The 144,179-nt window shown below is 42.8% G+C and overlaps 4 protein-coding genes across 6 annotated transcripts in view; 3 read left to right on the forward strand and 1 right to left on the reverse strand.

Moving 5' to 3' along the window:
• Positions 1-11,390: 11,390 nt before the first annotated feature.
• On the forward strand, positions 11,391-64,687 carry PTPN12 (protein tyrosine phosphatase non-receptor type 12). The gene is made up of 18 exons (XM_039354503.1): positions 11,391-11,616; positions 30,857-30,965; positions 34,624-34,700; positions 37,434-37,529; positions 38,610-38,648; positions 39,069-39,140; positions 39,730-39,789; positions 44,283-44,425; positions 47,294-47,360; positions 47,704-47,781; positions 47,900-47,998; positions 51,069-51,154; positions 53,784-54,766; positions 58,112-58,183; positions 58,965-59,056; positions 60,722-60,752; positions 62,562-62,678; positions 63,805-64,687. Exons 1-18 carry the CDS (start codon positions 11,515-11,517, stop codon positions 63,864-63,866), a joined length of 2,385 nt encoding a protein of 794 aa, XP_039210437.1. The 5' UTR covers positions 11,391-11,514; the 3' UTR covers positions 63,867-64,687.
• Positions 64,688-70,226: 5,539 nt separating this feature from the next.
• On the forward strand, positions 70,227-107,045 carry RSBN1L (round spermatid basic protein 1 like). Its single transcript, XM_039354504.1, has 8 exons — positions 70,227-70,843; positions 80,246-80,365; positions 85,093-85,760; positions 95,690-95,827; positions 96,764-96,906; positions 98,836-99,003; positions 104,656-104,764; positions 104,856-107,045. Exons 1-8 carry the CDS (start codon positions 70,291-70,293, stop codon positions 105,504-105,506), a joined length of 2,550 nt encoding a protein of 849 aa, XP_039210438.1. The 5' UTR covers positions 70,227-70,290; the 3' UTR covers positions 105,507-107,045.
• A 13,836-nt stretch (positions 107,046-120,881) lies between these two features.
• Positions 120,882-126,501, reverse strand: TMEM60 (transmembrane protein 60). 2 transcript variants are annotated; one of them, XM_039354506.1, is made up of 3 exons: positions 126,368-126,435; positions 122,017-122,131; positions 120,882-121,519 (listed from the first exon to the last, which is right to left on the reverse strand). In XM_039354506.1, the coding sequence occupies exon 3, from the start codon at positions 121,470-121,472 to the stop codon at positions 121,068-121,070; it is 405 nt and encodes a 134-aa protein (XP_039210440.1). In that variant the 5' UTR covers positions 121,473-121,519; positions 122,017-122,131; positions 126,368-126,435; the 3' UTR covers positions 120,882-121,067. The 2 variants fall into 2 exon arrangements, with proteins under 2 accessions (XP_039210440.1, XP_039210439.1); XM_039354505.1 differs by lacking the exon at positions 122,017-122,131 and having other exon boundaries at positions 126,368-126,501.
• A 497-nt stretch (positions 126,502-126,998) lies between these two features.
• Positions 126,999-144,179, forward strand: part of PHTF2 (putative homeodomain transcription factor 2) — a 76,146-nt gene continuing 58,965 nt past the window's right edge. Inside the window, exon 1 of one of the 2 annotated variants that reach the window (XR_005558011.1) lies at positions 126,999-127,120. The gene's annotated coding sequence lies outside the window, so the exon portion shown is untranslated. The remainder of the gene's footprint in view (positions 127,121-144,179) is intronic. The other variant, XM_039354515.1, reaches the window with a different exon arrangement.

A 144,179-nucleotide genomic window follows, 5' to 3' on the forward strand; every position in this document is an offset into this window, starting at 1 on the left:
GGTTTGTCTTCCCCGTAAATCTCCGGGAATATTTCCAGAATTTGGACTTTACATTATTTTACGTCCCCACCCCCGCACTGATACACAATTCGCACAACCACCAATTTGTGGACTGAGCTGCACCTGGAGGGATTAATTCAGAAAGCTCAGGGGTGAAACCTCATAGTAAAACGCCAAAGCCATATCGTGGCTTATAAGCTTTAACCAGGTTCCTTTATTCACCTGCAACGCAATTATTATTATTATTATTTGGGAAAGGGATCATTTCACTTCGCAGTCCTCGCCTTATGACCACAATGCAGCCGGAAATTTCCACCGCTAAGTGAGGCGGTTGTTAAATCAGCCTTGCCCCACTTTACGACCTTCCTGGACACAGTTGCGAAGCGAATCACGGCAGTTTTTAAATTAGTAACGTGCTTTTGAGGGGAATCTGGCCTCCCCGCTGACTTTGCTTGTCAAGGAGTGATCATGTGACCTGGGACACTGCAACCGTCATAAATGCGAGTCAGTTGCCAAGCATTTTAATTTTGATCACGTGACCGCGGGGATGTTGCGACAGTCATAAGTGTGGAAAAACGGCCATTAAGTGACTCTTTTGAGTGCTGTTGTAATTTTGAATGTTTGCTAAGCAAATGATTGTAAATTGTAAATTGTTCATGCCTCTGAACAAGGGGAGACTGTCCAAAACAACATATTTGTCATTAATTTATAGCCTGTTTTTTGTAAGTGAAAACAGTCAAAGTAATATGCAATAAATCATTGTAATTTGGTTCTGAACCTCACTCATTTCCTTTTTAAACCATCAGTACCAGCAACTCAAGCAATATAGATTTTGTCAATTTAATGCTTGTTTTATATGTTGTTGTTGTTTTTACCAAAAGATAGATTTTGGTAAAATTTCTTGTACCTAAAAATACTTATTTCAGTTCAGCACAAGTGTACTCTGAATTAGTCCCGATTCTGTGGCTCAGGAGTCAAAACTCCCAAGAAAAATAGAGTACATTCTTAATGTTTATTTTATTTTATTTTAAAAGATGCTATTGCAAATAGAGAGTGCTAGCTTTGGCATCCAAATACATTATGTGGTTTCTTCTATATTTCCTCCTCAGAAGATTTTTTTTTTCCCTATGGAAAGAAAAATGATGGAAGAAATGAGAAAAGCTGAGTGGTTTCCATATGAAGGAGGTGACATAAATGAATGAATAAATCCATACAACCGAAGGATTATCTGTAAAAATCTTGTCTGGAAACTTCTTCCCGAATGTGTAATTTCTGTTTCAAATTCAGCATAAAAGGTGACAAAGGTAGGGTCCTAATTATTTTTTTTTTAACAGTTGCCTTTTTTATTTGCAGTCGAGTTCCTGCATCATGCGACTTTTTCTTTATCTATTCATCAAATTTCATCTTTCAGATTTAAAATGAATTCTAAAATTATAATTCAGTGGGAAGAGATGCCGCAAAGTCCAGGGACAGCCTCCATCACCAGCTTTTATTTCAAAGAATAATAATAATAATAATAATAAAGTTGGAAGGGACCTGGAAGGTCATCTAGTCCAACCCCCTGCTCAGGCAGGAAACCCTACACCATTTCGGACAAATGGCTGTCCAGTCTCTTCTTAAAAACTTCCAGTGTTGGAGCGTTTACTGCTTCTGGAGGCAAGCTGTTCCACTGATTAATTGTTCTCACTGTCAGGAAGTTTCTCCTTAGTTCTAGGTTGCTTCTCTCCTTGATTAGTTTCCACCCGTTGCTTCTTGTCCTGCCTTCAGGTGCTTTGGAAAATAGCTTAATTCCCTCTTCTTTATGGCAGCCCCTGAGATATTGGAATACTGCTATCATGTCCCCCCTTGTCCTTCTCTTCGTTAAACTAGACATACCCAATTCTAGCAACCGTTCCTTATATGTTTTAGCCTCCAGTCCCCTAATCATCTTTGTTGCTCTTCTCTGTACTCTTTCTAGAGTCTCAACATCTTTTTTACATCGTGGTGACCAAAACTGGATGCAGTATTCCAAGTGTGGCCTTACCAAGGCATTGAAGAGTGGTATTAATACTTCACGTGATCTTGATTCTATCCCTCTGTTAATGCTTTTAATGTTTTTATTGTTTCACACTGATAGACAGAATCTTGTCAAAGTGAAGCACCCTACTATCTACAAGGAATAGCCACATTTTGTGAACTGTTAGGGAGGAGCTGTCTTCGCCCTCTTTCTCTCACACGAACTATCTGCCTCTTAGTCCTATGGAATGCACCCTTCCTTCCTGGGAATCCAGACTACATTCCATCACAGTTCTGGCATCCGTTTGTAGATTTGCACGCCTTGCAAACATAGGCTCCTGCTACCTCAGGCCAGTTGTTTTAGTCCAGCAACTTTACCTGGAGCTCCTGTTCCTATCCAGAGGTGTCTTCAGAATGTCATCAAAGCTCTGCCCACGCAGATGTCTTTAGAAAATTGAAAACAGTCCTCTGCTCTCATTTGTTTTATTGATTTATATTGGTTATAAGTAGCCAAGTCCAACAGACACTAGTATTGAAGCTATACCTCCATACAGGGTTTTCCTTGACTTACAACCAAAATTGAGCCCAAAGTTTCTGTTGTTAACTAAGACATTTGATACATTAATTTTGTCCCATTGTATGACCTTTCTGTGGTTATTAAGTGAATCACTGCAGTTAAATTAGTGACATGGTTGTTAAGTGAATCTGGCTTCCCCCACTGACTTTGTTTGTCAGAAGGTCGCCAAAGGGGATCACGTGATCCTGGGACGCTGCAACTGTCATAAATACCGGTCAGTTGCCAAGCGTCTGAATTTAGATCATGTGACCATGCAGATGCTGCAACGGTTGTGTGAACAATAGTCATAAGTCACTTTTTTCAGTGTTGTCGTAACTTTGGACGGTTACTAAATGAATGGTTGTTAAGTTGAGGACTACCTGAAGAAGAAATGCAACAAGGAGAAGGATGGTCTAAACCAGGGGTCTTCAAACTTGGTCCTTTTATGATTTGTGGACTTCAACTCCCAGAATTCCTCAGCCAGCGTGCCTGGCTGAGAAATTCTGGGAGCTGAAATCCACAAGCAGAGGTCTTCAAACTTGGCCCTTTGATGACTTGTGGACTTCAACTCCCAGAATTCCTCAGCCAGCCTCCATTTTGTTAGATTTAAGACAGGGGTCTTCAAACTTGGCCCTTTTTTGACTTGTGGACTTCAACTCCCGGAATTCCTCAGCCAGTGTACCTTGCTGAGGAATTCTGGGAGTTGAAGTCCACAAGTCATCAAAGGGCCAAATTTGAAGACCCTGGTCTAAACTTTCATGAGGAACACCAACAGCAGAAATTTGCCTTCCAAGAAATGATGCTTTTTTTTCGCAAGTAAACACAGCAATCGTTGTTTACCACCATTATTTACAAAGTTCAGACGGGCCAGGCGTCCAGAAAGGCAAGTATTTCTGTTACACATTTGCAAGTTAAGTATACATTTGTTTGTTGTTAATGCAAGTGCAAAACTAAGTTAAGGAAAAATCCAGGTTTGGTTCTTAAGCCTTCCTTGTAAAAAATAAATCATGGGACAAACTTTTGAATTCTCCAAAACTGCCTGGGACCTCAAACAACTGTTGCCAGATAAAATGTGCAGCTGAATAAATTTTTACAACCGAATTCCATACTGATAAATAAATCTTGCTGAGTTCAGTATAGTATTGTATTGCATTATATTACATTATATTAATATATATACATACATACATACATACATACATACATACATTTAAGAATATTAAAAACAAAACGGTGATTGCTGGGTAGACTCATGTTAAACAATAAAATATACGAACACCAGGAAGTTACAAAACTATAAAAAGTTTTAATAAAACCAGAATAAAACCTGCCAGCATCATCAGGGTAGCGTCCAGTCGATGGGAGAAGCTATTTATAAATGTGGCGCTCTTTGCGCCCGGCTTCTTGACCTCGTCATGGGTCCCAGCCAATCCACCTGTGTTTTGATCGTAGTTTCTATGTTGCAAGCTTTATATATACGGTATATATATATATATATACCGTATATATAAAGCTTCCTCCTTCCATTATGTATTCAAGATGAACAGTGATTAATATTTATATGTTACTTATATGTAAGGGTGTGGGTCTATACATATGTTGTATATAGTATGTTCAAATGTGTGTTACATATGTGTACACTTTGAGAGCAAGCAACTAAATTTCATTTTTAATGTGTGCTATTGTGCCTACAGTAAAAAAAATGACAAAGGTTTTCTCTCTCTCTCTCTCTCTCTCTCTCTCTCTCTCTCTCTCTCTCTCTCTATATATATATATATATATATATATATCTATATATAGGTCTTTGGTTATTCGGGTTTTCTCCCACGTAAAATTGGAAGTGTCTTGGCGATGTTTCGACGAAGTCTCATTCGTCATCTTCAGGCTGGTGCTTTCGGCTTCGTGCTCCTAGAAGTACGAAGCCGAAAACACCAGCCTGAAGATGACGAATGGGACTTTGTCGAAACGTCGCCAAGACACTTCCAATTTTACGCGGGAGAAAACCCGAACAACCAAAGACCTACATACAAACACCCGCGAAAACCTCAGAAAATATATATATATATATATATATATATATATATATATATATATATATATATATATATTTACCATGCACAAGGCCCTAGATGTTACTACATGATGACAGCTCATCTCTAGATTTGTCTTGCGTGCCGTGATGACACTACCACAAAGGCGAGGCTGTTAGCAACCCTGTTAGTTTTAAAGTGTTTTAGATTGCACCAGATTCTAAAGATATATTTAAAATCCTGCCCTGCCATGAAGAGAAGTCGGAGCTGCTGCGAGGGAGATTCTCCAGGGCTCGTTTTGAACACTGTAATCAGCCCTTAAAGATAGTTTAATGCATTCCACGCCCACGCTTCAACCACAGTGGAAATAAAAAAGAAGAGTTAAGAAAAGGACACTTGGGTCTGAGTTAAGAGAGTCGGCAAGGCTCGTTCGTGGCATGAAAAAGGAGGTTTCAAAGCACGGGAGTGCTACAGAAATTTCACTTCAGTTTCTGCAAACAAGAGATATCTCCGTAGGGTAAACTGTACGGTAGTCAAAATACACCAGCCCATTTGAAATAATAGGTCGAAGACAAAGAGGAAAATCTACATTAAGGGTGCTGGAAGCAAATAACATGAAAATTGGTAAAAATGATTTTTTTCTTGAATGAACAACAGGCTCCCAGGACTGTTATTGATGTACTTGTGTATACAGTGCCCCTATGAATAATATTACGCTGGCCACATTTTAGATAAAAATTTAGCACAGCGTTTTCAAATCAGGAAGTTAGAATATTGTCGTTTTCCACCTCGTGTTAATCCTAGCTCTATACTATGCATTGAATATGATTCAATATTATTGCATGCGTACACACACACACACTCACACAACTGTTAATGAATCAAAATCAGTAATTTAATACAGAGAGGCCCCGACTTGCAAGAGTTCATTTAATGACTGAATTTGCAATGACAGTGAAAAAAAGCGACTTACGACCAGTTTTCACACTTAACGCCGTTTGCAGCATCCCCAGTGTCACATGATCAAAATTCAGACACTTAACAACTGACTCGTATTTATGACTGTTGCACTGTCCCGGAGTCAGGTGATTTTCTGACCAGCAAAGTCAATGGGGGAAGCCAGATTCACTTAACGACCGTGTTACTAATTTAACAACTGCAGTCCAGGACTACCTGTAGCACAAGCACTGTTGTCTTATACCAGGGATAGGCAACCTTGGCTCTTTTATGACTCGTGGACTTCAACTCCCAGAATTCCTCAGCCAGCATGGCTCAGTTTGGAAACCTCTCCCTTTCCCCTCAGCATGGCTGGCTCAGGAATTCTGGGAGTTGAAGTCCACGAGTCATAAAAGAGCCAAGGTTGCCCACCCCTGCCCTATATCAGGGGTCCTCAACCTTGGCAACTTTAAGACTTGTGGACTTCAACTCCCAGAATTCCTGAGCCAGCATGGCCCAGCTTGGAAACCTCTCCCTTTCCCCTCAGCATGGCTGGCTCAGGAATTCTGGGAGTTGAAGTCCACGAGTCATAAAAGGGCCAAGGTTGCCTACCCCTGTCTTATACATTCAACACCCAGTTGATAAAGATCTTAAAACGGCATTTTGGGTGATTCTGATTTTCCGGTGCAGCTTGAGAAATGGGAATGGGATCTGTCAACGGGGCTTTGATTTTTTTGAGACAAGAAATGAAATATACTTCAACGAGTTGCCTACAGAAGGTGTTCCAAGCTTTGAATTCACTACAGGATTCTTTTGTTTTTCAATTCTAGCCCAGAAATTAGTAGAATACGTTGCCTGGGATTGAAATATACACGAGACAGTTAGTAACGAAGGGCGGGCTATCTAATTTCCCATGATTAATGGTTTCCATATGCTCAGGAGATGCATAGAAAAAGACAACTGACAACAGGCAGTAAATTATATCCCAGCCTTCAAGGAGTATTTCCAAAAAGCATTGACTGAGGCCAGTGATATTTCAGTCTTTAGGATGAGTGAATATAAAACAGCCTAATCGAGATACGTTCTTTTTTAAAAATTGTAATTTCTATCTAACTGATGGGGAATTGTGAAAATTAGGGGCTCATGCATCAGAGGGCTCCATGTTTTGAGCTGTTGGATACAATAAATTTCTTTTCTCCAGCCGGGTCCTGTTTATAAAACGTTTGCATTCGTGCTATATTTTGTATCGAGGTACATTTTTTTTATAAAAAAAGAAAGCTTTTCTTTTTTATAGTAACAACTGGATTTAAGGTCCGATTACAAGAAGTTAAACTATTTTAAGGCTTCTGATGGAGGACCACAGATATGAGGTATAATTTTAGGGGTACATTTGTCGTGTCTGGAGGTCAAAGTTGGTTAAGGTATGAGGTGTGACAATTTATGGGATTAGCAAATGTATTTTGTTACACACCTGTCCCAGGTAGACAGTAGGTGTGCTCAAGAAGGATCATCAAAAAGCTGAAACGTTTCTTTCACCCGTTTCAGAAATGTGAATTTTTTTTATGATTGGGACATCAGCTTGCTATAAAGTGGATCCGTTTTATTGTCACAGGTCAATGCGCCACAATACACACCTAAATGAATGTGTTCATATTTATTTCAGATTGAATGATTTGAAAAAAAAAGAAAGCTAAACCTGGGTTTCTCTTGCCCATGATCAGAAATTCGTTGATTTTTGAAATTGCAGGGTGACTTTCTTCAGATTCCATTCAGGCATTGCTTGGAGGACAGTTGAAGGTGTTAATTGTGGTTTTCAGTGCCCGACAATATACGAATTGAAAGCTTGACCTTTTGGGAAGTAGAATGCAATAAAGAGGTTAAACACAAGGGCAGCTGTTTCATCCTGACTGTATGAATGCTCTCTTGTGTAATGCATGTCGCAGGAAGAAACTTGTCTGAACTTCATTTCCTGTCACAATAGTGGTGAGAATGCATGGTGTGTGCTTGGTGTGCACGAATAAAATAAATTCAGTAAGCCTTAATGAACTAAATATCTTCATTTAAAGGCTAAAACATATGAAGAATAGTTGCAAGAATGGGATATGTCTAGTATAGGGTTTCCTGCCTGAGCAGGGGGTTGGACTAGATGACCTCCAAGATCCTTTCCAACTTTAATTATTATTATTATTATTGATCATTGCATAGTCAGCCAGATATTCAGACTGGATATGGCATTTTTGTTTACCTATCGAATCCTTACCAAGGACCTGGGATAGGCAGATGTGGATGTTTGATGGTATTACAGATATCGTCGCAGGATGGAAGCAGTTCCTAGTAAGGCCGCCTTTTGCAATTGACTAATGGCGAATTTGTCAATGTCAATGGTGTTCAAGTGGCGCTCCAGTTGTTTTGGGATTGCACCCAAGGCGCCTATTACTATTGGTACTACCCTTGCTTGCTTTTGCCACAGTCTTTCTATTTCTGTTTGTAGGTCTTTGTGTTTTGTTATCTTCTCCAGTTCTTTCTCATCTATTCTGCTGTCTCCAGCACTGCCACGTCCACAGACTTTTTTGTCTTTCTTATCGACAGTTGTTAAGTCCGGGGTGTTATGTTGCAGGTGCTTGTCTGTTTGAATTCTGAAGTCCCAGAGCAGTTTAATTTTATAATTTTCTGTGACTTTCTCTATTTTATGATCCCACCAGTTTTTGCTTACAGATGATGATGATGATGATTATTGTTGTTGTTGTTGTTGACATCCGTTTAAAATAGCAGACCTATTTTCAAATTGGGTTTGAAAGGTGCTAAACATTGTTCTTAAGTTACATTTATTTGTACCCTGTCTTTATTAGTTTTACAAATAATTCAAGGCGGTGAACATATTCACATATCTTCCTCCTCTTACTGGGTTGAGAGAGAGTGACTGGCCCAGAAATACTCAGTTGCTTTTCATGGCTAAGCGGGACTTGAACTCATGAGCTCTTGCTTTCTAGCCCTTAACCAATAGAGTGGCGGTTCTCAACCTGTGGGTCGGGACCCCATTTGGGGTCGAACGACCATTTCACGGGGGTCGCCAAACAACGCAGTCCACCATTTTTTCCCCCTTTTCCTTAGCTGTGCTACTCCCTTTTATTCTATTGGCTTTTGAAAGCCAATAGAATAGATTCTCTTGAATAGAGTCTAATTCTATTGGCTTTCAAAAGCCAATAGGAATTGTCCAGGCTGTCTCTGCCCTGCTGAGCCCGCCAAAAGTCCCATTCTGCAAACGGTGTTGCACCAGTTGAGTAGTCCTCGACTCACGACCGGTTGAGTAGTCCTCGACTTACGACCGGTTGGGGGTCGCGGCATTAAAAAGGTTGAGAACCACTGCAATAGACCAAACTGGCTCTAATAATTTAGTATAAGCCAATATACTGAATTTTCCACTGTTTTCTATTGGTCTGTGTTGATATAAGTCCAATCTGGCTACGCCAGCCTAAAATTTAATTTTATAACACTGTTCTAAGTGAAGTTAACCTCAACAAATAAACCTCTTCTGAATTATCCCTTATCTTAAATTTAAGGACAAAAAGACTTCATCACATCTTCTTATTCCCCATGTACAGCAGAATACTAAGGCCATGGACTTATTTTTAATTACAATTTCTGGACAGGGAAGCTGTCCACCTTACATCCTGATTCTATTTCCTGTTTACTTTAAATAATTTTGCATCTGCATCATGAAAATCGCGTCATCCGGCTTCTTGGGAAGTCAGCCTAAACTTCCTTCCGTGTCTCCAGCAGAAATTGTCAGCTGTTGCACTTTCAGAGAAAAACCTTCTGGATAACTGCTAGCCGGATTCATATTTGGCCCGAAATAATATGGAAGTCAAAAATGTTTTAGTTTATAGGATGCTACAGAAACCCAGTCGTTGTGGCTTGAGAATCACGACATGCATGCAAGTTTGTTGCACGAGGCTACCCGATTACTAATCTATAAAAACATGGTTAATAAGTCCTTGGTGCTCTCTGAGTTTGGTGGTTTTCTTCCAGACGTTTCATGACCCAACTAGGTAACACCATCAGTGGTAGAAGGGAGAGGGGTTGTATTGTATATAAGCAAAGAGCAAATCACACTATTTTGTAGCACTGATGACGTTACCTAGTTGGGTCATGAAACGTCTGCAAGAAAACCACCAAGCTCAGATAGCACCAAGGACTCCATAAAGGGGAAACTGCACCTAACTAAACCCAATGTTCCCATTTCCACTTCTGGTATGGCACTTATGGAGGGATAAATTTAAAACCCAAAGTGCTAAAGTGGCCCTTATTTGTGTGACTTGCTAATTAAACAACACAGTAGCTAGAGAAACCCTATTGATGTAGTCACAGGCAGCCTTGCGTGTTATGAGAAAGGTCTGCCGTAGCTTCACAGGGGCACACATGTCCCTGTTGTGTCCCCCACCCTTCGTGTGCATGGCAATTTAGCTTATGAAGCCCTCCCTACATTGTGATGTGAACCAGGAGTCAATCTGTGTACTGATTACAAGGGCTTATTTATTATTTATCCAGTAGGTTCCAGTTCCCCCTTTGCTATGGAACTCACGGAAGGATCTGGGCAAGGGATTCTCTCTTAGCCAAGCCTACCTCGCAGGGCTGTTGGGAAGAAAGCTGTAGAAGAGGGACTGCTGGACCTTTTGTAAGCTGACAAGTAAAGTCACTCAACAACTTTGGGCTCAGTTGTGGTCGTTAAGTCCAGGATTACCTGCTGTACAGGCGATCCTCCTTTTACGACCACAATTGAGCCCAATATTTCTGTTGTTAAGTGGGACACTTGTTTAAGTGAGTTTTGCCCTCCTTTACGACCTTTCCTGCCACAATTGTGAAGTGAATCATTGCAGCTGTTAAATTAGTAACCCGGTGGTTAAGTGAATCTGGCTTCACTTGACTTTGCTTGTCAGAAAGTGCAAAAGGGGATCACGTGACCCCAGGACACTGTGACCGTCATAAATATGAGTCAGTTGCCAAGCGTCTGGATTTTGATCACGTGACCTTGGGGGAATGCTGCAACGGTCGTTAAGTGTGAAAAATACTCATCATTTTTTCAGTGCTGCTGTTACTTTGAACAGTCACTAAATGAACCGTTGTAAGTCGAGGACTATCTCTATATCCCAACTTTAGTCCTGTGCAAAAGGTGGGACGTGAACCCAGGAAGCGCATAAAGAAATCAAGACCTCCTGTGCATTGCATTAAAGCCTAGCCCACCCCCACCCACCCCTCTGCGAGGCTCACTGAAAAACGCATCTTTGGTGGCATTCACACAACGCTCTTGACCCGGGTTGGCAGAGCACCTTCAGGACTGGGCTGCATGCAAGATGGCAAAAGGGGTCCCAGGTGAGCTCAGCCCTCCAACCCCCCTCCAGCATCAATCGCAACCTCGGGAGATGAAGCCATGCCCGTCTGAACCCGGGCCAGGCTTCCCTGGCCTTTCAAGGCTGCCGCCCCCCCTCCTCCTCCCGCACCACAATGGTACATCCCAGAGCCCCAGATCCGAAACGGTAGGATGAGCCCATTCCCAGGGACTAATGTAGGGGTGGGCAAAAAGGAAGCTCTCCCGCGGTACGGAGAGAAGGCGGGACTAGCGGCCGAGCCAATCCGCGGGCACCGGCCGCCGCCGCTCGCCAATGGCGGCGCGGCGCGGCCTGAGCCACAGGGCGAGGGGCGGCGCCCGGCGGAGGAGACTTGCGCTTGCGCGCGGGCAAGGCAGGCCAGCAGGGAGGGAGGGAGGATCGGACCGTTCTGTCCTTCGGCTTTGGCGGCGGAGAGCGAGAGAGAGAGGGAGGGAGGGAGCGGCCGCGGCGCGGAGGAAGTCGGGGGGCCTTCCCGTCGGGGGGGGGAAGAGGCTCGCTGAGGAGGGGCCGGAAGTTGGGGCGGCGGCGGCGGGAGCGGCAGGCGAGCCGGGCGGCTCCTCAGGCTGGGTCGCCGGCGGCGCTGCTGCTGCTGCGGCGGCGGCGGCGGAGGATGGAGCAGGAGGAGATCCTGAGGCGCTTCATCCAGCGCGTGCGGGCCATGAAGGAGGCCGCCGAGCGCCACGGGGAGGACAACTTCGCCGCCGACTTCATGGTACGTCGGGAAGGGGGGGGGAGAGAGAGAGAGAGGGAGGGAGGGAGGGAGGAGGGGGCGGGGAGAAGGGCGGGGCCGGCTCTCTGCGGGAGGGGGGAAGAGGAGGAGGAAAGGGGGGCTCCTGCGCAGGGATGCTCGCGCCCCCCCCGGGGAGGGAGGGGGAGGGTCAGGCAAGGGGGGAGGGGGAGGGTCAGGCAAGGGGGGAGGGGAAGGGGGGCGAGGGCCGCCCGCTCTTCCCTTCCCTGCTTCCCCTGCTTGGCGGGCGAACAATCGAGCGGCGGCGGCGGCTGGCAGGGTGTGTGCCGGGATGGAGCCTCCCCGGGCGGGAGATGGGCTGCCTGGAAAGGCCCCTGGGCGCCCCTTTCCCTCCCCCCTCTCCCCCTCTCCTTTCCTTCCTTCCCTTTTTGTCCCTCCCCCTCCCTCCCTCCCTCCCTCTTTCCTCCTTTCATCTCCCCCTTCCTTCCCCCCTCCCTCCCCTTTTCTTTTTCTTTCTTTCCTTTCACCTTCTCCTCCCTCCTTTCTCTTCTTTCTTCCCTCCCTCCTTCCCACTCACCCCCCTCTTTCCTTCTTTCATCTCCATTCCTTCCCTCCCGTTTTTCCTTCCTTCCTTTCACCTTCTCCTCCCTCCCTTCTTTCCACCTCTTCCTTCCCTCCCACTCACCCCCTCCTCCCCTCTTTCCTCCTTTCATCTCCACCTTCCTTCCCTCCTCCTCCCCCTTTTCTTTTTCCTTCCTTCCTTTCACCTTCTCCTCTCCCTTCTTTCCACCTCTTCCTTCCCTCCCACTCACCCCCTCCTCCCCTCTTTCCTCCTTTCATCTCCACCTTCCTTCCCTCCTCCTCCCCCTTTTCTTTTTCCTTCCTTCCTTTCACCTTCTCCCTCCCTTCTTTCCTTCTCTTCCTTCCCTCCCTCCCTCCTTCCCACTCACCTCCTCCTCCCCTCTTTCCTCCTTTCATCTCCACCTTCCTTCCCTCCCTCCCTCCTTTCTTTTTTCCTTCCTTCCTTTCACCTTCTTTCCCCCTCCCTCCCTGCCGTCCCCCTCCCCTTGTTGTCCTTCCCTCCTTCCTCTCTTCCTTTTTTTCCTCCTCCCTTTTTCTCTTTCCCTTTCCTTTTCCCTTCTTCCCATTTCCCCCAGTGGGGAAATGCCCACTGCCCATCAAGGTGGGCAAAGGAACAGCAAAGTCTTTTTTTAAAAAAATCTTTCTCCGGACTGGTGATGTCATTCTTCCCAGGGCTTTGCATCTTTCCTCACACTACCAGGCTGTGTTGGTGAGACTCTTTCCAGGTCTTGCCCGCCTTCCCTCCCTAGCTTTGAAGGGGATGGGGGCCTTTTCTCGCTCGTTGCCCTCTCCTCCTCCTCCTCCTCCTCCTCCTCCTCCTCCTCCTCCTCCTCCTCCTCCTCCTCCTCCGGCCGCAGCATTTTCCTTACCTTTTATCTCTTTTTTTAGGAGACTGGCGGCCCCTTTGGCTGTAGGTCTTACCCGTATTTAGCCAAACAACTGGTTGCAGCTCCCTCGTCTTCAGATGTATTATTTTTACATCCCCTTGGCTATATGGACGTGATGGGCGACATCCGTTCCGATAGTGGTGCAGTTCCTTTTAAGGATCAGCCTAAGTGCATCCTATGGATGTGGAGAGAGTAACCCGTTTCTTCTTGCCTTTTCTGGTTCAGAAGATAGAAATTTTCGAAGCAAATGTCCAGCTGGGGGGGGGGGATGTTGTGAAAGATCAAAGGAGCCGTTGAAAGTTGTGTCAGGTTTGAGACGCGGAAGGGGAAGTGGATTTAGGAAGTCATTTCCTCCTCCTCCTCCTCCTAATTTAGGAAGGCTTGGAAAAAAGAATGACTCTTCGGGCTGAAAAGATCCCATTGTTTCTCAAGCAAATAATTAAAAAAAAAAAAAAGGATCTAGAAAACCCAAGCCAGATCTAGCTTTTAAAACTTAACTCTGAGGTTATCTCGGTGCACGTTCTCCCAGCTGTCAAGACGGTTTCATAAATTTGGAATATGTGTTGCACAAAGTTAAGAATGTTATGGCTGCTGTGTTTCGTCATAGCTCTTGCGCTCTGCCTGTTGTTGTGAAACGAAATGTGCAAATCCTTCTGGTTCCGATAGAAGGGAATATATGGAGCTCTGGAGTCCCTGGTGCTCTCTGAGCTGGGCTAGTTGCTGGCAGACATTTAATCACCCAGCTAGGTAATGCCATTGGTGCTAGCGAGTGTGGGGTTTGCTCCCTGTATAAAGTTACAGGTAGTCCTCGACCATAATTGACGTTTTTTGTCACTGAGACATTTGTTAAGTAAGTTTAACAACTGGCCACAGTTGTTAAGTGGATCTGGCTCCCACATTAACAAGTGGAGTGGTCGCATGACCCCGGCACGCTGCAAGCGTCATAAATATGAATCCATTTTTGATAATGTGACCCTGGGGATGCGGCAAAGTGTGAAAAATCATTTGAAGTCACTTTTTTCCCCACTTTGAACGGTCACTAAATGAACAGCTGTAAGTTAAGGACTGCCTGCAGGCTGTTTACTGTAGGAAGCTTAAGTAAACGAACTTGGAAATTGCAGCCAATTTCTAGAAGTCGCAGCAAGATTCCATCCTAATTGTACTTGAAATACAGAGTATTTATTAAGGTATTGCCTGTTACCAGAGCAACGTATGTTGAAAAATAATGTTGAAAGGAAGTTTGTTTTTATTGATGAATTTATATTCTAAGGAGTAAAAAAAAAAATTAAAAGGGAATTTTGTTTAGGCTCATTGCCTGCAAATTTGTTTTGACCTCTGAATTACTGCAGTCCAGATGTAAGCTTTGGAAATGTGTAGCGAACATTACGTATTTTACTGTGATAAAAATTTTCTTGTAAGAGACCTGCCACAAATAATATGTGAAAATGGGAGGGGGGGGGAGAGGTGTTTTATCTGTATTGATTTCATAAACTCCCTTTCACCCAATCGCTTTCCAGCTGTATTAAGCTTATGTAGCAAAACCTCAATTTAATGGGCCATTTGGAGGGCTTGTCCATTAAATCCAAATTTATTTCTCTTACATCCGTTTGCATCAATTACACAATTATGTAATTGACATTAATGGCATCATTTGCAATAAAGCCTCTATTTAATGGACAGGTCTTTGATTTAATGGCTATTCATCCATGAAAGACAGATGAAGTTTGAATGATTGATCTGTTGTATCCTACTGCAAAAAATGAGGTCTGGTAAATGTGAGGGTTTGCTACACAGGCGTGCGTTTTCAGTCAATCTAAATTTCTAACCTTCAAATAGATTTAGTAAGGTAGGTTTGCTCCAGTCTCTCCTGCATTAGGTAAAGCCCAAGGAGTTGAGTCTTCTCTGTTGCAACTGACTTGTCCAAGATTACTGGTAAGTCCTTGACTTACGGCCATAGTTGAGCCCAAAAGTTCGGTTTGCTACGTGAAACATTTGTTAAGTGAATTTTTGCTCCGCTATGCGACCTTTTGCGCCACTGCAGTTGTTGTTAGTACCCTGGTTGTAAAGTGAATCTAGCTTTCTCATTGATTTTGCTCATAGGAAGGTGATGACATGACCCCGGATCACTGCAACCGTCATAACTATGAGTCGGTGGCCAAGCATATGAATATTGATCGTATGACTGGGGCTACTTCAATGGTCATCAGTGTGAAAAGCCATAAGTCATATTTTTCAGTGCCCTTGTAACTTTGAATGGTCACCAAATGGACTGTCCTAAGCCAAAGTCTACCTGTAGCTTCCATGCTGCTAGTATCTTAGTAGAGGCATTAAAAGTTGGCTTTTTCAGAACATCCTAGTGCAGTGTTTCTCAACCTTGACAATTTTAAGGCATGTGGACTTCAACTCCCAGAATTCCACAGCCAGCAGGCTGGCTGTGGAATTCTGGGAGTTGAAGTCCACATGCCTTAAAATTGTCAAGGTTGAGAAACACTGTCCTAGTGGATAGTAGGACCTAGTGGCTATTAGACTTTCCCCCCTATCCTCTTTGGCTGTTTTTGTTCTCGGTGGCCTTAATGTCAGTAACGTCGGTTGTTCTCGTTCGGTTTAGTTTATTTAATTTTTATCATATTTGAGAGACAGTTTGGTGTAGTGGTTAAGGCATCAGGTTAGAAAATGGGAGATGGTCACTTCTTGCCCTGCCTTAGGCATAAAAGCCAGCTGGGTGACTTTAGGCCAGCCACCCAGGTGTTTGTGAATTCTAGTCCTCCCTTAGTACTGGAAGTTAGCTGGGGGAGTTTGGGCCAGTCACTTTCTCTCAACCCAACTCACCTCACAGGGTTCTTGTGGAGAAAAATAGGAGGAGGAAGGCGTATTAGGTACATCCCTCACCTTGAGTTACCTTCTGAGGTAATAAATGCGGGATAAAAAAATCTAATAAAATACTTATCTTTTAAGCGGTTCACCGTAAGAAGGGAATATAAAGCCAATCCTCCTGGATTGGGTGATGCGCGATGCCCAGTTAGTAAACACACATTTCGATTTCCCAGGCTTTAATGCAATGGATTTTGTACCAAACGGATTACTGTGGTGACTACCTACTTTGTGTAAATGGCAGGTGTTACGTGGATGATGTTGTGTGCATCGCCACAGCGATGTAGATTTTTGCACAACATACCGACTCACGAATTCGCCCTTCTGTCTGCATTTGTGTTGAGCTGCGAACTAGGCAAATACATTTTAGTTTCGGGGTGACCTTCTGCAATTTTTTTTTTTTAAGGCCTCGAAAGAAGTCAAATGCGATGTTTTATTCTAGGGCTTTACCCACTTGGGAAAGTAAACTGACTGCATGTTCAAACTGTCTGGGCTTCGTTCCATTCAGCCCTCTCTCCCCTTTGGATCGTGTTCTTTTATTAGACCTGCTTTGAGCCTTTTTGTACTTACTAGTTGAAGTTCCTATAAGCATGCTTTTAGAAATCAATTTCTGTTGAATTCTACAGTATATAATTTTAGGGTGATGTTTATGCACGCAATGGGCTGCTCGTGAGATAATTTAGTAGAAGAGCAGGATATTGATGGTTAAGAGTTATAATAGATTTATGAGATTTAGAGGCAATCAGACTATATATTGTCTATCAAGCTAGCTATCATCTCTCTACCTACCTACCTATTTACATCTCTCTCTCTCTCTCTCTGCCTGTGTCTGTCTATTATCTGTCTGTCTACCTACCTACCTACCTACCTATCTCTATCTGCCTGCCTGCCTGTCTCTGTTTATCATCTCTCTCTCTCTCTCTCTCTCTCTCTCTCTCTCTCTCTCTCTCTCTCTCTCTCTCTGTATATATCCATCTATCCACCTCTGCCTGACTGCCTGTCTGTCTCTGTCTATCATCTGTCTGTCTACCTACCTACCTACCTACTTACCTCCCTCCCTCCCTCTGCCTGCCTGTCTGTCTATCATCTGTCTGCCTGCCTGCCTGCCTGCCTATCTATCTATCTATCTATCTATCTATCTATCTATCTATCTATCTATCTATCTATCTATCTATCTATCTATCTTCTATCTATCTACCTCTGTCTGTCTGTCTGTCTCTGTCTATCGTCTGTCTATCGTCTGTCTGTCCGTCCATCCATCCATCCATCCATCCATCCATCCATCCATCCATCCATCCATCTATCTATCTATCTATCTATCTATCTATCTATCTATCTATCTATCATCCCTGCCTGCCCGCTTGCCAGTCCACCCTCCCTCCCAATCCATCTATCTCGTTTTCTGTAGTAGTTGAGACACTGTTAGTCCAGGATCCTGGGCAGACTGCCTTCCCATTACAGAATTGATTGATCATTAAGTTCATCAGGGAGTTGCTGCTTCATGTGTTGAGACTGACCTCTTGAGTTGTTCTCCCCCCCCCTTTTTTTTTTTTTTGTAGACAGGCCTCCTGCATACTGCAATGCTTTGTGAGGTGTCTGCTGTTCCTTCCTTCAGTTGTCTTTCTCTAGGCCTCTCCTGCAGGAATGGCACTTATTCTTGCTTTTGTTTCTCCCTTTCTTGGAACGCAGCTGCATCTTTATTATTTTTATTTGAAGAAACCTCACATTCTGTCCAATTCTTATTTGATAGAGCACAAATCATAATTTTATGGTAAACTTCCAAGAAACATTTCTAAGGCAAGCGGTATAGCAATACATTAAATGTACACTTGAATTATATGCAGAGCCACGGTGATACGATTTCTTACGGCTGCAGTTCTCGGCAAATGTGTAGGAGCACCAGGGGGTATTTTAAATTTTTGAGGGGAAAAAAAATATTGTGCGACATCTATCAGACAGTGGGCAAAGTCCAGGTTTTGGCCTAGTGCAGGGGTAGGCAACCTCGGCCCTTTTATGACTCGTGGACTTCAACTCCCAAAATTCCTGAGCCAGCCATGCTGAGGAGAAAGGGAGAGGTTTCCATGCTGAGCCATGCTGGCTCAGGAATTCTGGGAGTTGAAGTCCACGAGTCATAAAAGAGCCAAGGTTGCCCACCTCTGCCCTATATCAGGGGTCCTCAATCTTGGCATCTTTAAGATTTGTGGACTTCAACACCCAGAATTCCTGAGCCAGCATGGCTCAGCTTGGAAACCTCTCCCTTTCCCCTCAGCATGGCTGGCTCAGGAATTCTGGGAGTTGAAGTCCACGAGTCATAAAAGAGCCAAGGTTGCCTACCCCTGGCCTAGTGGTATGAATTGTGATCCCTTCTCATAAGGATTGCCAAAGAGAGGTAGCTTGGTCTAGTGGTTAGACCAAGTCCAGTCTAAAAAGCTCAAGTCCCCTGCAGTTCAATACTCATGAATTTACCACAGCATGGTTCTGCAGCATGCCACAGTCTCTCTAAGTACAGTCAAAACAGGGGATATCGGTAGTCCTCGTCTTACAACAGTTCATTTAGTGACTGTTCAAAGTTACAACGGCCCTGAAAAAAGGGACTTGCGTCCATTTTTCACACTTAGGACCCTGGTAGCATCCCCAGGGTCACGTGGTCCCAAATTCAGACGCTTGGCAAGTGACTCACATTTATGACGGTCGCCGTGTCATCCCCTCTTGCGACCTTCTGACAAGCAAAATCAATGTGGGAAGCCAGATTCACTTAAACAACCGTGTTACTAACTTACCAAATGCAATGATTCGCTTAACGACGGCGACAAGAAAAAGGTCGTAAAACGGGGCAAAACTTGCTTAACAAGTGCCTCGCTTAGCAGCATACCTTTTGGGCTCGTAAGCAGAGGACGACCTGCACCTCATCCTGCCTTGTCTTTTGCCAAAGGGAAAAATCTCCGATTAATTAGTCCGGTGAAGTGCCTTCCTTGCATTGCATTAATACCAGTATTAAAAAAAAAAACAAAAAAACTCAGTATTTTCCTGATTTTTTTTTTCACCAGCTCTAGGAACTTTCAGGGAAATTAATTGGTCTGTTCTGGCTTTGTTGTTGTAAGAAGACTTGACACGACCTCAGATGCCTGTTTTGTAATAGATTGTGTAAAGGATGTCGATCATCCTCCAATTGTTCTCTCCCATTCTGACTTGCTGTAGCTCACCGGATGTCTGAGAGACTCCGTTCCTGTAAGAAAATAACGGCGTATTTGTTTTAGTTGGCTTTCAACAATCTGGGGCAATTCAGCGGCTGATACTCAATAATGGCTCAATTTTTCTCGCCCGCATAGCACGTCCTTACAGCGAACATGTAGATTCAGCGCTGGGTTATAAATGATCAAGGTAGAACCTGCTGCTTGAGTCTGAACAGAAATTTCCAGGTTTTCGATAATGTTACTCTGGTTATTTGGTCGCCACGATGTAAAAAAAAAAGATGTTGAGACTCTAGAACAGTGTTTCTGAACCTTGACAATTTTAAGGCATGTGGACTTCAACTCCCAGAATTCCACAGCCAGCGTTGCTGGCTGTGGAATTCTGGGAGTTGAAGTCCACATGCCTTAAAATTGTCAAGGTTCAGAAACACTGCTCTAGAAAGAGTGCAGAGAAGAGCAACTCCCAGACACTCTCAGCCAGCGTGTCGTAAAATGGACAATTGACGGGACTTGTAGGGAAAGCAAAGTCTGAGAAAAGCGTCGGAAGGATTGTCGCCCGTTGTTTTTTGACGTTGTCACTGCGCACCTCGCCAATCTGCAGGGCCACTGCCTTTCCTAGACCGATTAAAATTATTTATTTAGGTCAGATTGCCAGTCTGTCCTGGATGGGTGATCAAGGCTGAGAACTACAGACCTAGTGATTCATAATTTCTGTCGTGCCACTGTCTCTGTCAGAGAATCACCATGATGGAAACCGTAATCCAGTTTGTTCTGGGAAAGACATGTCTATTTATGAAGGTTGTGCAAAACATCTGAACACGGCCTCTGAGCTTTGGGCAAAGTCTGCTAAGGGAAATGAAGCACTGCCTGGAAGTGAGTCCTTTGGGAAACAGGACAGTTGCTGGGAGACTTCCTGGTGATCACATACACACATAGGCAACTTTGCTCTGTGATTGTTGGGGGGGGGGGGTCATGATAGCAGTGTTCCAGTATCTGAGGGGCTGCCCCAAAGAAGAAGGGAGTCAAGCTATTCTCCAAAGCGCCTGAAGGCAGGACAAGAAGCAACGGATGGAAACTAACTAAGGAGAGAAGCAACCTAGAACGAAGGAGAAACTTCCTGACAGTGAGAACAATTAACCAGTGGAACCACCTGCCTCCAGAAGCGGTGAATGCACCAACACTGGAAGTTTTTAAGAAGAGACTGGACAGCCATTTGTCTGAAATGGTGTAGGGTTTCCTGCCTGAGCAGGGGGTTGGACTAGATGACCTCCAAGGTCCCTTCCAACTCTATTATTGTTATTTGTTATTATTATTATTAAGTTACCTGGGAAGGCTTTGGGGGATAAAGGATTTGTTTCGTTTGGAGAAAGGAGCTTTTTTGGAGGCTAAGGTTGCTAAGCAAGACAATTGTTAAGTGAGTTTTGCCCCATGTTACGACCTTTCTTATCCCTGTTAAGTGAATGACTGCAATTGTTAACTTTGTAATATAGTTGTTAAGTGAATCTGGCTTCCCCATTGACTTTGCTTGTCGGAAGGTCGCAAAAAAGGATCACAAGGTCCCAGGAGACTGCGACTGTCATAAATATTGAACCAATGCCAAGCACCTGAAATTTTGATCACATGACCACGGGGAGGCTGCAACGGTCCTAAGTGTGAAAACGGTCATAAGTCTCTTCGATGCCGTTGTAACTTTGAATGCTAACTACATGAATGGTTGAAAGTCAAGGACTACCTGCCTTGTGGTTTTGAGTTTAACATTTCTGCATTTTGTTGAACGTCCCCTCATAAAAATCAAGGGGAAGGAGAAGGCAAATGTGCAAAATTTAATGCTAGCTAAACAAGGATTATGGTAAAAATACAGTCGAAAAAGACAACTATGAATTATAACAGGGGTCTTGAAACTTGACCCTTTTATGACTTGTGGACTTCAACTCCCAGAATTCCTCAGCCAGCATGGCTCAGCTTGGAAACCTCTCCCTTTCCCCTCAGCGTGCCTGGCTGAGGAATTCTGGGCGTTGAAGTCCACGAGTCATAAAAGGGCCAAGTTTCAAGACCCCTGAATTATAACTTCAGTTTGGGTGATACTTTGATTAAAATCTCCGAGGCAGGAAAAGAGGATATGTTCATTTATTATTTTGCACACCAAACTGGAAAGTGTGAAAAGAAGTTGTATGTTACAGTCATCAAGGAAAAACTACAGTCGTACTTGTCAGCAGCAGAAAATGGAAGATAATTCTATTTTGGGCATTTTTGCGGCGGCGCTGATTGTGATAGGTTTGTCAAGAACGTACGACTTTGTGAGTAGCGCATGGAGTGACAAGCTGAACTAATTTAATATAGATACCCTTCTTCGATTGAATTAATAGATATATGTTTTTTTTTATGCTGGAGCTTTACCTCCTGAGACCAGAGATGTTGCAGTAGCTATATAAATCACTGGCTTTCTATATTAAAATATAGCAGGAACACACACAGAATAATAATAATAATAATGATGATGATGATGATGTTGGAAGGGACCTTGGAGGTCATCTAATCCAACCCCCTGCTCAGGTAGGAAACCCTATACCATTTGGACAAATGGCTGTCCAGTCTCTTCCTAAAAACTTCCAGTGTTGGAGCATTCACCACTTCTGGAGGCAGGTTGTTCCACTGGTTAATTGTTCTAACTGTCAGGAAGTTTCTCCTTAGTTCTAGGTTGCTTCTCTCCTTGATTAGTTTCCATCCGTTGCTTCTTGTTCTGCGTTCAGGTGCTTTGGAGAATAGATTGCACCCTTCTTCTTCATGACAGCCCATGTCAATGTAAAACATATTGAAAGAGGTTCCAAATGTGCATATTTGTGTATTGTGGGAAGGACAGGAAAGAAACAAAAGGAGAGTATTTGATGGTCAAATATCCATTGGTTTGCTGTTAGAGAGTGCCAGCTTTAGAACATAGAATAAGAGAGTTGGAAGGGACCTTGGGGGTCATCTAGTCCAACCCCCTGCTCAGGCAGGTAACCCTATACCATTTCGGACAAATGGCTGTCCAGTCTCTTCTTAAAAACTTCCAGTGTTGGAGCATTCACCGCTTCTGGAGGCAGGTTGTTCCACTGGTTAATTGTTCTAACTGTCAGGAAGTTTCTCCTTAGTTCTGGATTGCTTCTCTCCTTGATCAGTTTCCACCCGTTGCTTCTTGTCCTGCCTTCAGGGGCTTTGGCCTCCAAGGTCCCTTCCAACTTTACTACTACTACTACTACTACTACTGCTACTACTACTACTACTACTACTATTATTATTATTATTATTATTATTATTATTATTATTATTATTATTATTATTATAGTAAGTCAGCTTTTTAGTTTTGATTATCTTACAGGCTAAGGTGGGAAGAACATTAGAAGGGAGAATACTATTGCAGGCATCCATCTTTTTTCATTTGTGATGTTATCTGGCAGGTTTTGCAATATTCCTGTAACTCAGTTTCCTGCCCTTGGGGGTCTGGGGAAATTGAGAGAATTCAACCTGTCCTTTTTTTTTTAAAAAAAAAAAACTGTAATTTATGTAAGGCTCTTGAAAGGACATCATAAAACCCCTTCCCCCCCTTTTTTTTAAACTAAGCGAACCTGGTAGACTAGACAATTTTTACGCCCACTTTCATCTCTGTGGCCCAAACCCCACCACTGCCTACACAATCGCCAAGCTTATTATCTCAGCCGTTAAAACAAGGCAACAACTAACATCAAACACAGTCCTTTTCTCTTTCCTTGTCTTTGAACTCTTTGGTTTTATCACTTGCTGATCTCTGGCTGTAAATACAGAATTTGAATTGGAGTATGCCTTTAGCCAGTACCTGCTGCGAGTGTGATGTACGGTTGCCCCCTGTAATTTACAGCACCTGTCCCCGGGTGATTCCGGAATTAAAATCCTTTAGGAATTGAAAGCAGCCGAACAGATTCGTCAAATCTCAAGCTGCAGTGGTTCTCCCCCCCCCCATAATGTAAATATTAGTATTTTGTCTAAGGCGAAACCAAAGTTTCTAGAACCATATTAAATAAGAGAGGATGGGAAGGGCATTCTTGATGTGCTATATCTTAACTCAGAGGTCCTCAAACTTTTGGGCACCAGGGACCGGTTACACGGAGAGAGGTTTTCCCGTGGACTGAAAGAGGCTGTTCTATCCGAGCCTATAGCCGTCCTTGTTAAAGGCACAAGGACCAAACCCCTGTTGATAAAATAGGCTGGAGACTTTAAAACAAAACAAACTCCTTTTAATATGGGTGACAAACCTGCCAAATAGTCCAAAACACAAACAGCAAAACTCAATCCAAATGAAGGAAATAGTCCACAGGAAACACGATGCAAACAGAAGAGTAGTCACAAGCAAGACGAACAAACCAGGATCCCAAGAAGTACTTTGCAAACGGTTGCCTTCAGCAACCAGCACCGCCCACACCTTCTCCTTTTACCCTGGAGTTGCCGTATTGACTGCTGCTGATTTACTCTTGCTAATTGACGACGTGTGTGAGCATCAATTAGCATGTCCATCAGGTGTGAGTCCTCCAAGTCTGACTCATTCTCCTCACACAGCTGAGCTTCGTCAGGAACACAACTGGAGGGCCCAGGCTATCCATCAAACTGCGAGTCCTGTAATTCATCAGAGCCTCCCTCTGCCGCTGACGGCCCTTCAAATGCCTCCTCCACCTCCTCCTCAGATTCCTCAGACCCCGCTGTTGGGAGCACAGGCTGGCGCGGAATCACAACAGGGGCGTGGTTTTGTGTGCTGCCTACATCCCGTGGATGGGGCTTTGCTTGTTTTTGTGGCCCGGTTGCTGGCATGCCGCAGCCCGGCACCGGTCCACGGACCGGGGTTGGGGACCCCTGTCTTAACTGATGGAGAACCATGGGTAGTCCTCGATTTACGACCACAATGGAGCCCAACATTTCTGTCATAAAGAGGGTCATTTGTTAAGTGAATTTATACCCGTTTTGAGGATCCTGTTCTGGTTGTCTGTCAAAGCAGCAGCAGCCAAAAAAGCTAAGACAATCCTGGGTTGCATAAACAGAGGCATAGAATCAAGATCACGCAAAGTATTAGTACCGCTTTATAAAACCCTAGTGAGGCCACACCCAGAATGCTGCCGCCAATTTTGGTCACCACGCTACAAAAAAGATGTTGAGAGGCACGCTGGCTGAGGAATTCTGGGAGTTGAAGTCCACAAGTCATCAAAGGGCCAAGTTTGAAAACCCCTGTGTTAACTGGTGCCACTAAACTGTTCCTTGTTCTTTTGAACACATTGTCATTGACCTCCGGTCCTAAACAGGAGTCATTGCAACATTACATTCCTTTTTTTTAAAATGCAGTGTTCAACCAGTTGTGGGGTTATTAAAGTTGGCGTCCCAAGTACAAGGGGTTTTCTAGGCTATGGGTTTAATCTCTGCTGAGCTCTGTCACAAATAGGCCTTTTGTGGGAAAAAGGACGTTCCGTGGTGCTTAGCAGTAGGCAGATTGGAAGAAGGCACGTTTGACAAATTTCGACCATTAAGAAAGAGCTGGGTTTTTAAAGGGGTTTTATTTTATTGTTCGTGGATGGGGATTGTGACCTTAATAGCCTCAAACATGAAGCTTGTATTTCACCCTCAGTTTTTCCTTTCCTTTCCTTTCCTTCATCTATCTTCCTTTCCTTCTATTCCTTTCCCTTCTTCTATCTTCCTTTCCTTTCCTTTCCTTCATCTATCTTCCTTTCCTTCTATCCCTTTCCCTTCTTCTATCTTCCTTTCTTTTCCTTTCCTTCATCTATCTTCCTTTCCTTCTATCCCTTTCCCTTCTTCTATCTTCCCTTCTTCTATCTTCCTTTCCTTTCCTTTCCTTCATCTATCTTCCTTTCCTTCTATTCCTTTCCCTTCTTCTATCTTCCTTTCCTTTCCTTTCCTTTATCTATCTTCCTTTCCTTCTATTCCTTTCCCTTCTTCTATCTTCCTTTCTTTTCCTTTCCTTCATCTATCTTCCTTTCCTTCTATCCCTTTCCCTTCTTCTATCTTCCCTTCTTCTATCTTCCTTTCCTTTCCTTTCCTTCATCTATCTTCCTTTCCTTCTATTCCTTTCCCTTCTTCTATCTTCCTTTCCTTTCCTTTCCTTCATCTATCTTCCTTTCCTTCTATTCCTTTCCCTTCTTCTATCTTCCTTTCCTTTCCTTTCCTTTATCTATCTTCCTTTCCTTCTATTCCTTTCCCTTCTTCTATCTTCCTTTCCTTTCCTTTCCTTCATCTATCTTCCTTTCCTTCTATTCCTTTCCCTTCTTCTATCTTCCTTTCCTTTCCTTTCCTTTCCTTCATCTATCTTCCTTTCCTTCTATTCCTTTCCCTTCTTCTATCTTTCCTCCCTTCCCTTCCTTTCCTTCTCTCTTTCCTTTTCCTTTTCCTTTTTCCTCTTTCCTCTTTTCTCTTATTTTTTTCTTTTATCCTCCTCCCCTCCCCTCCCCTCCCCTCCGCTTCTTTCCTCTCCTTCATTCATATAAAAAGAAACATATTCTGTCTTTATATGGAGATGCCAGGGTCATTTAGAGCTGCCTTCATACAATTACTGTACTCAATTGAAGCCCTAGCCTTCATCATAGTGGGAGCCTCTGGCTTGATCTGTACAAGGCATATACTTATCTAGGAAAGAATGTTTTCTTAAAAGCATTAAATAAAAAGTAAACCTAAGAAAGATCAGGCTTAAAATGCTGAGGCGCTTTTTTGCCAGTTCTGTTCGTAAACTCAACCACTACTGCTTAACTCACAGGACACCAATAACCTCACTCTGCAGTGTGGCCTCAGGAGATGAGTCAGGACGAAAGCAACGGATAACAACTTAAGTATTTTATGGTTCTCCAGCAATTGCTAGTAAAGAAGTTGTTGACGATAGGCAAGTGTAATATAAATGCTACTGACGCAGGTGTGGTGAATTACTGTTTATAATTAAGAAATTCTTTTTGTAGTAGGTTGCCGACATTTATTGCTAATCGGCTGTCCAAATTTATTACCGTTGGTAGTCCTTGCAAGTATAAAAGTTGTCCCTTTGTGTGATTTAAAAATGATTATTTTAACACTAGGCTGTTAAAGTTTAATTTGTTTTACAACTGAAGCCACAGTTATTTATGCCAAAGTGTAATTCCTGGTTCGTATAACAAGACAGTTTTTACTACAATTAGTCCTTGACTTACAACCGTTCATTTAATGGTCATTCAAAGTTACAACAGCTCTGGAAAAAAGTGATTTAGGGCTGGAGTTTGCACTTATGACCGTGGCAGCATCCCCATGGTCATGTGATCAAAATTCAAACGCTTGGCAACTGACTCGTATTTATGATGTTTCCAGTATCATGTGATCCTCTTTTGATGAGCAAAGTCAATGGGGGAAGCCAGATTCACTTAACAACCTCCTGATTCACTTAACAGCATCAGTGATTAGCTTAACAACCATAGCAAAATGTTGATAAAAAGGGGCACGATTCACTTAACTGTTTTGCTTAGCATTGGAAATTTCAGTTGTGGCCAGCAGTGTGCTGCAGCTGCCAAAAAGGCCAACACAGTGCTGGGCTGCATTAACAGAGGGATAGAATCAAGATCACGTGAAGTATTAATACCACTTTACACTGTCTTGGTAAGGCCATACTTGGAATACTGCATCCAGTTTTGGTCACCATGATGTAAAAAAGATGTTGAGACTCCAGAAAGAGTACAGAGAAGAGCAGCAAAGATGATTAGGCGATTGGAGGCTAAAACATAATAAGGAATGGCTGCTGGAATTGGGTATGTCTAGTTTAACAAAGAGAAGGACGAGGGGGGACAGGATAGCTGTGTTCCAATATCTCAAGGGCTGCCCCAAAGAAGAGGGAGTCAAGCTATTCTCCAAAGCACCTGAAGGCAGGATAAGAAGCAACGGATGGAAACTAATCCAGGAGAGAAGCACCCTAGAACTAAGGAGAAACTTCCTGACAGTTAGAACAACTAACCAGTGGAACAACCTGCCTCCAGAAGCGGTGAATGCTCCAACACTGGAAGTTTTTAAGAAGAGACTGGACAGCCATTTGTCTGAAATGGTATAGGGTTTCCTGCCTGAGCAGGGGGTTGGACTAGATGACCTCCAAGGTCCCTTCCAACTTTATTATTATTATTATTATTATTATTATTATTATTATTATTATTTGGAAGCATAAATTATAAATAAGTGAAGTCTGAGACAGGGCAAATATCTGATGTGTGTTCCTCTTCACAAGGTTATTCGTGCTGCTTTAGCTAAAGTCTGAGGTAGCAAAAGGTGGGACATCTATGTATCATCCTGAGAATTATAAGCTCTAGGACAGAGGTCCCCAACCTGTGGGCTGCGCCCCAGTAGTGGGCTGTGAGCTGCGGGCCACTGGGCCAAGGAACAGGCTGGCCAGTACATGCATGTGTGCGCACACATCCCCCTACTTGCACTAATGCTGCGGCCGCGGGGCACAAAAACAGGATGCCACACCAATACGATTACTAATTATTGAAATGATTGAATTCATATTATGGTTCCAAATGTTCTGGCTTTATCTGAGTAAACTTCTAGAAAAAAAATCACATTAAATTAAAATTTCTTTAATACAAGTAGGCGCAGATGGGAGAGATGTTATGTGGAAAGAAGACTCCTGTACCCAATGCAGTAAAAGTGGACAGAAAGAAATAATAAAGCTCCTTGTGGCATTTTTCTGTAGGAATTGTATCTTGTGCTGATCTGGCCACTGATTCAGCAGAAAAATAAAATAATACAGACATGGAAAAAGCCGAGCATTTGTGGACAAAGATTAATATAACGCACAATGAATTTTTATATGGTACTAAAAAGAGGTTTGTTTTCACTATTGGAAAGACTTGTCTCACTTAAAACATTTTAATGCAGTTGCAGTCAACTGATAATGTAGATTAATTAATCTGTATTTTGTAAAGATAGTCCTTCACGGGTCAGTTGTACAATGGCTATACAAGAGGCTCATTTTATGAAATCAATAGTTTTAGCATTTCCTGTTGTATAATTCAGAACCAGTTTGAGGCTGGATTTTGAGACTACTACCCAAAATTACCCAGTCTGGATTAAGATTTCTCTTTATGTGCCTCAAAAATTTGCCTCAGGAAATCTCTAGAAATGTGGGGTATATATCTCAGATGTAGAGATATACTAAATAAAAGTCCACTATACGGTGCTGAACTTAATATCTCTGAACAGGAAGCGATAAGATTGCTATCCTGCTAGTTGTGAATCAGGAATTGCATTGTTGCTGTTAATAATGGTTCAGCCTCTGTTTATTTGGGCGCCATTTCCCCCCCTCCTGTGTCAAGTGCTTCACGTTGACCAGGCAGAACTCAGTAGGTTTTAAAATGAATTTAACACGAGATAAAGTTATCTGTGTGCTGCCTTTAGCTACTGGAGCAATGGCAGATATCCAGGGAAACGGTAATCCCCGTGAGAGTGCAGACTGTGAGGGAAAGAGGGTGAAGGCAGTTCCTCCCCAATAGTTCCCAGAGTCTACGGAGGAGATAGCCTGCATTAGTTTGGCAAGATTGTGTCTGTGAGGAACCCTAAAGAAATTGGCTTGGAAGAATCACAATGTGCCTTTCTTGGTTTTCGGAATCTGAGATATATGATGATATGCAGGCAGTCCTCAGCTTAAGACGGTTCTCTTCCAGCAGTTCTCTTAGTGACCATTCAAAGTTACAACAGCCCTGAACAAAGTAATTTTATAATTTTATTGTAAACTTCCAAGAAACATTTCTAAGGCAAGCGGTATAGCAATACATTAAATGCACACTTGAATTATATGCAGAGCCACGGTGATAACGATTTCTTACGGCTGCAGTTCTCAGCAAACGTGTAGGAGCACCAGGGGGTATTTTAAATTTTTGAGGGAAAAAAAATATTGTGCGACATCTATCAGACAGTGGGGAAAGCCCAGGTTTTGGCCTAGTGCAGGGGTAGGCAACCTCGGCTCTTTTATGACTGGTGGACTTCAACTCCCAGAATTCCTGAGCTAGCATGGCTCAGCTTGGAAACCTCTCCCTTTCCCCTCAGCGTGGCTGGCTCAGGAATTCTGGGAGTTGAAGTCCACGAGTCATAAAAGAGCCAAGGTTGCCTACGTCTGGCCTAGTGGTATGAATTGTGATCCTTTCTCATAAGTATTGCCTAAGAGAGGCAGCTTGGTCTAGTGGTTAGACCAAGTCCAGTCTAAAAAGCTCAAGTCCCCTGCAGTTCAATACTCATGAATTTACCACAGCATGGTTCTGCAGCATGCCACAGTCTCTCTAAGTACGGTCAAAATAGGGGATATCGGTAGTCCTCGTCTTACAACAGTTCATTTAGTGACTGTTCAAAGTTACAACGGCCCTGAAAAAAGGGACTTACGACCATTTTTCACACTTAGGACCCTGGCAGCATCCCCACGGTCACGTGATCAAAATTCAGACGCTTGGCAAGTGACTCACGTTTATAACAGTCGCAGCGTCCCGGGGATCACGTGATCCCTTTTTGTGACCTTCTGACAAGCAAAGTCAGCGGGGGGAACAACCACATTACTTAACAACCACGTTACTAATTTAACAACTGCAGGGATTCACTTCACAAATGTGGCAAGAATCGTGAAATGGGGCAAGACTCCCTTAACAAAATTTCTCACTTAGCAACATCAATTTTGGATTCAATTGTGGTCGTAAGTTGAGGACAACCTGTATAAAATTCTTTAGAGTCCTGGCATAAATGTGACATAAGGTGGACGTCATTATTTTTTCCTTGCATTTTTTAATTTTATTCAAAAGAAAGTTAAAATACAAAACTCCAAATATTTTTTAAAAAAAGACAAAAAAAAAACCCCAGAAGAAAACAATCAAGACGTTTTTTAAAAAGTGCATCAAAAAGAAAAAAAAAACCCTCTCAACCATACACGTTATCTTATCTCCTTAATTAAATACTGACTAATATGTTACTACAATATTGGTTCCCACCCTTTAGGAAATAGCCCCCCCCCAAATGTTTTTCTTGATTTTTGGAGTCTGACATACATGATGATGTATAAAAAATTTTTTAGGGTCTTGGTGTAAATGAGTCATAAGATGAAAGTTATTTTCGAAGGAGACTTAAAATCAGTTTCTTGTGCTTAACTTGAAAATGAATTAATCCCTTTGACCGAAATTCATGTCTGTTCATCAGCAGTTTACTACTTCTTGCACAAAATATTCCATCATTTTCTTTTTTTCTTTTTATATGGTTCACCTTAACAAATAATGTTGTGTATGTTTTTGTGGCTTAGAGTTACAGTTGGTAAAACAAGCGCTAGCAGTTCCATAAAAATTCTTCTCTATTCTTAGGCGTTACTATATTACACGACTGCATTCCTGTTTAAAGCTCAGCAGATGAAAAAAAGAAGGAGTGTCAGAAAATTGTGTGCATTCCTGTGTCTTAAATCTTACTCTCATTTGGCTCCCAGTTACATGATCAATTTTTAATCAGCAATAGCTCCAATAATTTTTCTGAATGCAGTAAAGAAATTGGTAGCTCATCCTAAAGTGCTTCCCCCCCCTGTATTAGCTTGTCCTTAATTTTGAAAATAAATGGTTCATGGTGTGTATGTGAGAAAGCCATTATAGTTTATGTAAAGAAAAAAGTTATAAAGGAAAGGAGAGAGAAATATGCCTTTGTAGAGATGAAGTGGAGCCGTTAAAGAAGTAACAGCTCAGAACATTTTAATTACAGAGATTGAGGAGGTTATCAACAAAATATAGAACAGAAAAGATCTACCCAACCATCACTGGAGAAAAGGAAGAAAATGTGAAAAAGAACAGATATAAAGATATACTGCCATGTAAGTCGCAATCTCTTCTTTTTAATAATGTTTTTAATCTGATTAACATTTACAGTCTTACACATAAGATGCATTAGATGATAATCATTTTTGGAAACACATATTTTTCCTAATCTTTTTTTATCTGCCTATATTAATGCTTCTGTTTTGCTGTACTTGCATCTTCTATTTAAAAACTAATCTCCAGTGTTGGAAAAAAATATATTAAGTTTTGTGTACAAACCAATGTAGCAAAAGTTGTTTTTAATCATCAAACATGGTATTTATTAATAGATATGCCCGTCTACTTTCAAAAAGTCGTGTTTCTTACAACTTAAGGAAAAAGAGAGAAAACCTGGAATGAACATTGACTTTACAGTATATAGATTCTGATCGTATCTTATTTGAATGTACATGATATTTAAGTGATAGCTTTAAATGAAAAAAAAAACACCACATTTGTGGAAATTTAACTAGAATTAAAATGAAAGTTTAAATATGTAGGTAATGGATCCTGTTCTCCTGCAGTCATGGCATTTTAAATAATGATAATTGCCGGTTGTTTTTTTTAGTGCTTTTTATCTTCTTATAAATACAACAAAATAAAGAAATAGTTTCCTTCACTGCCTATTGTGTGATTAGATTAGCAGGATGCTAAGACTGCAGATAGCCTTTGATTTACGACTGGTCCTTTAATGACTGTTCAAAGTTATAAACGTCCTCTGAAAAGTTGCTTTATAGAAAGCCACATTTTTATGTCATTACCATTTGCATTTATAACCAATTGACATGTGATCACCTTTTGCAGTCTTTTTTCCAACCTCCCTAGAAAGTCAGTTGGGATGCCAGCAGAGGGGAGGGAGGGGAGCTGAAATTTTGCATGGATTGCAGGAATGGAGCTGAAATCTTCAGCTGCTGCCCCACAGCGGATTTCCCCTCCATGCACAAGGATAGAGGGTAGAATCTATTGTGTGACTGCAGGGACAGAGCTGAATTCCTAAAGACTTCTGTTCCTGCAGCCACTCCAAAGGATTTCCCCTCTGTGTATGGAAAAAAGGGGAAGTCCTTCAGCAGACTGCAAGAACATTTGAGAACAAAAGGGCTGCCTGCTGGAAGGATTTCAGCTCCACACGGAGTTGGAATTCTTTAGCAGCAGCTCTTTTACTGCGTCCAATTAATGACCTGGGAGAGAGCTTAATGACCGCAACTGGAAGTGCCGGGATTGTGGTTTTTGAGTGAAGGAGTCATGTGACTGTTTCGCCTAACAGTTGCTTTGCTCAACAACCGAGATTAAGGTGTCAATCATATTCGTACTTTGAGGACTACTTGGACATATATCTCGAGTTACCTAAAAGAATTGAGTTGAACTCCAGGATATTTAAGAGGACAACTCTAAGCATTTCATGTTCTAGAGCTCATTTGCCTCTTTTCCCTATTGGAGTCCTGTGTGTCCTTAAAAACCACACATACCCACACACCTGAGGTTAGTGATCTTTGAAATAAAATGGAACGGCAAGATATTGGTTGTCTAAAGTGCGATATAGCACAGCTTCTGCTCATTGCACACACACAGAGTAAACTGGATTTCTTCAATTCTACCACTAGGCTTGTGTTATCCTCTGAATTTAAGAATAACAAGCTAACTTGCAAGGGTACAAAGCAAGATGTGTTGTAAAGCTTTTCTGTTCTCCAACATAGGATGAAACCGCCGAGGGCTGTCACTAATATCTTCCCATCCTCAAATCTGCTGCTTCAGGCAGTTGCCTCCGAATGGGAAGTTGATTCTGTGGTGTAACGGATTTTGGATGGTTGACGTTCAAAGCGTTTGTGCAAGCGACTAAATCAGGACAGGGAATCCTTGAATTATGGCCACAATTGAGCCCAAAACTTTTGTTGTTAAGTGAGACATTTGTGAAGCGGGTTTTGCCCCCATTTTACGACCTTTCCTGCCAGAGTGGTTAAGGGAATCGAATCACTGCGGTTGATAAGTTAGTAAGCCGGTTGTTAAGTGAATCTGGCTTCCCCATTGACTTTGCTCGTCAGACAGTCTCAAAAGGGGATCACGTGACCCCGGGATACAGCATCCGTCATAAATATAAACCAGTTGCCAAGCGTCTGGATTTGGATCACGTGACCGTGGGGATGCTGAGAGGTCGTGACTGTGAAAAACAGTCATCCGTCATACTTTTAACTTTTAATGGTTACTGTTGTAAGTCTATAGCAGGGGTGGGCAACCTTGGCTCTTTTATGACTTGTGGACTTCAACTCCCAGAATTCCTGAGCCTGCATGGGGGAACTATGGCCCCCTTTGTGACTTGTGGACTTCAACTCCCAGAATTCCTGAGCCAGCATGGCTCAGCTTGGAAACCTCTCCCTTTCCCCTCAGGGTGGCTGGCTCAGGAATTCTGGGAGTTGAAGTCCACGAGTCATAAAAGAGCCAAGGTTGCCTACGTCTGGCCTAAGCCTAGGCCGCTTTGTGACTCATGGACTTCAACTCCCAGAATTCCTGAGCCAGCCACCCTGAGGGGAAAGGGAGAGGTTTCCAAGCTGAGCCATGCTGGCTCATGAATTCTGGGAGTTGAAGTCCACGAGTCACAAAGCTGCCTAGGCCCTAGGCCAGATGTAGGCAACCTTGGCTCTTTTATGACTCGTGGACTTCAACACCCAGAATTCATGAGCCAGCATGGCTCAGCTCGGAAACCTTTCCCTTTCCCCTCAGCATGGCTGGCTTAGGAATTCTGGGAGTTGAAGTCCACGAGTCATAAAAGAGCCAAGGTTGCCTACCCCTGGTCTATAGCCTGTAGTGACTACAGGTAGTCCTTGACTTACTCCCATTCGTTTAGCGGCCGTTTGAAATTACAACAGCCCTAAAAAAAAGTGACATGTCCTTGTTTTTCATATTTACGACCATTGCAGCCTCCTCACGGTTAGGTAATCAACATTCAGATGCTTGACAATTGCCGTGTATTTGGGACAGTTACGTACTCCCGGGATCTTGTGATCACCGTTTGCGTCCTTCTTACAAAGTTAACGGGGAAGCCAGAGTCACTTAACAACCGTGTTACTAACTTTAACAATTGCAGTGATTCACTTAACAGCTGTGGCAAGAAAGGTCATAAAATGGGGCAAAACTCACTTGACAATGGTCCCGCTTAGAAGTTTTGGGCTTAGCTGTCATAAGTTGAAGACTGCCTAAAATTGACATTTGATCTAGGGCAAGGGTAGGCAACCTTGGCTCTTTTAGGGCTCGTGGACTTCAACTCCCAGAATTCCTGAGCCGGCATGGCTCAGCTTGGAAACCTCTCCCTTTCCCCTCAGCAGGGCTGGCTCAGGAATTCTGGGAGTTGAAGTCCACAAATCATAAAAGAGCCAAGGTTGCCTACCTCTGGCCTAGGCCTAGGCCGCTTTCTGACTCGTGGACTTCAACTCCCAGAATTCCTGAGCCAGCATGGGGGAACTGTGGTCCCTTCATGATTTGTGGACTTCAACTCCCAGAATTCCTGAGTCAGCATGGCTCAGCTTGGAAACTTTTCCCTTTCCCCTCAGCGTGGCTGGCTCAGGAATTCTGGGAGTTGAAGTCCACGAGCCATAAAAGAGCCGAGGTTGCCTAACCCTGATCTAGGGAACACACATCATCTCGGCTTGCGGAGTAATTTTCCCAAAATCTGTTGTATTTCAGTTGATCACAGTCGAGTTAAACTGACGTTAAAAACTCCCACGCAAGATTCTGACTACATCAATGCAAATTTCATTAAGGTAGGTATTCATGTAATTTTATCGCCTTGTGTGATGGACGGGTGAACCCTTCAAAATACTGGCTTAAATTTCTCCCTGGAGATTATTTTTTGGTACGGATGAATTCTGTGTGATCCTGTTGAGCTTGAAGGCAAAGAAGCTGGAATCCCTTCAAACCAAAACAAGTGGAGAAAAAATGACCTTGTTAAACCGTCAGTGCAGGAAACAATAATTGCCAAGCTAATGTAGCAAAATTAGTCACAAAACCAGAGGAAATAAAATCTCTAATTTTAGCATCATGCAATAACCTGTTTGACTTGACTGTAGTAATTTGAAAGTGAATAAGAGGCCTTAATTAAGAGATTTGAATAAAGTATATTAGTAAATGTATAATTTTTAATTAATCGGTTATTAGCATGTGATACCCACGTTGTAAAGTACAAGCAATTTTTGAAACCTTTTTATTTCTGCCTTTAACATGTCAATCATAAATTAACATGTAATTCTTCAAGAAGGCAGAATAAAATAGGAATAGAAATAGAATAGAATAGAATAGAATATACGGAATGGAATGGAATAGAATGGAATAGAATAGAATAGAATAAATGGAATGGAATGGAATGGAATGGAATAGAATAGAATAGAATAGAATAGAATAGAATAGAATAGAATAGAATAGAACAGATGGAATGGAATGGAATAGAATAGAAAATATGGAATGGAATAGAATAGAATAATAACTTTATTGTCACTTTGAATGTACACTAATCGGCATACATTAAAATGAAATTTCGTTGCATTCAACTCTCAAAGGATCACCACAGTATACACGACTACATAAATATGACAAAAATAAATACAGAATTATACATATACATACATATGCCCACATATATTATATCCACACGGAGAAACAACAGTCTAGTTTGGGCTATGTACACATGTAAATTAGAATTAAGGTAACATCACTTGGTTTGTGTGTTTATATTGCAGAAGCAATAATGTGTACTATTACTGCAATGGAATGGAATCACCAAAGCAGCTTATTGTTATTTTTTCTCATAAATTTATTAAGAAGTATGAATGAAGAGAAGCAAAGGAAATGCTAATTACAAACATGCAAACAGTAAAATACAAAAAAAGTGTGAAAAAAAGAAAGTGTAACTTTCCCCTTTATTCCCAGCAAGTAAAAACAATTTTAATAGCATATCACCATCTCTAAATACACTATAATCTCTCTTCACTCCACAGCGCCTCTTTTAAGCAAAAAACAAAAACAAAATGCAAACATTTTGTCAATTGTTCATTGACAGTAAAAGTCCAGTAAGGGCAATCATACATAACATTTTTTTTCTTTTAGCCCTGCTTGAATAAGCTGGCTTTGTATTCCTTCGTTAAGTTTTTAAGAATCTTACTTTTTAATCCCTTCAAAAAAAGAGTCCCAGAGCTAGTTTTCTCTCTCTCTGCTTTTTTAAAGCCAGAAATCTTTCAGAATGTTACATTCCTTCCATATATCCAGTATGTAAAATTTGTCATTTTGTTTGTTATTTCTAATAAAATCCTTCAAGATCTTAACAGACTCTTTTTGTTTATCCGGTAAAGAAAAGTTATCCAAGTCAGTTTCCTGGTTCACTCAATGCATTTCCTTTAGGGAATACTGTACGTCATCCATCAGCTCCATTTGTGTATCCATGAGCAGCTTATATAATGGAAAATAGTTATTATTGGTTAGCTTTTAGGGCTTTGGATCCTTGCATCTGTAGTGTCTTTTCCTCAAAAATCAGATTAAGCAGTCCTTAATAGCATCCTGTATCCTTTAAATGAAATCTTAAAATTGGATGTTAATTTTGTTTGCTTTTTTTAAATAAACCGTTACACTTTAGGATATTGAGGCCAATGTGGAAAGCAATCAGTTAAAGAGAAAACAATTCATACATTTTGCAGTCTGTAGCTGGAAAGAAAACGTAACAATGCTCCTTGAGCATTTGGGTTGTTACAGTGAATTTTTATGGGAGGTTTTGCTATTAACTTGTATTTCATGAATAAAAAAAAATGGTATTTGTCTAGGATTTCTTTAAATTTTCCTGTCAGCTTGAAAAAGTGAGTTTGTGGAGACTTTGCACCTATTTTTAAAATTCTGTGGAGATTCTCAGTCATCCAGTCATCATAATTATCCCAAAGATGCTTTTTTTTTTTCAGGAGGCAAGTAGACTTTCTTGTTTTTCTTTGAAGACGTTTCGCTTCTCATCCAAGAAGCTTCTTCAGCTCTGACTGGATGGTGGGGAAGGGAAGGATGTATACTCCTTGCAGAGAGCTGGTCATTTGCATTCTTTTGGAGAATTGTTGAGGCCACTTGGAGGTTTATCTGTGTCCTCAGGGTCACCTGAGTAGTACAAATGGGTGTGGAGCCTTCTTGAAAGGACTGTGTTGTAGACCGGGGATAGATGATGTCGCATCCTTTAGGACTCGCTAAAAGAAGGCAAATGAACAGCTCTCTGCGAGGAGTATAAATCCTTCCATTCCCCACCATCCAGTCAGAGCTGAAGAAGCTTCTTGGATGAGAAGTGAAACGTCTTCAAAGAAAAACAAGAAAGTCCAGTTGCCTCGTGAAAAAAGCACCGTTGGGATATTTTTAAAATTCACGTTCCACTCATCGCCCCTGTCTTTGGAACAATCTTGGACATTTTGCACACAAACCGTCTTAAAAACACATCTCATTCTGTTCTAATATTCAGTTGCATGTTGCAATTTTAGGGAGTACATGGACCAAAAGCATATGTTGCTACCCAGGGACCACTAGCCAATACAGTAATCGATTTCTGGAGGATGATATGGGAGTACAATGTCGCGGTAAGTAGCTTAAGTCCCGACTTGATCATATTACGTGAAATTTTGCTACCTGATTCAACTGGGGGGGAGGCTGCTCGGCACTCAAGATTGTTGCATCCCGACGAACTTTTGAAGCAGATTGGCTGAACGTCAATCGTGTCTTAACTGTTCAGATTACTTAAAGGCGAATGAGAGCAGCCAGGCTTCTGGAAGACCCAATGCTCTACAGGAAGTCCTCAACTTACAACAACAGTTCATTTAGTGCAGTGATGGCGAACCTTTTAGAGACCGAGTGCCCAAACTGCAACCCAAAACCCACTTATGCATCGTCGGGTGCTGGGTGGGTGTGGCTACAGTGGTAACGGCAGACAGGGTGGGACTAAAAAGTTCAATCAATTCCAACTTTGCAAGATCTTTTTTTTCCCATGAGAAGTTGAAACTGACTGATTGAACCTTTTTTTCTTTTTTTGCACACGGCGGCGGAGGCCTAAAGCGAAAAGGTTTTATAAAACCCAGCTGAAGGCCTAGGACTGGGGCGACGGCGCGCGTGCCCACAGAGAGGGCTCTGCGTGCCGCCTCTGGCACCCGTGCCGTAGGTTCGCCACCACTGATTTAGTGTCTGTTCAATGGTACAATGAAAAAGCGACTTATGACCTTTTTTCACACTTAACGACCTTTGCAGTATCCCCATGTTCATGTGTTCAAAATCCAGACACTTGGCAACTGGTTCATGTTTATGACAGTGGCAGCGTCCCGGGGTTATGTGATCCCCTTTTGCGACCGTCGGACCAGCAGAGTCAATGGGGAAGCTAGATTTCATTTAACGACTGGGCTATTAACTTAACAATTGCAGTGATTCACTTAAGAACTGTGGCAGGAAAGGTAGTAAAATGGGGCAAAACTCACTTAATAAATATCTCACTTAACAATTGTGGTCATAGGTTGAGGACTTCCTGTACCTTTTAAGTCCGGGAGGGGGCTGAAGATTACATTGGAAGCATCAGTTGATACAAAATGCAACCCGCCCACATATTGGCAGACAATTTTGGCAATGTTTTCTAGACCATTTGTTTTTTTTTTGTTTTTTTTTTCCTTCCCCAGATTATTGTAATGGCCTGTCGGGAATTTGAAATGGGAAGGGTACGTATGAATCACATTCATTTCCTTGCCACATTTGCTATGGGTGATAATGAAATTAAATCTTAATTAACGGTTTTAGATTTACTTAGTGATTAAGAAAAATATCTAAAGAGAAGAACGCAGCTACTGTATTAATTTTGTTTATTGATGTCTTAAGAGTCTACTTTAAATCAAATAGCATTTAGAATTTCATTGTGCCATTGAAATCACAGGTTTATAAAAAAGGTGTACCCTGCTGAATTTTAAGACAGATCCTAATATTGCTCTAAAATTTCAAGTTTTAAAAAGATTAAATGTGAAAAAAATCAAGGAAGTAGACCGTGAACTAAAAAGATTGGGAGGGCTTTATTCAGGTAAAGTCTCAAATGTATGCATTCCAAAGTGTGTGTATTTTTATAAAACTGCTCATTTTGCTAACAGAAAAAATGTGAACGTTACTGGCCACCGTATGGAGAAGAAGCTATCTCATTTGGACCATTCCACATTTCTTGTGTAAGTATTTTTATGACTGATAATTCTTTTAACGAATTTGTAATTTGGGCTTAATATGCACAGTTGTGTGAACATTGAACGCACAAATCTGTTTTGCATTCTTCTGCAGTTACATGAATTAAATCAGTAGTGGGTTTGAAGTGTTTTTACTTTGAATAGATTAATAATTGTGTGAGTAGCAAAAGCAGATACTTAAAGTCTTGGTAATGCTACATCGATAACATTGTTCAGACAATAGCTTAGAATTAAAAAAATGTTTGCATTAATAACGGAGCATTTTTCCTCAAAATTATACTTACAAAAAAGAGGAATTGTAGATTAGCCTTATTTACATTATAGTTTGACATGAAACCATGCTATGGGTATCCCTCTCTGATACGACTAGAAAATTAGCAGATTTTATTTCCATTTTTAAACTGTCCCAGTTCGATGATTTGCACCAATCTGGATAGGCTGGTCAATCTGAGCAAAATTTGCTGTCGCTTTTGTCAAGCTTCCTAAACCATGGTTTGAAGTTGGCTTTTGGGCGGGTGTATTTAAGGCTGTGTCAAAGTGGGCCAAGCCTTAATCTACTTTTCTTCCCGTTTAGGAAGCTGAACAGGTCAGGACAGATTACTATATTAGAACCCTGCTCATTGAACATCAGAATGTAAGTATAATAAAATATCTCTTTCTCCAATTAAGCGAAACACGGTATAATTCTTATTTCGGTTAACCCTTGTGTGAAAATTGCTTTGGTTTTGGTAGCATATTTGTGGAATAATTCTGTTTAGCTCAGTGGTTCTCAACTTCTGGGTCGGGACCCCATTTGGGGTCGAACGACCATTTCACGGGGGTCGCCAAACAAGTCTGTCCACCATTTTTTTCCCCTTTTCTTTGGCCACGCCCCTGGCACCCAGTGATGTATAAGTGGTTGGGGGTCACCACAACATGGGGAACTGTATTATGGGGTGGCGGCATTAGAAAGGTTGAGAACCACTGGTTTAGCTTAAACGAATAGGGATGTGAGAATTTGAGATTTGAGAACCTTCAGAAATTGCGAAGGATTCATCCCTGGAGGCTTTTAAGAAGAGACTGTTTGGAAGGGTAGAGGGTCTCCAGGTTGAGTGGGGGGCTGGACTAGATGACCTCAAAGGTCCCTTCCAACTCCTATTATTCTGTTCTTCTGAGTGTCTCAGACCCCTGACAAATGATAAAAACGTTCCTTTTTGTTCTTTGTTGTCTGCCGCTTGTTTATTTTTTTCATTTTTATAAATAGTTGTGCTTTTAGCCGTACAGTGTCTCCTTTTCAGCTAAGGGGAGGCCGAGAAGAGGGCAGCGTACTATTTTTTTTTTTATTAAAAGTTTGATAAATTTATTACTATATAAACCCCCCCACCCGTTCCCCCCCTGCCCCCACTTCCTAGAGCTGATTACAGAGTAAAACAAAAGAATAAACAAATATAATCCAACTATACTATCAATCAAAACCGTAAGACACTTTAACTCCTTATCAATACAAATATTAACAAATTAAGTCAAAAATAATAATGTAATTAAAGCTATTAATAATTATCTAAAAACTATTCAAAAGCAAGATAATACTTTTCAATTTCATATTTCTTCTGAATATAATCAATCCATCTTCTCCAAACCATAATGTATCTTTCTTGTGAGTGGTCCTTCAAATAGGCCAGTGTTTCTCAACCTTTTTAATGCCGCACCCCCAACCGGTTGTAAGTTGAGGACTACTCAACCAGTCGTAAGTCGAGGACTACTCAACTGGTGCAGCACCGTTTGCAGAATGGGACTTTTGGCGGGCTCAGAAGGGCAGCGACAGCCTGGACAATTCCTACTGGCTTTTGAAAGCCAATAGAATTAGACTCTATTCAAGAGAGTCTATTCTATTGGCTTTCAAAAGCCAATAGAATAAAAGGGAGTAGCACAGCTAAGGAAAAGGGGAAAAAAATGGCGGACAGCCTTGTTTGGCGACCCCTGTGAAATGGTCGTTCGACCCCAAATGGGGTCCCGACCCACAGGTTGAGAACCACTGAAATAGGTGGAGATCTTTGCCATATCTGCTAAATTAGACACTTTTAAGTATCCATTCTTCCAAAGTAGGCAACAAATTTTTCTTCCACTATTGCCCCACCAATAATCTTGCAGCTGTTATAAGGTTCAACATCAAAATTAGTTTCTTTAACATCAAAATCTACAATAATACCCAACAAAAATAATTGCGGAGTAAACGTAATCTTTTTCTTAAAAATCTTTTGAATATTCCACCAATAGCAGCGTGCTATTTGACTTACTTATTTCTGGTAGTTTGGAAGGACCAAAGTAAGATATCCCATTTTTTCATTCGAAACAAGGCAGGAAGAATCTGAGGCAAGCCTTTTTTTTTTTTTTTTAGCTAAAAAAAGACTTAATGACTAACAGTAATAGCCTTAGGGCAGTGGTTCTCAACCTGTGGGTCGGGACCCCATTTGGGGTCGAACGACCATTTCACGGGGGTCGCCAAACAACGCAGTCCGCCATTTTCCCCCCTTTTCCTTAGCTGTGCTACTCCCTTTTATTCTATTGGCTTTTGAAAGCCAATAGAATAGACTCTCTTGAATAGAGTCTAATTCTATTGGCTTTCAAAAGCCAATAGAAATTGTCCAGGCTGTCTCTGCCCTGCTGAGCCCGCCAAAAGCCCCATTCTGCAAACGGTGCTGCACCAGTTGAGTAGTCCTCGACTTACGACCAGTTGAGTAGTCCTCAACTTACAACCGGTTGGGGGTCGCGGCATTAAAAAGGTTGAGAACCACTGCCTTAGGGCAAAATGCCAGTGTAGTCACTGGACTAATAATGAGAACGAAAAGCAGTTGCAAATGAGAGGATGCTTCTCGGGAGTTGCTCGGACGTTACCCCTGAATCGTATCTGAAGAGGGATGAGAGGGAAGAAAGGAGAGGAAAGAGGAAAGAGTAAAGGAGGGGAGAAGGAAGTAGGAAGATTGGAGGAGAAGAGGAGAAGTGGGGAGAAAGGGGAGGAGAGTGGTGAAGGAAAGAGAAGAGGAGAGGAAGAAGAGGGAAGTAGGGAAGAAAGAGAAGAAAGGGAGAAAGAAGGTACAGAAGAAGGAGTGTGGATACAGTGAAAGGAGAAATGGGCGAGCAACACCAAAAGTCACGTGTATGTATTTATTTCATTTTATCAAAAGTATCTTATATATGAATGTAAAAAGAATGTATGTTAACATCTGATAAATATCACGGTATATGTATGGGGGAGAGTTTGGGAAAAAAAAACATAGTAACAAGAGATTTCTTGTTCTTTGTATAAACCGGTATAATAATTTCCCCCCCCCCCAAAAAAAGAGAGAGGATGCTTCTCGGGTAGACCCCCCCAGCAAAATGATGGAAACAGAGGAGCTTCCAAATCACATAGGGGCTGGGGTCCCCAATCTTTTGGGCACCAGGGACCAGTTCCGTGGAGAGAGGCTTTTCCGTGGACCAAAGGGGACGCGGTTTCATGTGCTGCCTGCATCCCGCGGATGGGGATTTGCTTGTTGGCGCGGACTGGTTTCTACCACGCCGCGGACCGTTGTCGGTCCAGGGACCGGGGATTGGGGACCCCTGGCGTAGAGGGATAGCCTCAGCTATTTGGATATTTTTTTGGGGATCTTGACTTTCACATGATAACCCCTTCACTTACTAAGCCAGTGGTTCTCAACCTGTGGGTCGGGGCCCCATTTGGGGTCGAACGACCATTTCACGGGGGTCGCCAAACAACCCAGTCCGCCATTTTTCCCCCTTTTCCTTAGCTGTGCTACTCCCTTTTATTCTATTGGCTTAATAGAGTCTAATTCTATTGGCTTTCAAAAGCCAATAGGAATTGTCCAGGCTGTCTCTGCCCTGCTGAGCCCGCCAAAAGTCCCATTCTGCAAATGGTGCTGCACCAGTTGAGTAGTCCTCGACTTACGACCGGTTGAGTAGTCCTCGACTTATGACCGGTTGGGGGGGGGGTCGCGGCATTAAAAAGGTTGAGAACCACTGTACTAAGCATTCTGGCTGGCCTGAGGAATTCTGGGAGTTGAAGTCCACAGGTCTTAAAGAGGCCAGGTTTGGACACTTCCGATGTAGATGTTTGACCTTGCAGTTTTGCAGGCAGGTTTCCAGTTGAATATTAAACCTTGTGCTTTTACCAAAGCTTCGTTGTTGTTTTTCCCCCAGTGCAGTTCTTTTAATTTATTTTGATAGACTATCGCATAGTACTACCCTAAATATAGACATATAAGTTGGAAAAGGTTTCTTTAGGCTCTGTCTTTCTCCCATTATTGTAAAAACTCAAGAGAACCGCCAGCAGATGTTCCAAATAAATCAGACTTAGCAATTTATGCAAAGCTATTTACAGTAGTAGCCAAAATTGTGGAAACCTTTTGGGAAAAGTGTATTTTTGAGGTTTGATGGCTAATAACGCCACTTTTTTTGGGGGGGGGAGTAGTGCCATAAAAATATACATATTAATGGAAAGATAATTTAATCAAGAATGTAATGCAACAACATTTGTTCAATTATCTGTACTGTATTCTGTGAAAAGTTATAGCCAAATAACCAGAAAAGGGAAGCACAACTTGCTTAGGTTGATCTCAGGTAGCTTTCCTTCATCTGATTGTAGCCAATGAGCGTGAGTGTTTAGAGAGCCAATCAGGTGTCATTTTGTTTTTGGCAATGAGCCAATCAGATCACAGTAGGATCCAGTGATTGATGTCCTGTATTGAAGCTGAGAGGAGGACATGTGTCAGTGTGTTATGTGATCGCTATCAAGTTGGTTGGGGTTTTTTTTTGTGTTCTTTCATTTAGTGAGCTTGTAAAACATCATAAAATTAAAGTAATGGTGCAAAGAGCTGACCGGTTGGCCAGAAAGCGATTTAAAATAGTATTATTAAGTGAACAAGGCTACAGTTATAAAGAAATTAGAAGAAGAATGGGTGGAAATTTAACCAAAAGTGGCATTTCTACTGTACACTTTTCCCAAAAGGTTTCCACAATTTTGGCCACTGCCGTATATGAGTTCCTTTAGTGTGGCCCAGTCACCCGTGATTAGTGAGAAATTTGAGAAAAAGCAACGTTCTCGAAAGGAATGGTTTTATAAAATAATGCAACCTCCTTCTGATCCTTTAGGAATCGCGAAGGGTGTATCAGTTTCATTATGTCAATTGGCCTGACCACGATGTTCCTTCGTCCTTTGACTCTATTTTGGACATGATCAGTTTAATGAGAGAATATCAGGAACACGAAGACGTCCCTATCTGTATACACTGCAGGTATGTTTGTTTTTTTCATCGGGATTATTTCAGGAGTGCCAGTGACTCACCGTAGGAAATATTTGAGTAGTTTTTCTTTTTCCTTTATTAAGGAAAGGAGTGGGAGGAGCTTTTTTTCCCCAGTTCCTTTTCATATTTTTAAAGTCTGGCACACCGAAAAATTTTAAGTCCTACGTATAAATCACGGGAATATAAATAAAGCTTTGTTAGTTAGGTGTCCCAGAATGCCACAGAAATTAGAAACATTTCTGGTCATAGATTTGTTGGATAGTTAGTGTGTATTTTCTACCCTTATTTCCTATGGTGTCCTTTGCATTTCTGTGGTTTGCCAGCTGCACAGTAGCAGATAGGAAAACGTTGCAGAGAGTCATTACCATTGCCCGAAGGATTATTGGCTCCCCCCCCAATCTGGACGAACTGTATAGTTCCCATTGTCTTAGGAAAGCTCAAAACATTCTTAAAGACTCATCCTGGACATTTCTTTTTTCGAACTATTTCCATCTGGCAGACGGTACAGGATAATAAAAACAAAGACAAATAGGTTGAAAAAATAGTTTTTATCCCAGAACTGTAACCATATTAAATAACCACATATAGTGCAACATTGAAGTCCGATATTAGGAGCAGCGCAATGGTGAACAGAATGTGAAGGATGTGTGTATATAATGTATGTTCTTATTTGTGGTTTTTACTTGTGTGTAGTGTGCGCTGTGGACAGCACTTAATTTTGTTGTGAGTTACACAGTGACAATAAAGCCTATTCTATTCTATTCTATTCTATTCTATTCTATTCTATTCTATTCTATTCTATTCTATTCTATTCTATTCTATTCTACTCTACTCTACTCTACTCTACTCTACTCTACTCTACTCTACTTTCCAATATCTATTCTATTCTATTCTATTCTATTCTATTCTATTCTATTCTATTCTATTCTATTCTATTCTATTCTATTCTATTCTATTCTATTCTATTCTATTCTATATTCCATATTCCATATTCCATTCCATATTTCATTCCAATCCACTCCACTCCATTCTTTGATAGTAATTACTTTAGAAGAGTCTCTTTACTGCTTGAGAGTGGCTAGTAGAGAAAGGGTGCCTTTACATAATGTTTCTTGTGCCAGATGAATAGTTCTTTTATATGTTTCCAGTTACTTTAAAAGCCATTTTTTATGTCTGGTAGTTTATTTGTTTGGCTTGCAGGCTGCTTCAGTTGTGAAAGTCTTAAGTGGCATTCTTCCCAACTGTATTAAATAAATTGAGCTGAAAACAACACAGCATACATTAAGAAATAGTAAGATAATACAGAGTACGTATAGACTTGGAAAAATCGTCAAACATCAGTGCGAGCCAGTTTGGTCTGGTGGTTAAGACGCCAGTCTAGAAACCAGGGAACCGTGAGTTGTAGTCCTGCCTTAGCCATGAAAGTGGCTGGGTTCCTTTGGGCCAATCCCCAGGAGACTGTGAGTTCTAGTCCTGCCTTAGCCATGAAAGTGGCTGGGTTGGTTCCTTTGGGCCAATCCCCAGAAGACGGTGAGTTCTAGTCCTGCCTTAGCCATTTCCACCTCCTAAGACTTGATGGAGTGAAGTTACTCCTCGACTTACGACCACAACTGAGCCCAAAATGTCTGTGGTTAAGCATGTGTCAAGTGGGTTTATGCGACCTCTCTTGCTCCAGTTGTGAAATGAATCACTGCGGTTGATAAGCGAGTAACCCGGTTGTTAAGTGAATCTGTCGGAAGGTCGCAAAAGGGGATCCCGTGACCCCGGGACAGGGCAACCGTCATCAATATGAACCCGTTGCCAAGCAGCTGAATTTTGATCACGTGACCGCGGGGACGCTGCAGAGGTTGCGACTGTGAAAAACGGGCATCGGTCACTTTTTTCAGTGCCGTTGTAACGTTGAACAGTCACTAAACGAACTGCTGTAAGTTGAGAATTGCCTGTAAAAGTACTTCAATAGACTTCACAGAAAAACAGGAGATTTCCAGGGGGAACTGCTATGCTATCTAAGAGGGGCATTGACAGAGAAGGCTGACTTCCCTGGTCCTTGAAGATAACACTGGGAGCGTGGAAGATGTCCACGCTCCCAGATTTGTTGGCTGGGCAAGTGCCGTTGAGAGCTGATGCTTTCAGATAAATATTCCGGGGTATTAAAGGTGAGAACAACACCTTGACTTACACCCAGAAGCCATCTGGCAAACAGTAGAGCTCTCCAAGTATTTGATTATATGGATGGATCAGGATTGTTGCAGTCCTTGACTTACAACAGTTCGTTTAGTGACTATTCAAAGTTAAAACGGCATTTAAAAAGTGACGTAATGACCGTTTTTCACACTTAACGATCGTTGCAGCCTCCCCATGGTCACGTGCTGAAAATTCAGAGGCTTGGCAACTGGCATGTATTTAGGACGGTTGCGTTGCCACGCGATCCCTTTTTGCAAACTTCTGGCGAGCAGAGTCAACGGGGGAAGCCCGATTCACTTAACAACCGGGTCACTAACTGAGCAACTGCAGCGATTCGCTTACCAACTGTGGTGAGAAATGACGTAAAATGGAGCAGAACTCACTTAACAAATGTCTCACTTAGCCACGTACATTTTGGGCTGAGTTTTGCTTGCGACTTGGGAGCTACACCTTGTATATACATACGCTGAATGTACATAAGTTTGTATGCGTTATAGTTTATTTTAACGGGTTGGATGCCACCCATATAGCAAGAATTCTTGGCTAGAATAAAAATGCAGCATGTTTACAAAACGGAACATGTGGAGTTTTTTTTTTAATATTTAAATCTGCTTTCCACAAACTGTATGTGTCTCCTTTTTTTGTTTTTTTTTGTTTTGTTTTTTTGTTAAACAGCGCAGGATGTGGACGAACCGGAGCCATCTGTGCGATAGATTACACATGGAATTTGTTGAAAGCCGGGGTAAGGCGGATTTTTAGAGCCATCCACATGCTGAAAAACTAGGTCATGCGAGTGATTAGAGCTTTACAGAAGAATAATCAGTTGAACGCCGTGAGCAAAAAAACTGAAAGATAATTTGGAGAAAAAGCAGATGGCTTACTGCTGGGGGGGGAAGGAAAGGCAGTTTTAATTGTTGAAGTGTACAGTGTTGGAACACAGAGCAATAATATAATAATAATAATAATAATAATAATAATAATAATAATAATAATAATAATAAAGCAGTTTTTTAAGTGCATTATAGAACGTTTGAAATTAAGTTTCTCCCATGGAAAAAAAATCCATTGCTCGTGTTCTGTTGCAGAAAATTCCAGAGGAATTCAATGTATTTAATTTAATACAAGAAATGAGGACTCAAAGGCATTCTGCGGTGCAGACTAAGGTAACCTTGTCTTCGGAACCTAAATGAATGATGCAGCACGAAGGATTTCGGAGGGGGGGGGGAACGTCGTCTTTTCCAATGGGCTAAGTTAATCCTTGTCTTTATCCCGCGCACCTAGGAACAGTACGAACTCGTTCATAGAGCCATAGCGCAATTATTTGAGAAACAGTTGCAAAAATACGAGAGCTCTGCGGCCTGGAAGATTGCAGACGGATTGGTATGTGGCTTAAGTCATAGTTTTGTTTATTTTAAATATTTTGAGACCGTATCATTTCCACGCGTTGAATTACTTACCTTTGCTCTCTTTAGCCTCGTTTCCTTTCCCCGGTCAACAGTTTTTGAAACACTGTGAGTGCATGACTGAACTTCCAGCTGCCTTGGACCCAGTTGAATCACAATTTTGAGTCCTGCAGAATGTTACCGTTAATTGCTCTTTGATCTTTCGACATTTCTTGTTAAAATTCCCCACGCGGGCTCTTTTGAACTCGGTCTGCGTCAATTGTGTGATGTGACGCTTCTGAGACACCGAGGTTTTGATACTGACCTAGCCAGTGCTAAGTAACATCCAGTCATTTAGATCTGGAGTCTCCAGACGTGGCAGTTTTCAGACTTGTAAACTTCAACTCCCAGAATTCCCCAGCCACAAATCTGAAAGTTTTCCAAATGTGGAGACCCCTGATTTAGATTGCCCAGCCTACTTACCTTTATTAGGTTTGTTTTGAAGGCCTCTTTACATAACCTATTAATAGACACTGGCCTTGATACTCGGTACAAATCTTTTAATTTGTACTTTGTATTGAGTAAGTCTAAATAAAACCGGGTCTGACTTCTGCAGTAGTTTGCCTGGGTGCCAATTTTCAATTTTTGACAAGTAGTAAATCCATCCTACCCAGAACAAAGTTCAAAAAACACATACCGGGCACACTCTAATTGTAGGGTATGTTCTGATCTGTCTCGTTTTACCTGTGTGTGCTCGAATTTCTTAGACACCTTTTATTTCTAGACATCAACCATTTCAAAGGCAATTGTGCAATATCTAGTTTCAGTGAGTAACTCAAACCAGGTAACCACAGGCAGACAAAGCGTTGAATTTCCAAGCTGAAAATGTTTGACTTAGAGTGACCACATAAATGATTTCTTAAAAGCTTCTGAATTTCTCTAGTCTGAGACATGAACAATGGGACTCTGATGAAGACTTCTCACGCTTTAGTCATAAGTTAATAGATTTATGCCGTGCTGAAATTTCCCATGACATGCTTTAATCTTAAGAGTTTTGAAAAAGAAACAAAAACCTAAGCACCGTTTTCTAGAATTCTCCTGTCTCATCATGCTGCTTCTGCATTGTTAAGTCGTTTTGCTTCTTGGTAGAAAGAAAAACAATATAAAACATGCAGGTAGTCCTTGACTAAAATTTCTTTATATATTTTTTTAATATATTTTATTGATTTTTTACATTAACAATCTTTAGTCTTGCCTGGGTTCATATATTTAACAACAACCAATAATAGTTCATTTCTGTGATTTCATAATCAACATATTAGCTAGAAATACCTTTCCTTCTTCCAATAATAATCTCCTTTTACCAAATATAGTTCTTCGTACTTTCAATGCATATAAATTTGAATATCAAGATTTTTCTAGTATTAGTACAAATAGCAATAGCGTCAATATGTAGCGTCTTTTCTAATCAGCTTATTTCACAAGTGCATTTGCAAAAAATTACCTTATGTAAATCGCTAAAAGTTCTGTTTTCAGAGTTCTTATTTAAGCTTAATTTTCCCTCAGTAATAATCAAAACATTCCCTATCAATTACAATTTTCTCAAGATTAATTACATTTAAATATCCAAAACATTTCCCACATTTAAATTGTCCCAGTATTTTATGTTTCCCATATTATTAAAAAAAAATACTATACTACTTATACATGACATTTCTCTTATTATAAAACCCATCCGTATCCAAAATTTAACTGTTCTTTTAACCGTATCCAAACAAATATTTGATCATATAGTACTCCGTCTGTTAGGTCACATCGCTTCTGTTGTCAAGTGAATTTTGCCCCATTTTACGACTTGTCTTGCCATAGTTCGTTAAATGACTCACCGCAGCTGTTAACTTAGTAACCTGGGTGTTAAGTGAATCTGGCTTGGACTTTGATTGTCGCAATCACTTGACCTCAGGACACTACAACCGTCAGGACTACATGCCAATTTCCAAGCCTCTGAATTTTGATCACGTGACCCTAGGGCAGCGGTTCTCAACCTGTGGGTCGGGACCCCATTTGGGGTCGAACGACCATTTCACGGGGGTCGCCAAACAATGCAGTCCGCCATTTTTCCCCCCTTTTCCTTAGCTGTGCTACTCCCTTTTATTCTATTGGCTTTTGAAAGCCAATAGAATAGACTCTCTTGAATAGAGTCTAATTCTATTGGCTTTCAAAAGCCAATAGGAATTGTCCAGGCTGTCTCTGCCCTGCTGAGCCCCCCAAAAGTCCCATTCTGCAAACGGTGCTGCAAGTTGTCTGCAGCGAAGGCGAGCTGTCTGGAAGCTTCCACCCCTCCCTGCTGAGCAACTACTAAAAATGTAAGGAAAAGAGGGCCAGGGGTGGGAGGTGGGAGGCCGTCGGGCGCAGGGAGGGTTGCTGGCCCGTGTGGGGCCCAGCGGGTGCCTTACCTCCCTTGGGCTGGGCCAGCTGGTGGCCCAGCCGGTGGTCGGCCTGCGCCGTCTCTCCCGCTTGCCAGCTACGCCTTGGCCGGCGTAGGGGGCGGCACCACGCATGCGCGGCGCTCCTGGGCAGGGGAAGTCCTCGACTTGCGACTGGTTGGGTAGTCCTGGACTTACGACCGGTTGGGTAGTCCTGGACTTACGACCAGTTGGATAGTCCTGGACTTACGACCGGTTGGGGGTCGCGGCATTAAAAAGGTTGAGAACCACTACCCTAGGGGGATGCTGCAAGGGTTGCAAGTGTGAAAAACAGCCACAAGTCACTTTTTTTTTTTTACTGCCGCTGTAACTTTGAACGGTTACTAAACGAACTTTGCTAAGTTGAGGACTGCTTGTATTTAGTTTTATTTTTCTGCGGCCCAGAATCACCTTGTGTGGAGACGGGCAGCATCAAACGTTCATAAGTAAACACATTAAAAAAAAATATTCAAATTTCCATAACATTTTGCGTTCTCGTTTTGTTTCTAGAAGGTTAATTTAATTTTCTGCTCGGTGTGTGTGAGGGGGAGGCGTTTTAATAAAACTGAATAAAATTCCCTCGGTCTCTTCTTCCTTTGACAGAAGGAAGATAGCACAGAAAACGCCGTCAGCTCGGAAGACCCCGAGAAACAGGATTCCCCTCCCCCTAAGCCGCCTCGGACTCGCAGGTATGCTGTTGAACCCGCTCTGGGCAAATCATTAGGCATCCCTTGAACGTGGCTTCATTCAGTCGCGATGGGTCGGACACGACTTCGCAACTAACAACAGGGATAGCCTACATTTTGGGGATTTCTTGGTGGATTCCCACGAAGGATGAATTTGGGAGATTTGTCAGAACTCGGTCCCTGTCGATCCTGGGGAGATCTGCAGACTTCTGGGACATGAGCTGACTCGGTGTGCAGGGAGGCCTGCTGTTCTGTTGACCGAGAGTTAACGTAGAATCCAATAGCTTTGCAATGTTAATTAATTGCATTGATAATGCCCCCGGACTCCCGTTGGCTCTGGGTGGTTTACAAACAATTCAAAACATTGAAAGTTAGGACGATAAAAATAGAAGAAACAAAACGAAGCCGAAAGGTAGACAGGGCAGAATAACAAAAACGGGCAATTAATTTTCTGGCCAACCAGTTGGAAACAAAAGGAAACAGGCTAAATGGGGGTTGGGCTAGAAGACCCCCAAGGTTCCTATTCCTATTCCTATTCCTATTCTATTCTATTCTATTCTATTCTATTCTATTCTATTCTATTCTATTCTATTCTATTCTATTCTATTCTATTCTATTCTATTCCATTCCATTCCATTCCATTCCATTCCATTCCAATCCATTTCTATTCTGTTCTATTCTATTCTATTCCATTCCATTCCATTCCATTCCATTCTATTTCTATTCTATTCTATTCTATTCTATTCTATTCTATTCTATTCTATTCTATTCTATTCTATTCTATTCTATTCTATTCTATTCTATTCTATTCTATTCTATTCTTATTCTTTTCTTTATTAAAAGTTTTACGAATTTAATACAATATAAACCCCTCCCACCCCCTTCCCCCCTCCCCCACTTCCCAGAGCTGATTACAGGGTAACAAATAAACATAATCTAACTGACATTAACCAGCTATACTCTCAATCAAAACCATAACACACTTTAACTCTTTTTCAAAACAAGTGTTAACAAATTATAAACTAAAATAATATAATTAAAACTATTAATAATTATCTAAAATCTACTCATATGCAAGATAATACTTTTCAGTTATTCTTATTCCCACCAAATAGATACTTTCAAGTTTGCCACAAGACAGCATTGCTTTTCAGCTGACTATAAAACTAAAATGAAAATATCCGGAGAAAGCAAATGGATCTTGGCAATTCCCAAAGGCAACAAGATCCATCTTTTTTTTCCACAGTGTATTGCAGAGTTCTTCAAACTTGGCCCTTTTATGACTTGTGGACTTCAACTCCCAGAATTCCTCAGCCAGCCACGCTGAGGGGAAAGGGAGAGGTTTCCAGGCTGAGCCATGCTGGCTCAGGAATTCTGGGAGTTGAAGTCCACAAGCCATAAAAGGGCCAAGTTTGAAGATCCCTTGTGTAGTGTATATTATCTTGCCTTCATTATCTTTCGTAGTTCTGATCGGACTTTTATTCAAATTTCAAACATATCGACTGAAAACGTTGGAAGGAAGTGTGATTTCACAGACTTTCGCTGTTACACATGGCATTGAATCTCAAAATGTCTACAATTGCGAATGACATCGCCTTATACTTAATTGCAACTCTAAGCAGGCAGTCCTCAATTTACAAGTACAGCTGAGCCCAAAATTTCTGTTGCTAAAGACAGGCGGTTGTTAAGTGAATCGTGCCTTATTTGTGACCTTTTTTGCCACAGTTGTTAAGTAAATCACGTGGTCATTAAGCAAATTTGCCTTCCCCTATTGTTTGTGCTTGTCGGAAGCTGGCTGGGAAATGGAGATCACACGTCCGTTATAAATACATGCCAATTGCCAAGCGCTTGAATTTTGATCATATGATCATGGGGACGGTCGTTAAATGTGAAAAGCAGTCATAAGTCAACTTTTTCCAATGTCATTGTAACTTTGAAGCGTCCCTAAATGAATGATTGTAACTGGAGGACTAACTGTATACTAATAACAATTGCACTCAGACTTAATACATACACCGCTTCATGGTGCTTTACAGCCCATTCTAAGCGGTTTACAGAGTCAGCATATGGCCCCCAACAATCTGGGTCTTCATTTTACCGACCTCGGAAGGACGTAAGGCTGAATCAACCTTAAACTGGTCAGGATCGAACTCCTAGCAGTGGGCAGAATTAGCCTGCAATACTGCATTCTACTCACTGCACCACCTGGGTCCGTTCTTCCTTCCTCCCTCCCTCCCTCCTTCCTTTTCTTCCTCCCTCCCTCCCTCTTTCCTTCCTTCCTTTTCTCCCTCTCTCCTCCCTCCCTCCTTATTTTTCTTCCTCCCTCCCTCCTTTCCTTTCCTTCCCTCCCTCCCTCCCTCCCTCCTGACTTAGTAATAGCACTAAGTGCTATCACAGTGCTTTACAGCCCATTCTAAGCAGTTTACAGAGTCAGCCTATTGCCCCCAACAATCTGAGTCTTCATTTTACCAACCTCGCAAGGACGGAAGGCTGAATCAACCTGGAGCCGGTCAGGATCGAACTCCTGGCAGTGGGCAAAATTAGCCTGCGTGCTCTAATCTGTTTTATCTCACCCGTGCGTGTGTCTGTGCCTCAGAAATACTCATCCCCCTATTCTCACGATTGTGTTTAGTTGCCTCGTTGAGGGAGACGTGAAAGAAGAAATTTTGCAGGCCCCAGAGCCCCATCCGGTCCCACCCATTCTAACCCCGTCGCCTCCTTCGGCCTACCCAACCGTGACGACTGTTTGGCAAGACAACGACCGATACCACCCCAAGCCCGTTTTGCACATGCTGTCTTCGGAGCAGCCGACAGACCTCAACGACAATTACGGTAAATCCAGGGAATATTCAGGGAAGCACGAATCGTCCGATCCTGCCGACAGAAAGCTGGAACACAACTTGAGCTTCGAAATTAAGAAAGTGCCCCTCCAGGAAGGCCCACGGAGCTTCGACGGGAACCCCGTCCTAAGTCGGGGCAATGCACTTAAAGTCAAAACGTGCCCGCCTGGCGCGGCGGAGGCGGCCTCCAAACCGCAGGAGCGCGGCTCAGGAGATGCCCCTACGGAGACTGTACAGAACCCCGGCATCGAATGCGACCTGCAGCCAGCAACGCCAGTGGCAATATCCTCTCCGGACGGACATCAGGGCCTTACGACAATTCCCGATGCTCTGGGAAGGCCAGACTCTTTGCCCCTTCACAAAGAGAAGGGACACGCCATGTGGTCGTTAGAAGAGGCTAAACCTGAGCAGCCGCTATCCGAGGAGGCCTCTTTACCCGTTCTATGTCACGAAGTTAAAAATCTGCACGTCGACTCAGGCCTGCCAGCGCAAATGGAGCCCCCTCCCAGTGAACCAGCAGTTCATCGCCCCAGCGGCCCGCTCCCTGCTAGAGCCCCCCTGTGTTTCACGAATCCTCTGCACTCGGATGATTCGGATACGGACGAGAGAAACTGCGAGGGCTACGTGGCGCCTAGCCCGTCTAACGTTTCCGTGGCAAGTGCCACGGTTTCCGCAGCTACTAACACAGAAAACGTTTCTGCTAGAAAAGCGTGGCCGATGTCCATTGCGAAGCAGGATAACCCGGTCCTCCTAATGCATTCCGAATCCGAGAAAGGTAAGTGGCGCTAAATTTTATTTTTACCGAATTAGGAAAGAAAGAAAGAAAGAAAGAAAGAAAGAAAGAAAGAAAGAAAGAAAGAAAGAAAGAAAGAAAGAAAGAAAGAAAGAAAGAAAGAAAGGAAACGAGAGCAAATTGCGCCCAGCAGGAAGTGGGGCCCTTGGCGCTCTCTGAGCTTGGCTGTTTTTCTTGCAGACGTTTCATTACCAAACTAGGTAACATTATCAGTGCTAGAAGGGAATGGAGTGTGATCTTTTTATACTAGTGCAGGGGTCCCGAACCCCCGGGCCGTGGACCAGCACCGGTCCGTGGCATGCCAGACACCGGTCCGTGCAAACATGTGAAGCCCCATCCGAGGGATGCGGGCAGCGCGTGAAACCACACCCCCTCCATTCCGTGGAAAAAAACTCCACGGAACCGGTCCCTGGTGCCCAAAAGGTTGGGTGGGTGGGGGCTTCTGTACTAGTGGCTTTCCTTTCTCTCTTGCTGTGGGAGTATTCTTGGTGATTCCTTGACTAGGCTGTTTACTGTTTGTCGGAATTGGTAGTTTCTTGTTTACTTGTTGATTTGTTGGTCTAGGGCAGTGATGATGAACCTTTTAGAGACCGAGTGCCCCAAAAACCTCCCCGCCTCTCGCAGGGCCACCCAGCACCTCCAAGGCCCGCCGCAGCAGATTGCCCAGGTGGCCCTGTAGTGCCAAGGCGGTCACGCCTTCTGCTGCGCCCCGTGATGGGGCACGAGGACAGAATCTTGTTCCCGCTGCCTGGCTGCCATGTCCTTGGTGTCAATGCTGCAAATACTGTATATTCTTGCTTTGACAATATTCAAAACTGTCTGGCATTTATTGGGTTAATACTTAGCTTAGACTGGGCGGGGGGGGGGGGGAAAGCCCGGGAAAGAAAGAGGAAGCAAACTTTTGACCTTCTCACTAATTGGATAATGTGACCTGTGACTGCATGAGAAGGGAAGGGTTTAGCAAGGAAAGCTTGATGCCAGCGAAAGGAAGTTCAGATTCTGGCATCAACCAGTCCATCATGGCGACCGGCAAAACTGTAGCTCTGCAATAAAGATTTTAGGAAACATGCCTGAAAGTTCTTTGAAGTGCTTCATTAGTCGGAACATGTGACACTTGGCTGTGCTGCTCCCTGCGGGCCGTGCCCAGGGGCGACTCTTTTCTGGGGGCGGGATGCTGGTGAGCGGGCTACGGGGGAGGCAGGGCTGGGGCAATGGCATGCATGCCCACAGAGAGGGCTCTGAGCGCCACCTCTGGTATGCGTGCCATAAGTTCGCCACCACCGGGCTAGTGTTAATGTTGGTGATAACCTCTGCGCATCTGGGTGTTGATTGCTGGGGAGGAGGTGTTTTTGGTCCTTTTGTTTCCTTTTTGGCTTTTTGACACAAATCAGCCATCAGCAGGCGCATAGGGATAAACAACGTCTACCCACCATTCGCCTAGAGATAAGCAACATCCACGTTAGCCACGAGTATATAAAAAGGAGTAATCCTGGTCAGCCTGTCCCCAAATCAGGTAACTCATGGCAGTCTGCAACAGCAAAAGCTGAACTGTGAAATCAAAAAGTAATTTAAAAACAGCATGACTAGATACGCCAGCCTTGGGTTCTACCAACACAGGCAGTTTTAACTGCCAAATGACCCTGTGGAATAGCTCAGCTTTTAACTGGTTTGTGAATTGATGTTCACTGGCGAGGGAGGGGGTCCCTCCATCAAGTGGAAAGCAGCCCTTTGGGGCCCCCTCCCTCAGGTTCAGGATAAATTAATCTCTCCTGCCGGGATGAGCACAGGAGGCAGGATTGTTACGGACAAATCCCCTTTCCTTGCCAGTCTTAAATTTTGCCTAAATCCTCAGCTAATTTGATCATTAGCTTGGTGAAAGGCTCGGGTTCCTTGGAGATTAAGTGATTACAGTTTTACTCTGTGAAACGGCAGTCTTGCAAAGTGAATTAGTAAATCATAGCAAGTATAATAGGAGGCATCACTCTAAAGCAGGGGTTCCCCCATCCCCAGGCCATGGCCCCATATTGGTCGGGGGTCCGTTTGGAACCAGGCTGCACAGGTGGCGGGCGAGTGCGTGCATACAGTAGTGGCCAAAATGGTGGAAACCTTTTGGGAAAAGTGTACAGCAGAAATGCCACCTTTGGTTAGGTTTCTACCCATTTTTCTTCTAATTTCTTTATGACTGTAGCCTTGTTCACTTAATAATACTATTTTACATCCCTTTCTGGGCGACCAGTCGACTCTTTGCACCATTACTTTAATTTTATTACGTTTTACAAGTTCACTCAATGAAAGAACACAAAACAACCCAACCAACTTGATAGCCATCGCATAACACACTGACAAATGTCCTCCTCTCAGCCTTCAATACGTGACATCAATCACCGGATCCTACTGTGATCTGATTGGCTCATGGCCAAAACAAGACGACACCCGATTGGCTCCCTAAACACTCACGCTCATTGGTTACCATCGGATGAAGGAAAGCTACCTGAGATCAACCTAAGCAAGTTGTGCTTCCTTTTTCTGGTTATTTGGCTATAAGTTTTCATAGAATACAGCACAGATAATTGAACAAACTACGTTGCATTACACTCTTGATTAAATTATCTTTCCATTGATATATAATTTTATGGTACTACTCCAAAAAAAAAGCGGTTTTATCAGCCATCAAACCTCAAAAATACACTTTTCCCAAAAGGTTTCCACAATTTTGGCCACTACTGTACTGTAGCTACTGCTGAGAAAACCTAAAGAGTTTGCGTGGGCCAGTCCACAGACAGGGACGTGGCTACGACCACCACACCCCAAATTGCAGGCGGCACTGTGTCTTCTCCACCAACGCAAACCTTAGTGCATTGTTGCACTTCAAATGCAGCACACAGCTAGCCTGGATGTTCAAATAATGTATCTGGGCCAAGTGATATATATTACGAAGAGGCCTCGTTCCAGCCTTTGATGGAGTCTCCAGAAACGTTGACTAGAAGGATTCACGCACGGCTAAGCCTTGTGGGGTCCTTGGTGCTCTCTGAGCTTGGCTGTTTTTCTTGCAGACATTTCACTACTGTAGCTTCACTTGCTTGAGCGGCAGGTGTGCCTGCCTGCCGCTTGCACAAATAGAGCTGCACACACCTGCTGCTCACATAGAACCATCTCCTTTCCCCCCATTTTGCCTGTCCACCAAGCCGGAAAGGTTGGGGAACCACTGCTCTAAAGTTCATTTCATTGGTACATTATAGAATCCCTTACTTAAATATTTAGGCGATCTGACTAAGGTTTCCTGGCCGTCCCTGCTCACTGACAAGTTTTATTCAACTCGAATTGCAGGGGCGAACGATGACTTTTCTCCCACCTTGCCAGAAAGAACGCTGGAATTGCTTGTGCTAGCAAGTCAACAGGGTGAGTTTGACCTTGCACTGGAAGTGCACGTGCAGAATGCAGGATTGGGGTCAAATGGTTGAAGGGAAATGGCCCTCGCCTATTCGCTTAGTTAGGTTGCTGGATTATAGCTTCTGTTGAATAGATCACGTGTGGAATCTGCTGAGGCTCCTTCTGTTAAACCAGGGGTCTTCAAACTTGGCCCTTTGATGACTTGTGGACTTCAACTCCCAGAATTCCTCAGCCAGGCATGCCTGGCTGAGGAATTCTGGGAGTTGAAGTCCACAAGTCATCAAAGGGCCAAGTTTGAAGACCCCTGCACTGAGGGAACCGCTGCTACCTTGGATCTGATGCTTAACTACACATCTAAGGAGTGAGAACTCTGGGTACAAGTCACCACACAAACCATTGTTTACTATTTTAACAACAAGGTTTTTTTAAAAAAGCCAAATGCAAACTTTCTAAACCAGGGTCTTGAAACTCGGCCGTTTGATGACTTGTGGACTTCAAGTCCCAGAATTCCTCAGCCAGGCACGCCTGGCTGAGGAATTCTGGGAGCTGAAGTCCACAAGTCATCAAACGGCCGAGTTTCAAGACCCCTGTGTTAAACAGTTCCTCTTGATTCAGCTGATAGAGACTTTCCTGCAGCTGGAAAAAGTTGAATTAGAAAGCAGAGCTCCATGTCTGGTCTCCGCACTGCAGCTTTGTTTAGTTTTAAAATGCAACTGCGAACGTTTTATGGAGGTTACTTCTTTTAGAAGTAATTTGTTTTTGTTTTTGTTTTTTTTTTAAATTTTTTTAGTCACAGCTTTGACAAAAAGTCCTGCTCTTCAACAGTCGGCTGAATGGAATTTGTTACAAGACCAGAACACCTCTGAACAACCAAAATGTACAGTAAGTACGATAATACAGAGAAAGAAACACACAGCATAGGAATAAGATACTGGTAATGGCCTTTGGGAATATGCTGTCTGGTGTGTGTGTGTGTGTGTGTGTGTGTGTGTGTGTGTGTGTGTGTGTGTGTGTGTAAATAATGGCTGTTTGGCGGCTTCCTAAGTGATCCCTTGATTTATGAATTGTTCGCTGAGGGAATTTGTGGTGGGTAATTATAGACAGCTTGAATATGTCCTTTGTGGAGTAATAGCCATGTGGTTCTGAATCTGATAAATGGAATGGAAGGATAGTCTGTCCTTCCTTTATTCTTCAAGAAACTGCCTTAGCTCTTTGAACCAAACTTTAAAGTGTTTTAGGGCGAAAGGACAGAACAGAGCGGAGTTAGGATTACTTCAAGGTGATCAAACCAGTCAGTCCTAGAGGAGATCAACCCCGACTGCTCTTTAGAAGGCCAGATCCTGAAGTTGAAACTCAAGGACTTTGGCCACCTCATGAGAAGGAAGGACTCATTGGAGAAGAGCCTAATGCTGGGAAAGATGGAGGGCAAGAGAAGAAGGGGACGACAGAGAATGAGGTGGCTGGAGGGAGTCACTGAAGCAGTAGGTGTGAGCTTAAATGGACTCCAGAAGATGGCAGAGGACAGGAAGGCCTGGAGGAATGTTGTCCATGGGGTCGCGATGGGTCGGACACAACTTCGCAACTAATAACAACAAACCTTTAATCCAGTGATGATAGGATAAAAGGTAGTTTTCATGTTAAGCTGTGTTGGGCTTCAATGTTGACTGAGATCTAGGAAACAGATTTCCAGATGTTTGCCAGCAACTGTGACTGCAAACATCACGGGAAACTGACTAGGCTACTGTCTTTAGAGCCAAGTGTCTTGAACTCTGTTTTCTAAATCAGGGATCCCTAACCCTGGTCTGTGGACTGCTACCGGTCCGCGGCATGCCAGCAACCGGTCTGCACGAACAAAGAAAGCCCCATCCATGGGATGCAGGTGGCACACAAAACCACGCACTCTGGTCCGTGGGAAAAGCTTTCTCCACAGAACCGGTCCCTGGTCCCCAAAAGGTTGGGGGTCATGGTCACTAAGCCCTGAAGCCCAGCACATATTAGCCATTAAAGCACTTTATGATAGTTTTAATCTTAGACATTCACCCATCAGTTAGCTCAACAACGAGGGCAAAAATATGGAATAGCTGCTTTATTTTAATTCTAGCGTGTTTGCAGGTACTTTAACTTTTTTTCTTTTTGCAGATGTTTCATTATCCAACTAGGTAATATCATCAGCATAAGTTAAGTGTGCTTCCTGTTTAATGAATAGGCAGGAGAAGCTATAGAAACAGAGAGCAAACCCCACACTTAACTCACACGAGCCGAGTCAACCTTGAGCTGGTCAGAAACAAACTGCTGGCAGTCGGCAGAATTATCCTGCAATACTTCATTCTAACCTCTGCGCCACCAAGACTCTTCTTCTCTTTTACCTAGTTAGATAACAAAACATCTGCAAATAACCGAATTCAGAGAGCACCAGGAACTCCGTAGTTCAATGCCGAGCCGCGGAAATTCTCTTATTTTGGAATATATAATGCTTATGATTCCAGTATGTGCATTTAGCTCTCTTCCATGAAACCACAGTTCTTTTTTGTATTTTTATGTTAACAGGGAATGAAAATCACTGGGTCTTCACAGCTTGGTAAGCCAGCTAAGAGCTTAAAGAACACAATTCGCTAATCAAATTCAATTCAGACTGTTGTGGGTTTGGAATTGTGTAGCTACAGAACTATATGAAGTCAACTCTGGTGCATAAATAGAAAGCATTTCCACTTATACATGGAAAGGAAAACTATTGTTACTAATTGTTAAGCCTTTACTGGGTGAACCTCTAGGAAGTGTGAATGGAAGCTAAAGAAATATTGCCTGAATAATGCAGTTACTTACGTTGGTTTAGTTAGGAAACTGGGTTATAAACAGTAACTGCCTGAGGGGGCATACAGTTAGATTGTGATAGGCCAATGAAGAGGGTGAGTGTATACAATTTATTTTACCACCCAACTCCAAATGACTCTTGGCAGCTCACAATATATTACCATAAATATCCAATATAGACCAAAGCAAGATAAAATTCAATTACTGTATATTAAAAAGCAATACTAATAACAATATATCCAACAAGCTCCCCTCCCCCCCAGCTAAACCCAAGGTTTGGGGAAAACGAGAACATAGTAAAGGAGTAGAAACAGTCAAATTATTTCCATTTTGTTTAGTTTCTCCATTTCCTAGTTTTACTTTTTTTTTTCTGCAGGAGCTTGCAATTTTACAATATTCTACTCCGTTTTAACTCATCTAAGAATACTTTTTTCCTAAAAGGCTTATTCTTGAAAGCACTTTTCCCAGAATGTTTTAAAATGCATCACAAAAAATTGGGGCTGTAGCCAAGAATCCTTGCAAATGAGTTTACTTACTTCATTAAAGTGCACATTTGGTAAGTCTGTACTAAACTACAGGCTAAAGAAGAAAAAAAAACTCAGGGGTGTCAAACTGCCGGCCCGCGGTCCGGATGTGTCATATCGAAACCGCGCCCACCGCATTGCCGGCAACGGAAAAAAAAGTCGCAATACGTCACGACACGTCATGTGACATTGCGAGTTTGACGTCATTCTACTATGATGCCAAAGAACTGGAACTCAAAATTCTGCTGTTCCAAAAGAACAAGAAAAAAGAACCGGGAAAAGCTGAAAGATTTAAGTCTCCCACGCTCAGATTAATAGCTTTCACTCAGATTTCCTACTGTATTTGGGGTTTAGAAGGCTTTGCTGTTCATTACTCATTCATGGCTACGGGTTTACTTGTTGTTTACAGAATAACAGGAGTTGAAAGAGACCTTGGAGGTATTTTAGTCCAACCCCTATTTCTTTTATGAAACTTACACTGACAAATAGAAAATTATGTTCGTTCGAGGTAGCAATGAGATCTAATTAAGATTTTTTTTTTTAAAAAAAGAAAAAGATGAGGGCAATGCTGTAGGACAGTGGTTCTCAACCTTTTCTCCACTACGGACCCCCTTTAAATACCTTTTGTGGTCAAGGAACATGGCCACGGACCCCCCAAGACTTAAGATTTAAATCAGTTTTGCAAAATTGGTAGCTGACTTCCATAGGTGCGGTGGGAAATGATGCTCCTTTGCTTGCAGAAGCTCTGGGCATTTTATGGCTTCTGGTGTGAGATTATAGGAGGTGCTTGAAAATGCTTAGCTCTCATTAACCAGAATTTTCCTTGATAAGAAAGGAAGTGTTTTTGCAATCTAAGAGATACATTTTTCAAATTTTACTACCCTGCTTACTCGTAAAAGTTTTTTTTTTAAATGTAAGAAAAGTTTGCTTGCATGCAAGTGAGGTATTAAAATCGAGATCGCTGCAATATCTGGCACGGTAGATCCGCGAATCTAGATCTTAATGCTCGGCTTTGAAAACTTGCCCATTATTAATGGTATCTTTTCTTGCAGATAACTCAGAGCTGGGAGACAAATCTCCAGCTGATCTAATACCTCAACCATCTTCTGCCAGTCCAACTCCTAAAGGACAGCCCTCAGCAGACATTGCAATTGAGGCTATGGATATTGGTAAAGTGCTGATTACTATTCTGCCTGACTTTTTAACCCCTGGAGAATGGAATGAAAAATAGCATTAACTGCGTTTGTGTCCATTGCACCAGAGGTCCGCAACCTCTGGGCTACCGGGCTGTGGCCACTGGGCCGCATGAGTGGCTGGCCTAGCGTTAGCTGAGCCGCGAGCCTCTCGCTGGTGCTAGCTGAGCTGCGAGCCACAAGCTTCTCACCAGCACCGGGCAAGCCACAAGCCTCTCACCGGCGCAAGCAGCCCCATTCGCAGAGCGCACATGCTCACAGCCCTATTTGTGTGCACACGCACGCAGCCACATTTGCGTGTGTGCGCCATAAAGGTGGCTGTCGCTCCCTTTCCCACCAGGCCACCAACCCAGAAAGGCTGGCATCCTCTGGTATTACACAATTTAAATGGTGCTGTGTTTTCTCATTGGCCTCAAAAGTGCGAGATGTCATCCAAGCCCTATTTGCAATGAGACAGCTGCCTCATGTTGGCCCCTCGGATTGTATGTTCGTGGGGATGGTGGGACCAAGTTAGCATAAGATACTAAATTTACAGATTTTTAGAAGATTATTGTTAGGCAGGATTTAAAGCAGGAATATTATTGGGGAATCAGTAACTGTAGGGGAAAATATTTTAGTTTTAGGTTTCCCTCCCATTAGAAATAATAAAGTGAAATTAACCTGCTTGTGGTTTAGCAAGAAACAGAACATTCGCTTAATTTTAGAAATCAAGCGTCTTCATATTTTCCAAATAGTAAATGTACTTTTTTTCTTTTCTTCAGATGATCTTATTATAGTTTTGAAGCTACTCTGCCCTGTAGACATTTGTGGCAAAGATGCTGATGCTCCTCAGTGTGAATTTTGGTGGGATTTACTTACTTTCCGATAGAGAAGCCACCCACCTTAAGTTTCTGGGTGAACGGATGTGTTGGCTTATGCTGTTTCCGTTCCTTTGATCTTTGGGTTGTTTCGTGAGGTCTCCCACACCTCCTATCGTGGCTCTTTGAAAATTATACTGTCACGGTAGCAGCATGTGCTAAATTGGCTACAAAAGTTGTGAAGGTTTCGCTAAGCATATATTGTTAGTGAGGTGCTTTCTTTTAATGGATTTGTTGTCCTTCAGGGTTTGGTAGCCGCTGTGGAAGACCAAAAGGACCAAGAGATCCTCCTTCAGAATGGACATGATGCGAGAACGAATGGATACATATTAAATTATACTGGAAAATTCAAGTGCCACTGAACAAGATCCATAGTATTCCAACACTTTATTTTTTTGGGGAACTATCAGTGTACATATAGCTACACAATGGTACACTTTTGTATACATCTACACAAATATTAAAGATTCAAAATGGTGGATTCTATACTTCAAACTTAAACTTTTTGCTGGGGCCATCAATCTGCCTTATTACATTTTTTTTTAAAAAGTATTACTTATGGTTTGTTACTTCAAGTATTATTGCCTTAATGTCTTTTAAACCTGTTAAAACACTGTTTATAGACATGTTAATATGGTGAAACTTTTGACAAATTGAGTTTATGGACTTTTTTTTTTGTTGCAAAAGTTTGATTACCATGTACATTTTATTTTGTGTATGTATAGGGCAAGCCAGGTATATAATTTGATAAAGCTGCAATCATAAAGTATTAACAGAAGGTGTAAGAAATCTCTGCATGAACTAAAGTTGTGTACCTTGTAAATTATTTGCCCTAATGTTTTAGAAAATAGTTTGTTTTTTTTAAAAAAGAAAATGTTGGGTGCACATTCAGAATTACAGAAAAGCAGAGATGAAGATTGTAATACATTTTGTAAATTGTAAGCAAAAGGTTATTTTTATATTATATACTGTTTCAACTGTCAATCCTAATTTGTCCTGGTTTTCATCTAGTCACTGATATTCCGTAAGTGCCTTGAAAGACCAGATTTTTTCGCATGAACAACTTACCTATAGAGACTAGTGTTATCAACATATTTGAACTGTCAGTAAAATAATATTTTAAAATCCTTTAAGTTATCCTTTATATTGTATTTCAATTTAAATCTTTAGAATTTTTGAAAGAAAAGCCTTGGTAAGTATCATCAGGATTAAAATTATAGACTAATAATGATAGTAAAATATTTTCCCTAAGACAGTTTTATGTAAAAATTTGAAAGTACCAACATTCTTACTGCATCACTCTTTCTTGACAATCTTCACTGTCAACTTCCCAAAAGGCCTCCTACCACTTTGTTTATAGTAGGGATTCTTCAAGAAATGAATTAATGATTTATTCATATATATTCTAGAAGTAGCATTACTGACTTGGGCTTAAATGTCCTTCTAGTTGTAAAATATTTTTTGCTCGAAGTCCCTTCCCTGCCCCCTCTTTGATTTGCATGCTAGTGATCACATCCTAAGAATAGCAATCAAAACTAAAGTACCTAAATAGAGTTGACAGTTACTCTTTTCATTATAAGTCCATGGCAATTTCTGAAGGCTGGCAACTCTCAAAAAATACAGATAATGGTCAAGATTTCTAAAATTGGTACTTGGGTTAGCAAGCTATCCTTTTCCCTTACAACAGTGATTCTCAACCTTTTTAATGCCGCGACCCCCCAACCGGTCGTAAGTCGAGGACTACTCAACCGGTCGTAAGTCGAGGACTACTCAACTGGTGCAGCACCGTTTGCAGAATGGGACTTTTGGCGGGCTCAGCAGGGCAGAGACAGCCTGGACAATTCCTATTGGCTTTTGAAAGCCAATAGAATTAGACTCTATTTAAGAGAGTCTATTCTATTGGCTTTCAAAAGCCAATAGAATAAAAGGGAGTAGCACAGCTAAGGGGGAAAAAAATGGCGGACTGCGTTGTGTGGCGACCCCCGTGAAATGGTCGTTCGACCCCAAATGGGGTCCCGACCCACAGGTTGAGAACCACTGCCTTACAAACATTAATTGAACTACCGTGTTCAGGCAAATTCTTTAGGAACATGTATAGTTCCTACATGATGGCATTTTCATTTGATTTTTGGTCTGCTGTAGTGTAAGACACGCAGTTATTAATCTAATTCAAAGCTAATTATTTTATTGAAATATTCAGCAATGTGTATGCATATATTTCTCTTTCATTCATACACACAAAATTGGGATGTTATGGTTTTGCCACTGGAAGTACTGGCTTAAACGGTTCTACGTAGACAAATATCTGAATTTAAGTGTACTAATATCTTATGTGGCTGGAGGCTGCATTTCAGAAAATCAAGAGGGTGCTTACAATCTGGGTACTGAGGACATATGCTATGACCAAACAATGTAGATTTCTTCCCTCAAGCTAGTGTGCTTTTTTTTTTTCCTCTCCAGCAAAACCTGGTGGGAGATCATGGTTCCCTTAATTGCAATTTGCTGCTCAAGTAGTGCAGCTCTTGTTTCCAGCAACTGATATTTCAACTGACTGTTGTGAGTTTTAAAAAACAAATTCATTGCTTGCCTACCTCGGAAAATATATTCTAGAACAGCTCAAAACTGTCACAGGTACAGTACATCTGTCATAGTAACATGCTAATTTTATTAGCACTGTCCAAAGTCCAAGTAAAGGTAATTTTAGTCTATCCTTCCTGAATTTTCCAAGTAAATTTTTTTTTTAAAAGACATGTTTTAGGAATATATTTATAGTGGTGCTTAAAGGTTTGCAAACCCTTTTGAATTTCCATGATTTCTGCCTAAATATGACTTAAAATGTCATCTGTTTTCCCCATAAGTGCTAAAATTGGATAAAGAGAACCTAAACAGTCAAAACCCTTTTTCCCCATTTGCCTTGAATAATGAGATAATAGTCTGGAAAACTGTAGTGCTGTTTGCTAAATTTTTATATCGGCACTACAGCTCAGTTTGAAAATATCCACTATTATACTTATAAGACAATTTTTTTTTAGAATATGAAACATACTAAAAGATGGTATCACGGACATTGTGTGTTTAGAACAATATAACTTTTCAAAAGCACCAATAGTAAAAATCTCGAGTTTTAATATTAAAATAAAATTACTTCCTTATCTATGCCTTCTCATGAATTACGCTTATTTTCAAACGCTTCTATGTACTTATACTAAAACTTATTCTGAGTTTCAAAGTTAACCTCAAAACGTTTTTTTAAACAAAACTTTTATTTAAGCATTCTGAGTTCCAATAGTTCCTGCAAATATAACAGAAATATAAATGTAGCTAATACTGTTATTACACCATTAAGATAACTAAAGAATATGAACTTTTAATCTTGCAACAAAAACCAGGGCAAGTTTAAAACACAAAGGAACAAGAGGAACTTTAACAATCTAGATTGTGAAGGTTGAATAAAATTATATTGAGCAATTGCAACACCTACATTATTATATAAACACAACATCACAAAGCTAATTATAGTTCCTGGAAGAATTTGTGTTGCTGGACCATAAAGTTTATACATAGGATTTCCAATCCTTAAATAAATGGGGTACTTTCAAATGATGTCTTTGGAAATGGGTTGTTTTTGCAATCTGGAGGAAAGTGGTGATTCAGTACTCATTGCTTGATGTGGAATTTATTAGTATGAATACAAATCTTAACATATTTCACCTGCTGTGAAAGTTTCATAATTCTATCCTATAAAGTTTCACATAGTAATGCAGTTAACAAAAACTTTTTGTATTATAGAATGCTAGATTCATCTGACAGATTTCCAAGAGATAGAAATACTGGAAATGTTCATGTAATCGTCTTAATTCCCCAGGTCAGGTCTCATTTTTCAGTTAATACTTTTGTTCCTATAGTATCTTTTGAAAAACTTGTTAAACTAGTCCTTCTGTTTATGTAATACATTTCTATTAGTTAAAACTTCAAGTTTATAGTTCTGATCCTTGAAAAGTTTCAGTATATTTTTCACTTCAAACATTTAAAAGTCTTCTAAACCTCAACATTTGGGCTGCTATAGTGGCTTCATCAGATAATATCTTACCTACCCAAATACTCAGGTGCCATTAATTACCTGGAGATCTCAAGGGACCCCTGGTTGGGTCAGGGCCTAATAAGGTGGTTAACATCTATGGCTCTTCCCCCTGGGAAGAAAAGCAAGAACAGGAAGTCATAGAACATAGAATAGTGTTGGAAGGGATCTCAGAGGTCTTCTAGCCCAACCCCCTGCTTGAGCAAATGATTGTCCAGTCTCTTTTTGAAAGCCTCCAGTCATGGAGCATCCACAACTTCTGAAGGCAAACTATTCCCTTGGTTGATTGCTCTCATTGTTAGGACATTTCTCCATAGTTCTAGGTTGCTTCTCTCCTTGGTTAGTCCTAACTTGGGCCTTCTAGTGGGTGAACAAGGAGAGGCAAAGGTTAGGTGATGTTGCCCTGGACCTGGATGGATCTCTCCTGATTTCTACAAACTTGATGTGATCTTCACAGGCAGAAAAGATAAGGTCATGAGGTGTGGGTGTGTGTGCGTGCGTGCAATATCTAGTGTTACCCTTAAGTTATGTTTGTCACCAATGAGCAATATCACCAGGGTGTCAAAAAAAAAAAAAAAAAAATCCAAGAGGGCAGTTTAGAACATAGCTGAGGCAAGGTATGAAGAAGCTAACCAGGGCTATTGGACAACCATTTGTTTGAAATGATACAGGGCTTCCTGCCTCAGCAGGGGGTTGGACTAGAAGACCTCCAAGGTCCTTCCCAACTCTGTTATTCTGATATTCTATTGACTTAACAGCAATTGTTAGTCTGGACAGAGGCCAATTCTCAAAGACCAGATATCCTCTATGTCCGAAGAAACAACACAGAGCAAGTTGAACTTATTTTGAGGCCTGCTCAAAAGTTGCAGGCTATTTGGAGAAATTCTGGGTGACCCAAGTTCAAAAAAATCTCTAGGGCAATAGAGCAACAAGTACATCCCCATTCCCTGCTGCCCCCAAGGCAAGCCCTTGATGGAAATGGGCAGACCATTCAGAAAGCAAAATCAATCACAATCTTAATTTAGGGGGCTTCCCCTATCCATAAAATCTCTCAGGCTCCACACCTTGCTAAGGGAGCTTTGAAAGGGGGAAGTCATTGGAAATTGACCCACAAAGTGCATGATTGAACTTGTTATATGGCATGCAAGTTAAAGGGACCTTAAAGATACATAGTAAGTTTCACATGATACCAGACTGAACAAACTACATAGTAGCTTGTGCCTGCCAAGACTTCAATGCAATTCTCAATTTCTATAGAACGTTTTTGTATTGCAATTCTCAACTTCTATACAATCATCTTGCATTGCAATTCTCAACTTCTACCGAACCATCTTGTACTTTAGAACTATCTTGTATTGCAATTCTCAACTTCTATCGAACCATCTTGTACTTTAGAACTATCTTGTATTGCAATTCTCAACTTCTATAGAATCATCTTGTATTTTAGAACTATCTTGTATTGCAATTCTCAACTTCTATCGAACCATCTTGTATTTTAGAACTATCTTGTATTGCAATTCTCAACTTCTATAGAATCATCTTGTACTGCAATTCTCAACTTCTATAGAATCTTGTATTGCAATTCTCCACTTCTATAGAACTATCTTGTATTTTAAAACTCTTGTATTGCAATTCTCAACTTCTAGAATCATCTTGTATTGCAATTCTCAATTTCTACAGAACGATCTTATATTTTAGAGCCATCTTCTATAGCGATTCTCGATTTCCATAGGAATCCTCTCAATACTCCGCAGCTTATGGTGAGTTTGCACAGCCTCGGCTAGCTACGCCCCTTCCAAAGACCAACTGAGGCAAAAACATCTCTCTCTCTCCTATTCCCACGTCGACTTAATGCTTCCCTTAAAACAAGGTTACGCGGGCCCAGATATTTTTCGCCGTAAGCCGCGAGGCGCCTTTACAAAAGCCGGCTCTGCGGTTCTCCCGGCGAGGGGGGGGGGGCGGCTTCGCAGGCCGCCCGTTTTCCGCAACCCGAGGCCGACCGAAAGCAAGACGGGCCCAGCGTCGCGTGGATCTTCCGGGGACCGAAAAAACCAGCTTCGCCGGCGGAAGAGTTTATTCGCTTTTTGCAGACGGAAGCGGGCCCCGAGCAATTTCCCCTCTTTCTCCCAGGTTCCTTCCCGCAGGCCGGCCTTGGAGCCCCTACTCCGCGCTCCCGGCTTGCCGGGCCTTTCCGGGGCGGGTCGCCGCCGCTTCTCCCGGCCGAGGCACCAACTTCGCTCAGGCACCTCTTCAAGATGGCCGCCGCTGGCGGTTGGGGATGGGGGCTCTGAGGAGGGAGCTTCTCCCGCCGGGGGTCCTCCTTGGCGGGGAAAGGGAGCCACGCCAGCTCGCCTATGCTCCGGCGAGGCCACCCTCCGCTTCCCGGCGTCCCGCCGGCCAGAGCCGCGGAGCCTCGCCCGCGCTTCTCCCCGTTTCCTCTCACAGAAGGCGCCTCAGCGCCGACAACCGCTCTTTCTCTCTCCCTCCCTCCGCCATTGGCGGCGCGGGCCGTCTCTCCGAGGCGGGCCGCGCTCCTATTGGGCGCCGAAAGTGGCGCTGGCCACGTTCGGCCCGCCTCCCTGCCTCCACGCCCCGCCCCTCCCGGTTCTCTCCAGCGGCGGGCGCTGTGAGGTAAATAGAAGCGGATCGCAAAATGGCGGAGCTGCCCAGTCCCGTGCGAGGGGCGACGGTGGCGGCGCCGCCGCCTTTGCCGCCCTCGGCTCTGGCCGTCGACGCCCGCGTCTCCCCGCGCGGGCTCCAGCCGCCGGCCGCCAAGCGCCTCAAGGCGGACGAGCGCGGCTTCAAGGCGGCCAAGCGCCTCAACGGCGAGGGCCACAGGCAGCCGCCGCCGCCGCCGCCTCACATCCCCGTGGCGTCTTCCCCGGCAGGCCCCGCCGTGTGGAGCCTGGCCGCCTTCTCCTCAGGCGGCGGAAGCGGCGGCCCGGCGAGCGGCGGCTCCTTCGTCTTCCAGCCCCAGCTGCCCGCCAAGTTGCTCCTGCCGCCGCCGCCCCTCTGCCTGGCCGGCGTGGAAGGGCCCGTCGGGGCCAAGAGCAAGCGGCCCAAGGAGAAGCGCGAGAAGGAGAGGCGGAGAGCCGGGGCCCTGGCCGGCACCGCGGCGTCCCCGGGAAGCGGCCGGGAGGAGAACGGCGGCGACCTGAAGATGCTCCTCCAGCAGCGCCACCATCGGCACCACCATCGCCCGGGAGGTGAGGACCCCTGCCCCGCAGAGAGAGAGAGAGAGAGGGGAGGGGGCAGGCGGGGAAGCGGAGGTGGCGGGGTTGGAAAATGGCTTTCCGCTTTGGGGGAGGGGGAGGGGGAGGGGGAGGAAAGGGGGCGTCTGCCATTGCAGGGAAGAGGTGGGGGGCTGGTTGCTATTTAGTGGGGTCCCCGCCTGGGAATGGGGGGAGCTGTCGGTGGGTCCCCTTTGCAGAGGAGGCGAGGAGGCAAAAAGGGGGTGTGGGAAGCTGCCTTGCGTGGCAGCTGCCCTGATGGGCCGGGTGGGGGGGGGTTGACACGTCCGAATAGCATAGAAAAGAATGATAGAATAAGGGGATAGGATAGGATAGAATAAGGATGTAGAATAGAATAGAATAGAATAGAATAGAATAGAATAGAATAGAATAGAATAGAATAGAATAAGGATGTAGAATAGAATAGAATAAGGATATAGGATGTTGTTGTTAGTTGCGAAGTCGTGTCCAACCCATCGCGGCCTCATGGACCACGTTCCTCCAGGCCTTCCTGTCCTCTGCCATCTTCTGGAGCCCATTGAAGCTCAGGCCTCCTTTTTCAGGGACTCCATCCAGCCCCCCTCATTCTCTGTGGTCCCTTTTTTCTATTGCCCTCCATCTTTCCCAGCATCAGGCTCTTCTCCAGTGAGTCCTTCCTTCTCATTAGGGGGCCAAAGTACTTGAGTTTCAACGTCAGGATCTGGCCTTCTAAAGAGCAGTCGGGGTTGACCTCTTCTAGGACTGACCGGTTTGAACGCCTTGCAGTCCAGGGGACTCGCAGGAGTCTTCTCCAGCCCCAGAGTTCAAAGGCCTCCATTCTTTGGCGCTCAGCCTTTCTTATAGTCCAGCTTTCACAGTCAAGGATATAATGAATAGAATAGAATAGAGAATAGAATAGAATAGAATAGAATAGAATAGAATAACTTTACTGTCATTTTAAATGTACACTAATCTGCATATATTAAAATGAGATTTCGTTGCATACAGCTCGCAAAGGATAACCCCCTCCCATATATACACTGCATAAACATGACTCCCCCAAAATTATGTGTATACCCACATCTGGGGTAACTTCGGCCCCTTCTGCATGGGAAGCCTCAGGGCGAGATAGGCAGCCAATAAATCTACCAAATAAATAGCAAATATTAGAGTGCCAGGGAAGCATATGTCTATGGAGAGTCTCCCATCATCCCCATCAACTTATCTAATCGGTAAAACCCAAAATCAAAGTTTTATTTTTTTTCCCCACCTTCAAGTCCAGTTGTCTTTTTGGAAAAAAGTACCTTTGAGATACGGAAGCATATGGACAGCCATGCCCCCTAATTATGCACTGGATGCTTCTGGGTTTAAAATACTATTTCTAGTGAGCAAGAAAGGAATGACTTGTGTTTCTTTATATAAGACACTTTAGTAACATCAAGTTTTTAAAAAGTGATTCTTTGCTATCCGAGTCCACAGTGGTTTTGACATTCTAATGGGGGCGTTTCTACAGAAGCTGGAAAGAATGAACTTGAAATTCAGTGCTGGCAGGATGTAGGTATGTGAGAGAGGATGTAAAAGCCTTAAATTTGGGGAGGTTTTTGTTCAGAATTAAGATCTACTGATCTACTTGTGAGGCCGCTGTGATGTGCAATTAGCTCATAGGGTGTAATAAGTTGGGGGTTTGTAGTAACTGTGAGTTGCAGTGGGGGGGCATGGAGGGAGGCTCGGCCAATCTCACTGTATACATGTTATACTTTAATAATAAAGGTTCATTCAATCAATATACAGGTCCTGGTTGTTAAATAAGTCTGAAGCTGGCTGGTGTTATCTTGAATAACTGCTACAAATTTACCTTCAGTATGGATGCAGCTTTTTTTGTCACCACTGTAGCTTAAGGAATTTGGGCAATCCAGCTGAACATTGCATCAACCTCAGAGGAAAAGAAACAAGATTTGGTACTTTTGAACTTGAAGTTTGAAAGTTAAAAAAACATAAGTGCTATAAAAAAAAATGGACCCTGTAATGTAATCTTAAATAACGTGCATGCTCTTTTCTGATTAAGTGGCAAAATTTCCAAGAACATCACATGGATTCCCATACTCAATTATTGTTGAACAGAAAAGGAATTGAACTTTGTTTTAAGTTGATACCAGCTGATTTATGCAGGTGTAAGCCAGGATTTTAATGGCAGCCATTTTAGCTGGAATAAAGAGATGGGCAGTGTTTTCAAATGTACCAGTTTTTAACATGTTAGGAGGTCTTGAAATTCTGTACTTAAATTTTTGAATTTCCATCCAAGTATTTCTCATACGGTAACTTTTCAGTATGATTTGGAAAGAAGTAATCAAATTAGATCAGTGGTTCTCAACCTGTGGATCGGGACCCCATTTGGGGTCGAACAACCATTTCACGGGGGTCGCCAAACAAGGCTGTCCGCCATTTCCCCCCCCCTTTTCTTTGGCCACACCCCTGGCACCCGGTGATGTATAAGTGGTTGGGGGTCACCACAACATGGGGAACTGTATTATGGGGTCGCGGCATTAGAAAGGTTGAGAACCACTGAATTAGATGCTTTTGCTAAAGACTATTCTAAGGAGAACTTACTTTATTAGAACCTCATGGTATTTATCAGTGAAACATCTAGTATGAAAGGATGAAATAAGTGTTGGCTAATAACCATGGATACTATATTTGTATGTCTGTATAGTTTATCTAAAACTAATTAACATGACCTATCCACTGTTCATCTTGCTCTTAAAGCCTTTTTTTTCAAACCCAGCTTTATGGTAGAAGGGACAGGAAGGTAAGGTTTCCTTCAGGAAAAAAAATCGCTTTAAAGAGCAGCAAAATAATGTGAAGAAGGTATTACCTTCCCACATGTTTCTTTCAAGAAAACAGTGAATATTGCTTTATTCGTGAAATAAACAGATAATAAACAGAAATAAACAGATATGGGATAATAAACAGATAATAAACAGATAATAAACAGAAATAAACAGATATGGGAGAAGAAACATGGTTCTCCTGTCAACATCTGGTTTGGCTCAGTAAAACTATACACTTATGACAGTGTTTCCCAGACTTGACAATTTTAAGGCATGAGGACTTCAACTCCCAGAATTCCACAGCCAGCAACGCTGGCTGTGGAATTCTGGGAGTTGAAGTCCACATGCCTTAAAATTGTCAAGTTTGGGAAACACTGACTTATGAAATCTAAGTTGGAATTAAAAATGAAATTTAATTTTAATAGTCAACAGTAAAACACTTCTCTAACCTTTCTAGAAGGCTATTAATATTTTTAGGCTTATAGAAATCTAATTGACTACAACAAATCTGGCTTCCTGAATCATTGGTGTTTTTTTGCATCTAGTAATGTTCAAAGTCGTTTGGAAGTTTTAGCTTTAAGAAGTCAGTGTTTGCCAAGCTTGCAAGAACAGGAGGTAAGAAGGATACAATCACTGGAGCAATTCAAAGGAATAACACAGACCTGTCACCTGACTAGTTTTCTTTTAGGTAAATTGAAAAATAATGTAAGGGTAAAAGGTTTTGGCCTGTTCAGTTTCTTATCAGTTTTTGGCAGTGCCTGTCTTCATAGCACAGGGCTCACTAGAAGCTGCGACTTCTAGTTTCCTTGACTGGATCTCACAACGTGGAGGGTCTCTCTCTCACAGCATCTTTCTAGTGCTTGCATGGCCAACCTTGAGGCCTCTTCCCCAGCTCTGGTACAGGGCTTTTCAACCTTTTCACCCATTGTACCACTTTTAGGATATGCAACATCCGAGGACCACCAGTCACCTAGCAAGGGGTCAAAAACTTGATGACCCCCCCCAAAAAAGGAAAAAAGTGATAAAGTACAGGTAGTCCTCGACTTACAACAGTTTGCTTAGTGACTGTTCGAAATTACAATGGCACTGAAAAAAGTGCCCCCCAAGCCACAGCCAAGCAAGACACTTGCCTGCCCACCCGGTGGCACTCTTCCTCCTGTCCGAGGTTTTCATTGTGAGCATTTCTGTTGAGGATTGGCAGCAGGGGTGGGGTGGGGGTGTTTGGTTTTTATCCCCCCCCATCTGCTGGTTGGTTGCAGCAGGTTTTGGTCACTTCACATGACCCTGGGACCCTGTGACCGTCATAAATAGGAATCAGTTGCCAAGCATCTGAATGTAAATCACAAGACCCTGGAGATGCTGCAACATTCCCTCCCCCGCTACCCCTTTTCTAGGACGCTCGCGTACCACCTGCCAGGTGCCAATGTACCACAGGTGGTACCCGTACCACTGGTTGAAACGCCCTCCTCTAGTACACTAGATAGCAACTAGAAAGGCATATGACAGCCATCCCTTGTGATAATGCAGCCACCCCATTTCATCTGAGCTCTGATAATCAAGGGCTGAACGCTGGTGGCTTCCACACAATCCAAGATCCTCACGTTAGAGACACACTCTTGTCAATCAATGAATGCCAAGGGTGGATCAGAGAGGGGTCCTTGTGACATTACTCCAGCTGTTTGATGTGCCTTCCCTACAGTGTCCAGAGCTCTCATCCACACGGGAGGGAAGGTACCGCAGCTGTGTAGACTTTCAGCTTTGTGGGGATAACAGATGTTAGTATTGATTGAGCACTCTAATAGGCAGCCACCCAAGTGCCTGGCTGACCTTGCTAATCAATTTCTTCACCTCAAGACCCATCGCTTGAGATGATGCTTCCCAAGTATTTGAAGCTGTTTACATTTGTCCTTCCTCCTGACCCTGACCCTTGCCAACTTGAAAGCAAAGAATAGATAGAACGCTTCAAGTCTATTCAAATTTCTAGCTGGGGCGTGGATCACTTGTTGTGTTACTGTATCACCTATTGAGAACTATGCTGTATGGATAATTGACTATAGGCCAGAACATACTAGATTATATATTAGCATGCACTTGGGCTTATTAGAAAGATTAATGGTTTCTAAATAAATTTATGGCCAAGGTGTCCACTTAAAGTAGCATTTCCTTCCACCTTATGAGAAAGTTGACTGTTTTTAAATAGTGTTGTCATTGATGTTTCTGTCAAACTTGTCAATTTTGTATATGCTTCTGAACAAACTGACTATATAGAGAAAGTGCTGAGATTTTAAAACATGTCTTATTCTCTTGTTTACCTGACGTAGTGACATGCCAGGATGTTCCCAGCAAGCTTACCCCGTGATAGCTTACATCAATCTAAATACCAATTTAATCCAAGCAATAAAATATCAAAACTAGTAACAAGAATTCAAACCAATGACTCACTGAAAAGCAGGAAAGTTTCTTTTCAGGGCAGCATGTATAACTGGCCTTGAAGGATGCCATGTGTCCAGTAAATGCAACCCATTATTCTAAGTTCATAATAATACTTCAAATTCATGGGCTTTGTTTGGTTTATTTATTCTTTCAAAAAGATCTTTCAGTTCCTTGTAATCTGATAATATCTTGCTACTACTTCCTCCAAAATATACGCTCTTAGTTTAACATTAAGGCTGATGAATCTTAAATGCAATAAAGACATTCAGTTGAATAGTTAAGAGTTTATGTGCCTATAGAAAATGAGAAGATTAAGTCCTGGTATGTTTTTTAGGCTTTTTTTGTTGGGATGCCATTACTTTTTTTTTTTTTTTTGTCTCTGAACTATTTCCCCACAGTGAGTTGTCTGAAACTACAGTTTCACCATTGGTATCTCAAATACTTAATTGTGAGAATACACCTGTTTTTAAATGTGTGTAGCATCAGACAAAATAAAATAAATGTCCAGTAGTAGATGTTTTAGGAAGCAAATGTAGAGCCTCCTATTTTACCCTAAGGACACATTCAATAACTAAGACATTTGTAGAAGGTTGTAGCCTATTTTATTATATTTTAGATTTCATTTTCCTAATACAAATCTCAGGTTTTTTTTCTACATTCTTAACCAATTGTGTAGAAATTCTTGTCACATGTAAGATGATGATTGTCATACAGGATTTTGCATTTTCAAAAAAAGGCAATTGAAGTTATGGAAAGCAGATGCTATTATGCAGCAGTGTAAATAACATTACATTTCAGGGAATATTTGCTTGCTATTATGGCTAATAAGAAACTGCATAATTTTAATATGAAGGATGCTTGAGATGGTTTAATTTTGTATACAGCACATACGAGAATTTAGAGAATTTAAACTGCAAATGCAGTAATGTTTTCATTGAATATAAATGCTTATGCATTATTGTGGCTAAAATTTTACTCCTAAGTTTTGCATTATTTAAAATGCCCATATAAAGTCATTGTTTTAAGACTTTCCTAAGTTTTAGTCAGTTGTGACTGTATCTTGAATTTCAGCTTTGCTATAGATCTGTGGGACTCATAGAATGCTGCAGCCCTAAATACAAAAGAAATCTAACAATATATCCTGAAATCTTGAAATGATCAGTTGTTCAGTGTTTGACCCTAAACATTTGAAGTTCAGCATGCGCAGGTGCTGGATAAAAGGGACTGGGACATGCAGGAGAGTGTTGATTTACTTTTGTTTATTCATCCAGTTTAAAACAGTAAGCAACCATTAAAGTCAAAAGCAAGAAATGACATATAGATACAGTGTTGATCATATTTCTTCCTGTAGCAATTTTGTAAAAGAGTAAAATTTAACTTTCTAATAAATACCTAGTTGGCTTAGGTATTTTTTCAAGGGTTTCCTTATTCTCTAGACTTTTCTGAGTTCATAATAGGCTTATAAAACCTATGTGTTTGAAATTGAATTGCATGTGTTTGCTTAGCAGTAGGTTGCCTTGGACAGAGGAAGGATTGTTGTCACAGAGGGCTGATCTAATGGCCTATGATGAGACCTCTTGATACAGTAATTTCATATCCCCTTTGACAGTGAACCTGCCCTAGATCTCAGTGAGTTCTTTTATAGTCTGATGTGGAACTCTCTTAGAAGTGCTAGGCTGCATTAACAGAGGGATAGAATCAAGATCACGTGAAGTATTAATACCACTTTACAAGGCCTTGGTAAGGCCACACTTGGAATACTGCATCCAGTTTTGGTCACCACGATGTAAAAAAGATGCTGAGACTCTAGAAAGAGTACAGAGAAGAGCAACAAAGATGATTAGGGGACTGGAGGCTAAAACATAAGGAAAGGCTGCTGGAATTGGGCATGTCTAGTTTAACGAAGGACGAGGGGGGACATGATAGCAGCCTTCCAATATCTCAGGGGCTGTCCCAAAGAAGAGGGAATCAAGCTATTTTCCAAAGCACCTGAAGGCAGGACAAGAAGCAATGGATGGAAACTCATCAAGGAAAGAAGCAACCTAGAACTAAGGAGAAATTTCCTGACAGTTAGAACAATTAACCAGTGGAACAACCTGCCTCCAGAAGCGGTGAATGCTCCAACACTGCAAGTTTTTAAGAAGAGACTGGACAGCCATTTGTCTGAAATGGTATAGGGTTTCCTGCCTGAGCAGGGGGTTGGACTAGATGAGCTCCAAGGTCCCTTCCAACTTTTTATTGTTGTTGTTATTATTATTATTATTAAGTTTGTGCAAAAAGTATTTGCTTGCTAATAGAAGACCAATAGAACATAAAATCCATACTGTAGATGTGCAAGGTTGTAAAAAAAGTTAAAATATATGATTAATTGGAAAAAAATCAATTAAAGATTAAAGTTTCGAGATAAACATTAATTGTTCTATACCAATGAAACTTCAAAAGGCTAATCATTTTACAGTTTCAGCAGAATATTCTGTCATTTTTACTAGGGTTGTTATTTTAGGGATTAATTTGCTATTACAATAGTATTTTTTAGTTCAGAGTACAGATTGGAATATTACTGCATAGTCTTTTACAACAGGAATTTGAAATACATTGGTCATAGAAGTTGTAGAACTGTTTTAAAATGTTTGTAATTTTATCTCTAATCTGAAAGGTTAAGAATCATTACATTTTTGTATGTAAGAATGGATTCTTAAAGGCTCCAAAGTGATCCTTAAGAAATAGAAAATGCCAACTTACTTAGAAACTTTACTTTTCTGAATGTTGCTACTGGGAATACAGTGCTATTTATTTGTGTGTGTGTGTGTGAGTTACTATTAGCTATTAGCCTCTTTTTTGAATACCAATAAAATCTAAAAGAAGATGCCAAATTGATTAAAAGTTTGATGAGAACTATATTACAAAAGACAAATAAGTACTTGTGTTAAAGAAAAGCAATATGTTTTCAAAGAAAAGAACCAAGAAAGTTCAGTTGCCTTTTAGGAAAAGGACCTTTGGCACATGCCATTACATATTTTCCCATCCTCGTTACTTTGAAATCTTGTGTTCAATAAGCCCTTTTGTTTGGGGGATTTCTAATGATATCCTGGGGGAAAAAACTGAGGAAAAAGAATCTATTTTATATCTCTTCCACTAATTAACTCTGCTCATCCCCTTGACAGACAAGAAGTTGCTGTTCGGTGAGCATTTTATAAATTTACCCAACTGCGATCCAACCAAGAACTTTTGAAAACTGTCCATTTCAAAATCTTCATGGGGAAAACAGCTTAATTCAGAAGCTTCAAAACTGGATCAACTAATTAGAACATCCCCTTATAGTATCTTCTTCTCATCCAAGAAGCTTCTTCAGTTCAGAAGTGAACAAGTGCAGAACTGAAGAAATTCAGAACTGAAGAAGCTTGTTGGATGAGAAGCAAAATATTTTCAAGAGAAAAATCAAGAAAGTCTCGTTGCCTTCTGGAAAAGCACATTTGGGACAACCATGACCTGGGTGATTAAGACTTTCCATAGATATAATGACATGAGGATATAGAGCGCATATATTTTTGCGTTCATAGTATAGCACAGGCTGCAAAAGTTATTCTCAAACCTAATTTATCTGCTGTAAATTGGAACTTTAGTTGAGATTGTGTGCTGCAGATTGTGAGCACTTTGCAGTTTAAAAATGGTACATTAATGGGTTATAGAAATTTCAATTTCTTGTCACTGCACTTGCATTTTGTGAAATTAAGTTATGGTTTTTAGTTAGGGAATGGCAATCTGTAGATTACTAAAAAAATCTAAATACATGTAAATGAAACCTGTAATATTTTTTCTTACCTTTGAAAATATCAGGAACACAATTAGATGGCTATAGTGAAACCAGACTGTCCGTCTGTTTCTGAAGTACAATGTTCTGGTTAATTATCTCTTTTTATTCATTTATAGTTTAACAATAATCTAAGGTTTCAAACTCTCTACTGTAAGAAGTAAGACATTCAAATACTGGTTTTGAATGTTGTGCTGATCTAAGACCAGTTTCTGTTCTGCATTAGTCTATACCTCAGTCACACTACAAATGATTAGTTGTGTTGATTGTGGGTAATTTCTTTTAAAAACTTTCTCATCTTTATTGAACATGAACGTACTTTTTCAGATGAAATCATCAGAGAGAAAACCACAGAACGAGACAAGGAAAAGCAGAAAGAAAAGAAGAAGCACAGGTTAATGTCTGAAATAAAAAAAGAGAATGGAGAAATGAAATTATTTCAGAAAGGTGAGCATAGTATTTTTCACACATGATGATGTTATATACATGAAAGATTTTTTTAAAATGCTTGTGTCTGTCTGTCCGTCCATCCATCCATCCATCTATCTATCTATGAGAGTTAAAGGCAACTATACAATTTTTGTCCCTGAAATATGAATTTGGGGTATCCTTTTAGGATTCCACTCTTATATGAAACAAAAAATATTTGTAGCACTATTAAAAATAGGATGTGTGTGTGTGTGTCTGTCTGTCTACCTACCTACCTACCTGTCTACCTATCTACCTATCTATCTTCGGTTGGGTTTCTATTAACAGTGACCACACTATTATTTTGTATTGCCTATTAAATTGGTTTTCAGATGTTGTTATATGGTGGCCTTGATTGTGCTTGGGATTAATTTCAGAATTAATCTGAAATTAGAAATCTATTGGGGATGAAATTTGTGGGGATCTTTTATTCTGCCATGCTACATTGATGAATTCATATTTTATTGCCATGAAAAATGCTCTGCAAAGATAACCTCACACTTTGGCTGCAAATAACCACCCCGGGAAGCTAAACAGGTGCATAAAAGTGATTAATATATCCAAACTTAAAATGCAATTAGTCCTTAAAGATGGTGGCAGGGGTGAGAGGCGATGACTACTCTCAAACATGTAGCCATATTAAATTGATAATCCATGACAGTAGTGTAATAATATAAATGGCCCAACTCATATGATTTACAAAAGACCCTTTTACATGTAGGTATTATCCAAACATCAAACCAACCCACCAAGCCAAAATCCACAAGCATTTGAAGTTTCATCAAGCCAAAATCTGGTAAAACACTACTAATCTGGATAGAAGGATTTAATCAGTATTGGTTTTATCTTTTAAAACCTTGACTGAGTCCAGCTTATTTGAAAAATAACTTCAGTCTTAGATGTTTTCCATTCTGCGTGCTTGTCCGTTTATACCAGTGGCTCTCAACCTTTTTAATGCCGCGACCCCCAACCAGTCGTAAGCCGAGGACTACTCAACTGGTGCAGCACCGTTTGCAGAATGGGACTTTTGGCGGGCTCAGCAGGCTAGAGATAGCCTGGACAATTCCTATTGGCTTTTGAAAGCCAATAGAATTAGACTCTATTCAAGAGAGTCTATTCTATTGGCTTTCAAAAGCCAATAGAATAAAAGGGAGTAGCGCAGCTAAGGAAAAGGGGAAAAAAATGGTGGACTGCGTTGTTTGGCGACCCCCGTGAAATGGTCGTTCGACCCCAAATGGGGTCCCGACCCACAGGTTGAGAACCACTGGTTTATACCCTGCTGATATCAGCACGTAAGGCAGCTTACAACAATAACAGAACATCTGAAATGCACTAAAGTCAAAATGGAAAGCATTACAATAAATGCAACTAAAATACGTTAACAGTTTAAAAACTTGGCACAGTTTGAAATTTTGGGACAGAAGGAACCAAATGAGGCTACTTGGAAAAACCTCCCAGTAGCCCGGGAGCTACTTAGGAGGGAAAAACCCTTTCTCCAGTTCACCAGACAGCTGAGCTTCTGCCAGTGATAGAAGCACCTTCTGAAGCTGCTCACTCATGATCTAAATATAGGGCAGGTTCGTAGCAGGTAAGGTAACCCCTTAGGCCATAAGCCATTTAGGGTTTCCAAAGCCAGTGTCTTACAACATCTTACATAACTTTGTAGACAGCCCTAATGCATGCCAGGCTTGTGCTCTCATTCAGGATTAAATCCTGATAAAGAGCTGTTTTGCCAAGAGTTGGCCTGGCATTTGATGGCAGAACTTTGAGGCTGCAGAGTCCATCTTTGCTGAACCCTTGACTTCCTTGTGCGGACTGTCACTTGAAAGACAGGAGAACAACTAACTGCTTCCCTTTCTTATCCCTGCAGCAGTCTGGTTGCAGTCTCCTCTGAAATAACAACAACAACAAAAATAATAATAAAGTTGGAAGGGACCTTGGAGGTCATCCAGTCCAACCCCCTGCTCAGGCAGGAAACCCTATACCATTTCAGACAAATGGCTGTCCAGTCTCTTCTTAAAAACTTCCAGTGTTGGAGCATTCACTGCTTCTGGAAGCAGGTTGTTTCACTGATTAATTGTTCTCACTGTCAAGAAGTTTCTCCTTAGTTAGGTTGTTTCTCTCCTTGATTAGTTTCCATCCGTTGCTTCTTGTCCTGCCTTCAGGCGCTTTGGAAAATAGCTTGACTCCTTCTTTGTAGCAGCCCCTGAGATACTGGAAGACTGCTATCATGTCGCCCCTGGTCCTTCTCTTCATTAAACTAGACATACCCAATTCCAGCCACCGTTCCTTATATGTTTTAGCCTCCAGGCCCCTGATCATCTTTGTTGCTCTTCTCTGCAGTCTTTCTAGAGTCTCAGCATCTTTTTTACATCGTGGTGACCAAAACTGGATGCAGTATATGTCCTTATACTGATAATACTTGGCTTACAATCATTCATTTAGTGACCGTTCAAAGTTAACACTGGCACTGGAAAAAGTCCAAAGTTACACTGGCGCTGGAAAAAGTGACTTATGACCATTTTGCACACTTGCGACTGTTGCAGCATCCCCATGGTCATGTGATCAAAATTCAGACCCTTGGTAACCGATTCATATTTATGACAGTTGCAGCATCCCGGGGCCACGTGATCCCCTTTTGTGACCTGACAAGCAAAGTCAATGGGGAAGCCAGATTCACCTAACAGATGTGTTGACTGACTTAACAACTGCAGGGATTCACTTAACAACTGTGGCAAGAAAGGTCGCAAAACGGGGCAAGACTCACTTAGCAACTGTCTTCGCAACAGAAATTTTTGGCTCGATTTTGGTTGTAGGTCAAGGACTACCTGCACCAATTCTGCCATCAGAATTTATTGCCAGGACATGCGCCGTTCCCCCCAGGCCTGCAAAAAATCCAGATCAACAATACAAGGCAGCGTGTTTTCTGTCTTGCTTGGTTTGCCGTTGATTGCCTTTCCTAATTCCCCACTCTTCCCCATCTCCTTCATACATCCTGTAACACCAGATCATGATCAATAAAAGACGAACAATTCTCTCCCATTGTGTCTGCATAAAGATGAGCACAACGATCTACCCAAGGAATCGGTGTCAAGAGTTTTCCAGGAGAAGCGTCTCCTCTGACCGCAGCCTCACTGCTTCAGGAAGTAGATGGTGTAATTTTTGCAGAGTCTCTTCAGCTAGCAGAATTTAAGCAACTGAGGTCCAGCAAACAAAGTGAGAAGCAGCTGTGACCTTTGCAGCTTCTCTCCAATGGTGGCTGCAGGCTGATATTAACTGCTGTCTAGCCTGCAAAACTCCCAAACAACCATTTGACGGTAGCGAAAAGAAACGGAAAACGTTGACTTTTTCCTGCCGCCAAGCACCCATTGGAATATTTCTTTGATCGTTCATTGTGCTGCTCTGTCGTCAAGCACCTTGCAGACTTCTGAAACAGTAAGGAGATAAACTGGAGAAGAACAATAACATTGGTAACGTTTCCTACTGCTGACGAAAAACCGTATCCCATATACACAGTTGCCTCCGCCATCACCCCTCGCCCACCACCACCATCAGGCAAACAGGAATAATCCCTCTGAGTCCAAAGACTTGCTGAAACAGCAGCCTAGTCTTAATGGCAAGTTAACAGGGTTGGGTCCTGTCTGCCTTCAGGGGGATCCTGTTCTGGAGAAGGGAACTAACAACTTAAAACGCCTGACTCCAGGAACTCTGCGGATAATATTTGTCTTTGACTAGGAATCCCAGATCTTTTTGCAACCCCGACCTTGTAGCTTAACACAGTGGCCCCCAACCTTTTAGGCACTGGGGACTAGTTCCGTGGACCAGAGGTTTTTCCGTGGACCAGAGGGAGCGTGGTTTCGTGTGCCGCCTGCATCCTGCAGTTGGGTGTGTCACTTGTTTGTGTGGCCTGGTTGCTAGCATACCGTGGCCCGGTGCCAATCCACAGATCAGGGGTTGGGGACCCCTGGCTTAACACATTAATGATAGTAGTAGTAGTAGTAGTAGTAGTAGTAGTAGTAGTAGTAGTAGTAGTAATAATAATGATGATGATGATGATGATGTTGGAAGAGACCTTGGAGGTCATCTGGTCCAACCTCCTGCTCAGGCAGGAAACCCTATCCCATTTCAGACAAATGGCTGTCCAGTCTCTTCTTAAAAACTTCCAGTGTTGGAGCATTCACCGCTTCTGGAGGCAGGTTGTTCCACTGGTTAATTGTTCTAACTGTCAGGAAGTTTCTCCTTAGTTCTAGGTTGCTTCTCTCTTGGTTAGTTTCCATCCGTTGCTTCTTGTCCTGCCTTCAGGTGCTTTGGAAAATAGCTTGACTCCCTCTTCTTTGGGACAACCCCTGACATTGGAACACTGCTATCCTGTCCCCCCTTGTCCTTTTCTTCATTAAACTAGACATACCCAATTCCAGCAACCATTCCTTGTATGTTTTAGCCTCCAATCCCCTGATCGTCTTTGTTGCTCTTCTCTGTACTCTTTCTAGAGTCTCAATATCTTTTTTACATCATGGTGACCAAAACTGGATGCAGGATTCCAAGTGTGGCCTTACCAAGTTGGCATTGTAAAGTGGTTAGAAGTTAAAAGTGATATTGCTGTTCTTCAGGATTCACACGCAGTATGTTTATTATTAGGATGCTGTTCATGTTCGTGTAGCTCCAGCTTTTGATAAATTAAAGCGAACCTTTCTTTCTCTTTATAGATGTAAAAGAAAAGGTGAAAAGCAATGCAGACGATCTACAGATCAAAAAGGTAAAGAAGAAAAAGAAAAAGAAACATAAAGAGTGTGAAAAACGGAAGCGTCCCAAAATGTACAGTAAATCTATTCAGACCATCTGCTCAGGATTGCTTTCCGATTTTGAGGATCAGGAAGCCAAAGGCATTGCGGATCACCACCATCACCACCACCACCACCATCCTCTTAAAGATTTCAGTGAGAAACATAAGAATCCCAAGAAGGACTCTGAGTCCGAGAGAGCGGAGAACAGTGAGTCTCCCTTTGTGTCGTTAAAGGAGCCACGGGTTCAGGATAAGCTCCAAAGGTTGGACGCGTTGGAGTTCAAAGAGTTCATTCATGTTGAGCACCAGCCTAACGGAGGTGCCTCAGTGGTTCATGCCTACACTAAGGAGCTCTCCCACTTGTCTCCCGTGGAGATGGAGAGATTTGCAGAAGAATTTCTGGGTTTGGTTTTTAGTGAAGAGGACAACTGTGCAGCTTACTATGTAATGGGAATTGTTCATGGGGCAGCTACTTATTTACCTGACTTTTTAGACTACTTTTCGTTTAATTTTCCCAATTCGCCAGTGAAAATGGAGATTTTGGGAAAGAAAGATATAGAGACTACGACTATGTCCAATTTTCATGCTCAGGTAAGAGGTTATCTTTCATATTTCCAAAAAAAAAAAAAAAAACATGTCGCTTCGTATTCAATGTTCCAGTTGTTGCGCCTTTTCTCTAAAAATAAATAAATAAATATATTAAACGAGACAGTGAGCGTTCTAAAAATATATATATATTAAATACTAGTGCCTTTTCTCTTTAGACCAGTGTTTCTCAACCTTGACAATTTTAAGGCATGTGGACTTCGACTCCCAGCATTGCTGGCTGTGGAATTCTGGGAGTTGAAGTCCACATGCCTTAAAATTGTCAAGGTTGAGAAACACTGCTTTAGACCATGCTACTACGTAGAAAACAAAAAATGATAGCCTAACATCTATTTTTGATAAGGCAGATGAAAAGGTCCTGTGAATTACCTGCTCACAGTTTAGATTGCCTACCTAATTCATTGAAATTCTGTGTTGTATTCCTTGTTGGCTCTGGAGCAGGAGGTGCTAGTTTTATATATTCTGAATGTCTGTATCCCTTTCTACTTCAGTTAAGGTTGAAAAACAAAAAATAGAATGGAAACTGCAGGGGAAAGAACAATTCTTAAAAGTGATTAATAAAAGTCAAAGCGGGTCACTTTGTCTAAATGTGAAATGGCTGCAGTCCTATATATATGCTTATCTGAGAATCAGCACGCCTGGACCCAGCAAAGCCTTGAGCCCACCTCGAGGTGTGCTTGTGTTACACTAACTGAAGGAAAAGAAAAGCAACGCATCCAAACCTTCCGTTGCAAAATCAGAATTATAATTCATGTTTGTTTTATGCCTGCAAGTGGATTTATGAAAGATTGATAGTTTCTGATTTTAGATTTTCCACTAGACTTTATGTAATTTAAAAAAGAAAAGATTATTCTTGATTTTTTTTTCACACATTAGTATTTGTCAGTTGTCTATTAAACAAACATCCAGCAATTTTCTGCTTGATTGAAAGAATGTGGAGGCATTTAAACCAAAATGGAACTGAAATAGTGTGGGGTATAAAGTCCTTTTCATGTTGTAGAAGCCGTATGGTTTGGCTGATGTTTGAGTTCTCCTTTTGGACCACTGTTTATTTTGAAGTACTTAAAACAGTGTTTCTCAACCTTGTCAATTTTAAGGCATGTGGAATTCTGGGAGTTGAAGTCCACATGCCTTAAAATTGTCAAGGTTGAGAAACACTGACTTAAAAGAAAGAGACCAAGAGTATTCATCATTTAGTATTCATTCCATGGGAAAGTTCAATGTTAGGGGCAAGATTGTTACATTTAATTAATAAGCTTTGCTGTATGTGAGATGGGGGAATGTGGCCGCGCACACACACACACACACACACACACACAGAGAGAGAGAGAGAGAGAGAGAGAGAGAGAGAGAGAGAGAGAGAGAGAGAGAGAGAGAGAGAGAGAGAGAGAGATTGCCCCATATATCCATTTATAGGGCAGGGAATCTCTAGGATTGGTTTCAGCTGCACTTGGAAACCTTAGGTTGAAAAGGTGAAAAAGCAAGGTGCTTTACAGGGAACTTTTGCCTGTTTTTATCATTTCATTTATTTATTTGCTTGTTTGTTTGTTTGACCAGTATGCTGCCAGTCTCATCTAGACGTGACTGAATTTTATTTCAGTCTACTTCGACATCGTCTTAAATTCAGGTTCCTCTTCATTTCAGTTAAATAGAATAATCTTAATCTCTTACTCGTAGTCTAAAAATAGTAAAAGGACCTACCTGAGTAATGAAAGGGCAAAAATGTCAAAATATTCATTGAAGAGTTTAAAAATATTTCCCAGCTCTGGAATTGGAAGGATGTTATAATTATAAAAACATTTATGCCATCGTCAGGAGGAATTAATTACATGTTTATACAATATCTGCACATAAGAAATACCTTCAGACGCAATTTGAAAGAGGCATCAAAGAAGCCAGGTTAACAACCAGTTAAGCTGTTTAAAAGCCTGTAAAATAAGAATTTCTTGGCTGCTTATCTATCTCAAAAGGATCAAGGCAGGGCAAAGTCAAATTGAAGTGCTGCATTGAAAAAACTGTACTGTCACCATCTGGAGTTGACATGCCTTTTCTTGTAAAAAAAAAAAGTTTTTCAATGGCCCCAGCTGTCAGGGCAGATTCTTTGGGAATAGATGGACTTTCCAATGTTCTCATCCCAGGAAATTTAAGATTCATATCAGTTATATGCAGCACTTCGAATTGAACCTAAAAACTATCCATTAGCAGGCTGTAAAAAATGGTTGGGTGACCACATCTTGTTCTATCCTCTTTCTGGATACTCCTTGAATGAGAGTTTCATGTAGAATATATTACAGCAATTTAATCTGGATGTGAAATTACACAGCTTTGTCAAATCTGGGAAAATTCTCGTTGAAGAGAATTCTGGAATTCCATACATGTGAAAATGACTCATTGCAGAAAGATGACCTAAAGATACACCTAGAAATATGTTTTAGAGCAGTGTTTCTCAACCTTGACAATTTTAAGGCATGTGGACTTCAACTCCCAGAATTCCACAGCCAGCATTAAAATTGTCAAGGTTAAGAAACACTGTTTTAGAGGAAAGAATGCAACAGCAGTGGCTGAGGTTGACAACAACATTCATAGCCACAATCACCTTGATATTGAGGAGTATTTCCAGAAACTACCAAAATCACGAACCTCATTCTTCACAGGGACTAGAACCCCAACCAGAATAACTACTCTTCGTCTGACTTACCAGCCAGTCGACTGATTGTCTGTTTTGTCAGAATCTTAGCTTGTTTACATCCAGCCCATCTCTAGAATCAGTGATACTTGGTGTTGTTTTGGGGGCGGGGGGAAATTAACAAATTGTGAGGCAAATAATGTAAGGCAGAAAACATTTGTAGAATTTTATGCCAATACATTGTGGTTTATTTTGGAGAACTAGCTCAAAACTGAACTCCTTTGAAATTTTTATATATATATATATGTGTGTGTGTGTGTGTGTGTGTGTGTGTGTGTGTGTGTATGTGTATATGTATATGTATGTAAGTCTTTGGTTATTCGGGTTTTCTTCCGCGGGAGAAAACCCAAATAACCAAAGACCTACATACAAACACCCGCGAAATCCTCAGAAAACAAATATAGATACCTTTTAGATACTGTTTTCTTCCTGTGAAAACAGTTTGTATCCGTTTTGGTTTGTATCAAATATGTGTTTTAAGTATTTGCAAGTTGGTTTCTGCATTTGCAAGTTAGTTTCTCTCCTCTTCCTTGTGTTCAGAGAGGAATTATATTATGAAAAGAATATTGCTACTAGGACGAATAAGGGGCTTTGTGGGGGAAGAAACCCAGTTGCACTTTTCACAAATTGGGAGTAATGAAAAGCTTGGCCCAAAATTAACCCAAGTTTATTGGAGATGTGAAAGGCAGGTGTTGAGTTGCTAGATTGGTCTGCGGATTATGTACCAGTTGCTGAATTATTTAGTTCCCAACGTTCATTCGTTCGTTATCTATTTCCTTTTTGATTTTTTTTTAAATGAAAGTTTTGTACGTTTGAGGGATGTTGTTAAACTGTTTTTATCTTTTGGCAAAAATATATATACGTTATTGTATTAATGAATGGAGGATTTCTAAATGACAGAGGGGGAGGGAACTCTATTCATGTCATGGAAAACGTGGAAGAGATGCCGTCTAGCAGACAAGGCAGACAAGAGCCCCCCAGCTGCTTACTGTCAGTGGAAGAAACTTAGAAAGGACTTCCCCTAATTGATTAAGCAGCTCAAAGTGGCAGGGGGGAAGATAGACATCTGCCCTCCCAGGTAAACTAGACAGGAAACATGAACTAATTCTATGGTGTTGTAAGGCCACCTTAACAGAATCTTGCAAGTCTGAAAATACAAACTTCCTGCCAGCATTTTTAACTGCTTGATACATTAGGGCAGGTCCTTCATACGTTTCTTTCCTTGACTGTCCTTTTATTTTTACGTATTTAGATTTTTTTTTAAATCCTGCCTTTATTATTTTTATAAATAACTCAAGGCAGCGAACAAAAAATAGGTCTGGGGAGTCCTGGCTCTCTTGTCTAGTTGTTTCCTGAGAAGAATCTTTTTCCCAAAATCATTACAGCAAATTACATGATTTTGCTCCTGCATGGAAAGATGTAGGATTTCACCCAGTTCCATTGTTTTTATAGAATATAATTTGCTGCTTGTCAAACTGGTTCGTTTCATTCTTGTTCTAAAAATAGGACACAGCATTCAGGCACAGCGGGTGTAATCACTCTATATTTAGAGAGTTGAACAAAATGCCTGCTAGACTTAAGAGCAGATTTGCCCCATTCTTGATGCACCAGAGTTCATTCTCCAACCACGACCCATAGTAAAACAGCTTAAGATTGTTAAATTTTGAGATGGTACCTTTTAATGACTAATTAATTTACTTTAGAATGTTCCCAGTTGAAGGTAAAAAAATATACCGTGGTATTAAAAAAAATTGTTCTACATTTTTTTAATGCCACTATAGTCCTATATAGTCCTACATCCCAAGTCCTAAAATTAAATTGGGGGGACCCAGTTTAAACAAACAAGTCAAAACATTTTGTGAGGAAAAATTATCCAAAGCTACATATCTGTGATTGGCCAAAGTATGTGAAATAAAGATGTAGTGGGAGTCACAGCTCTTTGTGTCAGGTGATGTGACAAGACTTAATTCCCCCCCCCCCAAATTTGGGGTTGAAATAAATGTTGGGACGACTCTGGGACAAATGTTACTCCTATGTCCGTGTTTAAAAGGCCCCAGTTATCCTGAAATCATGTGACTGGATTTAAGTAATAAAATGGCTGAATGTGATGGTATGGTTTCTGATGATGAAAGGTACTTTATTTCCCAGCGGTCTTCCACTTCTAGCTCCTTCTTTGTTTTCAGTGAGGAAATCAGAAACTAAAAATTTAAAAAATCCACCCAAAGTTACACTATTATAACACAAATGGCTATTTGGCCATTGAATGTTAATAATATTAATAGTAGTAGTAGTAGTAGTAGTAGTAGTAATAGTAGTAGTAGTAGTAGTAAAGTTGGAAGGGACCTTGGAGGTCATCTAGTCCAACCCCCTGCTCAGGCAGGAAACCCTATACTATTTTGGACAAATGGCTGTCCAGTCTTTTCTTAAAAACTTCCAGTGTTGGAGCATTCACCGCTTCTGGAGGCAAGGAGTTCCACTGGCTAATTGTTCTAACTGTCAGGAAGTTTCTCCTTAGTTCTAGGTTGCTTCTCTCCTTGATGAGTTTCCACCCGGTTGCTTCTTATCCTGCCTTCAGGCGCTTTGGAGAATAGCTTGACTCCCTCTTCTTTGGGGCAGCCCCTGAGATACTGGAACTCTGCTATCATGTCCCCCCTCGTCCTTCTTTTCATTAGACTAGACATACCCCAATTCCAGCAGCCGTTTCTTATATGCTTTAGCCTCCAGTCCCCTATTCATCTTTGTTGCTCTTCTCTGCACTCTTTCTCAACATCTTTTTTTACATCGTGGTGACCAAAACTGGGTGCTGTATTCCAAGTGTGGCCTTACCAAGGCCTTGTAAAGTGGTATTAACACTTCACATGATCTTGATTCTATCCTTCTGTTAATGTAGCCTAGCACTGTGTTGGCTTTTTTGGCAGCTGCAGCATATTGCTGGCTCCTATTTAGGTGATTGTCCACTAGGACTCCGAGGTCCCTCTCACAGTTACCACAGTGTTGATGGCGTGATCTTGGAGTATTAGGTGTGGATAAACAGGATTTTGAGAGAACAGTATTATGTCTCTTCCCTCTCTCCGGCCAGGCTCCCGCAAAGCCTTTGGGCCAGCCCCGCTACATACTTACTAAATAACATTTGCTTTCATTACAGGCAGTCTAGTCCTCGACTTACAACAGTTTGTTTAGTGACTGTTTGAAGGCACAAGGGCACTGATAAAAGCGACGTACGACGGTTTGCGCATTCACGACCATTGCAGCATCCCCCATTGCCATGTAATCAAAATTCAGATGCTTGGCAACTGACTCATATTTATGACGGTTGCAGGGCCCCAAGATCATGCCGTCACCTTTTGCAACCTTCAGACAAACAAACCCGGATTCGCTTAACAACTGCGGTGATTCCCTTAACAACGGTGGCAAGGAAGATTGTAAAATGGGTTAGAATTCATTTCACAAATGTCTCACTTAGCAACAGAAATTTTCGGCTCAGTCGTGGTTATACAGGGGTGTCAAACTCAATTTCATTGAGGGCCGCATCAGTATTGCGGTTGCCCTCGGGGGGGGGCTGGTGGGTGTGGCCAGGGGGGGTGCGGCCTACTGGGTGGGCGTGGATGGAGTGGGTGTGGCCTACTGGGTAGGCATGGCCAGCTCTACATCGTTCGCGTCAAGGGTGCCTGTGGGGGCCTGGGCAGGAGTGGGACAGATCTGAGGGTCTCTGGCAGAAGGGGGTGGGACCGGGGCAGGCGCCAAGGCACGGTCCATTTCTTCATTCCTCACAAAGGGGGACACCTCCCCAGCATGCACCCAGGGGGCGGGGCCGACACGGCAGGGGCTGGTTCCTCGCTGTTTCCAGACGGCCTTGTGGAGCTAAGACTGAATGCGTTTCAGCATAGAGGGCCACCACAAAATTGTACATTGGCTCCCGGCCGGCCTGGGCCAGGGCCAAGGCAGCGGGGGCTGTTCCCTCACTGTTTCCAGGATGGCTTCACGGGCCGCATGAAACCACGTCACGGGCCACATCCGGCCCCCGGGCCTTGTGTTTGACATGTCTGTGGTTATACAGGGAGATTCAGGGGTTGGTGGAAGCAGAATTCTTACTAGTTGCTCCCTCTCTCCCTCCCTCTCTTTTGTGTGTGTGTGTGTGTGTGTATGTGTGTAAAGAGAGAGTTTTATTTATGCGGTGTTAGATTTTTCCCTTCTATTTATTTTATGTTAAGTGGCCCAGAATATATGAGGCAATTAAAAGCCAATTAACTGCTTCCTGATGAGCCAGCAACAAAAGCAATCCGAATATTGCCTCAGCAGAGCTTTCAGTTGAAGGGGGGGGGGGGAGAGAAAAAGGAAGGAAGTGAAAACAATTGCTTAGCTGTGAAAAAAAATCATTTGAAAAAACCGTCTCTAGTTCTAGCAAATGACAACAGTTGGCAACATGGCGTGCTTACAGCAGTGTTTTACCTTCAGATTGTATTCTAAACACAACAAAACAGAGGGATGGAAGAGAAGGATGGAAACTAAGGAAGACAAACTAGATGGTACAGGTGGTCCTTGACCTATGACCACAACTGAGCCCAAAATTGATGTTGCTCAGTGAAACATTTCTTAAGAGAACTTTGCCCTGCTTTGTGACCTTTCTTGCCACCGTTGTTAAGTTAGGTTGTTAAATGAATCTAGCTTCCGTTTTGACTTTTGCTTGTCGGAAGGTCGCAAAATGTGATAAGCGTGACCCCGGGACACTGGAACCGTCATAAAGACGAGTCAGTTGCCAAGCCTCCGGATTTTTAATCACCTGACCATGGAGATGCTGTGATCATTTTTTTCCAATGCTGTTGTAACTTTGAGCAAGTTACAACTTTGAAGTCTGTGAAGGGACTACCTGTGTTAACTGCAATGCACAGTTGAAATGAAAACAATTCGGGAGGGGAAAAGGTGGGCATCCATATCTGCCTGTCTGATCTCTTTTTTGTATTCCACTATTTGAATCAAGTTCATGCTTTTTTTCTTACAATCCTATATAGCTAGAACACATGAAAGAGGGCAGTCTTCCCTGAAATATATTGCATTCTCTACCATCTATAAATAGGTCTGAGTATTTTATGTGATAACTTTCCATACCATACCATAAATGCCTGGGAAAGTGTTTTATAATTGCCTCTGTCAAAACATTTGGTCCCGCCGCTGCATATTTTTTGAGAGTGTATGCGATGTCTTTGTGGATGTAGGAGAAATACAATTTAAGAAATATGGAATAAGCTTTGCTTTAACTACAATTTTGGATCAAAATCTAAAACCGAAATTGTTGTAAAAAGACTGACTAATATTTTTTTAAAAAATCAGAATGATTACTGCATTACTTACATATCAATACTAATATCTTTAATTTTAATTTGGATATTTTTTCCCCACAATCAGTTACATAGTAATTATCCTGCAGTGCGCTTTAAAATGTTCAGCAGGTTAAACCAAACGGTTCTTAGCCTTTAAGATCTGGTTCACTGAACTGCTTTAATGATGTCCATTGTGCTAATTGAGTGTTTTTGTGGTTTTGTTTTTGTTTCAATAAGATGCTCAGAGTTTGTGGAATTGAGTCTGAATATGAATTATGCAAAATAAACAATTCAATTTCTCAAATATCTTCAGAAATTTACCTCATACATGTAGGAGTTTGCGTGTAAAAATATTGGGACATCCAACTTCCATTAGTGGATTAGTAAATTAAAACCGGCTACAGGGGCCTCTGTGGAAGTACAGGTGGTCCTTGAGTTACGACCACAATTGAGCCCATAATTTATGTTGCTAAGTAAAACATTTGTTAAGTGAGTTTTGCGATTTTTCTTGTCACTTGCAAATAAATGAACTATTGCATTTACTAAGTTAGTAACATGATTGTTAAGTGAATCTGGATTCCACATTGATTTCCTCCTTGCCAGAAGATTGCAAAAGCTGATCATGTGAGCCCAGGATACTTCAACCCTCATAAATAGAAACCAGTTGCCAAACATCTGAATTTTAATCATGTGACCCTGGGGATGCAGCAGTTGTAAGTGTGAAAAAATGGTCATAAGTCACTTTTTTCAGTGTTGTTGTAGCCTTGAACTACCAGTAAATGAACTGTTATAAGTCAAGGATTACCTGTAGTATGCTAATGAATTAGGACTAGCATTTTGTTGCCAGGCTGCTAGTGAAGGGTTTATTGCAAAATACATGAGAAAAAGCTTTGTCTAATGCCCAGAAACCTGAATCTATGATTAGAGAGATGTAAAGCTTAGCAGTACTGCATTAGTGACAACTGTACAATCTGTTATTTTAGTGGATAGAATGTAGGAACTCCCTGTGTGCATTAGATCATCTGGTAATTTAAAAAGCCATTACTGGATGCTGACTATTCAGCTGAATAACCTTGAAGGAACAGCGTGATGACAGCTTGATTGATTGCATCGTTCAAAGCAGGGTTGGCAGAAAAGCGAGATAGCAACTTAAGATGAAAGAGCATTTTCTGCCTCTGATAAATGGAAATGCTTTTTTTTTTTAAACAATTATTATTATTTTTCCATTTTACACCAACAGAAGCTTAAGAACCAGCATGGAGATATGGTGGTCAATTACAAAGAGAAAACAATAACATTATATATATATATATATACAATTCACACAATATTTCTTAAAACTTCCCTCTCTGTCTATGTAGAAATTATAATCAATTAAATTCAAATAAATTCATTCATTAATATATTTAAATATAAATTTCCTTAATAAAAACTTTCAACCACTCAATATCAATATAATAATCAAATTAATACACTCCTATAGCCAATTCATTCTTTAATATGTCGCTATATATAAATTAAATGCTTAAATCAGAACCAACACGCTCTATCTATTTAAATTATTGGAATCTCAGTACAGGAAATGCATTCTTGAAGGAATACCTTGACAAAGAGAAGACGTCCACCATGTCTTATTTGCCACCTTTGTTTAAGCTTATTTTTTACAATAATATATTTAGGATTATATCCTTTTGTTAAACCTATATTGACATAGTAACTTAACATTGCATTTGCCAGCAATTTGCATTTAAAATGACGTTTATTCTTTTGTGAATGTTTAATAGAAACTACTGCTTGGGTTTCAGAAAACATTGAGGATATTTTTACACTTTTAAATAATTTTGTAAATTATTCCGAGCATAAAGTAAACTAGTGCTGTTTTTTTTTTATTTTAATTGGCATTTGTTCAGGTAAAAAGAACATATTCCCATGGTACGTACAGAGCCGGTGCGATGAGGCAAATCAGCTTGGTTGGAGCAGTAGATGAGGAAGTTGGGGATTATTTTCCAGAGTTCCTTGATATGCTGGAAGATTCACCTTTTTTAAAAGTAAGATGGAAATTAGAATGGGCTGGAATTTTTTTTATTTCAAATAAAATCATACTGTTGTTCAGTAATTAATTTCTTCATCTGACGAGAGAGTCAAGTAATTAATAAATTATTTAACACCAAGGAGGTAACTATATCTTTCTATCATCTTGTATTCTATGCTCGTATTTTAAGAGCCAGCCTGTACTTTAATTTCTTAAAAGCTGCATCCATTGCACATTTTTGAGCAAAACCGAAAGTTTTAAAAGTTCCGAAGCTCATAACGTGTAGATCAGTGGTGGCGAACCTTTTAGAGACCGAGTGCCCAAACGGCAACCCAAAATCCACTTATGCATCGTTGGGTGCAGGGTGGGCGTGGCCCATTGGGTGGGTGTGGCCCATTGGGTGGGTGTGGCTGCGGTGGTAACGGCAGACTGGGTGGGACTAAAAAGTTCAGTCAATTCCAACTTTGCGAGATCTTTTTTTTTCCTGCGAGAAGTTGAAATTGACTGATGGATTGAATCTTTTTTTTTTTTTTTTGGCACATGTCAGCGGAGGCCTAAAGCGAAAAAGTTTTATAAAACCCAGCTGAAGGCCTAGGACTGGGGCAATGGCGTGTGTGCCCACAGAGAGGGCTCCGAGTGCCGCCTCCGGCACCCGTGCCGTAGGTTTGCCACCACTGGTGTAGAGAGTAGTTTGTCTCCTGCAGAAATTGGCACGCTTGCTACGCTTATCACTTTGCCTTCAAAACATTGTGAATGTACAGGTTTTCAGTCTCCGTTTCCATCTCCGTTCAAATTGAAAGTTTCAATGCTTTGTGTTCATCAGTTGCCAATCGTGTTACAAGTTGTTGATGGATACACGGTGCTTTTCGTTTTGTAAAATAAAATACGTAGTTTTAAAAATAGTTGCATCAGAAAATAACATAAGATTTTAAACCTGAGTGTTTCATTTTAGTGTACTTTACCCTGGGGGACTCTTTCTAGTCTGAAACTAGAAAGTCGGAAAGACAGCGATGATGGTCCCATCATGTGGGTACGTCCAGGAGAACAGATGATTCCTGTGGCAGATATGCCAAAGTCGCCTTTCAAAAGGAAAAGGTCTGTTATAATATCTGGTTGACTTCAATAATCGGTAATATTTCATACTCCGTTCCCAGGATTAGTGTAGCAGAAGGAATGGTAGAACCGGAGGGCAGAGTTAAAAGAGGAATCAGCCTAGAATCCTATGTACCGTATATTCCGGCGTATAGGGCGACCCGGCGTATAAGACGACCCCCGAGTTCGACGCCGGGTTGCAAGACGATCGACGCCGAGTCGCAAGACGATCGACGCCAAGTCGCATGCCTAGAAAGTCATCTTATACGCCGGAAACTACCGGTATTTCCGGCGTAGAAGACGATCGACGCCGAGTCGCATGCCTAGAAAGTCATGTTATACGCCAGAAACTACGTTATTTCTGGCATATAAGACAATCGACGCCGAGTCATATGCCTAGAAAGTCGTCTTATATGCCAGAAACTACCTTACTTCCGGTGTATAAGACGACCTCTGAGTTCGGAGGCTGTTTCAACGCTCTCAAAAGTTGTCGTATACGCCGGAATATACGGTAGTCACAAGTGGACTAAGTCCAAGCTCCCTTGAATGCCTTGGACCCTTATTTAACTCTTAAGTAGGTGCCAACCTTTAGTTGAGAAGATTGCTGTGCACAGGCTTGTCTCAGGATTGAATATGGTAAATATTTGCAGCATCTCTGCTCAAATGCAAGCCAGAAATACGCAGTGTTGCTTAAGGGACAGGTTTACTATTCCTTAATTAGATTAGACATTTCCCAGGCTATTAAAAAAAATCAGGGTAAATCTTTCTGTGATTTAATTTCATAAGTAAAATACCGATTTTTGCAGAGTTTGATCCACGATGTGCTCATACTCTTGACTCCGGCCTTAACGTTTTTATTTAATCTTTAGGCAGACATATTGCAATGTTGAGAACTCTGCCTCAGTGTCCATATATTGACAGTGTGGTGGAGGCCTCTTTTATGGAAAGGGATATTCAGTTATGGCTCTGCTAATTAAAGAGTCAGTATCTAGGGATCAAGGTGTTGGTTTAGGATAAGGGAAAAACCAGGTTCTCGTTCACTTTTAGCCATAGAAGCTCACTTGGTGCTCTTTGGACCAATTGCCCTTTCTCAGCCCATCCTCCCTCATGGAAGAATTGGAAAAGTCTGTGTTCTATATAGTAGTGGCCAAAATGGTAGAAACCTTTTGGGAAAAGTGTACAGTAGAAATGCCACCTTTGGTTAAGTTTCCACCCATTTTTCTTCCAATTTCTTTATAACTGTAGCCTTGTTCACTTCATAATACTATTTTACATCGCTTTCTGGGCGACCAGTCAACTCTCTGCACCATTCCTTTAATTTTACTACGTTTTACAAGCTCACTAAATGAAAGAACACAAAAAACCCCAACCAACTTGATAGTGATCACATAACACCCTGACAAATGTCCTCCTCTCAGCTTCAATACAGGACATCAATCACTGAATCCTACTGTGATCTGATTGGCTCATTGCCAAAACAAGGTGACACCCGATTGGCTCTCTAAACACTCACGCTCATTGGCTACAATCAGATGAAGGAAAGCTATCTGATATCAACCTGAGCAAGTTGTGCTTCCTTTTTCTGGTTATTTGGCTATAACTTTTCACAAAATACAGTACAGATAATTGAACAAACTATGTTGCATTAGATTCTTGATTAAATTATCTTTCCATTGATATATCATTTTATGGTACTACTCCCAAAAAAAAGTGGTGTTATTAGCCATCAAACCTCAAAAATACACTTTTCCCAAAAGGTTTCCACAATTTTGGCCACTACTGTACAGTATGGCTTGGGACTGGGTTATTTGTGGGACTGTCTCTCCCCAATTGTATCTCCCCACTTGATGCTGTGAGTGAAATTAAACCTACGCAGCCAAAATCTTTAAAATGTGACTGAGGTATAGCTTTTCTGTTATTTTGTTTTAACAGAACTACCAATGAAATTAAAAACCTGCAGTACCTACCTCGTACTAGCGAGCCTCGTGAAATGCTTTTCGAAGACAGGACACGAGCCCATGCAGATCACATAGGACAAGGATTTGAACGACAGACCACAGCTGCCGTCGGAGTGTTAAAGGCAGTGCATTGTGGAGAATGGTATGTAATGGCCGGCCGGTTCAGGAAAATATCTGCAGAATACTAGGCATGTTAAAGCAGTGAGAAAAACTGCCTGAAAGTGGGTTATGACAGCACCTTTCAAGTATTTGAAGGGGTGTCTCACAGAAAAATATGAAGTCTTGTTTTTTTGTCATTCAAAAGTGCAAGATGTGGAACGTGGATCTTGAGAATATTTATAGCTCAGAGTTGAATTGTGGGATGCTTGGTGTTCTTTGAGCTTGGTGGTTTTCTTGTAGACATTTCATGACCAAACTAGGTAACACCATCAGTACTAAAAGGGAGTAGGATTTGAATTTGCTCTTATTTTTATATACTAACGGCTTGCCCTGTCAGTGTAAGACAGGGGTGCCAAGCTGCCGCCCGTGGGCCAGATACGTCATGCCGAAACCCACCCACCCCAGCTCTGTCAATGTGGGGAAAAAATCACGATAAGTCACGACACATCACGTGAGGTTGCGAATTTGACACCCCTGGTGTAAGAGCAGACCCCACTCCCTTGTAGCACTGATAAGGTTACTTAATTGGGTAATGAAACGCCTGCAAGAAAACCACCAAGCTCAGAGAGCACCAAGGACCCCACACAGTGATTTTTAATTATAGATCAAGGCAGTTTTGGATTAGGAAAGATATCCTATTGATAAGAGCAGGTTGATAGTTGAACCAATTAAACCAAGAGATGCTAAGATCTTTTTCACTGGATATCTTCAAACCTGCCAATCTGGGAGGTTGGATTAAATATCCTTTTCCCTGTCTAGTTTTTTCTAGACATTTTATCAATAGAGATACCATTTAGTAAGAATTTTCGTACTAAACAGCATTCAGTAGCGTTAAAGAAAGACATTTAAAGTGATCTTGAAGGAGGAGGAATTTTTGTTGCCATATTTTATCGGTAGGGGAAATCCACACAGTTACCTAGAAAAATGAAAATTATATTTTGATTTGGAGAATTGCTAATTGCCTGACACTTAAGGAATGGAAGAATGGAAGAACAAGAGTTAATCTTTTGGTTTGAAATTGGATTACGTGGTAGTAGTAAAGCCTCCAAGTCCTAGTGACTTATTCTATGGATATTTCCATTCTCCATGTAGTTTTCTTGGAAATAATACATTGCCTCTGTCTGTTTTCCTGACTAGTCAACAGCAGTAAGAATAGTCTAAAGCAGGGGTCTGCAAACCTGGCCCTTTTATGACTTGTGGACTTCAACTCCCAGAATACGTGCCCGGCTGAGGAATTCTGGGAGTTGAAGTCCACAAGTCATAAAAGGGCCAAGTTTGAAGACCCCTGCTCTAGAGGTTTCTCATCCCTATACGTTATCAAGATGGTCTCAGCATAGCTTCTAAGCCAGTGTTTCTGGCAATGCTGGCTGTGGAATTCTGGGAGTTGAAGTCCACATGCCTTAAAATTGACAAGGTTGAGAAACACTGTTCTAAGCCCAGGCAGTGCTAGCCAGATGCTGCCATTTACTGGGTCTGTGGCTTGTCTGACTGGTGAATCCTATTGCTTTACTCTCCTCTCATAACTCAGTGTAAAAGCAAAACGTTCTTTCAATTCATTTCTGTGTGTCTGTTGCTCAACTGTTTGGTTCTCTCCTCACTAAGCAACAATTATGGGATGGTCCTGCTCAGAAACTAAATCATAGTACAAGATGCAGAACTTTGGCATCGATTACTGCAATGTCTTCCTTATGTCTGTTAAATTTAAGTTTAAGCATATGCCAAAGGAGCTTTACATCCACAGTATGCTCAATACACGGGACATTTTTCGGTAGCTCATTTTACATTGAGTACAGCTACAAAAACAATACCGCTGTATGACATTTAATTTTTCAGTAGTTGTGTGCCGGGATCAACTTTCTTTTAGTTACAGAATGCAATAGGAGAAGAAAAACCAATAAGACATACACAGATGCACAGAGAGGGAGGGAGAGAGAGGAGGAGTAAGTATTAGAGAGAGGGTGAGAGGAGAAAAAATACTTTTCTGAAAATGTCCAATTTTAATAATCTCGAAACATGCTGTTCCTGTATGTTTCTCTCTTGAAGAGCATGTACACTGGCCATTATGATGGGATGAGAAACCAATGATAGAAATCACATTATCAAGGTGGACTTCAACGCCAGTAATTTATTTGGGGATTTCACAAGTTTTCTTTTATCGTCATCTTGGTTTCTTGATCCATGTAATTTCTGCGTTTCACTGATACCTCTACGTCTTAGTCACTACAAAATAGAACTCAACAGCTTTTTGGATGGCTTTGCACTAGTCATGGCCTCCAAGTCCTTCAAACTGCAGCTATGAACATTGTGAGGCATTTTTTTTTCTTAAGGAAGGTTAGAAATTTTATTTGCTTTTTTTAAAGTTGTCAGCGGCTAGCTTTCAGAGGGTGGTTTATGAAATTCATTTTACTAGCCATCCCTCTACAACTTTTACCTCCTTTATCTTCCAACACAGCTATCATCATCTCTTCTTGGTTGCAATAATGTTTCATTGGCTGGTGGATTGAATTAAATATTAAATTTTTCATCTTCATTCTCTGTGTTTTTTCTCTGATGGATGAAAGGGAGCGTTTGGAGGAGCAGAATTTTCATTCGCTAAAGTGATATTTTCAGCATCCTTTTCTAATACTTCCTATTTTGGGCACAAAGAAGAAGAGCTATTTTTTTTTTAAAAAAGATAATGTAAATTATCTAAATCCTACCTCAGTAAATTGCAAAATAGAATTGGCAGATGGCTCACGATCGCTTTCAGCACTACTGGTTGATGCAGTTTGCCTACTGCAATTAGCTGGGCACTCCATCTGTGATTGTGCAGCCCGATGCCAAGATCGTCTTCTGGCTGATTTTTTTTTTCTCCTATTGATCTTTCATCCCCAAATGCCTGAGTGTTTTAGGAACTGGGTGCCAGAATAAACCAGTCTCATCTGCATTGCAAATCCAGCATAGTTATGAGTCATTCATTATGGGTGATGTTATGTAACTTTTTCCTTAAAGCCTTAAGTTTCATTCATTCACCATCTGGATGTTCACAGTTCCACAGACATGCAAATTGAGATGTGCTGTTGCAATTGGAATAGCTGCTAATTCCTAGTTTTATTCTCCATAAATGAACATCACCCAAACATAATGTTCCACCACTGCTTTGCTAAATGTGGTTTTCGTATCCCACTTTATAAATGTCTTTCACCCCAACTGCATTTTAGGTACTGCTATGATTTATATCACACTGAAGACATAGTTGCATACAGGTAGTCCTTGACTCATGAAGCAGTTAAGTGAGTTTTGCCCTATCTGTTGCTCTTGATTGCTTAGTATTTGGGCTTCCCCCAAATTGGAATACAGGTGGTCCTCGACTTACAGCCACAATGGAGCCCAAAAATTACGTGGCTAAGTGAGAAATTTGTTAAGTGAGTTCTGCCCCATTTTACGGCCTTTCTTGCCACAGTTGTTAAGTGAATCACACCAGTTGTTCAGTTACTATCATGGTTGTTAAGTGAATCTGGCTTCCCCATTGATTTGGCTTGTCAGAAGCTCTGAAAAGGAGATCACGTCACCCCAGGACACTAACCGTCATAAATATGAATCAATTGCCCATAGTCTGAATTTTGATTGCGTGACCGTGAGGATGTTGCCACAGTCATAAGTGTGAAAAACAGTCATAAGTCACTTTTTTCAGTGCTGTTGTAACTTTGAATGGTCACTAAATAAACTGCTCTAAGTCAAGGACTAGCTCGGGGGTAGGCAACCTTGGCTCTTTTATGACTGGTGGACTTCAACTCCCAGAATTCCTGAGCCAGCCACGCTGAGGGGAAAGGGAGAGGTTTCCAAGCTGAGCCACGCTGGCTCAGGAATTCTGGAAGTTGAAGTCCACGAGTCATAAAAGAGCCAAGGTTGAGGACCCCGATATAGGTCAGGGCTGGGCAACCTTGGCTCTTTTATGACTCGTGGACTTCAACTCCCAGAATTCCTGAGCCAGCCATGCTGAGGGGAAAGGGAGAGGTTTCCAAGCTGAGCCAGGCTGGCTCAGGAATTCTGGGAGTTGAAGTCCACAAGTCATAAAAGAGCCAAGGTTCCCCACCCCTGGACTAGCTGTACAAATATTAGAAATGTTTTTTTTCCCCACCCCATATTTTTCTCAAGTCCATGCAATGGGTATTTCAGAGTTTAGGTTATCCATCAATTATAGCTTGTGTTATATGGTGAAATTTATTCTTTGGCTGTTTCCACCCACTCCTATCGGTGCTCAGCTTGGAGGTGTCTTTAGCCTTACCTCTAAGCTTAGTCAGGTTTTACTTTTAGACATCAGCCAATGTTCCAAAGGATATGGTCTACAGTGCTATTATTTGCTCATGCAGGTCTACCAGAGATTGGGTTTTGGGTGTTGGTCTGTGCTGCTGTTCCATGAAAAGAATTAACAGTTTTGGTTGCTCTTGATTGCTTAGTATTTGGGCTTCCCCCAAATTGGAATACAGGTGGTCCTCGACTTACAGCCACAATGGAGCCCAAAAATTATGTGGCTAAGTGAGAAATTTGTTAAGTGACTTCTGCCCCATTTTACGGCTTTTCTTATCACCTTTGTTAAGTGGATCCCTGCAGTTGTGAAGTTAGTAACACCATTGTTAAGTGAATCTGGCCTCTCCTTTGACTTTGCTTGCCAGGAGGTCACAAAAGGTGATCACGTGACTCCAGGACGCTGCGACCGTCCTGAACATGAGCCAGTTGTCAAGCATCTGAATGTAAAATCACATGACCACGGGGATGCTGCAGTGGTCATCAGTGTGGAAAAAAGGTCGCAAGTCACTTTTTTTCAGTCCCGTCGCAACTTCGAGCGATCACTACACAAACTGGTGTAAGTCGAAGATTACCTGTACAGGTTGGAATAGGACAACCCACCGCAGCCCATTTGCCACGGCCAACTCAGCGTGGGACATGTCGCGGTGGGACAGCTCAACAATTCAGTTTGATTATTTAAAATGAACAAAAATATAATTTTTGTCATTCCTGTTTCGTTCTGTCCCTCTTTTCGAATATTCTTCAATGATTCTATTCCACCCTTTTTTTGATATTTGTGTAACTCTTGTCGCATAGGGCAGGTTGTACCGCAGGTTGTTGGCTGTGGTGAGTTAGCCATGGCGGATTGTCATAGACCAGTGATGGTGAACCTGTTAGAGACCGAGTGCCCAAACTGCAACCCAGAACCCACTTATGTAGGGTGCCGGGTGGGCATGGCCAATTGGGTGGGTGTGGCCCATTGGGTGGGCGTGGCTGCGGTGGTAATGACAGACTGGGTGGGACTAAAAAGTTCAATCAATCAATTCCAGCTTTGCGAGATCTTTTTTTTCCCCGCGAGAAATTGATTGATTGAACCTTTTTTTTTTTTTTTTGCACACGGCGGCAGAGGCCTAAAGCGAAAAGGTTTTATAAAACCCAGCTGAAGGCCGAAGACTGGGGCGATGGCATGTGTGCCCACAGAGAGGGCTCTGCGTGCCACCATAGGTTCGCCACCACGGTCATAGACCCTTTACAAGGTCTTTGTATTTTTATAGAGTTTTGCTTAACTTGCTTATAAGTATTTAGATAGTTACAATTTTGAATAATCCTGAATGACAACTTTTGTTTCCCCCCCCCTCGTGTGTAGGGTTGAACAGCCTCGCATAACCAAAGACGTAATTTGTTTTCACGCGGACGATTTCTTAGAGGTAGTTCAACGACTGCAGCTAGATTTGCACGAGCCTCCACTTTCTCAGGTAACTGCCTTGATCGATTGGATGACATTGAAGAAGAATGTTAAAGGATATTTGAAGGAGGTCTTTATTCTTTCCTTTTTTTTCTTTCTAGTGCGTCCAGTGGGTGGACGATGCGAAACTCAACCAGTTACGAAGGGAAGGCATCCGCTACGCCAGGATCCAGTTGTACGATAACGATATTTATTTTATACCGCGGAACGTTATACATCAATTCAAGACAGTTTCAGCTGTGTGTAGCTTGGCGTGGCACGTGCGCCTCAAGCCGTACCACTCGGAGACCGAGAACCAAGCCCCCTACGAAACGGACCCCCCAACCGATCCCACGTCTTCTTCTGTTACGGGGCTTCAGGCTGGCAGTGCCCTCCATCCCACGGACATTGGCGCCTCCGAAGAAACCAAATTCTCAAGTAGCCTTCAGACTAAACACGCGAAGCAGGAGGTTCCCTGCACGCCACACGAACCTGCTCTCTCTCTCCAGCATTCAGAGGGGCCCCTTCCCGTTGACCTTCCCGAAAAGACGGCAGCCTCCAGAGCTGCGGAATGTCAGAAAGCTCAAGCCAGACCGGATCACGCTCACTTGACAGGCTGGAGACTTGAGGCTGACTCGAACCCCGACCCCGGCCACCAATACACGCAGGACAGCCTGTGCCCCGGGGGTCGTGTGAATCAGGAAGACACAAGGCAGAGGAGCTCAACTTACTCGAGTCTGCACGGCAAACCAGACGACGATTTTTTGTGTTAAGTGTGCGTGCGTGCGTGCGTGGGCGCGCGTATATGTTTTTAAAATACTTTTAAAATATAACGACACAATGTAAGGAGGCTTACATTCTGTGAGGCAGGTTTTTTTTTTAAAAAAAAACAAACCTGCCCTTGCAGCTGTTGCAGCATAAAATAGTTTATGTAGCTTTGTAACATTCCTCCGTGCCTGTCCGTAACTGTAAACCAGTGTTTCTCAACCTTGACCATTTTAAGGTATGTGGACTTCAACTCCCAGAATTCCACAGCCAGCAATGCTGGCTGTGGAATTCTGGGAGTTGAAGTCCACATGCCTTAAAATGGTCAAGGTTGAGAAACACTGCTGTAAACGTTTGAAAGCACTTAGGGCCAGATGCACTGTAAACACTGCAGGTATAACATAAAAAAAGTCTTTAAAATATGAGTTGTAGGTTTTAGAATAGAGCTGACATTTAACATATATATATTTTTTGTAAGGTAAGCCAGAATTCTTTTTTGACAATTCCAGGCTTTTCCATAGAGCTTATTTATACCATTTTTTTTCCTCCTTTTTAACGTGTCAGCACTGTAGTGTAAATAGCTTTTTTTAAAAAAAAACAACAACACGAAACGAAACAAAAAAACAAAAAACTTTTTAGTGTGATTTATATTAAAATGTGAGCCGCTTAATAAAGGTTCATAATAATTATTTTTATTTTGGAAAAAAAATCTCAGTCCTGGTATAAAAAAACAAAAACAAAAGGGAAATATTCTTATATTAAAAATGTATAGCTGTATTAAGTAAGAGAGAATTTGTTGTTGAATTTCCACAAAAATCTTAACCTGGAGAAGAATAAGAAAGGTGCACTTCCTTTGGGTCGGATGCTAGACAATATATCAGAATTAAGACAAAACTCTCTTCCCTTTTCCCATCTTTCGAACCTAGACTTCAGCAAGGATTGAACATTTGAGTACTCTTGACCGGCATATCACTAAAGTGGAGTCCTAATGGGTGGCAAATCATAAATAAATACAAAAAAGAGGGATACAAAAAAAGAACAGTACTACAGTTTATCAGTTATTTGAAAAAAAAAATGTATCAATAGACTAGCACTGCTCCACTTATTTCTTTCCCCCCTGTCCTTTGGGCACTCAGTTCTGCAGATAACTAAAGAGAGTTTTACAATACCTGTAAGAAAGGAAAAATAAAGAGCAGTGCATTTACAACCAAGAATATCGCGCCGGATCAGTATGAATTTCCCTCATGCATCTGGCTAAATACAGTGAGGAATCTGCTTAGTTTAATGCCCTCTGGGCCAGAACTTAAAAAGTTTTCCTTTATACAACAGAACACAAGAACCACTGCCTGTTTCTGCCCTCTTTTATGGCACGAACCCTCTTCCATTATTCCCAGCTATAATATGAAAAATAGCCACTAAAATATCCGCCCGTCTTGTCAATTCCATTTTGAGTCTTCAGCTTTGCCATCCAGGTGGTGACGATCTTCACCGCAACCTTGGCCTCGCCATTTGGTTGAGCACGCAATAAACCTTCTCCTTGTCACATCGCTGAGTTGTTTTTGGCTTGCGGTGCTGCAGTTGTGGTAATTTTAGAGATAAGCAAATCCTTAGACTTCCTTTGTGAGTGAGATTGTTTTACAATGAGGTTTAATGTGTGGGCCTGCATACAGCCGGTGATAAAATGTCACAGGAGCCAGTGCTAGAAAAAGGTTGAGAATCGGCTAGCCCTCAGTGGGAATTTAAAATTGATCTGCGGTAGGTGATATTGATATATATCTATATCTTTGGTTGTTCGGGTTTTCTCCCGCGTAAAATTGGAAGTGTCTTGGCAACGTTGCCAAGACACTTCCAATTTTACGCGGGAGAAAACCCGAACAACCAAAGACCTATATACAAATACCCGAGAAAACCTCAGAAAACAAATATATATATATATATATATATATATATATATATATATATATATATATATATATATATATATATACTATAAAATTGGAAGTGTCTTGGCGATTTCGACGAAGTCCCATTCGTCATCTTCAGGCTGGTGCTTTCAGCTTCGTGCAGCAGCAGTGTGTGGTCTTAGCTGTTTCTTCCTTTTAACTGCCAGTGGGGTATGAACTGATTGGGTGGGAGCTTGGCTGTGTTCTGATTGGGTGGAGGTGTGTTCTGATTGGTTAGGGGCTTGGCTGTGCTCTGATTGGCTGGGGGGTTGGCTGTGCTCTGATTGGCTGGGGGGTTGGCTGTGCTCTGATTGGCTGGGGGAGTGTTCTGTTTGGTTGTGCTCAGGTTAGTCTGAGTTGCAGAGGGATTCAAGATTTTGGGCTGCATTCCTTGGCTTCGCGTTCGTGGTCGTGCTTCCTCTTCATGGAGGGTGTCAGTTTGCTTCATGTATGGATTGGGGGGGTTTAAAGTGGCTAATGATGCAGCTGTGGTCTGGCTTCTGGTTTGTGGTCGTGCCTCATAGTCAGTGTGGCTTTGGGTTTGTTTTTTGCGTGGATGTTTGGTGGTGACTCCTGTGTGGTTTTTGTGAGTGTGGGTCTGGTATCATTTTTTGTGTTAGGGAGTCGTTTGTCAATAGGGCGGGTTTCCAAATGGCTGGTAGGCGGGAGGTATCATCTCGCTTGTTCATGCTGTGTGGGCGTTTTTCTATCTCGATGGCTTCTCTGATTATTCTGTTATTAAAATGTTCACTTTTGGCAATGGTTCTGGTATTTTTAAAGTCAATTTCATGTCCTGCTTTAAGTGTTGGACCAGGGAAGATGTTGGTTCCTCTTTTTTGACTGAGTTCTTATGTTCTTCAATGCGTGCACTTATTCTTCTGTTGGTTTGTCCGATGTATGTGGTGGGACAAGTGGTGCATGGGATTTCGTATACTCCTTGATTTTCTAATTCAATTTTATCTTTGGGGTTTCTAAGGATGGTGGATATTTTTCTGTTTGTGCAGAATGCTGTTTTGATGTTGTGTTTATGGAGGATCTTACTGATTCTGTCTGTGATGCCTTTTATGTATGGGAGGAGGCTTTGCCGTTTTCTTGTTCTTTGTCTTGGATTTTAGTGGGGGTTTCTTTTTGGATTAGGTTTGTAATCTTATTTCTATGGAATCCATTGGATGTTAGTACATTGGTGAGAGTGTGTAGTTCGGGTTTTAGGTGTTGTTCGTCAGCTAAGCGTTTTGTTCTGGAGATGAGTGTCTTGGCTACAGAGTTGATCTGTGCTGGGTGGTGGTGTGAGAGAGCGTGCAGAGACAAGACAAGACAAAGAACAAGAAAACGGCAAAGCCATCCTCCCATACATAAAAGGCATCACAGACAGAATCAGTAAGATCCTCCATAAACACAACATCAAAACATCTACCAGAAGAAAACACACATAAACCGCTATCTGCACGCTCTCTCACACCACCACCCAGCACAGATCAACTCTGTAGCCAAGACACTCATCTCCAGAACAAAACGCTTAGCTGACGAACAACACCTAAAACCGAACTGTACTAACATCCAATGGAGAAATAAGATTGAAACCCCCAGATATACATAAAAGGCACCACAGACAGAATCAGTAAGATCCTCATAAACACAACATGCATTCTGCACAAACAGAAAAATATCCACCATCCTTAGAAACCCCAAAGATAAAATTGAATTAGAAAATCAAGGAGTATACGAAATCCCATGCACCACTGGGACAAACCAACAGAAGAATAAGTGCCGCATTGAAGAACATCAGTCAAAAAAGATCTTAACACCTTAAAGCCTCTTCCAGAGCCAAAAGTTTGAATAATCTCTATGTGATACCTCCCGCCTACCAGCCATTTGAAACCCGCCCTTATTGACAAACGGATATCTTCACCAGAAAGCCACAAAGAACAGAAGCCAGACCACAGCTGCATCATTAGCCACTGAAGCAAACTGACACCCTTGGCAAGCCCAAAATCTTCAACTCAGACTAACCTGAGCACAACCAGATTTTCATGAACACACCTCCACCCAATCAGATTCAATTGGCAGTTAAAAGGAAGAAACAGCTGATTGATGATGAAGATGACCAAACGTCGCCAAGACACTTCCAAGCAACCAAAGACGCTATGAATATAGCATATCCAATGGCGTGCTTTGCTATATTGCAGTGTTTCACCTTGACAATTTTAAGGCATGTGGACTTCAACTCCCACTGGTTGCTGGCTGTGGAATTCTGGGAGTTGAAGTCCACATGCCTTAAAATTGTCAAGGTGGAGAAACACTGCTATATTGTGTGAGTATACATGGAACTGCCTGGGGTAGGTTCTGAGTCTTACATTGCAGTCGGTAGAACTGTGAAAATTTAAAGAAAAGGCAGATATGCAGAGATTGGATACAAGGGCAATAATTCACCTGTGGTAACCGAGCATTTGATGGAATAGCCACGGTTGATTCTTAGCCTCTTCCTCTTTGAACTCTATGGGTATTTTGAAGCTTTAATATATAGTCTTAAGAAAGAAAAGCACAGCCAGAAAAAAAAAATACCGTTGGACCTTTCAAACGTATAAAACCAGATAATAATTGCCGTGCATTTTAAGCACTGATGATTTCCAGAAGGCTCTTGCTATGAATATAGGAATCAACGTGGTTTTCCATACAAAGCGACGGTTGTAGCCCTTTCAGATTGCTGATATCAGCAAACGCCACTATTTTTGTGGGTTGTTTTGTACAACACGGTTCGATCGACATGTCTTTTAACAATGTCAGGCAGTTTCTGTGAGGCTACTTTTGTGCTTTCCCTTGGAAGTTTATGCAGTGTGCTGAAAACGTTACGAAGTGCTGAAACCCTTGTGTTTAAATCAATTGTTCATCTGAAGCTAAACTGTCATCGGATATTGTCATTTCTACCTTTTTGTAGGGCTATTATATTTGGCGTGTAAAAACCTGGACGGTCTCCAGAAGGAAGCAGTGTGTTGGAATTTTCTTAATTCTTTCTGCTGTCATCTAGTGCTTATCTCCATCTTTACAGCCCAAATATAGTAGCCTTAATCATTTGTTTTTCCTCCAGAAATATTTCCTTCCTAGTCTCCTTCCACTTACCTGCTTTGACTGATGCAACAACGTGATAAATGCTACTTATTATTTTTTTTTTTAAAAAAAATGCTCTGAGCTTCTTCATACTCTCCAAATCTCACTACAATTTAAGAAGAAACCACTTGCAATCTGTATCTTTCCCAGCTAGGATTTGAATTGTTGGGATTAGGCTGGTTAAGGACGCCCTACCTTCCCTTTGTTTTTTTAACATGCAAGTAGCCCTTGACTTACGAGCCCCAAATTTCTGTTGCTAAGCAAAACATGTATTAAGTGAGTTTTGCCCCATTTTACAACCTTTCTTGTCACAGTTGCTAAGCGAATCGCTAGTTGCTAAATTAGTCACACTGTTGTTAAGCGAGTCTGTCTTCCCCCATTGACTTTGCTTGTCAGATAGTTGCAAAAGGGGATCACGTGACCCTGGGACACTGACCGTCATAAACGTGAGTCAGTTGCCAAGCGGCTGGATTTTGATGGGGATGCTGCAATGGTCGTAGGTGCGAAAAACTGTCACAAGCCACCTTTTTTCAATGCCTTTCTAACTTTGAATGGTTAGTAAATGAACTGCTGTAAGTCGACACTGACAGCTGTATTATGTAGTAGGCGAAGAAGAGCTTCAGCAATTGTAATCATTAGGAATTGGATTGAAGAGATTGGTGCTTAAATATTTTTTTTTTCTGATTTTGGAATTTGAGATCCAAATGAAGTATAGAAAAATACGGCTTAGCATTTCTGAAAAACGAAGGATTTGCCCAAATTTGGATCCTGGACCTATTGTTTTGCTTGGAATGTTATTGACTACATAATTTGTTTTGAAATGGAAAATGTTTGTATTGTGTATCCTAGACCACCGTGGAGCAGTCGAAAACTTAATTCATGGATTATGCTTAAAACTTGGTTTAATCATAGTATGCAAATCATTTTTGGTTCATTGAGAAGGTGATGAATGCTATAGGCAACCTTGGCTCTTTTATGATTCGTGGACTTCAACTCCCAGAATTCCTGAGCCAGCCATGCTGAGGGGAAAGGGAGAGGTTTCCAAGCTGAACCATGCTGGCTCAGGGATTCTGGGAGTTGAAGTCCACAAATCATAAAAAGAGCCAAGGTTGCCTACCCCTGCTATAGGCCCTTCCTGATGGAGGGATCCTGTAACTTATTATTTCTACCAGGCCAGTCAAGCAATACTTATTAGACTGAGTAGCTCTGATAAAAAAAAAAAAAGCCAGTTGCCTATTATCTGGTCCTCAAGTCAATTAACAATGGGAGGAAAGAAAGAAGTCATAAAACATTTTGAAAGTTTGCTTTTTACATTTCTATAAATATAAACTTGCAGACCTAGAACAAGCAGGAATCAGATCAGAGCCGTAATAGTCTTCCTGTTAACAGTTGCCTGTATACTTCCTTCCAAAAATTCTTCTAACCATACCATAAAAAAAAAGGCTGTGTTGTTTTGCTTTTGGTAGAAAACAAACCCTGTTGAGTTGCTATATTTTTTCTTCGACAGTGTGGTATACAGTTGGTTACCTTTATCGAGAACAAACAAAAAAACATCCCATCTGTGTTGAAAAATATGTGAACCAGCGCGTAAAACTCATTGTCCCATGTCATTGAATATTTCATTGTATGTAAGGCTAGCTTAATATATGCTAAGCTGATTTGGTTTAAGTATGGTTTAAATACACCACTGTGGCGGGATTTGCATTTCATTAATCTGTACAGAAGCAAACCTGTGTGTGTGAATGTGTGAGTTCTGTGCATGAATGGAAGAGGTAAGAAATAATGAGGAAGCAATATATCTTCAGAATATCTTACTATATAAGGCACTTTACTGTCAGTTCCCTTTATTGTAGTATTCATTGAGAAAAGAGGAGATTAGACAAAATCATTGTTTTTATACACAGAACTAACTAGTGACATGTAGAGAAAATATACATGTATTTTTCAAAATTTACATTCCTTAGAGTTAATGAATTATATTGAATAATGCAGACATTTATGAGAGCTTTTCCACTAAAATGTCTGGATTTTCTAGAAATGTGTTTGAAAAGAACTAGCAGAGGTTGGTAGGGGCATCTTGCACAGAGACCTCGCTTGTCCAAACTGCCTCCATCACTGTTTCTGTTTTTGTAGTATAACCCAAAGTGAATTTTCCACTAACTGAAGGCCCCTCTAGTTTTCCTTGGTAGCCTGCATTCACTGGTTGGCTTGCCTGTTGCATTAAATTATGGTTCATTTAATAAAATGCAATTGGCCAGACTAAAACATAAACCATAATGTTACATACTAGGGCTCTTTCCGCTTTGAAAATGATTTAAAATTTAACACGAGCAAAGCACGCTGGTGCTGCTGCTAATTAAAGCAGCCTTGCCTTTTTTTGGGCTACTGCGGGAGACGAAAAATCATGCCTACTTGAGTGAATCAACTCATTAAAGTGACCTTCAAAGCAAACACATGGCCTGGCAAAAGTGGTGGCTGCTTTAGTGAGCAGGGAAGTCTCATGCTCATGTGAAGTTTAAAGCACTGCCATATCCTTTTTAAAGCATCCGCAGCCCTCATTTTAATGTTAAGCTCAGAACCCTGTGATGGCTCAGTCCTGTCTCACATACACATGACATGTAGCACCACTTAAAAAACTTAGAAAGCATTCCCCCCTCCCCCCCCAGAAAATAGCCTCTTTCTGGATCATTCCCAATCTATGGTCCAGAAGGTCCTGATCTAGGCATAAAAATATTTGGAGGCTCATTAGGTACACACTCGTGACAGTATCTTGAGGCCAGTTCACTGCTCAAGGAGTTATTCCCTCCCATATAATTTCGAGGTGCCCAGTTGAAAGTCAGTCTCTCTCTCTCTGGATAATATAAGTAGCCTTGGACCTAGAGAGGCCTTCCTTGCTCATCTCCAGTTTGAAGGACCTAGTGTCTCCAGAATGAATAAGGGATAATTGGGATGAGCTGAATGCTCAGCTGTCCCATGGACCATCCTGGCAAACAATCGTGGGGCCAGCGTGATGCTGTTGTCTGTTGCCATGGTTCTGCTATCTTCAAGGACGACGAAGTAGTGCTAGATCCATTGGTTGACCTTCGTCAACGGAGCAGCTCGGAAGAGGGGGCCGTTTCTCTGAATTTGTTGGAATTTGGGGGTTTTAAGGTCCATTGTCTCTGCGGCTTCCATGTTTGCCGATATGTTTATATATTCTGCTATGAAATGTGGCTTCATTATGAAGCTATTATGAAGTTGTCTATGTCTAAGGGAAGTGTCGTATTGGGACTATGATTCTGGACTGATCATCTCCAAAAATGGTTTCCCAATCCTACGAGCTGATGTTCATAATATTCTGGTTATCTCTGACCAGATCTCTAAGTAGTGTTTTTTTTTAATGATATATCAATATCAGCCTTCATTTTCATGATTGGACCAGTTCGTGGAGTATTTTTAGCCAGGCACATTTTCTGTTGAGGAAGTCATTGTGAACGCTAAGAAGAAATTGGGTGTAAAGTCTGCAGGGCTAGGTTTATGATTGTGATCACAGTCTGGGTCCATACCAACTTTATAACTCTTTAATACATTGATTTCAAATTTCTTGACCTTTTCTCTGTATCTATTTATCTGTTGTGATTGATACACAGGTAAAGATTATTTTAGTCAGGCCTTCCGGAGGCAACATCTGAGATCTTGACCTAATTCATTATGAATCCTTGCTTTTCTAGATGGTGGCCCTGTCCATCAATGTGATCCCAGTCAAAAGGTTTTCCGAATATATATATATATATATATATATATATATATATATATATATATATATATATATATATATATATATATATACACACACACACACACACACACACACACACACTACGCCGCCAGATTGAAAGAGAACTTCTTGGTGAGAATTTCAGGTGAGAATTTCAGATGTAATAGTTTGACAGGAATTTAGAAATAAGCCTCCATTGAGTCCACTAATGTCAACAGATTGGTTTCTTTAGGATGGCTTCTTTAGCCATCCTAATAAAGAGTCAGAATCTCATTCCTGAATCTTAAATTGCTTCCTGAGTTGGCTTTATGGCCCTGAGGTTTCACGCCCATGGTATCTTGAATGAAGTAAAGTCTCGTTCTTCCTATGCTAATTCTACATACTGACGTCTAACAAGCAGTCCCTGGCTTAGACCAGTGGTTCTCAACCTTTTTAATGCCGCGACCCCCCAACCGGTCGTAAGTCGAGGACTACTCAACCGGTCGCAAGTCGAGGACTACTCAACTGGTGCAGCACCGTTTGCAGAATGGGACTTTTGGCGAGCTCAGCAGGGCAGAGACAGCCTGGACAATTCCTGTTGGCTTTTGAAAGCCAATAGGATTAGACTTTATTCAAGAGAGTCTATTCTATTGGCTTTCCAAAGCCAATAGAATAAAAGGGAGTAGCACAGCTAAGGAAAAGGGGGAAAAAAATGGCGGACTGCGTTGTTTGGCGACCCCCGTGAAATGGTCGTTCGACCCCAAATGGGGTCCCGACCCACAGGTTGAGAACCACTGGCTTAGACGGTTATTTAATGCTGTCCCTCCATCCTTGTATGCTGTGATAATACCGGTAGTAACATGTCTGGCTGGCTACTTTGGAATTCTAGTTAAACCATGTTGGCAGTCACCTAACCCGTTTTCACTCAGAATGGGTTGGGGTGCAAGTACGGCTTTGGGTTGGGAGTCCTTTACTGCAGATCAACACTCCCAGACCCATAAACCTGTGCTAACTCAGAAGGGCGTCTGTATGCACGTGTGGTAAAAATGGTTAGAGCTAAGGAGAGAAAGAGTTGGAGAAGATCGGTGAGCGTATTGCTTGCAGACCCTGTAGAAGACAAGAGGTAAATAAGGGGCCGAGACATCGCCTACTGCATCCCACTACAGTAATGGCCAAAATTGTGGAAACTTTTGGGAAAAGTGTATTTTTGAGGTTTGATGGCTAATAACACCGCTTTCTTTTTGGGAATAGTACCATAAAATTATATATCAATGGAAAGATAATGTAATCAAGAATGTAATGCAACAACGTTTGTTCAATTATCTATATTCTATGAAAAGTTATAGCCCAATAACCAGAAAAAGAAAACACAACTTGCTTAGGTTGATATCCGGTAGCTTTCCTTCATCTGATTGTAGCCAATGAGCATGAGTGTTTAGAGAGCCAATCGGGTGTCACCTTGTTTTGGCAGTGAGCCAATCGGATCACAGTAGGATCTGGTTATTGATGTCCTGCATTGAAGCTGAGAGGAGGACATGTGTCAGGGTGTTATGTGATGGCTATCAAGTTGGTTGGGTTTTTTTGTGTTCTTTCATTGAGTGAGCTTGCGAAACGCAATAAAATTAAAGTCATGGTGCAAAGAGTTGACTGGTCACCCAGAAAGCGATGTAAAATAGTATTATTAAGCGAACAAGGCTACAGTTATAAAGAAATGAGAAGAAAAATGGGTGGAAACTTAACCAAAAGTGGCATTTCTACTGTACACTTTCCCCAAAAGGTTTTCACAATTTTGGCAACTACCGTAGATTAGTTTTTAAGCAAATGTTCCAGGTTTTGGATAGCCTTGATTGGGGTTCAGCACCTGTTGCGTGCACCTTCTAATAAGCAGAACTGGTGAAGTCACAACATGGTTTTGTTTTAGCCCCGCTTGAGATGCGAAGCCAGTTGTGGTTTATAAACCCTGGCATAAGGCAACGAGTAAATGCTGTCAGGATCCATGGAGGTGGTTTTCCTGCTCCTGGGAGCTACCTGTATTTTGACAATGGAGTACATTTGAGGTGCGTTCCTGGTACTCTCCAGCTGAGAGCTAGATGTCCCAATTATCAGGGCTTAGAACCCAGCAACATCTGAGATTTCGAGGTACCCAACGGTGGCAGCTTGAAGACCTGTGGACTTCAACTCCCAGGATTCCCCAGCCAGTCAGACTGAACTCTGGCAGTTCTGACAATTGGAAGTCCACAAAAAGTTGCAAGGTTGGATACCCGTCTTAGGTGATCAGCAGACCAGCAGATGGCGGCCTTTTCCTGTTGCATTTGGGCCAAGGAAAACGGCTCCTTGGATTGCAGAGGGTCAACTGAGGCAGTGGTGTTACTAATACCCCTTTCCTGGAATTTAGTTCTGTCTCCTCTCTCTGCAGGATGTTGGTAGCTCTTTTTCTCAGCGGTTGCATTTCTCAGTGCTGACTTAAAAGTGAACTCTTCCACAGATTGGGCATCTGCAGCACACCTTCTCTTTGAATAGTGCACCGGCCTTTCTAAGATTGCCTGCTCCCAAATTCCTGTGGCCAGCCATTTTATCCACCCCTTTGGCATTTTCTTAATTGTGAACTCCCTTTGTTAATAGCCTGAAAATATCTATCCGCTCTGCTCGGCTGAATGGTTTATAAAGAACATTTTATGGCCTCCTAGCTGTCCAGTAACCAATATTCTCATTTTTATTTTTAATTTGAAAAGCAAAATTTGGGAGTAGCACAAACATTAGAGTGACGTCAGCTTGACTGGATGGAGTAGCTAAGGCTTGGCTCACCTGCAGGGTAATTATTTTCCTAATGGCAAGAATGAAAGATCCTCAGATTATTATAGAGCAGTGATGGCAAACCTTTTAGAGACTGAGTGCCCAAAGTGCAACCCAAAATCCACTTATTTATTGCTGGGTGCCAGGTGGGCGTGGCCCACTGGGTGGGTGTGGGCAAGGTGGCCGTAGTCACCTCGATGTTGCTTGTGGGGAGGGACGCCTGTCGGGGCTGGGCAGGGTTGGGGGAGATCCAGGGAGGTCTCTGGCAGGTGGGGCGGTGGGCAAGAGGCTCATTGGCTCCCGCACACAGAGGCCAGTGAGTGCATGGGGGCTGACGATGCCCGTCAGCAGCCACAGCCTGCTGGCCCCTTGACTGGTGCTCTCAGGGGCTTCACAGCCCACCCCCAGCAGTTCAGAGAAGCCACCTCTGAGCTGGATGGCCGGCCGACAGCTGAGGAGGCAATGCAATGGGTCGTGCCTGGGAAAAGGACAGCATGCGAGGCCAGGAGGGACGGGATGGGGGGGGGAGGGAAACCGGATGGGGGGGGAGGGAAACCAGCCTTGCTGGGATGCATCCAGCCACGTGGGACCTCGGTGAGTTAGCGGCCAGCTGGTTGAAGAGGGACGGTTGCCATCTCCAGGGCATGCCGCGTGTAACCACAGAGAGGGCTCTGAGTGCCGCCTTTGGCACCCGTGCCATAGGTTCGCCACCACTGTTATAGAGGAAATGAGAAAGGCGATGTTTCTTGTTCCCTGTTTGAAACCCTATTATGTATAGGGACAAACTGGTTTTTATTATCCTTTTATACTGTCCAATAACTTATACAAAGGCTCTTGAAGAGATACAGACCCTGCTGAGTCATTCCCATTATTATATCTTATATCTTACATTACATAAGCTGTTTAGCTGTTAAATCAATACCTTAGTAATAGTAATAGTAGTAAAGTTGGAAGGGACCTTGGAGGTCATCTAGTCCAACCCCCTGCTCAGGCAGGAAACCCTACACCATTTCGGACAAATGATTGTCCAGTCTCTTCTTAAAAACTTCCAGTGTTGGAGCATTTACTGCTTCTGGAGGCAGGCTGTTCCACTGATTAATTGTTCTCACTGTCAGGAAGTTTCTCCTTAGTTCTAGGTTGCTTCTCTCCTTGATTAGTTTCCACCCGTTGCTTCTTGTCCTGCCTTCAGGTGCTTTGGAAAATAGCTTAATTCCCTCTTCTTTATGGCAGCCCCTGAGATATTGGAATACTGCTATCATGTCCCCCCTTGTCCTTCTCTTCGTTAAACTAGACATACCCAATTCTAGCAACCGTTCCTTATATGTTTTAGCCTCCAGTCCCCTAATCATCTTTGTCTTAAATGGAGGGGTATAATTGAAACACCTACAACTAAGTATAAATCCTTGGTAAGTGGGGACTGCATTGTAAGTTTGGCTTCCAGTTTCCAAAGATTGTGGTGCCACAGTGTGCAAAAACTGAGCATTGGTGATCGGGCGCTTCTGAGATTATTTAATACTGAATTTACTTTTTAAAACAACTTGTTGAGAAAGGAAGATTACAGACGTGGTTTGGAAAGCAGAACGATCTAAGTACAATGGTGAAATCTACAGATGTCTGTGCACATCATATGCTAAGACACCTGTATTCTGCTCAGATCATTTAGATCTATTTAGCTGTAAAATCTTTCACATTCTCTTCCAGATCATCCTGTAATTCGGGGTTTTTTTAAGTGACTTCGAAGTCCTACAGTGCCCAATGCGGTACACTTTTATAATTTTTCTATACTTGAATCATTTTACTGCTTTCAAACGGACATTAAAAAAAAATTGTCATTGGACCGCTTTCCATTTTGCTCTCTGAAGACCCCAGCCCTGAATTATTTACTAATTATTAACTAATGCTTGTGTAAATCAGTTTCAATTGTATTCAGTTGTGTTACAGAAACTCTCTGTAAGTATGTGGGTTACTAAATGAGGAACTGCCGGCTGCTGTAGGAAGCCTGTTTCAGATGATGTGTTATCAACTTCCCTGGCGCCACAATGTACAGTCATGAGTTGTGCACAGGCATTTTGTCCCCCCCCCCAGTTTTTTTCAGCTCCTGCCAACAAGGCTTGAAGGATATCATTTCTGCTAGCTCAGGGGGTCTTCAAATGTGGCAACTTGTAAGACTTGTAGACTTCAACTCCCAGAATTCCTCAGCCAGCCAGGGCTGGCTGAGGAATTCTGGGAGTTGAAGTCCACAAGTCTTACAAGTTGCCAAGTTTGAAGACTCCCGTGGTAGCTCTTTTCGCTGGAAGACACGAACACCTGCTCTTCACTTTTTTTTTTTTTTTGGCCCCTTTTCCCACCCTGTGGTTGCAAGGCAAATAAAATGGAAGCTGATAACACTGAAAAGCTTGTCATAAAGCTTCCCCAGAATGCTGTTTCCATCTGGGAAGTGGGAAGGGGCTGTTAAATAATTTGACAGTTTGCGTGGCATAGCTGGGAAAGGCTTAAATCAGCCCTGGAACTGATTATTTGTTTGTTTCAAGCTACACGCTTATCTCTACCTTGACCTAGTTCAGTATGTTTGTGCAAACACAGCTGAGGAGTCATCTTTCCAAAGCAACTGTATGTAGCCTCCTCAATAGCTTGGTTATCTAGTAGCAGTATAAAGCCCATCCCGTATTGCAGTGTTTCCCAAACTTGACAATTTTAAGGCATGTGGACTTCAACTCCCAGAATTCCACAGTCAGCGTTGTTGGCTGTGGAATTCTGGGAGTTGAAGTCCTCATGCCTTAAGTTTGGGAAACATTGCCGTATTGGAAAGAGCAAACCAAAATGTTCACAGTAGGAGACAAATTCCACATTGTCAGTCTTTCATTATCTGGAGAAGTGCTTGGTACCTAATGCTCTTGCTAGTGTCAGCTGTTTTATTATAGAGTTGGTTGATTGTTCCTCTCCATCTAGCAGTCCAAAAGCATGCAAGTGTGAATGGATTCATAGGTACCACTTCGATGGGAAGGGTCCTGTGTCCTTTTTGGTGTATAGCCATGCTCGCTCCTACAGTCAGACCTGACCCAGCTGGGAAACCTTTACCTTTAAAAAGTTGAGGCTGTATGTAATTGCCTTATTCTACTGCAGTGGTTCTCAACCTTTTTAATGCCGTGACCCCCCAACTGGTCGTAAGTCGAGGACTACTCAACTGGTGCAGCACCGTTTGCAGAATGGGACTTTTGGCGGGCTCAGCAGGGCAGAGACAGCCTGGACAATCCCTATTGGCTTTTGAAAGCCAATAGAATTAGACTCTATTCAAGAGAGTCTACTCTATTGGCTTTCAAAAGCCAATAGAATAAAAGGGAGTAGCACAGCTAAGGAAAGGGGGGAAAAATGGCGGACTGCGTTGTTTGGCGACCCCCGTGAAATGGTCGTTCGACCCCAAATGGGGTCCCGACCCACAGGTGGAGAACCACTGTTCTACTGTACCAAAAGGGTCAGCAGCTTTTCTTTGTCTTTCCCTTTTTATCCTACATTCTTTTTACTTCTACCTTTTGATTACGCGCAAGAATTCGTTCACCTCTGACTTTTTTTAAAACTGCCTTCTACAATCTGGATGCCCTGAACATGCGCGGATTTAATTACCAGCATTATTAACGTGTGTTGCCAGGGGATTCTGGAAGTGTACTCATTGGAAAGATGGTGATTTGAGTTTAACGGCTGAAGTGATCGCAAAAATACTAAAAGAGTTCTGGTATGCTGTTGTGTAATGGCAAACGTGGGCACCACGACTTAATCGCTTAGTCACTTCAGACAGAAGAAACGTGAAATGTAGAAAACCACAGAAAACATGAGATTGTTTTATTTACAGTATGTACATGCCGATCGGATAGCTCTGCTTCACGCGCTGAGGAACCGCATCCAACAGCTTGGAAGTATATATATATTTTAAATAATCCCTTTAGAGGAAGTAACCTCGTAGCAGCATTGCTCAGGAGCGTGAAAAAAAAAATAGTTTAGTCCCTTCTTACGTAGAAAATATTATAGCCGAGTTCGATCATCCCTCCAATTAGCAGAATCCAGAGGGGAATAAAGACGTAAGAAAGTTTCATTGCGGTAAATTGTTCCAGTTTTGCGCAGAGAGCAAGACAGAAGGCCAGCTTTAGCAGCATGGCTGCGAGGTACCACGCTTTCTTCTTGAGGTTCTGAGAACCGTTGCGAGGATCATAGCCAGACTTACAACGGCGAGCCATTTTCACAATGATCATCACGAGAAGAATTGTGTCAAAGATCCAAACAGGAATGAATATGAGGAACCAGTTCCATGGTGCCTTTTCATCCAGCTTTAACACCAACATGATCAGGAACAGTAAGGTGAAGAGCCATGTGAGTAGCACCCTCTGGGCCAACGACATTCTCATTTAAACAGCCTTGGTAGGTCAGGAACCGGAACAGAAAAATATACGCCCTAGAATAAAGGAAAGAAAAAAAAAAATAGGACGATGGGTAAAAGACACCCCACTCATGCCCATCCATAAAGCTTTTGTTATTTTTCAAAAAAAAAAAAAAAAAAAAAAAAACCCAACAGTGAACATTGTGAACTGAGAATGTTTGCTTTGACGAGTTCTATAAAACAACAGGAAATTCTACTTGTTTCATTTAATTCATTCTACTTGTTTCATTTAATTCATTTGGCCTTGCACTGCAGATTATTGTAATAAACAATTTCCTTGAGGGACAGCCACGCTGGAAATTTGGCGGAGGAGGGCAGATAGGTATAGTGGTTAAGGCATTAGACTAGAAAGCAGAAGATGTCCAGGGGTCTTTATCAACTTGACCCTTTTATGACTTGTGGACTTCAACTCCCAGAATTCCTCAGCCAGCGTGCTTGGCTGAGGAATTCTGGGAGTTGAAGTCCACAAGGCATAAAAGGGCCAAATTGGAAGACCCCTGCTTTAGTCTCACCTGAGGCATGAAAGCCAGGTGGGTGACTTTGGCTCAACCCATCTCACATGATTTTTGTTGTGGGGAAACTTGAGAGAAGGAAAGACTGTTAGGCACGTTTGCAACTTTCAGTAACCTATAAAGTAATAAAGGTGAGATTAAAATTCCAACTTAAAAACTCTGATAACCTCACCTAAACTAATCTCTAGTACCAGCAGATTAGCCCTAATTTTACAAAACTCAGCTTTCTAAGTGTGAATAGCTGTACTTTGAGCTGAGCAGAGTGATCAGAGAGACCTTGCTTGTAGCTGTTATTCAGCTGCCTAACAATATTGGACCTCTTCAATTTTGGCACTCATCAGCAATCAAATATATATATATTTTTTATCATCATCTAGTTCTCTATTCTGTTCTGGAGAATATTGGTGTGATCATTAAAAATAGCACGGCCCTGATGGGAGACAATGAAAAAGTTCTGTATCTCATTAGCTGGAGAACTTATAAATAAATATATCTATGCTTTATTGGATTTAGGGCTGTGGGAGAAGTTTCCCTCTGCCCTCCTTTTCCCAGGTTTTCCAGTTGATAAAACACCCTGGCATTCTAAAAAGCTGTTATCAAAGATAAGAAATATAAATACCTCAAGCCCAAGTAATTGAAAAAAGGGGTTGACTTAGCTCCTATGCTGTGCTTCTCTTAAAGGTAAGTAGAGCAGTGTCTGCAACAAAGGTGCTTACATCCATCATTAACTTAATGGAGTTGCTAAACTTATGTATGCAGGAAGTCCTTGACTTGCAACAGTTCACTTACTGACCAAAGTTATAACAGCACTGAAAAACGTGGCATGCCAGGTTTTCACGTTTAAGACTTGCAGGTCCTGAGATCAGAATTTGCTAATTTATTTATGACGGTCGGTTGCAGTGTCCCGGGATGATGTGATCCCCTCTTGCAACTTTCTATAGCAGGGGTTCTCAACCTTGGCAACTTTATGACTTGTGGACTTCCACAAGTCCACAAGTCTTAAAGTTGCCAAGGTTGAGAACCCCTGTTCTATAGCAAGCAAAGTCAATGGGGGAAGCCAGATTCACTTAACAACCGCGCTACTAACTTGACTGGTGATTCACTTAACTGTGGCAAGAAAGGTCATAAAATGGGGCAAAGCTCACTTAACAAATGCCTTGCTTAGCAACAGAAACGTTGGGCTCAATTGCGGCTGTTTTAAGTTGAAGACTACCTGGTATCTATAGATCAAGGCTTTTCAACCAATGGTACGGGTGCCACCTGTGGTACATTGGCACCTGGCAGGTGGTACGCGAGCGTCCTAGAAAAGTGGTAGCGGGGGAAGGAAATGAGCTGAACCAGTAGCAGCACCGCACAAGCCTGAGCGAGAGACGGCTGGAGCTGCAGGGCTGTCAGGGCTCAGCGGAAGCCCCAGGATCAGTGCCGTTTTCCAGATGATCAACACTTCTTCGGGGCTGTCAGGGCTTAGCGGAAGCGCCAGGATCAGCGTCAGGCTCCACCTGGAGCTCGGCGTTGATCCTGGTGCTTCTGCAGAGCCCAGAAGAAGCGCCCATCAGCTGGAATGTTGCAGCCTCTCCAGGGTCTTGTGATTTACATCCAGATGCTTGGCAACTGATTCATATTTATGACGGCCACAGTGTCCCAGAGTCATGTGAAGCGACCAAAACCTGCTGCAACCACCCAGCAGACGGGGGGAATAAAAACCAAACACCCCCCATCCCCCCCCCCACTGCCAATCCTCAACAGAAATGCTCACAACAATGAAAACCTCAGACAGGAGGAAGAGCACGGCCGGGTGGGCAGGCAGGTGTCTTGCTCGGCTGTGGCTTGGGGACACTTTTTTCAGTGCCATTGTAACTTCGAACAGTCACTAAGCGAACTGTTGTAAGCCGAGGACTACCTATACATCATCACTTTTTTCCTTTCCTTTTTTTTTGGGGGGGTCAAGTTTTTGACCCCTTGCTAGGCGACTGGTGGTCCTCGGATGTTGCCATATCCTAAAAGTGGTACAATGGGTGAAAAGGTTGAAAAGCCCTGCTATAGATTACACAGCACGCAACAAAACGCCAGGATCCTACCGAAGTATTATTACCCCCCACTAGAGTTCTTAGCTGCTACTTCTCGGTAACAGATTTCCAACAAGCAAACACAAAAACAACTTTCCAAGCACCTGGCCCATTCTAGGCATTTTGAGGGGGTCCTTGCTGCTCTCTGCACTTGGCTGTTTTCTTGCAGACGTTTCATGACTTAACTAGATAACATCATCAGTGCTACAAGGGAGGGATCTTTGCAGAGTGGAGAAGGAGGAGGAGGAAGAAGAGAAAGAAGGGAGGGGGAGGAGGTGGGAGAGGGAGGAGGAGAACTACGGGGTCCTTGCTGATCTCTGAGCTGGGTGGTTTTCTTGCAGACATTTCATGACCCAACTAGGTAACATCATCATTGCTACAAGGGAGGGATCTTTGCAGAGTGGAGAAGGAGGAGGAGGAAGAAGAGAAGGAAGGGAGGGGGAGGAGGTGGGAGAGGGAGGAGGAGAACTACGGGGTCCTTGCTGATCTCTGAGCTGGGTGGTTTTCTTGCAGACATTTCATGACCCAACTAGGTAACATCATCATTGCTACAAGGGAGGGATCTTTGCAGAGTGGAGAAGGAGGAGGAGGAAGAAGAGAAGGAAGGGAGGGGGAGGAGGTGGGAGAGGGAGGAGGAGAACTACGGGGTCCTTGCTGATCTCTGAGCTGGGTGGTTTTCTTGCAGACATTTCATGACCCAACTAGGTAACATCATCAGTGTTACAAGGGAGGGATGTTTGCAGAGTGGAGGAGAAGGAGAAAGAGGAGGAGGAGGAGGAGGAGGAAGACCAAGGAGCCCTGGGTGCTCTCTGAGCTTGGTGGTTTTCTTGGCAGATGTTTCATGACCCAACTAGGGAACATCATCAGTGCTTGGAGGGAGTAGGGATTGTGGGCAGGAGGAAGGAGAGGAGTAAGATCAAGGAGCCCTGGGGGCTCTCTGAGCTTGCTGGTTTCCTTGCAGATGTTGCACTACCCAAATTAAAGAACATCAGAGCTTGGAGGGAGTGTGGTTTACGGAGAGGAGGAGGACCAAGGAGACCTTGGTGTTCTCTGGCCCTTGACTGTTTCCTTGCAGATGTTTCATGACCCAATTAGGTAACATCATCGCTGCTTGGAGGGAGTAGGGCTGGGGGTGGTGGAGGAGGAAAACCAAGGAGTCCTTGGTGCTCTCTGAGCTTGCTGACTTCCTTGCAGACCTTTCTGGACCCAACTAGGGAGCATCATCAGTGCATGAAGGGGGTGGGGTTTGTAGTGGTGGTGGAGGACAACCAAGGAGTCCTTGGTGTTCTCTGACCTTGACTGTTTTCTTGCAGACATTTCATGACCCAATTAGCTAACATCATCACTGCTTTGGAGGGTGTAGGGTTGGAGGAGGAGGAGGAGGAAGAGAAGGAGGAGGAAGACCAAGGAGTCCTTGGTGCTCTCTGCGCTTAGTGGTTTTCTGGCAGATGGTGCACTACCCAGTTAGGGAACATCAGAGCTTGGAGGGAGTGGGGTTTGTGGAGAGGAGGAAGACCAAGGAGTCCTTGGTGTTCTCTGACCTTGACTGTTTCCTTCCAGACGTTTCATGACCCAATTAGGTAACATCATCACTGCTTGGAGGGAGTAGGGCTGGTGGTGGAGGAGGAGGAAGAGGGAAACCAAGGTGTTCCCTGAGCTTGCCGGTTTCCTGGCAGACCTTTCAGGACCCAACTAGGGAACATCATCAGTGCATGAAGGGAGTGGGGCTTGTGGAGAGGAGGAGGAGGAAGAAGAGAAAGCAATCTCTGGGCTGGTTTCCTGGCAGACCTTTCATGACCCAACTAGGGAACATCACCAGGGCTCCTGGGAGGGCTGGGCAGTTTGCTTAAGGCTGAAAAGGGACTCCAGAGTCGCAGGGGCAAAAGGGTACAAATCCCCCCCCCCTCGCACGACGCAGCTCTATCCTGGGGGGAACCCCCCCCCACTCCCCCTCCAGGCCCAGCACAGCCTGGAAGAAGCCGAGCCCGCCTCTCCTCCTCCTCCTCCTCCCCGTCCCCCAACCGAGGTCGGGCTCGACACTGCTGCGGCGAGGGACCGCCGTTCCAGCGGGGGCCTTTAATCCTCCTCCTCCCGCTTTACCCGCCTCAAGGCCGGCCTCGCCCCCCCCCCTCCAAGCCGCCTTCCCAACCAGGTAGCCTCGGCCGCCCTGAGGAGCCCGGCCGGGCCTTCTCGGCCCGCTCCGGCCGGGTCTCCCGAGCGGGCAGAGCCAGTCTGGGCCTCCCCAAAGGGCCCGCCCGCATGGAGGCCGGAGGGCCGCTACTCACCCGCCTCAGGACCCCATGGGCGGCCGCCACCCGACGCCGCTCTAGGACGCCGCCGCAGCCAGGCCTGCCGGGCCCGCCTCGTCAGCGCGAAGGAGGAGACGGAGAGGCCCGCATCGCGAAGCGGCGCCTCCCCATAGGCCGCTCCGCTCTCCCTCGGCGCTCCCATCAGCCGGCGGAGCTGTCTGTCATCCCGCCCGGCTCCTCCCTTCCTCCCTATTCGGCAGCCCAGCCGCCTATCAGCATCGTTTCCCTTCCAGTCCCTCCCTCCCCGCCCCGCCCTCGCCGGAGCTGTCATTTCCCTTTGGATGCGTTTGCCGCACGGGATCTCACCCGCCCTCCCGCCCGTCCATCAAGCCAGCCCAGCCAAGCGCTGTAGGCCGCGCCCCCTTCTCTCGTCCACGAATTTCTCTCGCCCAATCAGGTAGGCGCACTTCGCCCCGCGTGAGGCTTTTCGAGCGCCGCGCGGCCCGCGTTCCGCCCCGCCCACTTGAGGAGGGGAGGAGAAAGGGGGCGGGGCGATCTTTCCACGGCGGCGCGCTGTTGCTGCTGCTGTTGCTGCGGCCGCTTTTCCTCCCCCCCTCCCTCTCTCCCTCCCTCCCCCGCCTCGGGAGCGCGCGCTGCCCGCCCCCCCCATCCGCCAGCTCGGTAGCAATTGCCCGGCGCGCGCTGCTCCTTCCCGGCTCTGCAGAGGCTGGCTGGGGGGGGGGGGGGACCCCGGGCTCCTACAGCCCCTCGCCCGCCAGCGAAGAACCGGTGAGTGCCCCCGCCCTGCAGCTGGGAGGGGGGAGGGGAGGGGGGGCGATTGCCGTCGGGGGAGGAGGAGGAGGAGGAGAGGGAGGGGCTGCTGCACGTGCGCGGAGGATGCAAAGCCAGGAGGGGGGGGTTGTCCTTGGAGGAGGGCGACGTGGCTAGCGAGAGGGGGGGGGCTGGCTCGTTGCTTGCCAGGGGGAGAGGAAGGAGCTGCATGCTTCTCTCGGTCTCGGCTGCTTTGCCCCACCTTGCAGGGAGGTGGGACGGGATGCAAAGGTCAGCAGGGGGCTCCAGGGCCCCCCTAGAAGGGGGTCTCGGCTGCTTTGCCCCTTGCAGGGAGGTAGGAGGGGAGGGCACAGGTCAAGGGGCCCCCCTAGAAGGGGGTCTCAGGCCCCCCTAGAAGGGGGTCTCGGCTGCTTTGCCCCTTGCAGGGAGGTAGGAGGGGAGGGCACAGGTCAAGGGGCTCCAGGCCCCCCTAGAAGGGGGTCTTGGCTGCTTTGCCCCCTTGCAGGGAGGTAGGAGGGGAGGGCGCAGGTCAGGGGGCTCCAGCCCCCCCCCAGAAGGGGATTTCGACTGTTTTGCCCCCTTGCAGGGAGGTAAGAGGGGATGCAAAGGTCAGCAGGGGGCTCCAGGGCCCCCCCTAGAAGCGGGTCTCGGCTGCTTTGCCCCCTTGCAGGGAGGTAGGAGGGGAGGGGGGCTCCAGGCCCCCTCTAGAAGGGGATTTCGGCTGTTTTGCCCCCTTGCAGGGAGGTAAGAGAGGATGCAAAGGTCAGCAGGGGGCTCCAGGCCCCCCTAGAAGGGGGTCTCAGCTGCCTTGCCCCTTTGCAGGAAAATGGGGGGGATGCCAACTTCATGCAGGGACTCTGGGCTCCCCTATAAAGGGGGCTTGGCTGCTTTGCCCCTTGCAGAGAGGATGGAGGGGAGCGAACAGGTCAATAAGGGGCTCCAGGATCCCCTAGGACTGGATCTCGGCTACTTTGTCCCCTCACAGAGAGGAGGGAAGGATGCAAAGGTCAGGAGGGGGCTTCACCCCCCCTGCCCCCCGCAAGGGGGGGTCTTGGCTGCTTTGGGACGGCACAGTCAGGACTCCCCGGGCACCTTCTGTGCAATTGCACTAGCACACCTGCTTGTGCACATCCTGCTTGGTGACTACCAGCTCCCTCCCCCTGCTTGGATCCTTCCCAAGGGAAGCAATCCAGAAAGCTGCGGGTTTTAGTCCAGCATGCTAAGCAAGTGGCAAGTCGATCCCGATGGGAAGTCCACAGGTCTGCTTCCTCCTGGCTGATTGAGTGAGCGCTTGTTGTTGTTGTTGTTGTGGTTTTTTTTACTGCCCTGGCCGAAACTGACTCTTGAGCACCCTACAATTCCCACCTCTGTCATTCAGATGAAAAACAACAACAACAACAACAACATCAAAAAAAAAAAAAACGAAAAGGGATAGCAAAGCAACACTAATTGCAATGATCTGGAGTAAGTCCCGCCGGGAAAATGGTAATTATGATTATGCAAATGCAGCCTGTTTGGGGTGAAGGCGGGACAGGGGGTTATTTCAGGAAGCAGATTAAGCAAGATGTTGGGTGATGTCTCCTGTGTCATCTCCAATTGGCCCTGCCTGGTAGCGCTTGTCGGGGTGAGTGCCAAGATCTAGGTAGTCAGCTTGCTCTCTGTGGAAATCAGGAAATCTTTAAGCTTTATGGGGTAATTCTATCCTGGGGGGGGTCTGTCTTGAACTTTAAATGCTGAGAGAAAAGAGGTTCTTGAGTTCCCACCTTTCTAGAGAGAGTTTGGAAAAAAAAAATTCAAAGAAGAGCAACTAAGATGATCAAAGGCCTGGAGACCAAAACATACGAAGAACGGCTGCGGGACTTGGGTTTGGCTAGTCTAAGGAAAAGAAGAAATAGGGGAGACATGATAGTAGAGTTCCAATATCTGAGGGGCTGCCAGAAGGCAGAGGGGGTCAGGTTGATCACCAAAGCACCAGAGGGAAGGACGAGAAACAACGGATGGAAACTGACCAAAGAGAGAAGCAACCTGGAACTAAGGAGAAACTTCCTGACATTGAGGACAATCAACCAGTGGAACAGCTTACCCCCCCCAGAAATCGTGGGCACTCCATCATGGGAGATTTTTAAGAAGAGTGGACATTCACCTGTTGAGACGATATAGGTTCTCCTGCTCGAGCAGGGGGCTGGACTAGAAGACCTCCAAGGTCCCTTCCAGCTTCTATTCTATTCCATTCCATTCCATTCCATTCCATTCTACTCTTATTCTGTTCTGTTCTATTCTGTTCTGTTCTGTTCTCTCTACTCCACTCCACTCCATTCTAGAGGGTGATCACCTGGTGGGAAGAACTCCGTAACGTCCATGACTTTGGGAGTGACCCTTGCAAAGAATTCCTGTTAGGATTACGATTGAAAGTAAGATTAAAATGACAGAGGTGGACTCTAGAGGCTTGAGGAAAGCCAACTCCCCTAAGAATAACCGAATAACAGAGTTGGAGGGGACTTTGAGGTCTTCTAGGGGACCCTACCACAGGGGTAGGCAACTTTGGCTCTTTTATGACTCATGGACTTCAACTCCCAGAATTCCTGAGCCAGCCATGCTGAGGGGAAAGGGAGAGGTTTCTAAGCTGAGCCATGCTGGCTCAGGAATTCTGGGAGTTGAAGTCCACGAGTCAGAAAGCGGCCTAGGCCTTAGGCCAGAGGTAGGCAACCCTGGCTCTTTAATGACTGGTGGACTTCAACTCCCAGAATTCCTCATCCAGCCACGCTGAGGGGAAAAGGAGAGGTTTCCAAGCTGAGCCAGGCTGGCTCAGGAATTCTGGGAGTTGAAGTCCACGAGTCTTAAAAGAGCCAAGGTTGCCTACCTCTGCCCTACACTATTTCAGACAAATAGTTGTCCAATCTCTTCTTTTAAAAAAACCTCCATTGATGGAGCATCCACAGCTTCAGGAGGCAGGTGGTTCCGCTGATTAATTGTTCTCACCGTCAGGAAATTTCTCCTTAGTTCTAGGTTGCTTCTCTCCTTGATTCATTTCCATCCGTTGCTTCTCGTCCTGTGCTTCGGAGAGATCAGAAATCAAATTTGGAAAAAGACTGTGGCCAAAAGCTGCCATCCGCAGAAGCCTTTCAAAAAGTTTGTGGGCCATATAAGGTATCCTAGTTGGGATGTCCCTCTCTGGTTACTGTAGGGCAAAAGATAAACCTTCACAAATCATCTAGAAACCCATCTGAGCACACCAAAGCTTCAACAGAGCCAATAATAGAATAGAATAAGAAATAGAATCTATTGAGAATAGAATAAGGAATAGAATAGAATCTATTGAGAATAGAGTAGAGTAGAGTAGAGTAGGAATGAAATGGAATGGAATGGAATGGAATGGAATAGAATAGAATAGAATAGAATAGAATAGAATAGAATAGAATAGAATAGAATAGAATAGAATAGAATAGAATAGAAATGGAATGGAATGGAATGGAATGGAATAGAAATAAGAATAGAAATAAGAATAGAATGGAATAGAAATAAGAATAGAATGGAATAGGAATGGAATAGAATAGAAATGGAATGGAATGGAATAGAAATAAGAATAGAAATAAGAATAGAATGGAATAGGAATGGAATAGAATAGAAATGGAATGGAATGGAATAGAAATAAGAATAGAAATAAGAATAGAATGGAATAGAAATAAGAATAGAATGGAATAGAATAGGAATGGAATGGAATTGGAATGGAATGGAATGGGAATAGAATGGAATAGAATAGAATAGAAATGGAATGGAATAGAAATAAGAATAGAATGGAATAGAAATAAGAATGGAATGGAATGGAATGGAATAGAATAGAATAGAAAATATGGAATGGAATGGAATGGAATAGAATAGAATAGAATAGAATAGAGCTGGAAGGGACCTTGGAGGTCTTCTAGTCCAGCCCCCTGATCAAACAGGAAAACCTATACCATCTCAGACAGGTGAATGTTCAGTCTCTTCTTTAAAACCTCCAATGATGGCGTGCCCACGATTTCTGGGCGTAAGCTGGAGCTCAACCTTTCAACAGGAGGCACGTAGATGGACCGTTGGAATAGTAAAAGTGTTAAACCGAAGGAAACGCGGAATTCTGCAAAGCAGAAATACAGCGCATTAAAGCTAACAAGGCATGGCGGAAGGCTTGCTTCTTCTTCTGAGGAATCTTTATAAAGAAAAGAAACTGCCGTAAGAACTGAATTTTTCAGAAGCGGAGGAGAAGACTCAGAAAGGGAATGAAACAAGGACGTGTATTGTCAGAGCTTTTGTTTAATTGATGCGCAGGTAATTTCAGCCAGCATGGCTTCTTGTGAACTCACAGAGGTCAGCAGTAAAAGGTGGCAGATAGTTGTGTTTTATTGGCCTTGAGAGTGAAGTTGGATAGAGTGGAGTTGAGAAAAAGGATGGAGGAATATTAACCCCAGAGAGATCTTCAGTTGCAAAGCTATAAGAGACCACGAAGAAGAAATCTTAAAAGCCGTGTTTTCTTCCAGTGATCATATTTAACTATAAAAGCTGGACATTGGGAGAAAAACGAGAGGAAAGAATACAGAAATTTCGGAGTATAAATAATTTGGAGATGTCTATAAATAACTGTGCAGTGGGTGGAAATTCTATCAATTGATCCCGGATGAAATGAAGGTAGGCTGAGGTAGTTGGCAGGAATTTCACCTGACTGGAGGGCACTTAAATATTCAATTATTTACATTTCTATTGCTATTTTGTCTTTCCCCTTTACATTCTGCATCTTTCCAGTCCAGAGGTATTTTATCTCTGCTCCATATATTCAGAGAAATTCAGGAAGACTTGATAAGTAGGTATACTGCCGAGAATTAGGAAAAAGTTATCTGTCGTAACTACTTTCAGAGAATCTTGAGCTTTAGATATGTGCATTTGAGGGCATTGGAGGAGTTGAATGTTGGATCATCATCTCCTCCTTCTCCCATTCCTCGTCCTCATTCTGTCCATCTCCTCCCTCTCCCTCTTCTCCTTCCTGTCTATCTCCTCTTCCCCCTCTCCTCTCTCTCTCCCTCTCTTTCTTTTTCTCTATCTCCTTCTATCTCCTCCTCCTGCCCCTTCTTCTTCTTCTTCTTCTTCTTCTTCTTCTTCTTCTTCTTCTTCTTCTTCTTCTTCTTCTTCTTCTTCTTCTTCTTCTTCTTCTTCTTCTTCTTCTTCTTCTTCTTCTCCTCCTCCTCCTCCTCCTCCTCCTCCTCTTCTCCTTCTCCTTCTCCTCCTTCTATCTCCTCCACCCCATCGTCCTCCCTCTCCTTCTGTCTATCCTTCTCTTTCCCTCCTCCTATATCCTCCTCCCTCTCTTTCTTCTATTTATCTCCTCCAAGTTTTTTCAGCTCTCTCTTTTTGGCCCGTGAAGATTTTTTTTTTTTTTTTGCCACCAGCTTCTTTACAAAATTAAAAGCTCTACACATTTGCCCGTGTTCACCCCTTGCTCCCTCTTTGGATGTAGAATATATTCCCCCCTCCTTTTGTGCTGGTGGAAGGACCTTTTTCATCTTCCACCCTTCTCCCCTCCATCTTTAACGCTCTCAGTTCCTCCTTCCTCTTAATTCCGGTTCTTAGAAGCTCCAGTTTACTTCTGTGGTTGGAGAATTCCCCCCTTATCATTTTTTTTCTCTATTCTTTGATTACCATGCAGGCTGCTCCACTCTGGTCTTTTCGGGATAGTTCCCATAATATCATCCTCCCCAGACCAATTTTTTTTTCCTTTTATCAGAAACAAAACTACTTACGCAAATCAGAACCTCTTGTTGATGTCAGCATGCATACATCAAAGTTCCAAATTCTTTCCCCGCCAAGTTCTCTATCCATTAAGCCCCCATAGAAAAATCTCTGGTTTTATCTTTATAATCCATTTAAGACTCTCCTGCATTTAGATATGAAACCTGCTCCAATATCGATGTTACGTACTGTGTGTGCTGACAGCAGCAAAAATATTCCGGGCACAAAAATGGAAGGATACTTGGATTCCCACAAGGGACACATAGCTGCAAAAGTTGACTTGAGTTAGCAGAGATGGCTAAATTGACTGCTTTGATTGAAGGGGGGAAAAAAACCATAATTACTTTTGTTTCGACCTGGAAACCGCTTCTGGACTTTATGCTTGAGGTGGAAAAAAAAATGAAACTTTGATTTTGGGGTTTGCTGATTGGACGGTTTTGTTGTGATGGAAATGGCTAGTGTATGTTATTATGGAAAAGTAAAAAAAAATGAGGTGGTATATTACTCTATTCCAGTGATGGCGAACCTTTTAGAGCAGTGGTTCTCAACCTGTGGGTCGGGACCCCATTTGGGGTCGAACGACCATTTCACGGGGGTCGCCAAACAAGGCTGTCCGCCATTTTCCCCCCTTTTCTTTGGCCACACCCCTGGCACCCGGTGATGTATAAGTGGTTGGGGGTCACCACAACATGGGGAACTGTATTATGGGGCCGCGGCATTAGAAAGGTTGAGAACCACTGTTTTAGAGACTGAGTGCCCAAAAACCACCCCAACCCCAGCCCTTGCCCCACCCGACCCACCCCCACCTCCTGCCTGCTCCCCGCTCCACTCCGTCCCGCCTGCCTGCTCCCTGCTCCACCCCCATCCCGCCTGCCCACAGGGCCACCCACCACCTCCACGGCCCGTCACAGATCACCCAGGGGACCCTGCAGAGCCATAGCGGCCATGCCCTCTGCCCACGCCCCGCAGCATCATCTGCGCATGACGGGGCGCGAGGGCGGAGTCCTGTCCCTGCTGCCTGGCTGCCATGTTCTTGGTTGCGCTGCTCCACGTGGGCCAAGCCCGGGGGCGACTGTCCTTCAGGGGGCTGGTGGTGAGGAGGGGGCTGTGGGGGAAGCGGAGCTGGGGCGATGGCACGCATGCCCATAGAGAGGACTGTGAGTACCGTCTCTGGCACGCTGCCGTAGGTTCGCCACCACTGCTTTATTCTATTGCGCCAAAAAGAATCGGAAGTCGATGCTTTTTTTCCTTGTCCTTTTTATCCTACATTTCCCTCTCTTTTTCTTCTTCCCTTCCTCCTCCCCGTTATTCTCATGTGTTTTAGAGGTTGACAAACTAATAAAAACTTGTAACCACTGCAAATCAAAACTTCAAGGGTTATGTTGGGCCCTTTGATGAACAGATAATCTACAACTTACAACAGTTTGTTTAGTGAACCTTTGAAGTTACAACGGCATTGAAAAAAGTGACTTAACGGCTGTTTTGCATACGCACGACCATTGCAGCGTCTCCATAAAATAGGGACAAACTCACTTAACCAATGTTGGGGTAAAATTGTGGTCATAAGTCAAGGACCTCCTGCACATTAACAAACTCCTGAATTTGGCACGATTCTGCTCATTTATCCAATGTTAAACCCCACTAGGTCCACTGGGGTTTACTTCCTAATTGCATTATGTCTCAAATTTAATTACATTTAGTTGTTAACTGGACACGGTCCAGTGCAAAAATGAACTACATCTAATTCTTTGCCCTGAATGCAAATAACTAGGCAAGAGTGGTGGGTGTTTTTTTTTTTTTTAAAAATAACACCAACATTTTAACAATACCTCTTATTCTGAAAAAAATACTGTGGTTCAGTGTTTCATAAAGCTCTGGCACTTGAAGATGGGTAGACCACCCATCTTTTCAAGTGCCTGAGATTGACAGATATTGCTCTAGTCTAGCTCGTACTATCTTCTGTGACTAAGACTGTAAGCCAGCGGTTCTCAACCTGTGGGTCAGGACCCCATTTGGGGTCGAACGACCATTTCACAGGGGTCGCCAAACAACGCAGTCCGCCATTTTTTCCCCCCTTTTCCTTAGCTGTGCTACTCCCTTTTATTCTATTGGCTTTTGAAAGCCAATAGAATAGACTCTCTTTAATAGAGTCTAATTCTATTGGCTTTAAAAAGCCAATAGGAATTGTCCAGGCTGTCTCTGCCCTGCTGAGCCCACCAAAAGTCCCATTCTGCAAACGGGGCTGCACCAGTTGAGTAGTCCTCGACTTACGACCGGTTGAGTAGTCCTCGACTTACGACTGGTTGGGGGTCGTGGCATTAAAAAGGTTGAGAACCACTGCTGTAAGCAGACAAATCAAATGCCTTAATAGATCTGTAGCATTGCTTACAACAAAGCTATGAAAAGCTTTCACTAAAATCAATAAGATCTACTTCCTTCCATTAATTTAAGACCTCTCCTTAGTTTTCTACTTGGTTCAATTGGTATTATCTGATTTGGGCTTGGACATATTCTGCTCCTTGGGCTTTAATTCCAGAAATGAGATCTCCGGGAATTTTAAGTGCCTTCGTGTTCTTGTTTCATGACCTTTATAAGGCAAAGAATTCAAGCAAACATTTTTTGTTTTCTATTCCTGTTCAAGCAGGAATTTTGACTGCAAAACCGTAGATTCTGCTGCTCTTCTGTCAATTGGAGTTGGTCGTCCCTCACTAACTCACTTATGCTTATGCAGTGACCTTCAGATTTGGATTTGACCTCCATACCTAAGATCAGTTTTAGAGCAATGAATACTGCAAGGCTAGTCCTGTTGGCCAAGCTTCTGAAGATCATTCAGACCCCTTGTGAGGTGGGAGGAAACTGACAGAGAAGAAGACCCAGCCAAGGACATGAGGGATGAAAGCCAGATGAGATGAGTTTGCCTGGGAATCTTCTAAGTCAGTGGTTCTCAACCTTTTTAATGCCGCGACCCCAACCGGTCGTAAGTCGAGGACTACCCAACCGGTCGTAAGTCGAGGACTACCCAACCAGTCGTAAGTCGAGGACTTTCCCTGCCCGGGAGCCCCGCGCATGCGTGGTGCTGCCCCTGTGCTGGCCGAAGCGTAGCTGGCAAGGGGTAGCGACGGCGTAGGGCGACCACCGGCTGGGGAGGTAAGGCACCCACCGGGCCCCATGCACGCCAGCAACCCTCCCTGCGCCCGCAGGCCTCCCACCTCCCACCCCTGGCCCTCTTTTACTTACATTTTTAGTAGTTGCTCAGCAGGGAGGGGTGGAAGCTTCCAGACAGCTCGCCTTCGCTGCAGACAATTTGCAGCACCGTTTGCAGAATGGGACTTTTGGCGGGCTCAGCAGGGCAGAGACAGCCTGGACAATTCCTATTGGCTTTTGAAAGCCAATAGAATTAGACTCTATTCAAGAGAGTCTATTCTATTGGCTTTCAAAAGCCAATAGAATAAAAGGGAGTAGCACAGCTAAGGAAAAGGGGGAAAAAATGGCGGACTGTGTTGTTTGGCGACCCTCGTGAAATGGTCGTTCGACCCCAAATGGGGTCGCGACCCACAGGTTGAGAACCGCTGTTCTAAGTAGAAAGCAGAAACCAGGGCTGACTTAAAAGTGAGTCTTTTTCAGCCCTTGACGTTGTTATGGAGAGCCATCATGGAATCACTTGAAAGCCTGCTGGATTTTTTTTTAGGAAAAGCAAGTAGATACGGAAGGAAAAAAATGTCCACCCTGCACCTTTAGAACTTGTAGTTCAAGGCAACACAACCAGAGATGGGGGCATTTAAAACATAGAACAAGGAATAACACAGTTGGAAGGGACCTTGGAGGTCTTCTAGTCCAACCCCCTGCTCAAGCAGGAGACCCTTGACCATTTTAGACAAATGATGGTCCTGTCTCTTTTTGAAAGCCTCCAGTGATGGAGCAACCACAACTTCTGGAGGCAGGTTGTTCCACTGATCAATTGTCCTCTCTGTCAGGAAATTTCTCCTTAGTTCTAGGTTGCTTCTCTCCTCGGTTAGTTTCCATCCCTTGTTTCTTGCCTTTTGGTGCATTGGAGAATTAGCTGACCCCCTCATCTTTGTAAGAGCCCTCAAATATTGGAAGACTGCTACCATCTCTCTCATAGTCCTTCTTTTCATTAGACTAGACATGCCCAGTCAAAACAAATCAGTTGATTACTTCCATATGGCCAGAGACAGTAAAATATCCAATTGTAGGCTGCATACATACATACATACATACATACATACATACATACATAAAAATGCACTCAGCACGATCTAATAATGAATAAGGACACATATAATAAAACTAATTCTAAAAAGTATCGTTAAAAAAGATGAACGGATCCAAACAAGTGATGGTGCAATGTTCTTGACTTATAGCCATTAGTTTAGCAACCACTTCATCTATATTACAGCCCAAAGGTCGGCCCTGTTGCCTGTTAACCAACAAAATAAAATGCCTCATCGCTAGTTGAGACGCTCTTATTAAAGTTTGGATATATTCTACCGACATGTAATAAATGATGTCATCTGGACTTTTTGCAATCTCCTGTAACCGGGGTCTTCAAACATGGCCCTCTTATGACTCGTGGACTTCAACTCCCAGAATTCCTCAGCCAGGCACACTGAGGGGAAAGGGAGAGGTTTCCATGCTGAGCCATGCTGGCTCAGGAATTGTGGGAGTTGAAGTCCACGAGTCATGAAAGGGCCAAGTTTGAAGACCCCCTCCCAGAATTCCTCAGCCAGGCATTCTGGCTGAGGAGTTCTGGGAGTTGAAGTCCACAAGTCATAAAAGGGCCAAGTTTGAAGACTCCTGTCTTAAATTGAACAAACAAAATGGAGGCTGGCTGAGGAATTCTGGGAGTTGAAGTCCACAAGTTATAAAAGGGCCAAGTTTGAAGACCCCTGTCCTGTAAGTTAGGCTATAAGTTATATATACCCAGTCTATTTTGGCAGCGGTTTGCTCTCCAAGCTTGTTTCAATTTAGTTTCTGGGCGTTTCGTTACCAGACTTGGTAATGTCATCAGCATATAAATGTTTTGCATGGCAGTGTGGTTAGCTGGTCTTGGGATTAATTGTTGGTTTGGAGCTCTATTTAAATCCTGAGCAGCTGATTGGTTCTCTTGTTAATTGGTCGTTCAAATAGCCTGGTTTCTTAACATATTCATATTCATACATAGTCTATATTTATTAGACTAAAATGTCTATTAGTAGACACTTGAAGTCCAGGATGGGACAATTCGCCATAGCCAACTTGTCAGAGGGCACAACTTGCTGAGGACAATTCAGTTTAATTATTTAAAATAGTTAAAACCTTAGTTTAATTTCATTGTGTCCCTCTTTCTTCAATGAGTCTGTTCCACTCTTTCTTTGATATTAGTGTAACTAACTGTTCCACAGTGAGTTAGCTATGGTGACTTGTCATAGACCCATTGCAGCCATAAGCCCATCATTTGAGTCCTGATGCGTAAACACCCTTGAACATTGAACTGTGTGTTGGATCTTGGCAATCAGAGATCAAGCTTGTTTTCCAGGAAGAATTAAGTGTGGGGAATAGTAAGTTGTTTGGAATGTCTCTTTCTAAAAATAATTGTTTTATATATAGAGATTCCACTTCTGCCGAGCATCCATTTTTTTGCCTTCGGCTTACAGCCTGACCCTACCCCAGTGATTCTTTTTTTTTGCCTTCTGTTTTTTCCCCTCAAATTAAACAATCCGGACATTGTGGGAAAAATATTGTTGTTATTTTCCAGGGCTGCATCAGGCAAGGAAAGAAAAGGCTTGTCAGATTTTCCTACAAAACCAGAATCATGTGAACAGAGAATGGAATCCCTCTTGCGCTATGAATATATAATTTATGACCTGACATTTCAGCTTGTTTAGCCGAACCCAGTTCTTGTTATGAGGAAGGTTGCAAATAACATCCTCCACGAAAATATGTCCCGAATGAGAAAAAAGTGTGTTATTACGGACGGTTTTGCAATAAAAAATCTCCAAATCCTACTTCTTTCAGCGCACAGTCAAGTTTGGCAACATTTTATAATCTGGAAAGCAGGTTTGGATACCGTACAAGAATGAAGGCTATTTACATGTATTTATATTTAGAACCAGCTGGGTACACCATTCAGAAAGCTTCTTCTGAAAAGTTGTAACAAAAGTTAAATGTGTTTATTTAACGGGCTAATAAATACCGTAAATCCTGTGTGCTCGAAGTCAGATGGCATGGAATTTCCTTGAGTTGAGGGTTGGGCTTAGACCTGAGAGTTGACAATCATACTTTTGGATGTTAGTGATGGGAAAAAGTGCATTTAATAATAAACTTTTGGGGATCAGCCCTCCAGAGGTTTTTAGAATGAATGTATAGGTAGCACAATTGAGCCCGATGTTGGGTTGTTAAGCAAGACATTTGTGAAGTGAGTGTTGTTAAACGAATCACTGCAGTGGTTAAGATGGTGTGGGAAGAATCCAGAGAAAGAAATATTTGGGGGAATATTAAAAAGGCAGAATGTATTTCCCCAAAGGAATAATGGAGGAGGTCTTAAAAAGAGAGACAGAGGCCAGCTTTTAGAAATGCAAATTCAATAATGAATTTCATTTTTAGAAATGCAAATTCAATAATGAATTTCATTTTTAAAAATGCAAATTCAATAATCCATTCAGGAAGATTGGAGCCAGGAAGACAAAGACCCCTAAAATCTACATGTTGTTGTTAGTTGCGAAGTTGTGTTCAACCCATCGCGACCCTGTGGACAATGTTCCTCCAGGTCTTCCCGTCCTCTACCATCTTCTGGAGTCCATTTAAGTTCATGCCTACTGCTTCAGTGACTCCAGCCACCTCATTCTCTGTCATCCCCTTCTTTTATTGCCCTCCATCTTTCCCAGCATGAGGCTCTTCTCCAGTGAATCCTTCCTTCTCATTAGGTGGCCAAAGTACTTGAGCTTCAACTTCAGGATCTGGCCTTCTATGGGGCAGTCGGGGTTGATCTCCTCTAGGACTGACCGGTTTGATCACCTTGCAGTCCAGGGGACTCGCAGGAGTCTTCTCCAGCCCCAGTTCAAAGGTCTCCATTTTTTGGCTCTCAGCCTTTCTTATCGTCCAACTTTCACAGCCATCCATTGCAATTGGGAAAACCATGGCCTTGACTATACGCACCTTTGTTGGCAGGGTGATGTCTCTGCTTTTTACTATGCTGTCTAGATTTGCCATAGCTTTCTCCCCAGGAGCAAGCGTCTCTTAATTTCTTGGCTGCAGTTCCCATCTGCGATGATCTTGGAGCCCAGGAAAATAAAATCTATACACCCCCACCCAAATTCTAAGGACAAGAGACATAATAGGATTAACCCACCAATACCAAAAAGGCATATGCAGACTCAGGTCAAAGTATATGACACAGGAAATACAAAACCTCAAACAGGAACAGGAAAGAACCTCAAGAGCCCAAGAAGGTATAAAAACCCACCACTCCCTACTACATGTAGTCAGTTTTTTCCAGAGCCATCTTTCTGTCTGGCTCTTCTCTTCAATAAACTACAACCTTCTTTTTAAAGCAGTCTCCATTTTGATTATTCCCGGCTTGGACTGGACCCTGGTGAAGATTTTTCCTTTGACAATAGTAACACGGTTGTTAAGTGAATCTGGCTTCCCCCATTGACTTTGCTTGTCAGAAGATCACAAAAGGGGATCATGTGACCCCCCCGGGACACCGCAACCGTCATAAATGCGAGTCGGTTGCCAAGCGTCTGAAGCCGCTTTTTCCAGTGCCCTTGTAAGTTTGAATAATCACTAAAAGATTCCCAGTAGCTTCATTAAACTCAGCCTATCATGCTTCTTGAATACTTCTTCAAATTTATCTTCGCTGTACTGCAATCTGTAGTTTCTTGAAAACTCTACGTAATATATATTTTTTTTTCTTATGCGGTATTTTCTATGGTACACTGTCCTTTCTAAATTGCTTACAATATTAACAGTTTACATATCGGTTTTTTTTTTAAACTAGATAAACTCTCCAAGGAGACCGTGTGTGTGTGTCTGTGAAAGTTAGCTGAGAATGATTGATGCACCATATGTATAATGACACAGGATAGACTTAAATATTGCAGAACAAGGAACCTAGCTAGCATCATAGTTTCAAATCAATTAACAAAGCTGTACTTGTACGGGCAAAATACTGCTATTCATAGAACTGCTGGCAAAGGACACCGAAGAAGAAATGGTGTCTAACTAGCATTCTGGATGAACAATCTTCTCCACCGTTGAGTGGCTTTCATCAAAAACAAGAACCTTACTGTGAGCTAAAGAGAAATTTCCTGACAGCTAGAACAATTAATCAGTGGAACAGCTTGCCTCCAGAAGTTGTGGGTGCTCCATCACTTTCAAGAAGAGATTGGAGATCCATTGATCCAGAATGGTGTAAGGTCTTCTGCTTGGCCAGGGGGTTAGACTAGAAGATCTCCAAGGTCCCTTCCAGCTTTTATTCTGTTACGTTCTTAATTCAGAAACAATCTCCCTTTACTCCAGGGGTCTTCAAATTTGGCCCTTTTATGACTTGTGGACTTCAACTCCCAGAATTCCTCAGCCAGGCACGCTGGCTGAGGAATTCTGGAAGTTGAAGTCCACAAATCATAAAAGGGCCAAGTTTGAAGACCCCCTGCTTTACTCTTTCTGGGGGGATTTGAGGCTTTTTCTTCCCAATTATTTGACACAGTCAACTTCTTCTACCTCCTATACAGGAATGGAGAAGTTGTGGGTGCTCCAACACTGGAAATTTTTAAGAAGAGAGTGGACAACCATTTGTCTGAAATGGTATTGGGCTTCCTGCCTGAGCAGGAGGTTGGACTAGAACAAGGCTCCCCATCCTGTAGGCCGCAGCCTGATAGTGGGTCATGGCCTCCTGGCCACTGGGCCGCGGGACAGGCTGGCCAGTGTGCGTGTGCACCCCCTCACTTGCGTTAGTGCCACAGCTGTGGGGCGCAAAAACAGGATGCCGTGCCTCGGGGTGTGAAAATGGGACACCGCACCTCTGGGCACGAAAACAGGACGCCACCTGCCACAGGGTGCAAAAACAGGCTACCGCTGCCCTGCAAAGCGCAAAGCGGGCTGCACCGCGGGGTGAAGAAACAGCATTACACCAGGGGTAGGCAACCTTGGCTCTTTTATGACTCGTGGACTTCAGCTCCCAGAATTCCTCAGCCAGCATGGCTTAGCTTGGAAACCTCTCCCTTTCCCCTCAGCATGGCTGGCTCTGGGAGTTGAAATCCACGAGTCATAAAAGAGCCAAGGTTGCCTAATTCTGGCCTAGGCCTAAGCTGCTTTATGACTCGTGGACTTCAATTCCCAGAATTCCCGAGCCAGCATGGCTCAGCTTGGAAACCTCTCCCTTTCCCCTCAGCGTGGCTGGCTCATTCTGGGAGTTGAAGTCCTCGAGTCATAAAAGGGCCAAGGTTGCCTACCCCTGCACTACGCCATGCAAGAACGGGGCCGGGCTAGCGAGTATCACGCGCCCCTTTTGCGGCGCGCGCATGCACGTGTGTAAAGTGCTTCCCCTTCCCTTTTTCTCTTGTCCACCAACCAACAAAGGTGGACTAGAAGACCATCAAAGTCCCTTCCAATTCTTTTTTTTTTCTTTCACACAGTTTGCTAAATAAGTTCTTGAATAGATTCTTACATGTTGTTACAATACACCAGTGTTTCCCAAACTTGACAATTTTAAGGCATGAGGACTTCAACTCCCAGAATTCCACAGCCAGCAACTGGGAGTTGAAGTCCACATGCCTTAAAATTGTCAAGTTTGGAAAACACTGCAATACACACACAAAAAAAGAGGAATGGAAAGATAATTCAGTTTGCATTAAGTAGCAACAACCCTTGAAAGACAGATAGTCCTCGGCCTAACGACCACAATGAACCCCAAAATTTCTGCTACTAAGCGAGGCATTTGTTCAGCGGGTTTTGCTCCAGTTTACAACCTTTCTGGCCACAGTTGTTAAATGAATCACTGCAGTGGATAATTTAGTCCCGCGGCCGTTCAGTGCGTCTGGCTTCCCCATTGACCTTTGCTCGTCAGATGTTTGCAAAACGTGATCGCATGACTCTGGGATATTGCGACCGTCCTAAGTATGAGTCAGTTGCCAGAGCATCCCAGTTTTCATCACGTGACCAAGGCGATGGTCGTAAGTGTGAAAGACAGTGATAAGTCACTTTTGGGGGCGCCGTGGTAACTTCGAACAGTCACTAAAGCGAGCCGTAATGACGTCTTTGCGTACGGCTGGATTAAGCAAGGATGAAAAATCGTAACGTTTTCATTGTTTGCAAGCGTTGGCCTCTTTTCCATTTTATTGGGCAAAAGATTTCTCGAAAGCTTTAACAAAGCAGGAGCCGTGTAAATATGAACAAGGCAGGTAAAGCTTTGGACAAACAAAATTCAGCGTTACCTATTGCTATTCCGTATTAAAATGACTCATCTTTAAAAATGAAGTCAACATTGCAGAAAAATGCCTGGAGCTCCCGGTGTGTCAGCAGGATTCTTCCTGGCGGCCTGTTGGAGGCAATTAAATATCTAAAAGTAAAATATGTGTTTATGTTTAAATAGAGGAGGGTTGAGCTATACCACTGAACCGTCTCTTGTGACTTTAGGAAAAAACTAATTGTACCGCTGCTGGAACAATTTGACCTTTATGCTGCATGTATATTAAGAGAGGCTTTGTCTGGTGAAATGACAGGTTAGAGCAGTGGTTCTCAACCTGTGGGTCGGGACCCCATTTGGGGTCGAACGACCATTTCACGGGGGTCGCCAAACAATGCAGTCCGCCATTCCCCCCCCCCTTTTCCTTAGCTGTTCTACTCCCTTTTATTCTATTGGCTTTTGAAAGCCAATAGAGTAGACTCTCTTGAATAGAGTCTAATTCTATTGGCTTTCAAAAGCCGATAGGAATTGTCCAGGCTGTCTCTGCCCTGCTGAGCCCGCCAAAAGCCCCAGTCTGCAAACGGTGCTGCACCAGTTGAGTACTCCTCAACTTACGACCGGTTGAGTAGTCCTTGACTTACGACTGGTTGGGGGTCGCGGCATTAAAAAGGTTGAGAACCACTGGGTTAGAGACACCTTGTCCTGCAGAAGGTGACCAGCATCAAACTTCATCGCCGCCTGTAAACTAAAAATCAAATGGGTAAGGTGCAAAGGTGTGACTTTCAATGAAATATAAACATTTATGGATAGTCTAAAGCAGGGATCCCCAATCTATGGTCTGCTGCCCACCAGTGGGCCGTGATGGGTTTGCAACTGGACTGTGGAAACGGCTGC

This window comes from Crotalus tigris, unplaced genomic scaffold (genome assembly GCF_016545835.1).
Source record: "Crotalus tigris isolate CLP2741 ecotype Arizona unplaced genomic scaffold, ASM1654583v1 scf7180000018553.2237530, whole genome shotgun sequence".
Classification (NCBI taxonomy): Eukaryota; Metazoa; Chordata; class Lepidosauria; order Squamata; family Viperidae; genus Crotalus; species Crotalus tigris.

Bases quoted from the DNA above. Each gene is read 5' to 3' on its own strand.
- PTPN12 (XM_039354503.1), top strand. From the start codon at position 11,515: ATGGAGCAGGAGGAGATCCTGAGGCGCTTCATCCAGCGCGTGCGGGCC. The intron at 11,617-30,856 runs GTACGTCGGGAA...TTTTAATTACAG, and splicing joins ACTTCGCCGCCGACTTCATG to AGATTGAGGAGGTTATCAAC. The intron at 34,701-37,433 runs GTAGGTATTCAT...TTGCAATTTTAG, and splicing joins TCAATGCAAATTTCATTAAG to GGAGTACATGGACCAAAAGC.
- RSBN1L (XM_039354504.1), top strand. From the start codon at position 70,291: ATGGCGGAGCTGCCCAGTCCCGTGCGAGGGGCGACGGTGGCGGCGCCG. The intron at 95,828-96,763 runs GTAAGATGGAAA...GTTTCATTTTAG, and splicing joins AAGATTCACCTTTTTTAAAA to TGTACTTTACCCTGGGGGAC. The intron at 104,765-104,855 runs GTAACTGCCTTG...TTTTCTTTCTAG, and splicing joins ACGAGCCTCCACTTTCTCAG to TGCGTCCAGTGGGTGGACGA.
- TMEM60 (XM_039354505.1), bottom strand. From the start codon at position 121,472: ATGAGAATGTCGTTGGCCCAGAGGGTGCTACTCACATGGCTCTTCACC.